General features: G+C 40.9%; 5 long non-coding RNA genes, 34 other non-coding genes and 5 pseudogenes across 40 annotated transcripts; all 44 read left to right on the top strand.

Annotated features, from left to right (window-relative positions):
- The first annotated feature begins 83 nt into the window (after window positions 1–83).
- LOC119533737 lies at window positions 84–161 on the top strand. The gene has a single exon (XR_005216846.1). It is a non-coding gene; the product is annotated as a small nucleolar RNA SNORD112 (small nucleolar RNA).
- A 28,990-nt stretch (window positions 162–29,151) lies between these two features.
- LOC119533700 lies at window positions 29,152–29,223 on the top strand. Its single transcript, XR_005216814.1, has one exon. It is a non-coding gene; the product is annotated as a small nucleolar RNA SNORD113/SNORD114 family (small nucleolar RNA).
- Window positions 29,224–29,805: 582 nt separating this feature from the next.
- LOC119531072 lies at window positions 29,806–42,005 on the top strand. Its single transcript, XR_005216196.1, has 3 exons — window positions 29,806–29,850; window positions 39,952–40,037; window positions 41,922–42,005. It is a non-coding gene; the product is annotated as an uncharacterized LOC119531072 (long non-coding RNA).
- LOC119533691 lies at window positions 40,625–40,699 on the top strand. Its single transcript, XR_005216806.1, has one exon. It is a non-coding gene; the product is annotated as a small nucleolar RNA SNORD113/SNORD114 family (small nucleolar RNA).
- A 642-nt stretch (window positions 42,006–42,647) lies between the features above and the next one.
- Window positions 42,648–42,726, top strand: LOC119533707 (annotated as a pseudogene).
- A 1,226-nt stretch (window positions 42,727–43,952) lies between these two features.
- LOC119533696 lies at window positions 43,953–44,027 on the top strand. The gene has a single exon (XR_005216811.1). It is a non-coding gene; the product is annotated as a small nucleolar RNA SNORD113/SNORD114 family (small nucleolar RNA).
- Window positions 44,028–45,966: 1,939 nt separating this feature from the next.
- Window positions 45,967–46,043, top strand: LOC119533692. Its single transcript, XR_005216807.1, has one exon. It is a non-coding gene; the product is annotated as a small nucleolar RNA SNORD113/SNORD114 family (small nucleolar RNA).
- Window positions 46,044–47,725: 1,682 nt separating this feature from the next.
- Window positions 47,726–83,114, top strand: LOC119531067. Its single transcript, XR_005216191.1, has 28 exons — window positions 47,726–47,823; window positions 49,752–49,812; window positions 54,483–54,562; window positions 55,365–55,445; window positions 56,375–56,443; window positions 57,361–57,447; window positions 58,274–58,357; window positions 59,271–59,357; window positions 60,286–60,369; window positions 61,513–61,597; window positions 63,100–63,155; window positions 64,585–64,653; window positions 68,688–68,760; window positions 69,405–69,475; window positions 70,369–70,455; window positions 71,304–71,388; window positions 72,257–72,322; window positions 73,208–73,292; window positions 74,205–74,277; window positions 75,184–75,269; window positions 76,173–76,251; window positions 77,043–77,117; window positions 77,998–78,081; window positions 78,763–78,842; window positions 79,604–79,684; window positions 80,928–80,998; window positions 81,888–81,955; window positions 82,825–83,114. It is a non-coding gene; the product is annotated as an uncharacterized LOC119531067 (long non-coding RNA).
- Window positions 48,413–48,487, top strand: LOC119533686. Its single transcript, XR_005216802.1, has one exon. It is a non-coding gene; the product is annotated as a small nucleolar RNA SNORD113/SNORD114 family (small nucleolar RNA).
- Window positions 50,631–50,702, top strand: LOC119533701. Its single transcript, XR_005216815.1, has one exon. It is a non-coding gene; the product is annotated as a small nucleolar RNA SNORD113/SNORD114 family (small nucleolar RNA).
- LOC119533693 lies at window positions 54,902–54,975 on the top strand. Its single transcript, XR_005216808.1, has one exon. It is a non-coding gene; the product is annotated as a small nucleolar RNA SNORD113/SNORD114 family (small nucleolar RNA).
- LOC119533681 lies at window positions 55,803–55,877 on the top strand. The gene has a single exon (XR_005216797.1). It is a non-coding gene; the product is annotated as a small nucleolar RNA SNORD113/SNORD114 family (small nucleolar RNA).
- Window positions 56,772–56,845, top strand: LOC119533697. The gene has a single exon (XR_005216812.1). It is a non-coding gene; the product is annotated as a small nucleolar RNA SNORD113/SNORD114 family (small nucleolar RNA).
- LOC119533690 lies at window positions 57,685–57,758 on the top strand. Its single transcript, XR_005216805.1, has one exon. It is a non-coding gene; the product is annotated as a small nucleolar RNA SNORD113/SNORD114 family (small nucleolar RNA).
- On the top strand, window positions 58,698–58,771 carry LOC119533678. Its single transcript, XR_005216794.1, has one exon. It is a non-coding gene; the product is annotated as a small nucleolar RNA SNORD113/SNORD114 family (small nucleolar RNA).
- LOC119533694 lies at window positions 59,769–59,842 on the top strand. The gene has a single exon (XR_005216809.1). It is a non-coding gene; the product is annotated as a small nucleolar RNA SNORD113/SNORD114 family (small nucleolar RNA).
- LOC119533713 lies at window positions 60,709–60,783 on the top strand. Its single transcript, XR_005216822.1, has one exon. It is a non-coding gene; the product is annotated as a small nucleolar RNA SNORD113/SNORD114 family (small nucleolar RNA).
- LOC119533709 lies at window positions 66,030–66,100 on the top strand (annotated as a pseudogene).
- LOC119533705 lies at window positions 69,809–69,871 on the top strand (annotated as a pseudogene).
- Window positions 70,794–70,868, top strand: LOC119533671. Its single transcript, XR_005216788.1, has one exon. It is a non-coding gene; the product is annotated as a small nucleolar RNA SNORD113/SNORD114 family (small nucleolar RNA).
- Window positions 71,714–71,789, top strand: LOC119533684. Its single transcript, XR_005216800.1, has one exon. It is a non-coding gene; the product is annotated as a small nucleolar RNA SNORD113/SNORD114 family (small nucleolar RNA).
- LOC119533689 lies at window positions 72,640–72,711 on the top strand. The gene has a single exon (XR_005216804.1). It is a non-coding gene; the product is annotated as a small nucleolar RNA SNORD113/SNORD114 family (small nucleolar RNA).
- LOC119533687 lies at window positions 73,648–73,716 on the top strand (annotated as a pseudogene).
- On the top strand, window positions 75,603–75,674 carry LOC119533674. Its single transcript, XR_005216791.1, has one exon. It is a non-coding gene; the product is annotated as a small nucleolar RNA SNORD113/SNORD114 family (small nucleolar RNA).
- Window positions 77,445–77,516, top strand: LOC119533673. Its single transcript, XR_005216790.1, has one exon. It is a non-coding gene; the product is annotated as a small nucleolar RNA SNORD113/SNORD114 family (small nucleolar RNA).
- Window positions 78,397–78,471, top strand: LOC119533682. Its single transcript, XR_005216798.1, has one exon. It is a non-coding gene; the product is annotated as a small nucleolar RNA SNORD113/SNORD114 family (small nucleolar RNA).
- On the top strand, window positions 79,150–79,222 carry LOC119533685. Its single transcript, XR_005216801.1, has one exon. It is a non-coding gene; the product is annotated as a small nucleolar RNA SNORD113/SNORD114 family (small nucleolar RNA).
- On the top strand, window positions 81,324–81,395 carry LOC119533679. The gene has a single exon (XR_005216795.1). It is a non-coding gene; the product is annotated as a small nucleolar RNA SNORD113/SNORD114 family (small nucleolar RNA).
- On the top strand, window positions 82,291–82,365 carry LOC119533670. Its single transcript, XR_005216787.1, has one exon. It is a non-coding gene; the product is annotated as a small nucleolar RNA SNORD113/SNORD114 family (small nucleolar RNA).
- A 149-nt stretch (window positions 83,115–83,263) lies between the features above and the next one.
- LOC119533703 lies at window positions 83,264–83,338 on the top strand. The gene has a single exon (XR_005216817.1). It is a non-coding gene; the product is annotated as a small nucleolar RNA SNORD113/SNORD114 family (small nucleolar RNA).
- A 1,927-nt stretch (window positions 83,339–85,265) lies between these two features.
- LOC119533683 lies at window positions 85,266–85,337 on the top strand. Its single transcript, XR_005216799.1, has one exon. It is a non-coding gene; the product is annotated as a small nucleolar RNA SNORD113/SNORD114 family (small nucleolar RNA).
- Window positions 85,338–85,827: 490 nt separating this feature from the next.
- Window positions 85,828–90,601, top strand: LOC119531071. Its single transcript, XR_005216195.1, has 4 exons — window positions 85,828–85,900; window positions 86,804–86,886; window positions 87,749–87,830; window positions 90,566–90,601. It is a non-coding gene; the product is annotated as an uncharacterized LOC119531071 (long non-coding RNA).
- LOC119533676 lies at window positions 86,238–86,312 on the top strand. Its single transcript, XR_005216792.1, has one exon. It is a non-coding gene; the product is annotated as a small nucleolar RNA SNORD113/SNORD114 family (small nucleolar RNA).
- Window positions 88,106–88,180, top strand: LOC119533680. The gene has a single exon (XR_005216796.1). It is a non-coding gene; the product is annotated as a small nucleolar RNA SNORD113/SNORD114 family (small nucleolar RNA).
- Window positions 90,073–90,145, top strand: LOC119533704. Its single transcript, XR_005216818.1, has one exon. It is a non-coding gene; the product is annotated as a small nucleolar RNA SNORD113/SNORD114 family (small nucleolar RNA).
- A 382-nt stretch (window positions 90,602–90,983) lies between the features above and the next one.
- On the top strand, window positions 90,984–91,064 carry LOC119533712 (annotated as a pseudogene).
- A 228-nt stretch (window positions 91,065–91,292) lies between these two features.
- LOC119531070 lies at window positions 91,293–98,724 on the top strand. Of its 2 annotated transcripts, XR_005216194.1 has the most exons (5): window positions 91,293–91,356; window positions 92,550–92,615; window positions 94,455–94,536; window positions 95,498–95,631; window positions 98,677–98,724. It is a non-coding gene; the product is annotated as an uncharacterized LOC119531070 (long non-coding RNA). The 2 variants fall into 2 exon arrangements; XR_005216193.1 differs by lacking the exon at window positions 98,677–98,724 and having other exon boundaries at window positions 95,498–96,218.
- Window positions 91,704–91,775, top strand: LOC119533672. The gene has a single exon (XR_005216789.1). It is a non-coding gene; the product is annotated as a small nucleolar RNA SNORD113/SNORD114 family (small nucleolar RNA).
- LOC119533702 lies at window positions 93,899–93,970 on the top strand. The gene has a single exon (XR_005216816.1). It is a non-coding gene; the product is annotated as a small nucleolar RNA SNORD113/SNORD114 family (small nucleolar RNA).
- Window positions 95,527–95,599, top strand: LOC119533708. The gene has a single exon (XR_005216820.1). It is a non-coding gene; the product is annotated as a small nucleolar RNA SNORD113/SNORD114 family (small nucleolar RNA).
- Window positions 97,199–97,273, top strand: LOC119533695. Its single transcript, XR_005216810.1, has one exon. It is a non-coding gene; the product is annotated as a small nucleolar RNA SNORD113/SNORD114 family (small nucleolar RNA).
- LOC119533706 lies at window positions 98,133–98,208 on the top strand. The gene has a single exon (XR_005216819.1). It is a non-coding gene; the product is annotated as a small nucleolar RNA SNORD113/SNORD114 family (small nucleolar RNA).
- Window positions 98,725–99,084: 360 nt separating the features above from the next.
- On the top strand, window positions 99,085–99,158 carry LOC119533698. Its single transcript, XR_005216813.1, has one exon. It is a non-coding gene; the product is annotated as a small nucleolar RNA SNORD113/SNORD114 family (small nucleolar RNA).
- Window positions 99,159–100,834: 1,676 nt separating this feature from the next.
- LOC119531069 lies at window positions 100,835–109,680 on the top strand. The gene is made up of 6 exons (XR_005216192.1): window positions 100,835–100,849; window positions 101,383–101,500; window positions 101,924–101,980; window positions 102,939–103,006; window positions 106,254–106,417; window positions 109,600–109,680. It is a non-coding gene; the product is annotated as an uncharacterized LOC119531069 (long non-coding RNA).
- The last annotated feature ends 32,083 nt before the right edge of the window (window positions 109,681–141,763 follow it).

The following is a 141,763-nucleotide window of genomic DNA, read 5'->3' as shown; positions in this document are numbered from 1 at the left end:
GCAGTGGGCTCCTGAGTATTTGTTATGTTATTACGGATTAATTTATGAAGGCATAAATTAGAGAGATAAGAGAGGGGCCGGCCTGCGACTAATGCTGAGACAGTTTTTATGAACAAAGGATCGCGACTAACTCAGTTCTGCACAAAATGCTGAGGTCCATCAAGAGACAATGTGTGTCGGCTATTTGGTTCCTTTTAAGAGCCGCTTGATATTCCTGGGTATCTGTGCGCCGCTGTCTGTTACCCTATTCTCTATTTTTGGAACCCCAGCTGGGAGCTTGCTGGGGGTGCACACACGTGTGCAGAAGAAGCTCTAGCAGTCGGGGTGGGTCACGGGTTCATGGGTGCTTATTAGATTATTTAAAAGAAATAAACAAAAATGAATACACAGAGTACAAGTGGGCCTTGTGCAGATCTGTGATGAGGGTCTGTGGCGAAGCGAGGTTGTGAGTAATACAATTCCGCTCAAGTGACGTCCGCTGAGAAAGGGCCGGGCTGTTTCCACTTGTTATCGTCACCCGTGCGGCAGTGAGCTTCCTGGCAGCTGACGCTGTGAACACCTCCCTTCGCCACCGCTTCTGAGAGGCGAGATGGCTGAGTTCGACGTTTTGCAGAAGTTTATTTCATTCGAGTGGTCTTTCTAGAATGCTGTTTGCCCTTGTCCCTGTTTTTTAAATCCTCCAAATGACTTCTCGGGGCTTCCAGGATGTGGTCCAAAACCCTTAGCCTGGCTTGTAAGACTCTTAGGGTCTGCCTGGAAACCTGCCAGCCTCATTCTCCACCCCCCAATACACCACAGCCACACCGAGCTACCTGCTCCTCGCGACAGTCGCCTGCCCTTTTTATACATTAAGGCTTCGTCTGTGCTGTTCCGGCAGCTTCTCTCAGCCTTCAGCCCCAGGCCTGAAGCACCCTCCGTGGGGAGCCCCTGTGGTAAACGCCTTGTTCGGAGTCCACTACTAATGCACCTCCAGCATTGGGATGCTGTACTGACAACTTTGACCTTGTCCAAGGGAGCGTTTTGCATTTTTCTAGAACACGTGACACTGACCAAATGTTAAGCACCCCCTCTCCTTCACTTCCCAGCAGCCCTGGGCTCCTCTGACCTCCAGCAGACCCCCACGAAGCTTCGATTGTCTTGCCCTAACTGGAAACCACCTTATCTTCCCTCTCGGGCCGACGGGCAGTATCGGAGGATGGCATCGTCTGTGCCTGGGCGACAGGTGAGTCTTGACAACGCTGTAAAACAGCAAACCCAGGCCCTCAAGGGCTCTGTCCTCTCCAGCCCTTGGGCACGCACACCAGGGGCCCCCGTGCTTGCCGAAGCCGTGTGCAGGGCCCAGAATCCAGTGTCGCGGGTTCCACTGATCGGGGCTGCCAGCTCCAGGAAAAGGTGCATGGTGCCTTTCCTGGTCGGCTCTTTGCCAGAGGCAAACATGTCTGGTCCCAGAACGCAGAAAGGAGCTGGGAGCTGGGAGCTGGGAGATGTGAGGGTTGGGGGCTGGGATGGGGTTGAGGATGGTGGCCTCTGCCTTTAGGGCAGGGTCATGTGCAGGAAGAGCAGAGGCTGCGAGGCCGAGAGTGTGATCTGTCCGCACTGCTGTTTTATTTTTTGGGGGGGCGGGGGGGGGGGCGGGGAGAGGCTCAAACTTTCAACCCCGTTTCTTTTCCCCGTCGTGGGGGGATTCCACAAGGCTGGCACGTGGCAGAACCAGGCTGGCTGCGTGTCCTTGGCAGATCCCCAGGCATTTCTCTGCCTTGATTTCCTGATCTTAACAAAAGAGGAATCCTGGTCTCCCCCCCACAGGGTTATGGGGGGGCTCGGTGAGATACAAACACAAGGTGATCACCAGCACGGGGCCGGCCTCCAGCCCCACAGACACGGTCAGGAATACATTTGCCATCTCCTTCCCTCCCAAGATGCTTAACCTTCCCTCCGTGAGACAGACGGTTTCAGGGCAGCAAGTCCAAACAATCCGGCCACAAGAGACGTGAGTGGGAAGATCCAGTTGGAGCTTCTGCTCCCGTCCCCCTGGGCCCCTCACCCCGAAGGGAAACGTGTGCCTTTTCCCGAACCCCTGGGGTGGGGGAAAGGTGCTGCCTCCGCCGCTTTTTAATTGGCCTCTCCCGAAAAGTTTGGCGATCGTTTATTTTATCTTTTTAGAAATATATAGAAAAAGTCAGGCTGCTCTTCAGGCAGATTTTTTAGGCTCACGTTTTATAGACCTTGGCAAAGGCAGCTCGGAAGGAACAGTGGTGACAATCTCCAGAGGCTAATGATTCCTGGAAAAACTTCTGGCTAAACCTGATTTCTCCTAAATTTCACAGGGGAAAAAAAAAAAAACAAAAAACAAAAACGCTGCCTGAGCTGGGTCCAGCCTACGTGGGTTTCTGTGTGTCGGTGCAGCCATGCCTAGTGGAATTCTGATTTGCACGCTGCCTTTTACACAAAAGTGAACTTCCCTGGCCACCACACACAAAGTCCCCTGTCTCCTGAATTCTCCGTTTGTTTATCCTGGAGCGTGGAGCCTGGTTGCAGATGTGTCCTACGGCAATGAGGTTTCTCTGCAGCTGTTTGTGGGGCTCTCATGCCACTGCAGACGTGTTAGCTAGCGGGCCTCGGGCTTCGTGCCGAAACTCTGTGTCCTAACTTCCACATGTGTGGGTGAGGGGCCCCAGCTTTCTGCGCCTGGGGCAGAAGGAGCTGTTGTGGGAGGAGAGGGGAGTGGGTTTTCCTTAGCGAGACCCCTCTTGCTGGCCTGCCGGGCAGGAGCTAAAGTGTTGGTTGCTCTGTGTTCTCAGCCCCTGTTTTGGGAGGGGGTAGGTGACTTTATAAAACCACACCAAAACTCTTCAGAGCCCCCACTCCACACACCCACCCCCCCCTTTTTTTCTTTTTTTGCACCACCAGCTACCCCCAGACCAGAAACCTTTATTCACAGAATTTCAAGTGTGGCTGCCTTCTTGTCCCTCCCCTCACCCCCTGCCCCTGTCATGCCACAGGGACAGCAACACAGGTGTAAATATCACTTTCCCAGACACTGGCAAGTTGACAGTTTCCAATCAATCCTTTAATAGATTAAAGCAACGGTGACAACAAAAAAACAGCATAAAACCCCGAGGCTCCCAGAAAGCAAGCATTTCCCAAAGTGCTTGCAGCTCCTAAGTAGGGGAGTGCAAGGGTGGGGAGGCAGTCTGTCTGTCCGCCTGGGAAGACAGCGAGGCCGGCCCGCTCTCTCCACCTGTGACACGATGCTGCCCCCCCACGGCGGGTTGCTGCAGCTGTCCCGACCCCAGCCTGACAGTGCTCGGCAGGCAGATTGCATTGTCCTCAGTGGGACAGTCAGGGACGGCGACAGGGCCTTGTCGCTGAGTGAGTCTGCCCTCCCTAAAATTTTCCTGCCCTGTGGAGCTGCACCCTTGGACCCCTGAGAGTCAGCCAGGCTGGCCCTGGGCACGTCGCCAATGAGAAACCCCGGCTCGCTCCCTGGCCCGCATGCTGCTCCCCCTTTCGCCCCCTACACACTAGAGCTGCACAGGGAACAAGAGGAGAAAACCCCTTTAGAAACGGCAGAACAGAGCCTCATCTACCAGAGCTCCCCAGATAAAGGCCCCATCCCCCGGAGTTCCTGGGAACTGAGCTCCCATGAATGGGCGCTGGGGAGCTGCGCGGACGCGGCACTGGCCCGTTCGTCAGTGTGCAGGCTTCTGTGTCCCGGCGCCGGGCAGGGTGGCTTTCACGAGTCCCCGGAGTGTCCCAGCCACGGCCCAGCAGCCGGAGCATGGCTGCAGCCCAGCCTCCAGCAAAGGGCCCCGCTTTCCCCATGGCCGGGCTGGCCCCTCCACTCACCAGAGCCCCACTCCGTGCACTGCCCCCTCCTGTCCCCCGCTGCACCAGCCTGTTGCCCCAGAGAGGCCACAGCCCAGCTTTCCTGGCCCTGGGAGCCCGGGCGGGCACTTGGCCACTTGAGGTGGCCCAGCCCTGGAGATGGGGGCGGGGGGCGGCTGCGGGACAGCCCCCCACTCCCCCTGCCGGCCCCCGAGCACTCACCCCCATTCTCCGCGCCTTTCCCTCACTGCCTCACTGCGACAGAAGCACGCCACTTGCAGCCTTCTCAGTGCCTTTGCCATTCAGTGCAGGGCAGGGGACGTGGGAAAGTCTGTGCAGCTCTGCACTGACCCCAGCCTGCTCCATCCGAGCCAGCCCCACTCGGGACTCTGCTGCGGGAGCTTCTCAGAGGCCTGGACGTGTGGGCTGCCAGCCCGGGCAGGGAGCCGGGCCACAGGCTCCCCGGCCAAGTACCGGCCTGCCTCTCCCTGCTCGGATGCCTCCCGTGACAGGGAGCTCCTTCCCTCCCCGGGCCGCCTGGGCTGGACTCTCCCCGTCTCCGCGGCTGCTCTGCGGCTCCGGGCAGCCCCCTCACCCCTCTGCCCTCGCAGCCTTGCAGCCAGCCAGCTCCCTCTTGGTCCTTGCTTCTCCGTGCCGAACAGCAGCCCCCTAGCAGCCATGGGCTCGGGCTTGGGGGCCCCCCACCCCTGCCCCTTGCCCCCTGAGCACCCCGGACAGAGCCCTTGGCCCTGCCATTCCCCGGAGAGCCCGGGGAGGGCGCGGTGCTCTCCTGCGGGGCCGGCCGTGCCGTGCTCTCCGCTCGGCGGCTGGTGAGCCCTCTCCCGGGTTTTATGGCCCCTTTGCCCGTTGCCAGGGAGAACACGCTCTCTACAGATCCCCCTGCCTCTCTCCGCAGGGGCAGCTGGCTGCCGGCCGGCCCTGGTCAGCCTGCAGCCGGCGGGGCGGGGGGCTCCCTCCCGAGCGGGCAGGGGAGCCGGCCCCCGGGAGGGGACGCAGGACCGACCTTGCAGCCAGACCGACCGGATGTGCCTCCCGCTCCCTGGCCGCCGGAGCACGGCATTGTCCTTTACTTTCCCAGCCTCGGGTTTTCCTCTGTGAAATGGAGACGAGGGTGGCCGCCTCCCCAGCTGGGTGTGAGAGTGAATGAGATAAGACTGGCTTTGCACACTCAGGCACTCAGAGATGTTGGTGGAGTAGGTGGCGGGACCCACGGAGGGAGGGAAGGAGGGAGGGACGGTGACAAGTGTGGCCTCCGGAGACCCCGGGGAGCTTGGCGGCTGCATGGTGGCAATCAGGTTGGCCAGAGGCAGCCCCCGGCCTGCCGGGCTTACAGTAGATGCAGCCTCCAAAGCGAGGCGCCGAGCCCACACGTGCGTCTAGTGGACCCAGAATTTGCAATGTATCTCCCAGCACCCGAGGAGGAGACCCAGGGTACGGAAGGAAGGGACCTTTCCCCACAGCTTCCTGGAAGGGCCAGCATACACAGGGAGAGCTCTGGGCAGCCTGCAGCGGGTGGGACACAGCCACCATTCACGCCCTCGCTCTCCAGACAACCGCAGGGCACCTACCTTCCCTGGGCCGGGCTGTCCCTGGGGCCGAGGACCTGCGGAGTGGCCTGTCTCCTGTCCCCGACGTTCAGTCTGGTGGGGCAAACAGGCAATAAATCAGCGTCAACCAAGGTGACTGAGGGGAGAGGAGAGCAGTTGGGATTTAGGGAGTCCCTTGGGAGCTGAGCCTGAGCCGGGCAGCCCACCCCGGCCTCACCGTTGCACTAGGCTCATGATCCCCCATTTGATTGGTGAAGAAACTGAGGCACAGAGAGGCGAGTCCCGAACTCACCGTCCCTCAGTGGTGCGAGGCCGGGCCGGGCGGACCCCCAGGCTATGTGAGGCCCCCCCACCACGCCCTGTGGCTGGAGCCCGCTCAGCGAGGCCGTGCTGAGTGCCAGGGGTGTGGGTGGGCAGGGGTGGATTGATCAGTTATAAGCACCTCCCAGTGGGGCCTGGGCTCCCAGCTCCTCTGTGGCCCAATCCGTTTGAAGGGCAGATTCAGAATTAGGTGGTAGCACCTATGGGCAGAGGCTTAGGAAAATGGGATTATTAACGTGCTGTGGGGAGGGCCAGGCCTGGCTGCCAGGGGATCGCAGATGGAGGCAGCGGGGGGCTGGGGTTCGTTTGCAGGGACGTGGGTGCCAGCGCCCGGCCGTGTCCATGGGTCCACTGAGGCATCCTGGTGGGTGAGCCCGCCTTGCAGGGGACTGTTAGGCATCGGGGCTGGAGGGCCTGCGTCCTAAGGGCAGCGCCCTTACCCTGGGGAAAATGCCCCAAGCTGACCTGCTTTTTTGGGGGGGAGGTGTCCCCCAACCCTTACTGTGATGAGGACAGAGGCTCTGAGCTTCCCGGCACCTCCATTTCCCCCACTTGGAGCTGGGGTTAGAGACCAAACCTCTTTGCAAGTTAAGCCCCCGTCGACCCCACCTGCTCCGGTGCCTGGAGGGTCTCCAAACACCTGTGGGCCGTGAGGGCCGCATTCAGCAGGGAGTCCCGGGTCCCGGGGAGTGAAAGGGTGTGGGTGGGGGCGGGGTGCCCCCGTTCGCAGCTCTGTGACGGGCAGGAGTTGGGCCGCTGGAGATTTGTGCCAACTCACGCTGCGCTGGGGTGGGACGCTTCGTCCCAGGCATCTGTGGCGCCCCCGAGTGCCACCAGGGGGCTGCCTGGGCCGCGCCTGCGCGTGTGGGGAGGGGGCGGGGGCCCGGGGGTCGCTGCAGGCCGTGCGCCCCCCTCCCGGGGGAGGGCGGGCTGCAATGCAGCAGACTGCGGCGGCGGCGGAGCGGCTGGAGCGGGGTCCGCGCGGGCTGGAGGGCGGAGGAGGCAGCGCTTCCCGGCGGGGGCCGTGGGGTGGCGCCCGGGGGGCTGGCCGGTGAAGGGGGCAGGGTGGAGGGGCCCCAAGAGGGCAAAGGTGGAGGGGGCGGGCGTGGCCGTCTTCTCGGAAAAACAAATACAAGAAAAAAAAAATGGAAGTTAAAAAAGGCAGTGGAAAGGCAAAGCCAGGCAGCCGGATCCCACCCAGGTCTCCCTTGGAAGTGAGAGGGTTCGGTGGGGAGACATGTTGTCCCAGCACCCGAACTGGTCCTGGGGTCCCAGGGAAGGACTCCCCAGGCAGCCTGCTCTGCCATCAGAGCCGGGGAGAGGGTGCGGCGGCCAGGAGGGCTGGGGGTGGCAGACGGGGAGAGGAGGGCTTCTGGGGGAGCTGGGACGCACCTGCCTGGCAGCGTCTGCACCCTGACACGCCACCCCCAGCCCACCCGCCGGAGGGCAGCTTTTTCCTACCGGATCTGATCCGTTTCGGGTTGCCTTCCCACTTGTCCCCTGTGGACCAGCCCCTGGCAACCCCCCTGGGCCCCTTGTTCTACGTGGTGTCTCTTTGCCTCCCTTTCAACCCTCACCTCCAAACTTTATTTTTTCTTACTGATTTTAAAAACTTGTCTTATGGGAAATTCCAAACAACACCAAAGTAGAGAAAATAGCACATCAAGCTTCATTTTGCAGTCACCCAGATAGCAGCCGTCAGCTTCTGCCCCCCTCGTTCCTTCCAGACCAAACCCCGCCCCCTCCAGAGGATTATTTTGAAGCAAATTCCAGACACCATGTCGCTCTCTCTGTGCATTTTTCAGGGTACATGTGTGTGTTTTTAAAAACATAACCACAAGACTAATATCATAGTTGAAAGAGTAACGGCGCTTCCTTAACGTCATCCCATATCCCTTCAGCATTGAAATGTTCCCGATGGACTCATAAATTTCTTTGACAGTTGGCGTGTTCACAGCAGTGTCCAAACTGTCTCCCGCACTTTTGAGAGGGCTCTGGGGTTTAGAAGGTAAGTGCAGCTACGGATTTGTGGGTTTCAATAGCTGCCCCGAACTTAAGTGGGAAACCCAACCTCAGCAAAGCTGTTTTCCCCCAGAAAAATGGGGCAAATTCTGGGTCTTTCCCAGGGCCATTGAGAGGGGTCAAGATAATGCATGCAAAGTCTCCGACCCCTTGTCTCTTATATTATAGACACACAGAGAACAGTAGCTGCTAGAATTAGAAGAAAAAAAGAATTTTTTTTTTTCCAGAAATCTCTGAAGGGAAGTTCGGCTGGGGTAGGCAAAACAGAGCTGGCTGTCATCCACAAAACAAAAGGCTCCTGGCAGCCCTGGCCCCTGAGCGATTAAGACAGAGTGTGGCCCACATCTCAGCAAGGACAGCCTGTGCTCCACCTCAACCTCCCTGCTCGCTGCCCGGGACCTCCCGGGGACCCCGCTGGGTGCCGATCCACTAGATGGCACCCGCTGCTGTGCTCCAGGACGGTCCATTAGCCCAGGTACTGGCCACTGCCCAGCCCTGGGTACTGCAGGAGAAGGCACATCGCTAAAGCATTGCAGATGATTTCTAAAAAGCACTGCTCAACACGGCATGCGAGACGCAGCTGTTTTCTCCCTGTGTAAACACCTGCCTGCTTGGTGAAGTGGAGGGAATGACATGTAATGACCATATGCTCAGGCCGGCCACTGGGATGTCCACTGTCTTATTAAATCCTCCCTCATTAAAGCTGTAACTGGTTTCCCTCTATTTTACAGATGAGGTTGCTAGGAAGCAGGACCCAGGATTCCACCCCAGGTTTGTCTGATTCCTCTGTAACATGGAGTGTGGACTGATGGATGAATGGATGGACTGATGGATGGATGGATGGATTGATGGAAGGTTGGATGGATGGATGTTTGGACTGATGGAAGGATGGATGGATGCTTGCCTCAAGGTGCATCAGTGTATGAAGAGAGGGCTGGCTGTCTGGGTGAAATACAGACGGTGGAAGGTTGGATGAATGAGAGAGAATTGACAATCTCTCACCAAGATCAGTGCAGAGGAGTTTCCTTGGAGTGTAGCTTGCTGGTGAGGCTCCTGCCTTCTGTCTTGCCTCAGGGCGTACTGCCTGGCTCAGGAGGCTCTGGGACAACAGGTGGGCTGCCAGCTCACAGGCACTGCGTCCCAGCTGTGGTGCTGGAGCTGCTCAGTGGTCGTGCTCTGCCCCAGCTGCGTCTGCTGAGCACTTGGGGACAGCAGGCAGCCTAGCCTCCCCACGGGCTCTCCTGGATGACTAAGCCCCAAGCCCCCACCATGCTTCACGCTTTGCTCATCAGCTGGCATAATGTTTGCTCCTTGAAATCATCACAGCCGTCCTCCCCAGGAGCAATTGAGCAAGTCCTCAGTTAAGAGAAAAGGAACCTGAGGTTTAGGTCAGTGACTTGTCCAAAATCACAAGATTTGGACCCTTGTCTGCTTTTCTTCCAGGCCCGTGCCCTTCCCCCATTTCCCTCTCTCTGTGACCTTGCTTGTTAAAATCTGCACACCTGGGGGTCTGCCCCGGTGGGCCGCAGCCTCCTGCTCCATCACTCATCCAAGTTACTCTCAGTGTAGTTCTCAAGGAACAGCTTCTTTGGTCTGTCCTGTTTGTAGCGATCACACTTACCAGGGTCCCCTTTGCCACTGTCCTCCTGCAGTTTTGTTGGGTCCATTTAGACGAGGTTTCTGGGGGCCAACGTTCTGCAATGAGTTCAGAACCTGAAGGGAGGTGTGGGTAAGGGGGTGGGGGTCAGACAGAGGGTGGAGAGGCACACCTGCGAGCGTCTGCAGACCTGCCTGTAGCGTTTGCCTCAATTCAGCACGTTTTGAGCCCCTGCTTATGGGCTGACCCTGTTACACACATCCCAGCCCGGCCTCTTACTAGGTGGGTGAGGTAGTATCCCTGTGCCTCAGTTTCCTCTGTTGTAATATGGGGATACCAACAGTGCCTTATAAACGGGCCCTTGAAGATTAAATGACTCAAACTGCTTAGAACAGACCTTCCTGTATGGTGAGTGCTCAAGGTGTATTTCACCATTTTACAATTGTAATCATTGTTTATTCTCATTGAGATGCCGTTTAATATCTCACACTGGTAAGAATCATTCTCCACATTTTGCAGATGCCTGAACAGGTGATCAGAGGATGTGTGAATTGACCTTGGAGAGTGAGTCAGGAAAATGGAAACATAAATGCAAACTTAAAGACTAGAAGTTGCTAGATCTTGTTGTGGATACAAGAGTTATTGACTCCAAATGGCCATGCATCCTCTGAGGGAGGATCAGTCCTGTCATAGGTAATGCTTCCCAGAAAGAATTTCCTTGAGGTACAGAGGAGGCAGAGGGGAGCTGGGAGAAGCCGAGTAGCAGAAGGGCAAAACAAACAATTGCAGTTCTCTGGATTCAGCTTCACAGCTTCTGGAAGCAGTGGGTGAGGTTCCTGAGTTCTCCAAGATGTTCTCACCAAAATTCTCTCCTTCCCTGTTTTCCGGGGTAGGAAATTGCCACTCTAGAAAATGTGTCTCTGTTCGCTTCTTCAAGGGAGGCGAGTCAGAACAGTCCTGAGTCTCACACCATGGGGCATGCGGCCTGGGTGACCATCCATTCCTGGGGAGCACCTTGAGCTTGATTGGCCTGTGACTGTGGGGAGGTGGGTGCTGGAGCGCTGGGGAGGGGTACAGTTGGGTGCCCTAAGAGCCGGGGGGCGGGAGACGGGTTTAGCATCTGTGCTGCATTTCCAGTCTATGTCGGGGGTAAGCTGTGATCCCAGCATGGCCTGGCACCAGACTGGGCACAGAACCTGTGGCATCTGCCTGCACTGCAGCTCCTCCAAGACAGGCAGCTGTTTGTTCACTCCGGGCGGTTGGTGCACCCTGGGGGTGTCCTGTGCTCCCGGGGCTTCCCGTGAGGGAGGGAAGACAGTAACCCGCTCCTCCCCCCACTGCACTCTCGCACACCTACACTGAAGGCCGACAGTGGGGTGTCAGAGGGGGACCCCAGTTGTAACAGTGAGGCACTGGGGTTAATGGGTGAGCCAGCCTGCCCGCCTTTGCCTCTTAGCTCTGCATCTTCCAGCTGTGTGATCACTTGCAAGTTGCTTAACTTCTCCAGGACTCAGTCTCCTTATGAGCGAAATGGGAATAATGCTATGCTTGCTCAAATAACACCTCCTCGGTGAGCTTCCTGCTCCCCGCCACCTGCCCCCCTTCGCTTTTCTCCATAGTTCTTACCACCATCTCATATCCTGTGCACTGCTGCTTTTGAATACTGTTTGTTCTGCCTCCACCCACCAGGCATTATGCCTCCGAGGGTGGGGATTTTGCCTGTTTCGTTCACTGCTGTATCCTCAGCACCTAGACCAGTGCCTGGCACAAAGCGCACACTCAAAACCTTTATTTTGGGTGGGGGGAAAATCTTAAATTGTGCATGCGTGCATCCCAGATGTAAATGCATGCAAGGCACTCACCGTGGTGAGTGGCATTCAATAAATATTGGCTAATTATGATGATTGTGTCTAATTTGCAGGCCTGTCGTGAGGTTCGGGTGGGCTAATGTATGCTAGAGCATGCTTTGGGCCCTACGTGCTGGGCACCAGAAGTCTAATGTTACCTGTCCTTTGCTGCGTGGAGGAGCTTGTGCTCCAGCTGAATGCTTTTTACCCTCCTGCCTCCTGGCAGGTGGGATTATTGTTACCTGGGGCTCAGAGCGGGGCAGGGTCTTCCCCAAGTTGTCACTGGGTGATAACGCAAGGGTGGGGGCCACGCCGGCCCCCTGGCCTGGCTGAGCACCCGGTGCCCCTGTATGTGTCCTCAGGTACGGTGGCCATTTGGGGAGATCTTCGTGTGTAGACCCCGAGTGTCTCGTGTTGCTTCCCATGATCTGGTGCCCCTCTGAGGGTCACGACAGTGCCCTTTTTGGCTTTGGGGAAAGAGTTTGAACATCTAGAATCTTGTGGCCCTAGCTCATGAAGGGAATTTCAGTTTTCCAAGGTGCTTCCCTTAGTTGGTTTCCTCTTTTGCAGGGCACCTGTGGAAGCTTTGATGCCACGTCCAAAAAGGAACAGATCCCAACAGTTTCCTGCCCCGAGGCCCATCCTTCCTGACATCCTGGGCGTGGCCTGAGTGTGGAGGTGATTTGTTTCTCTGATCAGTTGGGGACCCTGTGGCCAGCGGTGGGCAGTGAGGGAGGGCAGCAGCCATTGCCTCGGGTCCTGGGAAGGCGGAGCGGCTGCAGGACGAGCCAGAGCCCTCGTTTCTGTTCTGTCCATGCCCCCGGTTATGCTGGTGGGTTTTACCTGGCTCTGCCAGCTCACTTGGGGTCCTGCTACCTGAGTTTCCCCGGGCAGCTGGGGTAGAGTGGGGAGCGTGATGCCCAGCTTATAAATCAAAACAAGTCAAAACAAAGTAGTTTTTAAGAATACATACGTGTGATCAAATGTGGTGTATATAAAAAGGGAAGCCCACCCAGGAGATTCAGGAGTAGCTAAGGTGGGGGCAGGCAGAGGGGGCCTGGCAGGAGTGGATGCTGCAGTTTTCACAGTCGGAGAGATCAGCAGGGGTGTGGGGTGGGCAGAGGACCTCGGAGTGTGACAAATGCTCCACAGCTGAGGGCATCTAGACATGGAGCCATTTGGGGCTGTTAATGTTATTATTGAAAATAACAAAAGAATAGGGTCACAACATAATAAAGGCCTGGAATGGGGCAGTTGTGAGACTGTGGTCTGGACAAAGCATCGTGATGAATCCAGGTTGTTGGAACTGACACTAGCAGATAACGACCCAAACCCACACCCCTTGCTGCCTTTAATGGGGCTTTGGGGTTTCTCTGCCGAAGGAAGATCAGAGCTCTCATCCCTGCGCGGTTAAAAACAAAAGAATGCAAACATAAACTAAAGCAAGCCAAGCGTGGGAAAAGGATGAAAATGCATTTTTTTTTTTCATGGAAGAGCATTCTTCTATTTGTTCAGTTTACCACAGATGGTGTCCGCCACGGGGTTCACTGTGTTACACAGCCCCGTGTTTCGTCCTCTGGCTCTCCTTCTAGTGACATACACGGCCCTAGACTTCCCCTTTCGGCCACAGTCACACCCATAGAGGATGTGTTTTGAATAGTCCTATTTTACCTAGCTGTGATTATTAAAATAAAAAGCCGTTTCTAGGCTTCTGGGGTATGTGTAGGAGCAGGCTTTGAGGCACAGGGAACAGCCCATGGTTTTGGGCTGAGTGGTGGTTCCAGTGTATTTGCTGTATGCTTAAAAATTAGATGAGTGAATTAGGTAAAACAGATGAGTAAATAAATAAGTGACAAGATGAAAGAGGGTGAAGAAAGGGCCAGGAAATGTAATGTTTTCTGAAAGAAGGAGTACAGTTATGTATAATTACAGAGTATTTTTTTTTTTTTTAAGTCTCTTATCTTTGTGGATAAGAAGCATTTAACCAGACTTAAGAGCTAATCAGTATTTTTGTTGTGGGTTAGTGCTTGACTCTTGGTATTCATTGCATTAAAAAAAAATAAAACAATTTAAAGGACACGTAGGAAATAATGATGAGACAGTGTCTGGACTCAGAGGTGATTATTACTCCAGCTCAGTGTTTCTGAGAACATTAGGAAGAAGATCTGGGCAGGAAGGATAGACGGATGGATGCTCTCCATAGTCATTATTCTTGTCCTTGATTTGGATGGTAAATTCATGCATCTATATTGAAATAATAAGCATTAATAATTGAATAAATACATGAAATGGGAGCTATGTTTAACAGTGATAGGCCATGGGTTATAATGAGCCCAGTGCTGCCGACACAATGGCCATTAAAAATATCTCAGCTGTTTCATCCTTTTTACTATCTGCCTTGTGTTCTGCAGAATGGAGGCCTTGGGTTGAGCCAGTGGCACTCTCTTGGTGAAGATCTTGGCCGAGTGCTCTGTGGTAAATGAGCTGTGGACCAACCCATGTAAGTGATGGCTAGTGGTGGTGTTTTGAGGTTGGGTGGTTGACTGATGGGGTCTATTGCACTATTAAACATGAATGAACTCATAAATAAAATCAAAGATGGTCAAGCGTAGACCAAGAACGAGACTGGATCGTGAACTGAGTGTGATCAATCCCATGCTGCCTAAATGTCAACAAATTTAAACATGATGGCTCGGTGGTTCTCTGTCTGGGAGATGAGCATGTAGACGAACATATGTCATTGTCTCTTTTCTTGTTCTTGGGTTGGGTTCATGCATTTGTTGATTTATTAAATTTTAATAAATGAAAGAGGGTCAAGTATGGACTAGAAAAGACAGTGGGCCATGACCCAAGATTTGTCATTAAAACAATTCTGCAGATTTTAGGGACATTAAAAGCCAGATCTATGTAATTTCATTTATCTTAATAGGTTTTTACTGTTAAATTATATACCATAGTTTATGTAAACTTTTCACTATTGATGAAAATTTCAACTAACTCAATGAGAGAGGTGCCCATAGGGATGTAAGGTATTGGTAGTTTTCTATTTGTTGGGTAGGATGTGAGTTCATGGGTGTTCTTTTATGACTTAAAAAAATAAAAGGATAAATAAAAATTTAAAAGACCAGAATAGACCAATGAGGATAATGTGCTATAAACTAAGGCAGATGCATTTAATTCTACACAAGTAAGATCCACTAAAAATGATCCAGGTTGTTCATTTTTCTTGATATTTACTTTTTGTTGCACAGAATGGACACACTGTAGTTTCTTTAATCATGTAGTATTTATGAGGATTTGTCTCTTACTTGGGTGGGTAAGGTAAATAGAGAAAATGTAAGTGTCTTTCTTAATCTTTGCCTAGAATATATCCACTTTTTTCCCATGGAAAATCAGTAACTACATAAATGAACGAATGAACAAATTAATGAATAAAACAAGAAAGGGCCAACCATGGACCAATGATGGTATCTCATAATCCCAGAATTAATATTCCAATTCAGTGCAGTCAAGGTCCATTTAAAAATGTGTTGGTTATGGAGTAGTCAGTATGCTTTCCTTGCATGGTGGTGCATTGGATATTGATTTTAGTACTAGAACTAACTAATCCCATAAATGTTTAAGATGAAAGAAAGGCCAAGACATGGACGAGTGAGGAGAATAGCCCAAGGAGTAAGTGGATGGCAATTAATTCAGTTCCGTGCTCTTGACCCCCATGAGGATAGTCTAGGCTGTTTCATTCCTTTCACCAGCTGTTTGTGTTTCATTGTGCATATGTTTCAGAGCTCATTGAAACATTCCTCCCTACAGATCTGGGTTCTTAACTCTTTGAGCAAGGAGCACAAAGGGAGATAAAAGGTAAAGTCAGTGTTTTACTCATGGAGTAGGACGTTGGGTTGATGGTTGCTTCTTAGAACTTCCTTATGAATGGTCAAATCAAATCAAAGAGGGCTGAGCATGAACCAATGATGATAACGTTTTGTGAATTAAGGATTGTGATTAATCTAATTTAGCTTTGTTAAAAGAGTTCTAGACTATTACCTAAGGAGCCTAGACCAGCACTGTCCAGGAGAACGTTCTGCAACGATGGAAATGTTCCGTAGTCTGTTCTGTCCAATATGGCAGCCACTAGCCATGTGTGAGTACTGAGCACTTGAAAGAAATGTGGCTAGTTTGTTGCATGAGGAACTTTTTATGAGGAATTTTTGATTTCACTTAATTTAAATTTAAATACTCATATGTGGCTAGTGGCTACTCAGACAGTTGGAGCAGGTGGTTGGTTCATGAAAGTTTGCTGACTATTAAATAAGAATAAATAAATCCATACATACAATTAAATAAAAGAGGGCCAATTATAGGCCAGTGATGAGAGTATACCAGGTAACAAAAGTTGTGATTAATTCAGTTCTATAGAACTCGGATGCAATGCAAAGTCTTTGGTTCATGATAAAAAAAGACATATGGTTATTTGTTTATTTTATCAACCATTTATTATCACCTTGCATGCATGTCCAATCATTTACAAGAACATTTCTCAATGTGGAAGAGCTGTGTATCTTGGTGGGAGAGGACCAAGAAGTTATTGGCAAAGTTTTAGTTGCTGGGTTGAATAGTGGGTTTGTGAATATTTATTATATTATTATATTATTTGCTTCAAAAAATGAACAATAAAGAATAGAGGTTCCATACAGGTCCAAGGATGATAATATGGCATGGACCAAGGTTTGTGATTAGTTCAAGTCAGCACAACTCTGGTCTATAAATAAATGGTCTCTCCTGTTGCATTTATTGTTAAGGCCCATATAGGCAGACAGCTGTACCTAATTGTCACTATCCATAAAGAGAGCTAAGCATGGACCAATTAGGAAAATGTGTCAAGAACCAGATGTTTAGATTAACCCATTCCTGCATGACTGAAGCCCATCATATAAAGGTCTTTGTTTTTCCATCTATCTCTGGTTGTCATCTTTCTCTACCTATATTTATTAACTATTGATATTTGTCTATATAAGATATTTCATATGTAATTGTTTTTATTGGGTTTGATGGAAGATTCGTGGTGATTTCATGGATTATGTTATAAAAAAATCAATAAATGAATAAAAATTCCTTAAAATAAAGAGGGAAAATTTATGAATTAGTCTTTGCTGCAACAGTGCTGTACAACTAACCCCAAATTTTATTTATTTACAAAATAACAATAACAAAAACAATAGTTATTTCTCACATATGGGACTGAACATCTCTTGCAGCATTTGTGCTCCAGTCTGTGGGGTGGGCTCAGGTCTGCCCCACTTGCCTTCTAATTCGGGGTCCTTGCATAAATGAGCTATTGTTGTCTGGAACATGCTCTTCTCAGGATGAAGGGCTGAAGTTCATGAGGCTGAGCAGAACTACCCAAGTACACATAAAATCTCTGTTTGGACCTGGCTTCTGGGACATCCACCCCCACCCCACTGGCGACGCAGATCACCTGACCAAGCACAGCTTCACTGGTGGAAAGAACATTCTTTCTGTGGGGCAAACAGAGAGGGAATATTTGTGAACTGTGATCTCCCATTGGTGAGAAATACGCACTTCCTGCCCACACATGAAAGACAGCCAACTCCTACTCCCAGCCCCCCAGAAGTCCTGTAAAACCAGTGCTCCAGCTCAACATCCAGAGCATGATAGCTCGGATGGCTCCTCTTTACCTGGAGACCTATAAACTAAGGAGACAGGTTGTCTGTCCCCCTCATGGTGAACCTAGCATGTTGGAACCAGGGCAGGATGACTGTAATAACCACTCCCATCTGGAAGGAGAAAGAATGAGAAGCACGGAGCCGTCCCCTCTCTGAAATCCTGCTGGGCAGATGATGTGGGATCTCCCTAATGGGGATCGCCCAGTCCCTTGTTTGGGCCTCATGTCTCCTCCCTGGAGCAGCTGTCCAGCCTCTGTTCTCTGAGGCTTTGGTGCCACCTTCTGGGAACTTCTCCTCCTCCTCCTTGGACACGTTGGGGAAGGCTTGGAGAATATGCCTTCCGGGAGCCACACCATCTCGGCTAATTCTTGTAATAGAAAGTTGGGCCAAGAGTTTTACTTTCCAAACAGACACCACGTTTTAAAATTCAGCGCTGTCAGTGGGCCGGTGGTGAGAAAGGGAGCTAAGCACAGACCAGTGTTGAGAAGGTGGCACAAACCAAGGATTGTGGCTAGTCCAGGACTTTACAGCTGACTTCGTTTTAGAAGTTGGAATCACCCCTTTTCACACCTGCTTTCTGCTCTACAGAATGAACACATGAGAGCAATTGAGCTGTTTGGGGATGAGGAAGGGCTTGACTCCCCACTCGGTGGGTGAGGAGCATGGAGCCTAGTGTAAGTGACGGTCGTAGCTCTTGTCTTGTTCTTGGTCGGATGGTTTGCTCATCATGGATGTTGACTGTATTATTTAAAACAAATAATTGACTTTGTCTGCTAGTGATATCACAGAAAGCCACACATGGACTAATGACATTGTGATATGAATCTGATTCAACATAACTCGCTTCCATTAAAAATAGATTGAGACCACTTTATTTGTTTTGTTGGCATTTTAATATTCCGTATGTATTTTATACCACTGCTGACTGAAGCGTTCCCCCATTGATAAAGACCCATGTGATTAACTTGATGGGGTAATAGCACATAGGAAGATGGAAAGATATTATCAGTGTTCTTTTGCTGGAAGAATATATGGTGGGTTCATTGTGTCCTTTTTGAAATATAGACAAATTACCGAAGAGAGGGCCAAGGGTGGCCAAGGATGTGTGTGGTTTTCCTATGAAGCAAGGAGTTGATTGGTCTATCCACGCCATACTGAGATTCTTTATAGAAAGAAATCTAGTTTATCCCTATGGGAAAGTAGCCTAGAGACATACAGATTGTCCAGGGGAGTGGCCACTGGCCACAGTTGGCTTCTGAGAACTTGGAATGTCACTAGTCTGAGTTGAGATGGGGTGTACATGTAAAATATGTGCAGCTTTTTGTAGACTCAGTAACAAAAAAAAAGGTAAAGTGTTTCATTCTTTATTTATATGAATTACATGTTGAAATGATAGTTTTGGGTTAAATATTAGATTTTTAGATATATTGGGTTAGATATATTGGGTTAAATAAAACAGATTATTACAATTTATGTCACCTGTTTCTGTTTACTTTTTTAAAAAGTAGCTTCTAGAAAAGAAAAAAAAATTATGTATGTGGCCTGTATTAATTTTTATTGGACAGCACTGCTATAGACCAATGATAGGAATATGTAAGGAAATTTTCCTTTGTTTTCTTTTTTCTGATACATGAGTGTGGACTGTAATATTATTGGTCAACCAACCAATCAATGAATGAAAAGTACATAAATGATGCAGAAAGAGGAAAAAACCTGCACTAATTTTGATAGTGTGCGCTGAAACAAGAATTATTTTTAATCTTTTTATGAAGCGCCATAGCCCATAAAAATAATTTAAGGTGGTTATTCCTTTGGGTAAGGAGCATCTGAAGAGATGTGTGTAACAATCCGTGTTGTTATAGTGAGTTAGTGGTGTGTTGCTGTTTATTGTTATTATTTCTTTAAAGAAAAGAAAATGATTTTCATTAACAAATAGCTGATTAAATAGCTAACTAAATGAAAGTGAGTCAAGCTGCAAGTCTGCAGTGAGTGCAAAGAAGTCGGTGAATCCAGCCTTGGGAAATGAGCCCAGGGTCAGGGGTAAGGAGGATCAAAGAGTCTTGATCTTAGGCGTCTGTGGCTCAGAGGCCTTGTATTATGATGACTCACTAAACAAATGTACAACTAATGAAGAAAAAGAAGGCCAACCATGGGCTCGTGATGAGTATGTGTAATGAAACAAGGGTTATTATTAATATATTTTTGAAGCACAGAATTCCTTTAAACACACACACACCACACACGTATACACACTGATGAGAGTCGATGGTTAATCTTTTTATTTTGAACTAATTTGAAACTTACAAGAGAGTTGCAAAAATCATATAAACTGCATGCAGAGAATGCCAGCATATCCCTCTCCTGATACCCCATCCACCAATTTTAACATTTTGCCACATTTACCATATCATTCTATCTATCCATCTATCATGTCTGTCTGTCTATCCATCTATCCGTCTCTACTTCTATCTCTACATGTATCTATAATCTATCTAATCATCTGTCTATATCTGTCTATCATCCACCATCTGACTATATATTTTTCTATTTTCTGAACATTTGAGAGTAGGTTGTATACATACACTCCTTGAACACGTAACACTTCCATGTACATTTCCTGAGAACAAGATTATTCTTGTACGCAACCACCTTAAGTACAGTTATCAAGTTCAAGAAATTTCGCATTTATATAGAGTTTACTAAATTCTATATTCTACTTTTTCCCATCCCGGTAATGTTCTCTTGAGCCTTTTCTCCTCCATTGTTAGATCCTGTCCATTATCAGGTCTTGCACTTAATTGTCATTGTCCGTTTTTGGCTCTTTTTTTTAAACGTGGAAACGTGTGCACTACGTAAACTTTCCCTTCTCTCCCAATCCCAAGCACACCCTTCGGTTGGGTTCCTCACATTCACGATCTTGTGCTGCCTTCACCACCTTCCATTACCTCAACTCCTCCATCTCCCCAGAGGCCCTACGCCCATCGTGCGTTTACTCCCCCTTCAGCCCTCGCCCTGATCACCTGTACTTGACTTTCTGTCTCTGTAAGTTTGCATATTCTAGCTATTTCACAGAAGGTGGCTTGTACAGTATCTGTTCCTGTGTGTCTAGCTCATTTCACTCCCACGATGTCTTCAAGGTTTACCCATGTGGTGGCAAGTATCAAAGCTTCATTCCTTTTGTAAGGCTGAGAAACATTGCATTATATATATAAAAACACCGCATTGTGTTATCCATTCATTTGCTGATGGGCATTTGGGTTTCTTGCATCTTTTGGCTCCTGTGAATAATGAATGCTGCTATGAACATTGGTGTACAAATATCTGTTCAAGTCCCTGCTTTCAGTTCTTTAGGGTAAATACCTGGAAGTGAAATTGCCAGCCATGTGGTATATACCTGTTTAATTTTTTGAGACACCACCAAACTGTTCATTTTGTGTTCACACCAACAATGCATGAGAATTCCTATTTCATCACATCCTCATCAGCACTCGAAATTTTTTTTTTTTTTTTTTGTATTTTTACCAGCAGGCATTCTATTGGGTGTGAAGTGGTATCTCATTGTGGTTTTGGTTTGTATTTCCTTAATGGCTAATGATTTTGAGCATCTTTTTATATGCTCATTGGCCATTTGTATATCTTCCATGGAGAAATGTCTGTTCAAGTCCTATTCCCACTTTTTTAAAGAGCAGTTTTATTGAAATATTCACATACCATACAATCCATCCAAAGCGTCAATCAGTGGCTTTTATTATAATCACAGAGCTGTGCATGCATCACCACAGTCAATCTTAGAACATTTTCATTACTCATAAAGAAAACCCCATACCCCTTAGCAGTCACTCTCAATCTCTGTCCTTCTCCAGTCCTGTATAACCACGTATTTATTTCTGTCTCTATAGATGTATTTATATTTATATTTATAGTTTATATAAAGGGAATCATACAATATTTAGTACTTTGTGTCTGGTTTCTTTTGCTTAGCAGAAACTTATCTAGAAAAATTGTTGTCATTTTTAGTTAGTGAAGTTGTAGGTTTATAGAAAAACCATGTAAAAAATACAATGTTCCCATATACCTCCCCACATTGTTGACACTTTGCATTACTGTGGTTCCTTTGTTACAATTGATGAAAGAATATTGAAATAGTACTATTAGCTGTAGTCATAGTTTACATTAGGTGTACTTTTTTCCTATGCACCACCCTATTAGTAACATCTTATAATAGTGTCATACATTTGTTGTAATTCATGAAAGAACATTCTTATACTTGTACTATTAACCCCAGTGCATCGTCCACAGCAGGGTTCACTGTGTATTACAATCCCATGATTATCTTCTAACTTTCATTCTAGTAACATACATGACCCCAAACTTCCCCTTTCAACCACATTCATATACATAGCTCAGCACTGCTAATTACACTCACAATAATATGCTACCATCTCCATCATCCATTTACAAACCTTTACAATCAACCTAAATGGAAAGTCTGTACAAATTAAGCATCAGCTCCCCATTTTCTACTCCAGTCAATCCCCTGGTACCCTATATTCTGGATTCTAACTCTATGCTTATTATAATTAGTTCACGTCAGTGAGATCATACAATATTTGTACTTTTGTGCCTGGCGTATTTCACACAGCATAACGTCCTCAAGGTTCATCCATGTTGTCACGTGCATCAGGACTTCATTCCTCTTATCACTGAATAATATTCCATCGTATGTATAGACCACATTTCATTTATCCGTTCATCGGTTGATGGACACTTGGGTTGCTTCCATCTTTTGGCAATTGTAAATAATACCACTATGAACATCAGTGTGCAAGTATCCGTTTGAGTCCCCGCTTTCAATTCTTCTGGGTATATACTTAGTAGTGGATGGCTGGGTCATAGAGTAATTTTATACTTAGGTTCCTGAGGAACTGTCAAACTGTCTTCCACAGTGGAATTATCATTCCACAAATGATAATTTTATTATATGTATAGATCACATTTTGTTTATCCGTATATCAGTTAGGGACATCTGGATTTTTTCCACTCTCTGGCTAAAGCTGCTGTGAATATTGTGTACATAGGTTTCCATTCCTATTGGATATATACCTAGGAGTAGAATTATGAGTCATATGGCACTCTGTGTTTAACTTTTGAGTTTTCCAAAGCAGATGCTAAACTGTTTTCCAAAGTGGATGCACCAATTTATATTACCACCAGCAATGTATGAAGGTTCATTTCTCCCTGTCTCATCAACACTTGATTTTATTTTTCTTTTGTTGATAGTCATCCTAGTGTGTATGAAGTGGTATCTCATGACTTTCATGAGTTTCCCTAATGACTAATGATGTTGAGTGACTTTTCATGTACTTATTGACCACTTATACGTCTTCTTTGGAGAAATAGCTATTTGGTTCATTTGCCCACTTTTAAATTGAGTTATCTGTCTTTTCATTATTGAGTTGTATTAGTTCCTTATACATTCAAGAGACAAGTCCCTTAACAGAAACATGATTTGCAAATATTTTCTCCCATTTTGTGGGTTGTCTTTTCACTTTCTTGATGGTATTATTTGAAGTGCAAAGGTTTTTAATTTTGATGGAGTCCAGTTTGTCTATTTCTTTCTTGTGACACTTATACTTTTGGTATTGTATGTAAAAAACCATTGCCTAATTCAGGGTCATAAAGATTTACTTGTATGTTTCTTCCAAGCATTTTATGGTTTTGGCTCTTACATGTAGATCTATGATCCATGCTAAGTTAATTTTTGTGTATGGTGTGAGGTAAGGGTCTAAGTTCACTCCTTTGCATCCAGTTGTTTTTGAAGCATTTGTTGAAAAGACCATTCTTCCCCCCTGTTCTAGTTTGCTAATGCTGCTGGAATGCAAAATACCAGAGACGGATTGGCTTTTATAAAAGGGGGTTTATTTGGTTATATGGTTACAGTCTTAAGGCCATAAAGTGTGCAAGGTAAACACATCAGCAATCGGGTACCTTCACTGGAGGATGGCCAATGGTGTCTGGAAAATCTCTGTTAGCTGGGAAGGCACGTGGCTGGCATCTGCTCCAAAGTTCTGGTTTCAAAATGGCTTTCTCCCAGGACATTCCTCTCTAGGCTGAAGTTCCTCAAAAATGTCACTCGTAGTTGCACTTGGGGTATTTGTCCTCTCTTAACTTCTCCGGAGCCAGAGTCTGCTTTCAAGGGCCGTCTTCAAACTGTCTCCCATCTGTAGCTCTTGTGCTTTCTTCAAAGTGTCCCTCTTGGCTGTAGCTCCTCTTCAAAATGTCACTCACAGCTGCACTGAGTTCCCTCTGCCCGTCAGCTCATTTATATGGCTCCACTGATCAAGGCCCACCCTGAATGGTGGGGCCACGCCTTCACGGAACTATCTCATCAGAGTTATCACCTACAGTTGGGTGGGGCACATTTGCATGCAAACAACCTAATCCAAACATTCCAACTTAATCCCCACTAATATGTCTGCCCCACAAGATTAGAATATGGCTTTTTCTGGGGAACATAATACATTCAAACCAGCACACCCCCAATGAATTATCTTAGCATCCTTGTTGAAAATCAGTATATGGGTTTATTTCTTGGCACTCAATTTTATTCCATTTATCTATATGTCTCTCCTTATTGAAATTAGGAAGTGAGAGTCTTCCAACTTTGTTCTTTTTCAAGATTATTTTGTTTCTTCCAGGTCTCTTGCATTTCCATAAGAACTTTAGGATCAGACAGTCAATTACTGCAAAAAACCTGCCAGAATTTTGATAGGTATTGTGTTGAACCTATAGATAAATTTGGTCAGTATTGACATCTTCACAATATTAGATCTTTCAATCCATGAACATGGGATGTCTTTTATTCATTTAAGTATTTAATTTCTTTCAGTGATGATTTGTAGTTTTCAGTGTATAAGTTGTACATACCTATTGTTAAATTTGTTCCTAAGTTTATTCCATCCAATTAATTTTGATACTAAGTGGAATTATTTTCTTAATTTCATTTTTAGTTTAAGACTGATTTTTGTGTATTGATCTTTTATCCTGCAACCTTGCTGAACTTGTTTACCAGCTCTTGTTAGAGTTTATTATTATGACTGAATCGTGTCCCCTACAAAGACATGTTAAAGTCCTAATCCTCATCCTGTGGACTTGAACCCATTTGTAAATAAGGTCTTTGAAGATGTTATTAATTTAGGTGAGGCCAAACTGAATCAGAGTGGGCCTTAACCCAACATGACCAGAGTCCTTTTAAGTAGAGGAAATTTGGACATGGTAGATGGAGACAGAGTATACAGATGGCCATGTGCTAGAGGTACAGAGTGAATTATGGATTGTGAGACGTCACCAGCAGCATGCTACAGACTTCAGAGAAAGAGTGATCTTGCCAACACCTTGATTTTTGAACTTGTAGCCTCCCAAACCATGAGTTCATAAATTCCTGACGTTTAAGCCTATTAGTCTGTGGTATCTGTTATAGCAGCCCTGGCAAACTAAGGCAGATTTTTTAGAATTAAAAAACTATATATAAGTAAGGTCATGGTATGTACAAATACAGTTTTATTTCTTCCTTTCCCATCTGGATGCCTTCTATTTCCTTTTGTTACCTAATTTTACTTGCTAGAACCTCCCCATACAATGTTGAGTAAAAGTGGCCAGAGCAGACATCCATATCTTAAGAGGAAAGTTTTTAGTCTTTCACCATTACCCATGATGCTAACTGTGGGTTTTTCATAAATGGCTTTAGCCAGCTTGATGAAGTTCTCTTCTATTTCTAGTTTGTTGGGAGCTTGTTAAATCATGAACGGGTGTAGGATTTGGTCAAATGCTTTTTGTATTGATATGATCATACAGTTTTAGTATGTATTACTCTGATTAATTTAAATATGTTAAATCGATTTTGCATTTTTGGGATAAATCCCACTTGGTCATAATATATAATCCTTTTTAGAAGTTGCTGGGTTTGTTACACTGATGTTTTGTTGAGGATTTTTACATCTATATTGATAAAGGTTATTGTTCTATAATTGTCTTAGAGTGTCTTTGGTTTTGGTATCAGGATAATACTGGTTAATAAAATGAGTTGGTAAGTGTCCCCTCCTCTTCTATTTTTTGGTAGCTTGTGAAGGATTGGTGTTAATTCTTCAAAGAATCCGTGAGTGAAGCCAGCAGGGCCCAGGCTTTCCTTGTGGAAAGTATTTTGATTAATAATTCAGCTTCTTGTTATTCTGTTGTTTTAATAGCTTTAATCGCCTTTTGTCACTCTCTACTATCTTCTTTATGGCATCTTTTCATTGGAATCTGGGAGTCTTGGTTATGGAAAACAACCCTAGTTAGAAAGGAATCATCTTGAGCTAGTTCCCACTTTCAGGGTTGATGATGTTTGAGGAGCCGTCTCTAGCCTGTCTACAGTAATACCTTAAGAAACAGCTTATTCCATGTTTTAAAGCAAACCCAATAAATTCATAGCCAAGGGGAGCAGCCTTTCCTATATTTGCAGTTGACTGACCAAATCAGCCTGGTAGTCGCCTCCTATTTTTTTTTGATGAGTTGCAGACAAAAAGCCACTGCCGGGTTTTAAGCAGGGGGAATGACTCTCTTAAACTTGTAATCAGCCTTTAAGATTGCACTTTTTTTGGCAATTGTTTTGCATCCAGGAGAGACCTCCCTCTTCTCTTTTCTTTCTCCAGGAATCTTGATCTGTTCTGTTTGTTTTTGTGCAGATTTTTCTCCCCAGCTCCTACGATTTGTTTAAATTCTCTGCATCATTCAGCGCCCCATCTTCCTTACACTTTGCAGCTCTGGGACCCATCCTATCTTATAGCAGTTCAGTTTAAACCCTCCTCCAACCCTCTCCCCTCCACTTTTTTTTTCTCTGCCAGGCTTTCTTGCCTCTGGTTTCTGCTCCATTAGGGTATCCTGCCCCAGGTGGCCAGATGGGGTCAGTCCAGAAAGGTGCGTCACTCCAGAAGAGCCCGTTTTGTCACTAGGTGGTCAACTCGATTGGTCACAACGGTTCCTGCCGCCGGTTCTTCCAAGCCCCCCCCCCTTTTTTTAATCCCTCCCCTTGGCCCTTTTGTATGCAGCTCTCCTCAGCAGCTCGTGTTCTGCTCTGGGCCTCTGGGACTTGGGTCCCTGTGCCTGGACATGCGTGGAGTTCTGACTCACTGCTGTGACTCGGTCCTCAGCCTCTGTCTGCAGGGAGAGGGTCCCGGGGCCTCTGGGGCCTCCTGAGCTGGGGGGACTGAGTGAGGGCGAGGGGAAGCAGGGACCGACTCGCGGTCTCGGATGGACTTCTCCGACCTGAGGTTTTTCCGTTTCTTTGATTCAGCATTTTGTGGTGTCCTTCTCCAGTCTCTACTGCCCTTCAGAGTTCAAAGCAAGTGGAATTTGTTCTTTGATTCACTGAATCTCTGGGAAGGCTTTGTCAAGGGATGTGTGCCTCACCATGTGGATGATGTCACTATGCCCCCTTTTAACGGGGTTGCTTGTCTTGTTGAGTTGTAGAAGTTCTTCATATATTCTGGATATTAAACCCTTATCAGAAAGATGTTTCCAAGTATTTCTCCCATGCTGTTGCTTGTCTTTTCACTTTCTTGATAATCTCCTTAGATGGACAAAAGTTTTAAATTTGATGAAGTCCAATTTATTGCTTTTGTCTTCTGTTGCTTGTGCTTTTGGTGTAAAGTCTAAGTAGCTATTGCCTAATATCAGGTCCTAAGATATATGTTTTCTTCTAAGAGGTTTATAGTTTTAGATCTTATATGTAGATCTTGGATACATTTTCAGTTAATTTTTGTATATGGTGTGAGGTAGGGGTCCACTTTCATTCTTTTCCATGTGGACATCCAGTTTTTCCAGTAGTATTTGCTGAAGAGCCTGTTCTTTCCCTCAATTGAGTGGACTTGGCTCCCTTGTCGGAAATAACTGGCCATTGGTGTGTGCTCTCAATTCTATTCCTTTGGTCCTTGTAGTAGGACCACACTTCTTTGATTACTACAGCTTTGTAGTAAGTTTGAAATCAGGAAGTGTGAATCGTCCAACTTTGTTTTTTTTTCTTCAAAGATGTTAGTTTTATTCAGAGGTTTTTTTTTTTTCCCTCAGTTATTGATTGTAAGGGAATGAATGAATACCTTCATGTCACCATCAATTAGTCAAAAGAGGGCAAATTATGAACCAGTGATGAACATAGGTTATAAAAAGTATTAGGATTAATTCAGATTTACATTGCTAATGTCCCCATAAAGGATATAAAGTCTAGGCTCTCATTTGTTTGTTTAAAGTTTACAGATAGACTCATGTTATTTCAGTTTGGGCTGTTGTTGAATTTACCCTTCTTAATTAATTATCTTTTAAAAAATAGACACAGGATTAAATTCACCTATGACTAATTAAATAATAAATAATAAATAAGTAAATAGATATATACATAGAGGATGAAGAATAGAGCATTAGTGAAAATGTACCATGAAACAATTTTATATTGATCCAATTCTAAATAAATTGGGTCCATTTTATAAAAAAAGATGGAAGGAGGTGCTTCATTCATTTCACAGTTGTTTAATATTTTATTTAATTTTTTCATCACTGTCTAAGTATCTCATCATTGACAAATATTTTAGATTTCTAACCTGTTGAGAGAAAAACTCAAGGAAAAATAGAAAATATTATCAGTGTTCTATTTGTAAAGTAGAGCAAGAGGTTCCTGGATGTTCTTTATCACATATTTAAAATTTGGACAAATTATTGAAAGAGAAATAAGAGGACCAAGCAGGGCCAATGCTGAGTGGGGAATTGCAGAAAGAAAGAGGACCAGTGCACATGTGAACTGAGAGGTCCACTGAAGAAAGAGACACTAGTGGATTAGCTCTGGGGAAGACTAAGCCTAAAGACAGAAATCAGTAATATTCGTAGATCCTTTGCTTTTTTTTTTTTTTTTTTTTTTTTTTTTTTGTGATTTTCTAGAATCATTAGTCAGAGAATGAATGAATCAATAAAAAAAAATATCAATCAATAAAGAAAAAAGTCTAAGGCCTGGACCAGTGATGAGTACCCTGGGATATCTGAGTCAAGGATTTTGATTACACCCTATATAGCTGGACCTTTATAGACACAGACATAATTTACTGCCTTGGTGGGGCATGGCTTATGGCTCATTCCGTAAGTAAATAAATCAAAGAATACACATATAAACTAGTAGATGAATGAATTCTCGCCATTGGCAAGAATGTGTCAGGAAATAAGGATGTGTACTTATCTAATTCCAAACGAGCAAGGCCCATAGAACATTAGGGAGGTAACTATGTGGGTAAGGTTTAAGAAATAGCATTTGGAACAGGCATGGCTCTTAGTCTTCTGCTAGGGATCAGCTGACACTACAAGTCAGTAGTTAAATGAGTCAATAAATAGAAAGAGGGTCATTCTTGAGCCCATGGTGGGAACAAGATGAAAACCAAGGTTTCAGCAGGACTCAGGACTTTTAGAAAAATCTAACCCTGCACCGCCTCTTCACTTTTTAAAAGTCTGCCTTTTGTTCCAGAGATTCAATACACCAAATCCAACGCATCCCTTGTGCAGTGAGGAAGACGGTGGTTGCCACCCCAGTACACACGGAGTAGAAGGACTCATGTAAGTAGCAGAGTTTACCTTCTTGGTTTGGAGGGGTCCATGGGATTATTTCAAAGGGAGAAGTGGCTGTGAACATAAATAAAATCAAAGAACACCAATGCATGGGCCAGTACTGGGGGTTGTGTAATGAGCCAAGGATTAAGATAAATCCATTTTAGGGCAGTTGAGGTCCACTAAAGTAGAGTTGCATTCATTTTTACAGCTGCTTAATAATCCATTTTATTTTTACCACATAAAAAATCGTTGAGGAGGAGACCTAGGAGGTGGGAAAGACCAGTGTTCTATTTGGGGCTAAGATGGTAGGCTCATGGTCATTCATTTTATCAGTTATGAAATCTGAAGAAAGTAAAAGAAAGATGGATAAGCAGAAGGAAGGTGGTGAGACACTTGGGGGTGGGTATGGAACAAGGTTGTCGATTAATCAGTATGTGCTGTGCCGAAGGCCCATTAAAAAGAGATCTTACCAATTAGCTTGGTGGGAAATGAGCCTATAAACAGCTGCTCTTTGCAAGATTCAGAGATCTTAGTCCTGGGTTTTTGTGATGCTTGAAAATTATTTTATTTTAATTATTAGAATAATGAATGAAGGAATCAATAAACAATGCTTAAACAAGCCAAGAATGAATGAAAAAGTAAATAAAGATAAAGAGTGTTAAGCATGGATCAATGATGAGTAGTTCTGGGGTATATGAATCAAGAATTTTGATTAAACCCTAAACTCTGAGGTCCACTAGCAAAAGTGACCTAATTTTTCCCTCCGAGGGAAAGGAGTTCAGGGCAGAAGCTCAGAACACTCAAGGATCTGGTTCTCAGACTTTATGGTTCTTGGTTGTGAATAATCAGATTAGTCTATGGGCAATTAAACTAGTAAATGGAAGGATTCATGAAGTCATAAAGTAGGTTAAGGTGAGGATTATTAGTGCAAATATGCCATGACCAGGATGTAAATCCATCTATGAATTATGCATAAATTTTATTAAAAGTGATCATTAGGCTATTAACTGAAAGTAGAGAATATATGGGCATGCACCTTAATGGTTGGAATTCTTGTTCTTTGGTTGGGGGTTGGATTCAACAGAGTTTACTACACTGTTTAAAATTAAAAATAAAATGAGTTGATAAATAAAAAGGAGAGCAGTTTTTACACCACTAATGAGAATATGATACGGCCGTGCAAAGCTCTATGATCAATCTGGCCATGCAAAGCTAACATTCATTTAAAAATATCTAATATAGACCATGAACTATGCACTCAGCCTTTTTCTCTCCAGAATGAACACACCACAGCCGACATGGTCATTTTCCAATGAGGAAGACCTTGGCGGTTACTTCTGTGGGTGAGGGACATGGAGACCAACGTAAGTAATTTTCCAAGTCCATGTTTGCGGTTTGGGAAGTTTGTGGGTATTCAAGGAATTTTAAGAAAATAAACAAAATCAAAGAACGCCATGCATAGACCGAAGGTAAGAATATGTTAAAAACAAAGGTTTATGATCAGTCATTTTCTGGGCTGTATAATATTCCATTTTATTTCAGCAAAAATGTATATTTAGATATTCTTCTCTTGATAAAGATCAAGGTTTTTTAACTTTTTGAGGCTGGAAAACATAGAAAGATGGAAAAAAAGAGGTTGTTCTAGTTGAGAGGGAAGATGTTGGTTCAGAGTTGTTCGTTCTGTCATCTTGAACACCTAGACACATTAAACAAAAGGGAGGCAAGCAAAGGCCACTGATCAATATGGCATCACTGTGAAGCATTGATTAATCCGCACATGCAGGGCTGAGTGCACTGAGGACGCTGATTAAAGAGATCGCGTCCACTGCCACTCTGGGGAAAGTGCAACTGGACTCGCCTTAGTGACGATCGGGCCTCTGGTTGCAGGCATCCCTGACTTATGGATATTGACTATCACAATTTATGCATCTAAGAATGAATCCGGAGAGGAAGAAATGAATGAGGAAGGGAGAAAGTGCCTATTTTGGACACACATCCCGGGGGAACCAAATCATGGCTTTTACTTAAACCCTCTAACTCCGAGGTCTGTTGCAAGAAGGGATTTGGTTATTCCCTCTATGTAAAGATGCTTCTGGAAACAGAAGGGAAAATTTGAGATCTTGTTCTTGGTCCTTTGTGTTTCTTGGGTATGCTTTTTTTTTTTTTTTTTAAATCAATGAATCAATGCGTGGATAAATAAATGAGAGAATGAATGAAAACAAGGAAAACCATGCATTGCTCAGTTATGAGAGTATGCGTTGAAGTAAGGCTATTATTCATGCATTTCTGAAATACTGAGGTCTAGTAAAATCAGCAGGTCAAGACGTTTACCCCTTTCAGCAGGGAGCAAACAGACAGATGAATAGAGAGTAAATGTCATAATGGATTGAGGGGGGATTGTCGATCATTTATTTTATTTAGAAAAGAGCAAAGTAAATAAATAGTTAACTAGTTAAAAAAAAAGTAGCAATCAGGGACCAAGGATGAGAATATGTACTTTGACAGGACTTATGATGAATTTAATCTAGTTTACTGTGAGCAGGGAGCATGTGATCAAAAGTTAATATTGTGCAAGTATTTTGTCCAGTGAATTATATTATAATTATATGCTAATGTAATTGTAATCATTGCATTATAATGATCTATAATTTTATATAAACACAAATGAATGAATGAATATGTTCATATATTATTTAAAAAATGGCAAATGCGGAGACTTGTTAGGCAATAAGTTTTACTCAACTGATGTCCATATTTTAAAAATATGGAACTATTCCACGAGTAAATGAATGAGTGAATGAGTGAATGAATGAATGAATGGATGTATAAAGTAGAATCAAGCATGGACCACACTGTTAAGGAGAGGCCCTGAAACAAGGATTTAAATTTATCCAAAATCTGCACAAGAAAATCCATTAAAAATAGCAAGCTAGACTTTACATGTGCAAAGAATAGAGACAGGTATTTGTAATAGTCATAGGTCTTAGGGTTCTATGGTTTTCATTATATTGTTAATAAGTAATATTAAATCACTAAGGAAATAGAAAGTAGTGACATTCTTGGATCAATGAAAAGAAGCAAGTTCATCTACACTTGCAGGTGTCTCATCTGCAACTGCACAATAGATTCCCCTTAAAAATACCTATCTTTCTGCTTTTTCATTATTTTGAAAATGTGCTCTTCCCCTCAGAATTAGTGCACTGTCGCTGATTTAATACATAGCTAACAATGAAGGTCTTCGCTGAATTTCTTCTTGGTTAGAAGTTGTTCATGTGTGTGCTCACTGCAGTATTTCAAAGTAACAAATAGCTACATACAATTATAAAATTTAAAAAGTGATGTACGTTACCAATGACAGCAACATTTTCTGTACCCAGGATAATGAGGATTCTGTTTTGCACAACTGAGGTCCCTAAAAATAGATAGAGGGTGTTTTGTACATTTTCAGAGCTGTTTACTTTCTTTTATATTTACACTGCAGTTGATTTCAAGATTTCGGCCTTTAAAAGGTTTAGTTGAGAAGGAGCACATGGGAAGATATTGTCAGTCACTTGGGTTTAGGGTAAGATGATGGTTTCATGGTTGCTCATTGCACTGACTTTATAGTATGTACAGATTAAATGAAGGAGGGGTCTTGTATGGACCAGTGATGAATAGGGGATTGAAAGGAAGAAGGAATGTGGGCTACTGCAAAAGGAGATCTGGTGTATTAGTTCTCGGTGAAATAAGCACATGGTTATAGGTTAATAATATTCAAGGACCTTTTTCTTGGATTTTGCAATATATATATATATTGATTATGTTATTATTGGATTAGTAAATGTATCAATAAAAAAGGGATAAAGACTGAAGAAAAGAGTGCAAAGACTGGACAAATGAGTCTTGGGTGGACGATATTGTCAGACTTCTATTTGTGGAGTAAGATTATGGTTCTCTGGTAATTCATTGTACAATTTTTAATGAAAAAGGGCCAAACATGGACCAGGGACTAATGTAGAATCGATATGCAGCAAGGATGTTGATTAATTTATATGTGCAACACTGAGGTCCGCTGCAAAAAGTGACTTCATCTATTAGCTCTGTGGGAAAAGGGCATGTAAACAGCTCTTGGTAGTATTGAAGGCTGTTAGTTTTGGGTTTTTTGATTCATGAGAATTCATGAGAATGGATTAGATTTTACTAGTGATTTCATTAATATTAGTGTATCAATAAATAAAGCAATAAACAATTGGCCAAGCATAGATCAATGATGGATATTCTGAAATGTATAAATCAAAGATTGTGATTCAACTTTAAAGTCCATCAGAAAAAAGAGATCTAGTTATTTCCTTTGGGAGAGGAGATTATGGCAAAATTCAGGAATAGTCATGATCTGGTTCTTCGGTTTTTGATATTTAGTTCTTCATGTATATGAATTGTATAAGTCAGTGCATGAATAAATGAAGACATGCTAATGAATCAAGACAGATTCCCATACGTGGACTAATCATGCAAGTGTGCAATGAAACAAGGATTATTATTAATCATTATTGTTTTCAGTAGCACTGAGTTCCATAACATAAATAGATCAAAGCTCTACCCTTTTCCATAAGGGACATAGCCAGCCCATGAGAGCCCCTGTGGTTGTTTTGGCTTGGTGGTGGATAGCTAGTTGTTGGTTTTAATTTGGAAAAGAAAAAATAATTGTTTAAATAGTTGCAAAACTGAAAGAAGGCCAAGCATGGACTGGTATTGGGAATGTGGTAGTCACTATGATTAATACTATTCTGTTCACTGAATTTTATTTTTAAAAAAGGATCTAGTCAGATATATCTGTGGGCAGTGACATATGGACAGATACTAGTGTCTGTCAACATTCTTGACCAGTGCTTTGGCTTTCACTTATTTTGAAATATTGTTAAAAATGAATGAATGAATGAGTTCCTGCCTCAGTCAATTATTTAAAAGAAGGCAGAGCATGGCCTGTGAAAACCATGTGTCCTGAGACAAGGGAGATGCTTAGTCCAGTTTTTTTTTTTCTTTCATTTTTATTGAGATTGTTCAGATACCATACAATTATCCAAAGATCCAAAGTGTACAATCACTTGCCCCTGGGTACCCTCATACAGCTGTGCATCCATCACACTTAATTTTTGTTCAATTTTTAAAAACTTTTCATTACTCCAGACAAGAAATAAAGTGAAAGATGAAAAAAGAAAAAAAGAAAAGGAAACTCTAATCCTCCCATATCCCTAACCAACCCCCCTCAATTGTTGACTCCTAGTATTGCTATAGTACATTTGTTACTGTTTATGAAAAAATGTTGAAATACTACTAACTGTAGTATATAGTTTGTAATAGGTATATAGTTCTTCCCTATATGCCCCTCTATTATTAACTTCTAATTGTATTGTCATACATTTGTTCTGGTTCATGGAAGCGATTTCTGATATTTGTACAGTTGATCATGGACATTGCCCACCATAGGATTCAGTTTTATACATTCCCATCTTTTGACCTCCAACTTTCCTTCTGGTAACATATATGACTCTGAGCTTCCCCTTTCCACCTCACTCATGCACCATTCGGCACTGTTAGTTATTCTCACATCTTGCTACTAACACCCCTGTTCATTTCCAAACATTTAAGTTCATCCTAGCTGAACATTCTGCTCATACTAAGCAACCACTCCCTATTCTTAAACCTCGTCCTATATCTTGGCACCTTATATTTCATGTCTATGAGTTTACATATTATAATTAATTCCTATCAGTGAGACCCTGCCATAATTGTCCTTATGTATCTGGCTTATTTCACTCAGTATATTGCCCTCGAGGTTTTGTCATCAACCCATTTTTTTTTTTAATATGGTTTTGTGCACTCACCATACATTCCATCCCAAGTAAATAATCGATGGTTCTCTGCATGGTCATACATTTGTGTGTTCACCATCTTCACCACTATCTATATAAGGGCATCTACATTTCTTCCACAAGGCAGGAGGGAGAGTCAAAGAAGGTAGAGAGGCAAAAGAAAGAGGAAAAAAAAATGACAGCTAGGAAGTAGCAAAACGAAAAATAACCTTAAATCAAAGTAGAATAAAGAGTCAGACAGTACCACCAATGTCAAGTGTCTAACATGCCTCCCCTATCCCCCCCTCTTATCTGCATTCACCTTGGTATATCACCTTTGTTACATTAAAGGAAGCATAATACAATGATTCTATTAGTTACAGTCTCTAGTTTATGCTGATTGCATCCCTCCCCCAATGCCTCCCCATTTTCAACACCTTGCAAGGTTGACATTTGCTTGTTCTCCCTCGTAAAAGAACATATTTGTACATTTTATCACAATTGTTGAATACTCTAGATTTCACCAAGTTACACAGTCCCAGTCTTTATCTTTCCTCCTTTCTTGTGGTGTCTCACATGCTCCCCATCTTCCTTTCTCAACCGTATTCATAGTTACCTTTGTTCAGTGTACTTACATTGCTGTGCTACCATCTCCCAAAATTGTGTTCCAAACCACGCACTCCTGTCTTCTATCACCCTGTAGTGCTCCCTTTAGTATTTCCTGTAGGGCGGGTGTCTTGTTCACAAAGTCTCTCATTTTCTGTTTGTCAGAAAATATTTTGAGCTCTCCCTCATATTTGAAGGACAGCTTTGCTGGATACAGAATTCTTGGTTGGCGGTTTTTCTCTTTCAGTATCTTAAATATATCACACCACTTCCTTCTTGCCTCCATGGTTTCTGCTGAGAGATCCGCACATAGTCTTATTAAGCTTCCTTTGTATGTAATGGATCGCTTTTCTCTTGCTGCTTTCAGGATTCTCTCTTTGTCTTTGACATTTGATAATCTGATTATTAAGTGTCTTGGCGTAGGCCTATTCACATCTCTTCTGTTTGGAGTACGCTGCGCTTCTTGGATCTGTAATTTTATGTCTTTCATAAGAGATGGGAAATTTTCATTAATTATTTCCTCTGTTATTGCTTCTGCCCCGTTCCCCTTCTCTTCTCCTTCTGGGACACCAATGATACGTACATTATTGTACTTTGTTTCATCCTTGAGTTCCCAGAGACGTTGCTCATATTTTTTCATTCTTTTCTCCATCTGCTCCTTTGCATGTTGGCTTTCAGGTATTTTGTTCTCCAGTTCCTGAGTGTTTTCTTCTGCCTCTTGAGATCTGCTGTTGTATGTTTCCATTGTGTCTTTCATCTCTTGTTTTGTGCCTTTCATTTCCATATATTCTACTGGTTGTTTTTTTGAACTTTTGATTTCTGCCGTATACATGCCCAGTGCTTCCTTTACAGCCTCTATCTCTTTTGCAATATCTTCTCTAAACTTTTTGATTTGATTTAGCATTAGTTTAAATTCCTGTATCTCAGTTGAAGTGTACATTTGTTCCTTTGACAGGGCCATAACTTTGTTTTTGTTAGTGTAGGTTGTAATTTTCTGTTGTCTAGGCATGGTTTCCTTGGTTATCCAAATCAGGGTTTCCCAGACCAGAACAGGCTCAGGTCCCAGAGGGAAGAAATATTCAGTATCTGGTTTCCCTGCGGGTATGTCTTAGAAAATTTCTCCAGCCTTTGATGCCTCAGGTCACTGTGCTTTTCTGCCCAGCAGGTGATGCCTGTTAGCCTATAATTCTTGACTGGTGTGAAGAGGTGTGTCCGTGTTCCCCCAGGCTCTGGGGTCTGGTTCTGAATGGAAAGGGCCCCACCCCTTTCCTCCTAGAGAAGACAGACCCCTCAGGTGGAGGTCATTAGCATTTCAATGGTCTCTCTCTCTGCTTGTGCTGTCTCCACCCTTCTCTGAGTCACAGCCCTGGAAACTGAAATGACTGGGGCTTTCTCCACTGAGCTGAAAAAGAAACAGACAGTCCCCCCCAGACCCAGTCCAAGGCGACCCTCCGGCTCTCCAAGGTCAGTTGTCACCCAAAGCCTCTGTTTTTTGGGGCTGCGTACCTGTAGTGAGCAGTTCACACTCGCTACTTAAAACCCCAGTTGGAGCTCAGCTGAGCTATATTCACTTGCTGGGAGAGAGCCGTCTCTGGCACCACGAGGCTTTGCAGCTCGGGCCATGAGGGAGGGGGTCTCACGACTTGGATCTGCAGGTTTTACTCACAGATTTTATGCTGTGTTCTCGGGCATTCCTCCCAATTCAGGTCGGTGCATGATGAGTGGATGGTCTCGTTTGTCCCTCTGCAGTTATTCTGGATCATTTACTAGTTGTTTCTGTTTTTTTGTAGTTGTTCCAGGGGGACTACTTAGCTTCCACTCCTCTCTATGCCGCCATCTTTAATTAGTGCATGCTTAGTCCAGTTTTACAGATAAGGGAAAAGAAATGCAGGCTTCTCCCAGTTTGGAAAAGTACATATCAGCCCTTATATGAAAGGGAATTTCAATTCTGCATTAGTGGTGAGTTTACTGTTTTTCTTTGTAAAATGAATAGATGATCAATTCACTCTTTAAGTAATTAAATAAAAGGAAAACATGAGTGTGTCAGTAAATACATAAGTTAGGGTAAATATTAGATCATAGCTTCATGCCAGATTCTCAGTAAGGCACAAATATGGACCATTAACAAAGATTAATGATGCTGTGAACTATGTGGCTAAGGAGGATACAAGTGGATACTTGTAACAGTTACATTTGTTACTCTTGTGTTGGCTGTGCTCATTATATTATTAACAATTAGATAGAACGTAAGTCAATACATAAAAGGAAGTGTCATCCTTGGGTCAGTAATGAGAATATGGTGGGAATCAAGGGCGGTCATGATTAATCTAGTTTCTCACGACTCAAGTTCATTAAAAAAAATTGAATCTACACGGTTCCATTCTTTATAACATGTGCATTTTACATCACAGAATGAAAACACCAAAGCTGGTTCAATCATTCAATAATAATAAAGATAATGGTTTTGGCCTAGAGTCTGCTGCGGTTAGTCAAAATTCACGTCTTCGGTTTTGATGGCTTCTTCATTACTAAATTATGTCAAAAAACTCAATGGCTAAATACACCAATAAAACCCAAAGATGCCAGATGGGCCGATGATGGAAATGAACCAAGTTTTCTAATTAATAAACTGAAGTTCATTTTCTTGATTCTGGGTTGTTTTGTTTTAAGCATTGTTTATATATTATTTCAGAGAAATAACTGGCCACATATTTAGATAAATTAAAAAAGCCCTGTGCACTGACCACTGGTAGGAAATGTTATGAACAACAACAGAATTAGATTATTCTAATTCAATACTATTGAGTCCATTTAAGAAAAAAAGTGGAGGGCATTTCAGTCACTTTCAGGGCTGATAACTATTGCATTTTATTTTGGGGCCACAGTTAATTTAAATTCCCTCAAGTGAGCTGGGTTGTTGCCTCTGTGTGGGGAACACATAAAAAGATGGGAAATGCTTGTATTCTTGTGGGATAAGATGGTGGGCTCACAGCCATTCCTCACACCATATGTAAAATGTGGGCGAATTCAGGGGAAAGGAGCAAGCATGGGCAGTGACGGGTTTCTGAGGAGCAAGGAGGCTGCTTAAGCCCTGGCATGTCCTTGAGAGTCATTGTAAAGGCAGACGTGGTCTGTGTGCTCTGTGGATCCTAGCGTTTTCAGGTTTATTTGGGGATTTGGTGGTTCCTGTGAGTGGATTTTATTTTTGTTAGTGAATCAATGAATGAATCAATAAGTGAAGGTGTAAATAAATGAAGAAAAAGAGCCCCAGGCCAGCATCAGTTGATGAGCAGCTATCCCAGGGTGTGAGGATCAAGAAGTTTGGCTCTGAGGTCTGCTCAAAAAAGAAAACCAGCCTGTTACCTCGGTGGGACATGAGCTCACAGCACGTGGTAGAAAGAGCCAGGGCTTGTTCTTGGTCTGTTGCCGTTCTTGACTCTGGACTGTATTTTTATAATAAATCATTGCATGAATATAAGAACAAAATATGGAAATGAATGAAGAGTCGAGGGCCGTGCTCACACCAATCATGAGACTGTGCAGTGAAAGAAGGATTGGGGTTCTTGTAGTTAGGAAGTTCTGAGTTCCACTGAAATAAATAAACGCCTTTACACTTTGAGTAAGGAATATGGGAAGGTCACTGTATGTAGGAGGCAATGTTGTTGGTGAATAGCTGGAGTTTTTTGTTTGCTTGTTTGTTCATTTTTAGCAGAAGAGAAAAAATTTACATAAATGGATAATTGAATTAGTGTATATCTAACTGAATAAGGAACAATTATGGACAAACGTTGACAATGTATTATTTGAAAAAAGCTATGATTGATCAGATTGTGTTCACTAACATTTATGTTAGTGATCTAGTAGCTATTTCTGTGACTGATGAATATATAGACATGTTAATATTATTCAGGATTTATTTTTAGCATCTTTAAATTCACTGATATTGATGTATTATAATTGAATGATTGGAGTCCTATTTTATTCAATTATTTAAAAGAAGACAAAGCACAGATCAATGATGAACATGTCGTAAGGGACAATGATAATTGTTTAGTTTTTTTATTATTTCTGATCGTAAAAAAAGACTATACCTGGGTTCATCCCATTTTTGATAAAGTGCATGCAGATTGTTGCACATAATATTTCAGTTCTGGATTATTGGCTGGTTTACCATTTTGCTTTTCTTTACATAATAAACATGGGTAGATCATTCTATGAGTAATTAAGTAAATGATTAAGTGAATGAATAAATGAGCACATAAAGTAGAATCAAGCGTGGGTCATCACGGAGAATGTGCCACAAAGCAAAAGTAACATCCATTAAAATGATCATTTATTCTGTTAAATCTGGTAAATTATAAAGGTATTTGTAATAGACCTTGTTCTTGGTGGATTTGGTGGTGTTCACTGTATTATTTAAAAATAAAGTTGAAAGAGTGAATAAATAAATGGTGCGTCATTCTTGGGACAATGAGGAGACTGACATGAACTAGGGTTTATGATTAATCTAGTCTTGACAAATGTCAATGAAAAATAATCCAAATCTCTACTGCTTCATTGTATTTTCAATTTTTAAAAAATAAGGTGAACACCTCATGGCTGATTTAATCCATCTCTGATGAAGCACTTGGTTGTAAGTTCTGTGTCTAAGGAGTGCAGGGCATACAGCATAGAGAATAATGTAAGGACACATCAAAGCATGCGCAGCAGGGCACGTCCTGGACCAGGGGGAGAACGTGCCGGCAAATAGGCTCTATGATACCTACTTCTGTATCAGTCAGGCCCGTTAAAGAGTAGCCTCTCACCTATATGGGTAGGATGTTCATATATGTAGATAGCTGTTACAGCCATAGATCTTACTCTGTGTTGGATGGTTGATTCCACAGTGGTTATTACATTATTTAATATTAAATATAAAATATTGGATTAATTAAAAAATTATATTATTGGGCCAAAGTTTGTTATCTGGATCTACATAGCTAATGTCCATTCAAAAACTCTAGGCTAAATCTGCTTTTTCCTCCACAGAATGCTCACAGGACAGTTGATTTATTCATTTCCTGAGAAAGGAAATCTTGGCAGTCAGCCCCATGGTTAAGAACAAAGAGGCAAATGTAAGTAAGGGCCAAAGTTCATGTCCTTGGTTGGGATGCTTTGTTCAGTGAAGTATTTCAGAGAAATAAATGTCTACATACATAAAAGAAATTAAAAAATAAAACACACGCACAAGCATTTATCAGTGATGGGAATGTTTTAGGAACCGAAAGTTATGTTTAATTTGGCACAGCTGAGTTGCGGTCCAGCCATGTACCTATTAGTAGGCATTTCATTCCTATTCAGAACTGTTTAAGATTTTATTTTCTTTTTCACCATAAGTAATTTAAACATTCTTATATTGGTATAGGCCCGCCTGATCTCTCTGTAAGCATATGGAAGATATTGTGAGGGTTTCAGAGGTGGTGGAAGATGGTGGTTTTACTGCTTTTTCTTGAACCACCTTTAAAACATGGGCCAATAAAGAAAAGAGGCCCGCAGAAGGACCAACGATGAGTGTGGATGTAGTGTGATGCAGGCACGTTAGGTGATCCACACGTGGTCTCTAAGGACCATTGCAAAAGGAGGTCTTGTCTCTTAGCTCGAGGTGGAAAAAGCTATGTGGGAAATCTTACTCCTGGAATTTTGTGATCGTGTAGTTATCACGTGGATCAATGATGAGTACCATGGGGTATCTGAAATAAGTATTTTGATTACACCCATCTGTAACTCTGAGGTCCATTATAAAGGGGCACATAGTTATTCTCTCTGTGAGAAATGAGCCTTGTCCTTGGCTTTCGTGGTTCTTGGGGATGGATTGTATTTTTATTATAAAATGAGCCCAGTAATAAAGAAATCTCTCAATGAATAAAAAAACAAGAGGTCAAGCCATGTACCTATTAGGAATATATGTAATGCAACATGGATTATTGTTAAAATCTTTTTGAGACTTTGACACCCAATAAATTAATAGGCAAGCCTCTTACCGCCATGTAAAGAACATGTGGTCATTTGTACATAAGAGTCAATGTTTCTCTTCTGTGTTGCTGGTGGGTTGCTGATTGTTTTATGAAGGAATTGGAAAAACATTTGCATAAATAAATAGTTGGCTAAATAGCCACATAATTGAGAGCCAAGCAGAGACCAGTAATGAGAATATTTTATATGAAAACACTTGTAATTAATCCAATCTTTTAACTTATTTTTCTTAAAACATTTTTTTTTTTTTAAAGTAACAAATATACGCATTGTTTAGGGTCTTCTTCATGCCTGTGAGCTCACAGGCACTGATGTCTTTTTATAAGAGAAAGAATGCATAATTTTATATCTCAATTTTGTTAAAGTCAGCAAACCACGCACCAATTAGGAGTATATGTTATGATATGAGAATGCTGATTGATCTTGTTTTGCACCACAAATAGTCTGTGGAAAATTCTAGGCTCTTTCCATTTTATGAAAAGTACCTGTAGAACTTTACAAGTCAAGGTATTTCAGTTCTAGGTTGTTAGTTTATCCACTCTCAGTTTTCTAAAATAAATTTTATTATTCCCTGAATAATAAAATTAGCAACCAAGTGAATGAATCCGTAAATATATACAGTGGATTATTGATGAGATTGTGCCATGAACCACAGATTAAATATATTCAATTCTTCATATACAAAGTCCAATCAAAGTTCTTTGCTTTCCCTGTGTGGGTAGTAAGCTAAGTTAGATATCTCTAATTGTTCCTATTTTTGGTTGAGGGTTGGATTCAACAATATCCATATTATTTAATAGTGAAATTTACATAAGTGAATAAATAAAAAAGTGTGCGCTTGTTGGTAAAATGATGAGAACATGACCTCGAGTAGGGGTTATGATTAATCTCATCATCCTGACAAACGTTACTTAAAAAAAAACTAACTCTGTGTTCATTGTTTTTTAAAATATGCTTTTTTTGTCGATGGAATGAAAACCGCACAGCTGATTTACTCAAGCTCCAGTCATGAAGACTTTGGCTGATGAATCAGTGGCCACGGAGCAGAAAGACCCATGTAAGTGTCCGAGTGGATGTCCGCTCTTGGGCGGGGGTCAGCCGTGGGAGCCCACCAAATTACTTCAATAAAATAAATGGTTAAACCACGCGTAAACTTTGGGAGTGTCAGTCATGGACCCGTGATGAATGCATCATGAACTAAAAGTTAATCCAGCTTAGCAAAGGTGAGGGTCATTACTGAAGAGTTGAGGGCATTTCACGTATGTTCAGAGTGCTTCAGCTTTCCATCTCGTGCTTTGGCCACAGTTGCTTCATCCATGCCCTCCCTGACAAGGATCTGATTTGCTTTCTCTTTGAGGTGGGAACTCATTTTCCAACTCTGGGAACAGAGCAGATGTCAGTTTTCTCAATTGCGGGCTAAGATGGGAGGTCCCGGGGTATTGATTACACCAGTGTTCACAGATGGACCAATTAAAGGAAAGAAGGATAGACTATGGAATCAATGTGAAGTTGGGCTACTCACTAACCCATATATGCAAAACAGAGGCTCATTGTAGAAAGTAATCTAGTTTATCTGTTCTGTGCAAAAGGGAGCAATAGGCAGAGCTTTTCTTCTTGGTTTTGTCATTAAAGGTTGTTTATATTATTATTGTTCTGTGAATGAATTCACCAGTTAAAGAAGCTATAAATGAAGGAAACTTGAAAGCCAAACCAGGATCAATGATGAGTTCTGTGGAGGTGTCTGAATCACTATATTTGATTAAGCCCTCAGTTTGTCATTCTGAGGTCCATTAAAAAACAGAGCCAGCCTATATTCTCTGTAGAAATTAGGAATTATCTCCTGGATGAGGCACTGTGGTCAGGAGCACACAAAAAGTATTTGAGGTCTGGGTTGCAGTTTTCAAATTATGTGACTAGTTGATCAAATATTATGTGAATATATACAGTAGGGCCGTTTTTAGACCGTGTTGAGACTATGCTGTGAAATAAGGATTTAAATTTATCTAATTCTTTCTGAGTAAGAGCCATGAAAAAGTAGTTTCTTACCTCTATGTGCAGGAAATATGTAGGCAGATATTTTTAATTACTGTAGAACTTATGCTTGTGCTGGAGGCTGGGCTTGACAGTGTTTTTCATATTATTTAAAATTAAACCTTCAATATTGAATTAATTAGTAATGATAAAAATATTGCATTCTTGGGCCAAGGTTTATTGTTATCTAGTTCTGCCTGACTAATATCCATCAAAAAATCTGAATCCATTGTAAATCTGCTTTTTCCTCCCCACAGGACATAAAACGCAGGACAGCCAATTTAATCATTTTCTTAAACAGAAATACCGTCGTGAGCAAGGAGCACCGAGACTAATCCAAGTAAGTCACTTAGTTCATGTTCTTTGGATGTTTCTCCCGTGGGTGTTCACTGAGGTCTTTCAAAATAATGGATGTCTTCCTACATAAAATAAATTAAAAACTCCAAGTATGGATCCATGATGTAAATCTGTTATGAACAAAAAATTGTGTTTAATCTACACAAGCACAACTGAGGTGGTTTTACAAGAAGATAGAAGCTATTTCTTTTATTTTTGGAGCAGCTTAATATTCTTTTTTATTTGGTAGCAAACTCACTTGAAGCATTCCCAAATGGGTAGAGATCTCGGTTGTTGGCTCTTTTTGGGTCAGCCCGTAAGAATATGGAAGCTGTGAGTGCTTCAGAAGTGGTAGAGATGGTGGTTTTATCACTTTTCGTTGAGTGCTCCTTAACAAGTGGCAGAGTAAAATACAAGAGGCCACAGAAGAACAAGGCTGAATGCAGCTAGGGTGCGAAGCAGGGGCATTGACTGCTGCATGGGTGAAACTTTGAGGGCCATGGCAAAAAAAAATGTCGTCTATTAGCTCTATGGGACAAAAGCCTAAAATTCAAGGATTTTGGTTTTGGAATTTTATGACTGTATTATTGTTTGTGAATAGACAAATTCATCAATAAATGGGGAAAAGAAAAACCCAACCATGCCTAGCATGGACCAGTGATGAGCGTCATGGGGTTTCTGAAACAAAGACCTTGATTAAACCCATCTGAAACTCTGAGGTCCATTATGAACAGACACCTAGTTATTCTCTTTGTGGGAAAACAAGACTCCAACTCCTTGTTCTTAGGCTTTTGTGGTTTATGAATGATAAATCAGTCTGTGCATAAAGAAATGTGTCAATGAATGAAGGCCATACACTGGTTTTTAAGGCATGTAATGAGATGTGAATTACTATTCAAACAATTCTGAGATTCTCAGTTGCAATAAATCAATACTCATGGCTCTTGGAGCATGTGGTCATTTGCATACAAGAGTCACTGTGTTCTGTGTTGTCTGTGGGTTGCTGATAGATCGTTTTATTAAGGATAGGTCAATAGTTGATTGAATGACAGTGTAACTGAGAGGAAGGCAAACATGAAGCAATGATCAGACTTTTAGTCGACCACACTTATGATTAAAGGAGTCCTTTAAAATGGAATTTTATAAGCAAACAAACATAAAAGGAGACAGTTGGCTTTTCTTTTGAGTAATGGCCTAAGGACAAATGTTAACTATTATTCAGGGGAATTTATCTGGTGTCTGTGGGCTCACAGATAACTGAAGTGTAATTGAAAGTGAAGAAATACGTGAATTTATATCTCAGTCAGTTTTCTTTTAAAGTCAGCAAATAATGCACCCATTTGAAGCATGCAGTGGACATATGTGCTTTGCACAACTTACGTCCCTAAGAAGACAAAGAGCTCTAGACCTTTCTGGTAGTGCATAAAGACATTTATGAGTAATAGTATTTCAGTTCTGTTTTACGGGGTTGTTTAGCCTTCCACCATTTTGAATTTCTTTTCGAAAAATGACGGGATAGTCTCATTACAGGAGTAAATAAGTTAGTTAGTGAGTAAATATATTAGGAAGAGTCAGGCTTTCCCCATTGGTGAGATTGTTGCATGTATTGAATCTGATGCATCCAATTCTGCACAAAGTCTAATAAGAAAGATGACTATGGCCTCACCTATGTGGATAGCAAGTATAGACAGATGTTCCTAATAATAGTTCTTTTTCTTGTGTTTACTGTTGGGTTCAAGGTGTTCATTATATTATTTAAAACAGAAAATTACCTTAGTTGATACAGTTAAAAGTAGTTTTCTCTCTTCCCAAATGTTGAGAATATGACATGAACCAAGATTTATGGTTAAACTGATTACTGCACAAGAATGTTTCATTTGGAAGAAGTTAAATGTAAGCTGATTCTTTTTAAAATTTGCTTTTTATTTCTTAGAATGAGCACACCATTATCATCTCACAATGAAGATATTGCCTGTTACCTCTGGGGGTAAGGAGAGACCAGGTCAATGTAAGGTATAATCAAAGTTCATGCTTTGGGTTTTGTTCATGGGTATTCACTGAATTATAGAGAAAGAATAAATGCCCACCTACATGAACAATTCAGAGATCGCCATGCATTGACCCACGGTGGAACTATGTTATGAAGTAAGTATGATTAATCCAGTTAAGCACAACTGAATTCATTAGGACAAAAAAAAATGGAAGGCATTTCCAGAATGGTTTAATATTGGATTTTATTTTTTCACTGCAGTGGATTTAAACACCAACCTATTGATATTGTAGACAGCTAACCCATTAAGGGAGAGGGATTCAAAGAAAATGGCAGAACTTGTCTTTGCCTTAGTTGCACATGGGATGGCTGTTCCTGGTTGTCCATTGTACCACATCTCACATGTGGCCCACTTGGGTAGATGAGGCCCAAGCATAGAGCAATGATTGATGATATGGAAGGAAATGGATTCATTTATACCTGAGGACTGAGGTGCATTACACAAAGAGCTCTAGTCCTCTATCTCTGTGGAAAGTGGGCTTTTACAGGAATATTCAGACCTTCAAGGATCTTTTTTTTCTTCTCTAATTCATGGCCATTGATTCTACTATAATTAGTGAGTCAGTGACTAATCAAGAACAATATAATTGGATGAAGGCGTAGAATGCCAGGTATGGATCAACGATGAGTCCTTGTGGGGCATCTGAATAAACTATTTTGATTAAACCCTGCCTGTAACTCTGAGGTCCTTTGCAGGAGTGACGTAGTGATTGCATGTATGGAAAATGGGCATAAAGAGGAAATCAGAAATATTCAGGGATTGTGATCTTGGTCTTTTGTTTTTCCTGGGTCTAGATTGTCTTATAAATCAATCAATGCATGAGTAAATAAAGTATGAGTAAGCAAAAACAAAGTGGGCTGCACCTCATCAAATTATGGGAGAAGCTAATGAATCGAGGATTATTGTCAATACATTTCTGAAATCTTATGTTCAAATGAATAAATCGATTAATACTGCTCCCCCTTTGGGGAAGGAATAGACAGCTATATATGGGCATTAATGTTATCGTTCTGGGTTGGTGGTGAGTTGCTGGTGGCTTGTTTCATTTTTAAGAGGGACGAGACTCTTACGTAATTACATAATGCATTTTACATAATAATATTTAATATAATCAATAATAATCCATTCTATAAATATATATTCAACAATAACTTAATGTCATAAATCAATACAATAAACACATTAATATAACTTATTATATAAACAATTTAATATAATTAATAATAAATAAAGTACTAATATTAGATAATTAGAAACTCGGAAAATGCCAATGAATAACCAAACATTGAGGATGTTAATCTAACACTGATTTTTATTTAAGAAGAAAAAGGTAAATGCAGTTAGTTGATGAGTTCTGTGAGTAAATAAGTGAATGGGTAGATGTTTGCCAGGGTTCTTTTCCAGTGTCCTTGGGGTTCATGGATATCAGTGCTATTATGCATGTGAGTGAAAAAGTAATTTCCTGTCTCAATCCGCTGTTGAAAAGATGGCGAGCCATGGGCCAGTGAGTTGCATATGTGGTGTACCGGGGGGCGTAGTTGGCACTGTTTACTGTTCTACCCCACTGAGGCTCATTAAAGACAAAGACCTAGTGTCCTCCTTCAGGTAAGGATCACACAGCCCCCGCTTTCTTGCCACATCTAGCCATTAGCATTGAAGTTAAAATTAGTTAAAAAGAAAAATTCAGTTCCACAGATGTGCTCATGAGCCACACGTAGCCGGTGCCGGGCATGTTGGGCAGTGCTGATGGAGAATGTTTCCGTCATTGCAGAAAGTTCCATCATCACACACAGGGCTGAAACAGACGGTTTCAGGCCATAGTATTTAGTTTTGGGTAGCAAGTGGCTTTACTATTTTGTGTTTCTTTAGAAAAAAGGAATAAATTATTTTAAGGGTCATTAAATCAATGGATCAATAATTTATAATTAATTCATATAGATAAATGAATAAATGAACCAATACTTTATTATAATTAATTCATTTAAATAAATGAATCAATACTTTATTATCAATTTTTATCAATAAATACATGGATTAAAGTTCAGTGTGGCCCACTGGTTAGATAGGATCATGAAACAGGATTAAAATTCATCCCAATTTTGCATAAGTTTTTGCTCTTTGGTAAAGTTACGTAAACAGGTGATAGTAATAGCTGTATCTAGCTCTTTTTGTGTTGGGTGATAGATTAAAAGGTGTTCATTGCATTATTTCACACTAAAAATTGAGCAGGTCAGTACATGAATGGGATACTGATGATGACGATGAGACACAAACCAATATTCATGATTAATCTAATATGCAGAGCTAACTTTCATTAACAAATCTACAATTACACTGTCGATTCTTTTAAAAATCTGCGTTTTCCTCCAGAATGAACACGCTTTCAGTGATGAAGATCGTGGCTGTTTCTTCTGTGGATACGGAGCACGGAGACCAATGTAACAGTCAGAATTCCTGTTCCTGTGCACAGGTTTGTGCAGGTGTGGCCGCTGAAGGATTTCAGTGGAATGAAAGGCTGTATGCACCGAGATAAAATCCAAGTGCGTTAAGGATAGACAAGTAACGGGACTGGGCTATCAAACAAGAAGTAGGAATAACCCACTCCAACACAACTGAGAGTCATTTTTTAAAAAGATGAGAAGAATTGGACTCTTTTCCAGAACAGTTTGATGTTCTATCTTATTTCTGAACTGCTGTTGAGTTAAATATTCCTGTATTGGTAGAGATCCAGGCTGTTAACTGTTAGGGGAGGCTCTTGGAAGGTGGTACAGATTGTTTGTGCTCTAGCTGTGGGATACTGTTGTGGTGTTTTTGTTGTGCATTATACCATGTTTCAAAGTGGACAAATTAAATGCAAGCAGCACCATCATAGACCGTGCGTGCTGATGGCACAGAGAGGAGGAAGGGTTTGTGGATTTTTCCACACGAGCAGCACTGAAAGCGCGGGAAGCTTCCGTGTCTGAAAGTGTGAGCTCTGGGTCATGGGAAGGAGGTTTTGGGGAGTTGTGATTGAAGGAATTATGAAGGTATAAATGAATGAAGAATAAGAGAGCTAGGCTTGGACCAATGATGAGATTGGAGGGTGTCTGAATCAAATATTTTGATTAAACCCTGTCTGGAACTCTGAGGTCCCTTATAAAAAGACATCTGCCTCTTGCCTCTATGGAAATGAGGTGATAGAAGAAGTTGAGAACGTTCAGGTATGTCATTCATGTTCTCTCACAGTTTATGAATGTAGACTGAATTGTTGTAAGTGACTCAATACATGAATAAATAAAGAAATGTGTAAGTGGGTGAATATAAAAAGAGGGCTGGTCAGGGACCAGTTATGAGAGTATGTAATGAAAGTAAATTGTATTGATAAAGACTGTTAGCCCTTTGTGGAAAGAGCTTGTGGAGAGACATATGTAAAACTCAGTATTATTGTTTGATACAGGTGGTTGTTTGTTTGTGGTTATTTTTATTTAGAGAAGGGAAAACCTTTACATAAATAAGTCATTGATTAAATAGTTATTAAATTGGAAAATAGAGTGAGCCTTGTTGATCTTAAGAATGTGCCTTATGAAAAGAGTTATTAATTCAGTCTTGTTCACTGACTTTTATTAACAAATAGAAAAAGTATCTAGATTTTTATTCCCTGTGGGTAGTGTAATGGACATATGGAGACATATTATTATCCAAGGTTTTTGACCAGTGTTAGTTAACTCCCAGATATTAATGAATTGTCACATGTGGACAAATAAATCCTTATTTGCAGTCAGTTCTTTGAAAAGAGAGCAAAGCATGGTCTGTTGAAGCATGTGTTTTGACGTTAGAATAAGGATTCAATTTTGTCCACCTTTCTGATGTTCTCTCCCAGTTTGGATCTGGGCATATGGACATGAGAAGAGAGTTTTCATTCTCGTTATTCATGGGTTTACTGTTGTTTTGTGTGTGTGTGTCAATTTTTTTAGTATATGTTAATATATGATCAAATTATCCCATGAGTCATTTCACAAAAGAATAAAAGGATGAATGATTTAATTAATATATAATCAGGGTCAAGTGCAGACAAATGGTGAGAATATGCCATGGATCAGAAATTGAAATTCAACCATTTCAACCAAAGACGGGGCCCTTAAAAAAAAAAGATTATCTAATTTCTTGCCAGGTTGGTTGGGAGCTGCACACAGATGTTTGCAATTGTCGTAGTTCTTATTTTTGAGTGATTGATTCAATGGTGTACCTGATATTATTTAACATTGATAGTTGAATAAGCCACTACCTAAAAAAGGAGTGCTATTTTTGGGTCAATGATGAAATAGGACTTGAATTAATTTTATGGTTCTACTTGACACAACACAACTAATATTCTTTAAATAAATTAAATCTGGGTTGTTTGTCCTTTTGACTCCACAGAAGGAAACCACGGCTGACCTGACCAGTCTGCAGAGGAAGATGCTAGCGTTGGCTTCTGTTGGTAAGGATCCTTAATACTGAAGGAAGAACTGTCTAAAGTTACTCTCAATTTGGGTGAATTTTTCATTAGTGTTTACTGATTTTTTTTACCGAATTATTAAAGTTAAGCTATGCATAGACCAAGGGTACGAATGCATTATGACATTGAATTGTGATTAATCCACTGCAGTGCAATTGTGGTTAAAAAAAGGTGAAGGACAGTTTTTTTTTTTCATTTACAGAGCTAATTAATAATCCATCTTATTTTTGCACTGCATTTGATTGACACATTGCTCCGGTAATAAGAAATAATAAAACTTAAGACTGCGCTGTACCATGTGGTTACCACTGGTGGCTATTTAAATTTAAATTAATTAGAATTAAATAAACGTTCAGTTCCTAGTTGCACTAGCCACATTTCAAGTATTTAGTAGCTGCACGTGACCACAGAACATTTCCATCCTCACACAAAGTTCAATTGGACAGCTCCTCATTGAGGGATGGAAGATAGTTGTGAAGAAAGGTGTTGGGTTTCTGGTTGTTTATTTACCATCTGATAATATGGACAAACTAAATGAAAGAGGAATAAGCTTGAATCAGCAGTAAATAGGGTATGGATATGAAGTGGGGATGTTGATTGATCTGCAGGTGTCTCACTGAGGGCCGTGGCAAGAGGAGATCTCGTCTATTAGCGCTATAGGAAAACAGCTTAAAAACAGACCTTGGTCATAGTCAAGGATCTTTTTTTTTTTAGATTCATGGATATTGACTTTTTTACTATTCATGAATTAATGAATGAATCAATAAGAAAGGCATAAATGAAAAAAAGACTGTTTAGCCTGGATCAGTGATGAGTACCCTGGGGTGTCTGAATCAAAGACTTTGATTAAACTCTATAACTCTGAGGTCCCATACAGAAATATTCCGTTTTATTTTCTCTATGGTAAGTAAGCTTGTCCAGGAGTCTAAAATATTCAGGAGTTTATTTTTGGGTTTCTGTATGGATTGTATCATTGTCAGTAAATCGGACCACAGATAAATAAATAAATGTATAAATGAATAGAGAGAAATGGGCTATTCCCAGTCCAAATATGTGATGCAACAAGAATCATTATTAGTACGCTTCTGAAGTCCTGGCTTCCAGTGAAGTCAGTTGATCAAAGCTGACCTTTTTGGGGGAAGAGCGTTTAGAGAAATGGATGTTCAAGCTTATGTTGTCCTGGGGTGGTGGTGGTGGAGATTGTTGTACTTTGTTTTATTAAGAAAAGGGTAAAGAAGTTTTCCTAAATTAATTATTTGTTAACGACCTAATTGAGAGGGGGCTTATACATGGACTTGTGTTGAGAATGCGTCACACGACCAGTTACGATCGGTCCAGTGATCTTCACTAAGTTTTAATAGAAAGCAAGAAAAAATGGTTGTCTGTTTTCTGTGCCTAATGAGCATATGGAAGGCATTGATATTGTCCAGTTTCTGTGGGTTCACATATATTAAGGATATTATAATAACTAAATCAAAGGATAAGTTCCTATGTCAGTTAATTACTTAAAAGAAAGCCAAGCCTGGACCAGTGATGGGCATGGAGGGGGACAAGGAAAGTGACTGGTCCTGTTCTGCCCAGCTGCTCTCCAGATAGAGAAACTCAATGTAGGGTCTTACCATTTTTTGAATGTGAATATATTTATATTTTATATTTTCCCTTTCTGGGTTTTAGTGCTTTTGTCACTGCCGGTTTCTTAAACGTATTATAGGTAATTAAATCCCTCCATGTGTAACTACATACCTACATAAATACAGGCAGCACAAGCATGGAGAATTTTGAGAATGTGCTTGAATCCAGGATTCAAAGTATTCTGATTGTTCCAAAGCAATATTCATTTAGGAAGAAGATCTAGCTGTTACTTGACTGGGTTCAGGGCCCGTAAACAGATACGGGTAATAGTCATGGTGGTTACTCTTTTGTCTAGTGTCGATTCCAAAGGTGTTTATTAATAGTAATTGCATTCGATTTTTGAATCAACCAACCAATCTATAGGTATGCCGTTTAAGGATTAAATATAAGATATTACAAGCACCAAGGCTTGTTCTTAATCACTGTGGTCTTGAATTCAAGTTTTTAAAAAAATTTGAATCTAGGTTGTCTGTCTATCTATCTGTCTATCTATCTATCTATCATATATCCATCCATTCACTCACTCATCTCTCTCTTTTCTCTCTCATCTATCTCTATTATCTCTCTATTTCTATTTATCTATTTCTACCTGTCTATCATCTATCTGTATAACGACCATCTATCTATTATCTATCTATATATCTACCTCTTCTTACATTTGCTTTGCATTCCATAAAATGGTCACACCATAGCTAATTCAGTCATTCCCTAATGAGGAAGATATTGACTGTTATCTTGTTGAATAAGGAGGGTAGAAACCTCTGTAAGCGATAGTCAAACTAATTGCTTCTGGTTTGGTGATTTGTCATGGTGTTGACTCTATTATTGAAAAGGAATAATTTGCTACTTAACAAATGAAAGGAATGGAAGTCATGCATGGACCAATTTCGCACACTTGTGGCCAATTAAGAAACGAGGAGACCACTTTTGTTCATTTTCACAGTTGCTTAATTATCCAATTTTATTTTTCAGTCACAGTTGATTTAAAGGCTATTTAGAAAGATACATTCTGTTTAGTCACTGTGGGAGGATCACATTCAAAGATATAAAATCTTGTCAGGGTTTTAAATGTGGAGTAAAATGGTGGGTTAATTGTTTATTGTCACATCTTTAAAATATGGGTGAAGTAAATGAAAGAAAATCAATCATTGATCAATGAAGAATATGGGATTGATTTGAGGTGAGGACAGTGTTTAACCCAATAATCTACAAAAAACTGATTCTGTTACCCACAGGGAGCCATTGATTTCATCTGGGGACAGATGTTAGGAGAGTTCAGACTTTTGTTCTTGGGCTTTGATAATTCCTAAGTATTGATTCTATTATCAGTAGTGAATCAATGAAAGTATAAACCAATGTATAAACTAATGAAGAAAAAGAATGTTAACCATGCCCTAATGATCAGTTTGTGCTGTTATGAACCAAGGATGATGTTTAATCCAGATACGCATCATATCTTGGGATATGAACCCCAGATGTTAGGAATATTCAAGAATCTTGTTTTTTGGGATTTGTGATTCATGGGTAGTGAATCAATCAATAAGAAAATAAATAGGTATATAAATGAAGAAAAAGCATGGGCCAATTGTGAGAATTTTTAATGAAAACGATGATTATTATTAATCCGTATCTGTATTAGTTATCTGTTGCTGGGCCACAAATTACCACACCCTTTACCTGGGTCAGGATCTGGGTGAGGTTTAGCTGGCTACCCTGGCTTAAGGTCATCTGCAGGTTGCAGTTAACTCGTTGGTTGAGGCTGTAGTTGGCTCAGGCTCCCTCAGTGGTTAGTGGCAAGATGCAGTTCCCTGAGGGCTGCTGGAGGCTGCCCTCTGCACTTTCGCGTGGGGCACATCACAGCCCGGCCGCTGGCTTCATCACAGTGAGCAAGAGGGCAAACAGGATGGGCAGAAGTCACAGCCATTTATAAGTGGCCTGCCATCACTTTTGCCATATCCCATTCTTTTTAAGCATCCCCAGGACAAGCCCAATCTCAGGGGAAGGAGATTTTAATAAGGCTGTGAATTGCAGGGAGTGGGGCTCATTTAGAGCCATTTTATGAAGCAGCCAGTGACTACATCTAAGCATTAAAGACCGCTTAAAAGAGATCAAGGTTCTTATCCCTTTGGTTAAGGAACGTCTCAGCAGGTGTACATTATAATCAGTGTTCTTGTTTCAAGTCGGTGGTTAGTTTTATAATTAAAAAGGAAAATATTTACATAATTAAATAAATTAACAAGCAGTTAACTAGATGAGAGAGGGCTGTGCTTAGACTAATGGTGAGAACATTTCACATGATGAGATTTATGATTGATTAATGCAATTCTGTTCACTGGTTTCCTTAAAAAATAATAAGCCATAAAGAAACTGGTATGTTGTGGGGCACTGGACAGATGTTAGAGCCATCAGGGTTCTGGTTGAGTTTGGGTGAGTAAAGTGACATTGATTATAGTAATAGAAGTGACTGCATGCGTGTGTGTGTTCATAACTCACCCAATTACTTAAAAGTGGGCAAAACTCATGTTAGGAAACATGGATCATGATTAATGTAATTCTGCCCAATTGATAATCATTTTTAGAAAATGTTAATGATATCCAAGGATCTTGCTTTTGGGATTTTTGTGGTTCCTGAATTTTAATTGTGTAGTTATGAATCAATGGCATGATAAAAATCTGTAATTGAAAAGAAATTAAGAGAGTAAAGCATTGTCCAGTTGAACAGATTATGTGTTGAGGCAATAAGTACTATTAATAGAAATTGAAAATTCAGAAGTCTGTTAAGATAAATGGATCAAGAGTATAATTCCTTTGGCAAAGGATGATATAAAGTTTTAATAATACCCTGTTTTCTTGCTATGAGTCATTGGCAAATTCAACATTGTTCATTTGATTAAGAGTTAAACAAATATTACCATAAATAAATGAATTTCTTGAACAACTAAGTAAATTAAATGCAGAAAGTAGGGATGGATGGATTAAATGCAATCCTCGAGTCATCTGTTCTCCTTTGTATTCCTCAGAATGGACACAGCCAGGTGAAGAAAGCCTTCTGCCGTGATTGACAGCTCTGTTTATTCATGTTAGGAGCATGGAGAAACATGTATGTGAGCCATGGTCAAAGTTATTGTATTGGTTGGGTGGTTTTTTAAGAGTAAACACTGTGTTATTGCATAATCAATGAAGGTCAACTATAGCTCAGTAATAAACATGGTATTGATATATAAACATGTTGATCAATCCAAACATAAAATACTGACATCAATTAATGAAAGAAATTGAAGCTCTGTGGGAAATTAATCTATAGACAAATTATCTATATTCAAGGACCTTGGTCTTGGCTATTTGTGATTCATAGGTATTGATTTCTTCTGTGATTAGTGAATTCATGAACTAATCAGTAAACCAGTATGATACAAATACAGTAAGAGAGCACCCATCCCGGATCAGTGATGAGGAATGGTGGTGTTTGAGTCGTGGATGATGCACATATGTGTCTGGAACTCTGAGCCCCACACAAAGAGAGATCTAGTCTCTTCTCTCTATTGGATATAATCCTATGGAAAGATAGTTAATTTGGATCATGGGTTTTGATTTATCATTATAAATGGATCAATGGATCAATGTAGTATGGAACATTACACAAATGTATAAATCAGTAACTACGAAGAGGGTGACAAGTGTCATATAGACAGTGATAAGTAATGATCAATTTTATTGCTCTGAATCTGTCTTGAGTTTGAGACTTTTCATTTTGTAAAGATATATATGCATACACACCCCCACATGCACACGTATATAATGGAACATTAATTAATGCCCAAACGATTGAGTGGATTGAATGTGGAAAGCAGGGGTCTGTGGAGATAATGTCTGATCCTTTTACCATCTGCTCTGCTCTGTAGCTGCAGAATGGACCCAGCCGAGCTGAACAAAATCACTCCACCCGGGCCTGAGCCCTGCGGCTGCCTCCCGGGTGTTAGCAGGTGTGGACTGGCTGCTGTGAGTTACAGTCAGAAGTTCTTATCTTAGATTGAATGCTTCTCTCTTTTCAAGGGTATTTATTGTATTAGTTAAAGTGAGTGGTATAATCAAAGAAGGCCATCTTGGCCCAGTGATAAATCTAGAATTGATATGAAACATTCTATTGATTCATGCACATACCAACTTGATTAATGAAAGTGATATATCCATGTGGGAGATGATTCTTTAGACAGATATGTGGATATACAAAGCATTGTTTTGGGATTTTTGTGATTAGTAGATATTTTAGTATGATCAGTTTATTTGTAAATTAACCAATAAACAGATATAGCAATGAATGAAGAAAAAGAAGGCGAGCGTGGACCAGTGATGGGGACTGGTGACGTATGAGTCATTTATGATGAATAGTGTGTGTCTGGAAGTCAGAGGTCCAAAAGAAATTCTAGCCTAGTTCTTCTATTGGAAAAGATGTTATGGGGAGATGTTAGGAATGTGGATTTCCATTTTATGATTATAATTAGTTCAATTATAGAATCATTAAACAAATATATAAGTCAAAAAACACAAAGGAGGCAAAGCTTTTCCAAACGTGAATCTATGTGTTGAAATAAATATTATTAGTAAAAACTAAAAACCCTGATTCCCATTGAGAAATAAATGCATTAAGAATTTTGCCTCTTTGGCTAAGGATTACAGGGCTCCTGAGAAGCAGTAGTCAGGGCCAGGTTACAGCTCTGCGTTAGCCTGAAATTTCAGGTTGTTTTGTTAAGAGAAATGCATATATATAAAAGTTTTGTTAAGAGAAATATATATTTTATATATATAAAGGGAACTAATGCCAAAATGATTGAATAACTAAAATGCAGAAAGCAAGCATCTAGTTGACAATATCTGATTTTTGAAATTGTCTGCTCTGATTTTTATTCCTCAGGTGGGAAGTACCCAAGCTAATTTCAGGGGCCCTAAGTTTGCCTCTGTGTTTAGGAGGATGGAGACCTACGTGAGTACAAAGGTCTAGGCTTGATTTTTTTAAGGATATTCATTGTATTATTAAAAGTGTGAACTCTAATCAAATAAGGCAACCCTGGCCCAGTAACAAACATGGAATGGCAATGAAGTATGTTATTGATTAATCCCTATATGAAACTTTGAGGGTGATTAATGAAAGCAATCTCTAGATGTGGTAAATTATTCTATAAACAGTTGTAAGGATTTTGGAAGATCTTTTGTTGGAGCTTTGTGGTTCATAGGTATTTGATCATTATTATCAGTGAACTGATATTAATCAATGAACAAGTATGGATGTGAATGAAGAAGAGGGTCAGCCTTGGACCAGTGGTGACAACTGGTGACGGATGAGTCAAGGATGATAAATGTACGTGTGTGAAGCTCTGAGGTCCCACACAAGGAGAAATCTAATCTCTTCCTTGTGTCAGAAATGATGTTATGGACAAATACAGGAATATAAAGAAGTCTTTTTATCTGGAGTCATGGATTTTTGTTTTATTTTGTAATGTTTTAATGATAGAACTACTAAACAGATACATACTATAAATCAATAACTACGAGGAAGGTAAAGTGTTTTATCACACTATTAATATAAATGCTGCCGTCTCTTAAGAAATAAAGGGATCCACGGGTGTTACTTCTTTGGCTAAGGATCTTAGAGATCCTGATAAATAATAATCAGTTTTATGGCTCTTGATCAATAGAAATTTGAGGTAGTTCATTTTGTTATATATATACATATATTGTGTGAATATATTCTTATATATACAATTATATATATTTTGTGGATATATACTATATATAATGAAACATTAATACCTGAATGATTGAGTAAATTTAATGGAAAGACCAAGAATGTAAAGAGAGAAGTTGTGACTATTTTTATCTTCTCTGCTTATAACTCGTTAGGACGGATGCCTTCAAGCTGAGATAAACCCTGTTCCACGGCCACGAGCCCTGTGGTCACCACCACATGTTAGAACCGTAGAGACCAATGTAAGTAATAATCAGAGCTTTGGTCTTTTTTTAAAAAAAATGGGTATGCACTGGATTGTCAAATGTGTGAAATACTGAGAGAAACCAACCATTGCCCAGTGATAAATATGGGATTGAAATGAAGTATTAGTCACGGCTCTTGTTCTAGGTTTTTGAGATTCATAGGTATTTTATCAGTGAATTGATGAATTAATAAGCAAACAAAGGTAGATTTGAATAAAGAAAAAGGGCAAATCCTGGACCAGTGGTGATGATTCTGGCATATGAGTCAAGGATGCTGAATAACAAGTGTCTGGAAGTCAGAGGTCCAATGTGAAAGCCTTATTGAAAACTATCCTGTAGCAAGATATTATGAACATTTAAGGATCTTACTCTTATATTTGTGCCATGGATTTTGGTTCCATTACTATAAATACATAAGTGAAGGAATCAATCAGTAAATATAAATGCATAAATTTGGATAGGGTTAAGTATTGACCAAGTATGAAAATATGTGCATTAGTATACATTGAAAATACTAAAGTTCATTAAGAAATAAATGGTTTAAGGGTGTTATTTCTTTGACTAAGGATGATATAGACAACTATAGGTAATCAACCATATTCTTGTTCTTGGTAATGATAAGTAATAATCAGTTTTATGGCTCTCAATCAGTAGATAATGTTCATTTTCTAAGAGAATAATGCTCATTTTCTAAGAGAAAATTAAATCTAGTACCCCAAGTTAGTAAACGCTTACGTGACTGACTAAATGAACAGTGGAGTGCGGGGACCTTGGACACAACATGTCAATCTTTTCATCATCTCCTCTGCTTTGTGTTTCCCAGATGGACATCCCCAGGCTGGTTTAAGGGTTCTGCCACGGTAATGAGCTTTGTGGTCGCCTCCATGTTAGGAGCACGGAGACCAATGTGTGTAATCACCAAAGTTCTTGTCTTGGTTTGGGTGATAGTTTTTTAAAGGTACTCAGTGTAATATTTAATAAGCATTAAATATAAGAAAAAGGCCAACCTTGGCCTAGTAATAAATATGGGATTGACATGTTGATTTCTGACGTTTTCAATAATGTGGATGAAAAATGAAATAGATATATTCACTGAGGCAAATGATTCTATAGGCTGATATGAGGGCTTGTTATGGATATTTTTCCTGGGGTGTTGTGATTCATAGGTATTTAGTTCATTATTAGTGAGTTGATGAACTGATGAATTAAACAACATGGAAATGCATGATGAACATGAGGGTCAAGCCTGAACCAATGATGAGCACAGGTGGCGTATGAATCAGGGATGATGAATATACATGTCTGGAAGTCTGAGGTCCAAAGAGAAAGGACTTCTGTTGCTTCTGCAGGGCATGATCCTTTGGGCAGATGTGAGGATTATTACCCTTGTCTTTGTGTTCATGGAATTTGATTCTATTATAAACGCATCAATGTAAGAATCAAAATAAATATAAATAAATAAATTTAAATTGAAGATGTTAAAGCACTGCTAATTATGAAATTATGTGTTAGTGACAAGAAAAAACATTTATATAAATGGAGACCACTGACTTCTGTTAAGAAATACATGATTCAAAATTGCTACCTCTTTGGCCAAGGATGATGTAGATAAATATAGTTATAATAGTCAGTGTTCTTATTGTAGGTGAGGTCAGTGGAAAGTTTGATGATGCTCCTTTTCTTAAGAGGAAAATATTCATAATACCCCTAATTAAGAAATGCCTAAATGACTGACGAAGTGTCAAGTTGCATGCAAGTTTCAATGGAGATAAGTCTCCACTTTTTCAATCCTCTGCTCTGCTTTGTACTCTTCTCCTCAGAGGTGATACAGCACAGCCGATCCAAGCATCCTGCCGTGTTCACCGCCTCTGCGGTTGCCTCCATGTGAGAGGCCAATGGAGGCCAATGTGAGTCATGGTCAAAGTTCTTGTGTTGACTTGGGTGGTTTTCAGGTTTTCATTGTAATATTCAGAAGGTTCTAAATATGATCAAAGAAGGCCAACCTTGGCATAATTGTAAATATGGTATTGACATATAACATATTTATTTATTGATATCACAACACTGCGGATGATGAATGATAGAGATATATTCAATGTGGCAAATGATTCTATAGACAGATAATAGAGATATTTAAGGGTCTTGTTTTGTTTTTTTGTGGTTCATAGAAATTTATTTTATTATTATTAGTGATTTGTTGAATTAAGCAATAAATAAATGTATGTAATGATTCAGAGGTATTTATTTTATTATTAGTGAACTGATGAATAAATCAGTAAACAAGTGTAAAAATGTAGGCAGAAAAAGAGGGTCAGCCCTAGGTCAATGGTGACAGCTGGTTGTGTATGAGTCACAGCTGATGAATATACATGTCTGGAACACTGAGGTCCCACACAGAGGAATCCTATAGACAGATGTTAGGAATATATAAAGACCTTGTTCCTGGTTTTCATGTTTATGAATTTTGTTGGTATAAACTGATCAATCAGATAATCAATATACAAATATAAATGAAGAAGGTGGAGCATTGTCCATTTGTGAAAATATGTGGTGAGGGAAGAAATATTACTTGCATATTGAATATGCTGACGTCCGAATGGTTCAGTGGTTCAACCCTCTCTGCCTAAGGGTGATACAGACAGTATTAGTAATAGTCAATGTGTTCATCTGTGTCAGTGCCAGTTCGACTGTGTTTTTTTTCCTTAAGAGAAAAATAATTAAATATTGTCCCAAATTAGTAAATGCCCAAATGACTGATTGAATGGTGGAATGCTGGGGCTGATGGACTTAATATCTCAATCTTTTAATCAATCTTTTCGGTTTTGTACTCTTCAGAATTGGTGAACCCAAGATGATGCACACATCCTCATGGTCGTGAGCTCTGTGGGTGCCACTGTGTTCTGAGAATGGACACCCAATGTGAGTGACGGTCAAAGTTCTTGTCTTGGTTTGGAGGCTGCTTTAAATGTGTTCGCTATATTATTTACAAGTGTGAAGAATATCAAGGAGTATATTCAATTTGTTCTAGTGATTATTACAGTTTGGATATGTTGAGTAATCCATATATGCATCATTAAGGGTAATTAAAGAAAGACATCAGTGTCTATATGATATGATTCTCTAAACAGATTTTAGAGCTATTCAAGACTTTTTCTTGTTTTTTTATGGCTCTTAGACATTTCTTTTATTCTTATCAGTGAATTGATTGATTAGTCAATAAAATATGTAGATATTCATGAAGAAGAAAAGTGTCCATTCTGGTCCAATGATGATGGTTGTTGGCCTGTGGCTCCTAGATGATGAATAGCCCATGTCTAGAACTCCGTGGTTGAATACTAAAAGAAATCTAGATTGTTTACTCTCTTGGAAATGATCCCATAGGAAAATGTTAGCATTATTCCAGGAGCTTATTGTCTTTCAGGGATATTGCTTGTAATTTTATGATTTAATTAATTATTAAAAACTAAACAATTTTGTGTATAAATTTAGAAAAGAAGGGCCAAGCCTAGACTATACCATACATATTTTGTCCCTCTCAAGGAAGAATTCTTGGATTGTACCAGTTTTGTTAATAACTATATAGGCAGGAATTCAAATAGTATCTATGTTCTGGGTAACTTGGAAATTAAATATTGTTTGGTTTCCTAAAAAAGAATAGATGGTTGGACAGGCTATTTTATGCACTGATGTGAATAACTAACCAAACAACTAACAAATGGTCAAGAACTGACCATTCTTAATAATGTGCCACAAAGCAAGGAATTAGATGAATCCAATTCGGTAAGGTAACGTGTGCTTGTAGAGATGTCAAGGATATCATATGTTTGAGTGGATACATGAGGCCGCTGTGTCTAAGAGTTAGCTGTTTTCTTTGATTTGGTTGATGGATTTAAGAGTGTTTATATAAAATAAATAATTGAAGTAATTCGTAAACAAAAGGAAGTTCTTTCTTGTGCCAGTGATAGAGAGGGTAGTGAACCAGTGTTTGAGATTTCTTTAATCTGATCATTTCTCACATTTATGGAAACAAAATCTGAATCTTGATTGTTTCAAATTTTTTAGTATCTGCTGTGTACTTCCCAGAGTTGATGCACTTGGCTGATTAATTCTTCTCTGAGCATGGTGGTATTTGCTGTTTCCTTGGTGGGTAAGGAGCGTGGAAAGTGGGTACAGAAGTCATGCTCACATTCTTGCTGTTGGTTGGGTGTTCATTGATATTCACTGTGCTATTGAAAATGGTCAAATGGCTACAGGTATAAATAAAATAAAAAATGGCAAAGGATGAGAATCTGTTATGAACCAAGAATTAGAATTAATCCCATTTGGCACAATGGTGGACAGCTTTAAAAAGATAAAGATTGATGCCAATTTCCTTATTTTCAGAGCTTTTTAGCTTTTTCATAGTTCATTTAAACTTCCTTGTATTGATAAATTGTTTATTTAGCCTGATAACTCCTTGAGGAAGGAGCACATATGAATTGAGAGTAATAGTCAATATTAAGATCAAGTGGCACATTCTTCATGTTCACTGTTAATAGAATGTCTAATTAGATAAAATGGATCAAGTATGGACCACTGATATGAATGGAATAAAATCTAAACTAAGGTTTAATTATTATATTTATATTCCATGGAAGTCCATTATAAAAAGAGACCCTGTCTGTTTCCTCTCTTGAAAATAAGCCTATTGACAGATGTTAGGAATAGTCAAGGAACTTGTTGTTGGACTTTGATAGGTTGTTCATGGATATCAATTTTATTATAAATGAATCAATAAATATAAATATCAATGTAAATGAATATAGATCAATCTATTAAAGTCCTGTCTCATTATGAATTCATGTATTAGAACAATAATTATCATTATTCTCTGTCTGAAATACTGTGGGCCATTAAAAATTGAACAAGGCTGTCACCATGTCCATAACCAACATAGACACAGATGTGAGAGTAGTCAGTGTCTTTATTTCAGGTGCTTGTCAATTTTAGTGGTTTCCTCCTTTAGAAAACCAGTAAAGTTGTATAAATAAATAAATTGAGGAAAAGCTAAGGAAAGGAAAGTAGGCCAAGCATGGGCCAATAATGAGGATGTGTTATGAAGCAGGGATTATATATTAATTAGACCAATATAGTACAATGGAGAACAATTTAAAAAGAGATCAAGGCTTTACCATTCATTTCCATAGCTGCACATTATTCCATTTTCAGTTTCACTCTAGTTTTTACAACGTTCCTTAATTGATAAAGATCTGTGGATTAGATTTAAGACTTATATTTAAAGCTTTCACATTGAGATATGTTATTGCTAGTGTTTTAGATGTTGAGTGGGAAGAGCAGCTGATGATTGTTCATTGTTGCATCTTAAACAAATGTACAAATTAAAGAAAAATTGCCAAACATGGACCAGTGATGTGAATGGAATAATGAATCAGTGAAAGTATCAATAGACGAAGATGTACATAAATAAAGGAAAAGTACCAAAATGGACTAATTATCAAAATATCTTGTGAAACAGATATTTTGTTAATGTAGTTTTGAAAGTTGGTTTCCATTAAAATAAATAGATATATCTATCTAGGTCTAAGAAAACTAAAGTAAGAGAGCATATGATCAATGAAATGAATGATGCCTGTTCCTTATCATCCACAGATGGATTTCATGACCAGGTGTTCCTGATGAACTCTGTTTTGTGAGTATAGACCAATGTAAGTAGTCGGCAAAGTTCTTACTTGTTCGCATGGTTTACTGAAGGGTATTGACACTATTATTTAAAGGTCTGAAATATAATGATAGAATGCCAAGCATGGACTAATGAACGATTAATTCATATATTCAGCACTGAGATAGATTAAAGAAAGAGATCTAGTCTGTTAGCTCTGTGGGAAAAGATTCTATAGACAGATGTTAAGAATATTCAAGAATCTTGTTTATGAGCTTTTTGATTTATGGAAATATATTTTGTTATGATCAGTAAATTAATGGATTAATCCATAAAACAATATAGATGATGAATAATATGTCTGGAATTTTGCAACCCAACACAAAAAGAAATCTAGTCTGTTACTGCTATTAGAGATTTTAGTAATATGAAAGGATTTTCTGGGGGGGGACTTTTAGATTTCATGGATAGTGATTGTATTATTATAAGGAGATCAGTGCATGAATAATTAAATAAATGTATGAAAGGAAGGAAAACAGACAAGCATTGATTAACATAAACAATGAAGCCAGCACCATTCCCAATATCCATGAAAGATGTTTCAAAATTTTATACCTTAGGAGAAGACATTTAAAGGTGAATGTATGGATTGTCGGTGCTCAGTGTTCTGGGTTGTCTTAGGTTCCTGGTGGGTTGGTTCATTAAATAGTACATAAGTAACTTAGAGTGCCAAGTATGGCCAAGCAAGAATGACCTGATTGTGTTCACTGAGTTGCATTACAAAAATATAGAGTCTGTTAGCTCTTATAAGGAGTTCATATATTACTGTTATTTAGTGATGCTGTTTTGAGTTGTGTACAAAGATTTTGATTTTAGCCTGTAAGTGAATAAATAATTTAATGACTTATCAATTTGTTAAACAATCTTGGCTTTACCAGACTGCATAAAGAGCATGTAGACAGATATGCAGAAAGAATTTTGCTGGGTTTCTGGGAGATTACATACTGTCAATTAAAAAAATAATAATTGATATCTAGTCAAGCTAATTTGTGAATTAAATAATGACTGACTGAATGAATAAAAATAGCATTGAACATTGACATTTGGTGAGCATGTGCCATGCAACACATATTTCCATGAATTCATTTTTGCATAGGTAAGGGTCAGTGGTAGAGCAGATCAGAGCTATAGTCTGAATGGGTGGAGGCATTGAGACGTGTGTGTGTGTGGCTCAGCTCTTATTCTTTGTATATGGTGGATTCAAGGGTGTTTGTTCATTATTTTATAAAACATTAATTATTGAATTATTTGAATAAAAGGAGGTCGATTCTTGGCTCGGTGACCGAAAGGGACATGAATCTATGCTTACTATTAATCTAATCCCTCTTATCTCACATCCATTAAAACAAAATCTAAATCTACATTGTTTCATTCATTTGAACATTTGCTTTATTCTCCCCATAATTGGTATATAGGTCGTTGGATGTTCTGTAGTGATGAAGATTTGGAGTCTACCTTGGTCGGTGAGGAGCATGCAGTTCAAAGTAAGTCACACCCAAGGTCCCTGTTCTGTGTTTGAGTTATTTGTTCACGGGTGCTAATTCTGTTTTAAAATTGAATAAATGGCTACATCCATAAACAAAATTTAGGAAGACCAAGGATGAGAAAATGTTATGGACCAAGGAATAAAATTAGTCCCATTCAGTGCAGATGTGGATAATTAAAAACAAAGTTTGAGACCATTTCAGTTTGTTTTGTGGCTGTTTAATTTCCTACTTCAGGTTTGCACCATGGTTCATGTAAATTCAATGTTTTAGTAACAATCCAGTCTGTTAACTAGAGGAGAAAAGAGCACGTATGAAGTTGGAAATAATTTTTAATATTCTAGTTCTTGAATCACGTGGTGCATTCCTGGTTATTCATTATTGCAGCATAAGAATATGCAAAGACTCAAATGAAAAAGCCAATCATGATGTGATGGAATGCAATCTTGACCAAGGCTTATGATTAGGATATTTGTGTAATGCTCAGGTCCATTAGAAAAAAGTACCTAATCTGTTACCTCTGAGAGAGATGTTAGGAGTATTCAAGTAACTTGTTCTTGATCTTCAGTGGGTTCATGGATATTATTTTACTGTACTATATATGTATGTGTGTATATGTACATTCACATTATCTATGAATAATAAGAGACATTGGTCAGAATATGGCCTCATTATGAACACATGCAATGGCACAAGGATTATTATTATCCCACATTTAAAACACAACACTGAGTTTCATTAAAAATAATAGGACACTTGTCAGAAGTAAGCACACATGCAGATATATGGTCAATGGCTTTGCTATAGGTTGGTTGTGAGTTTACACCTTTGCCTATTGGAATAGATCACAGATGTTACATTTTTGTGAAAGGCTTGTATAGTCGGATGTATGTGACAGCCAACGTTCTTGCTCTGCATCAATGGTGCATTCCAGGTTGTACATTTTATGAAGAGAAAGGAATTGATTGATATAATAAACATGCTAATGTCTAAGAAAATTAAAGGGGGAGAGCATGGGTTCGATGGAATGGATCTCATGCTCTTTAATATTCTGCTCCATATTCTACAGCATAGATGCCGTGATCAGGAAGTTTGTGGTCTATGGGCATATAGCTGACTGTACGTAAGAGTCAAAATTCTTGTTATAGAATGTCAACCATGGACTGATGATAAATATGGAATTGATGTGAAGCAAGTATACTGAGTAATCTGTATATTCTGCAATGATGTCAATTAACGAAAGAATGCTAGCCCTTTAGCTCTTTGGAAAATGATTTTATATTGAAATGTTAAAGCTATTTGGATTTTTTTTTTTTTTTTGGTTCATGGGTATATATTTTATTATTATTAGTGAAATAAAGAAAAAGGGGGAAATCTGGACCAATAACGCGGACTGGTGGTGTTTGAGTCAAGGATAATGAATAGTAACAATTACTCTGAGGCCCAACACAGAGGAATCATGTATATTGTCCCCTGTTGGAGATGATCCTATGAATAGATGTTAGGGATACCCAAGGATCTTTTTCTTGGATTTCTGAGTTCCATTCATATTGAATGCATATTATCAGCTAATAAATGCATGGCCAACAGAACAAATGTATGAATAAATGAAGAAAATCAGGACCAAATTTGGAATAAACTATAGCTTATGTAATGAAACAAGGATCATTATCGATCCACTCCCGAGACTTTTGACCCTTAGACTTAAGAATATGGGGAGGGCTGTTTGTGATTTTTGATGTTCACGTTCTGTGCTATTTCTGATTGGTAAGGTTTTTCTTTTTTTTGAATTAAGAAATAGGATAAAAATCTTTGATAATTTCAATTAACTAACTACATTGAAGAGATCCAATATGAACCAGTGGCAAAAAAAAGGGTTGTATAATGAGACAGTCCAATTGTCTTCACCGAGTTCCATTAAGAAAGTTTAGAATCAGTTGTCAGGTATGTTAATGACCAACTGGACACAGTTACGAGTTACTCAGTGCTATTGTCTTGAGTTTCTGTACAAACATATTGATCTTCTCATTACAAATGAAAGAATGAATAAGTTAATAACTTAATATGTGAGATTAATATGTAAGATGAGCAAACTGGGCATGATTCATCCAGTTTGACTCAACTGATGCCCCTTTTAAGAAAAAAATCTTGATTTTTATCAGTTTGAATAAGAAGCAGATACACACAACAGCATTTCCCTTCTGTTTTTCTGGATGGTTAAATTTATTCATTTTGAATAAAAACTGAATAGTTAATTAAACTCATTAATGCATTAATGAATGAATGAAAATTAAAATAAGTCCAAGCACAGGGAAATTGATGAGAATATAATATGAAGAAAAGGATTTATGTAAATCTAATTCTTCTCTGTCAAGGTTCACTTGAGGAAAAATTCTGGGTTATTAACTGCCTGGGTAGTAGCCAGCTTTTATTCTGTTCAGGGAGTCACAGGTGTTCATTATCTTAATTAAAGTTTATTAATTGAATTAATTTAATAAATAAATGAGTTTAATCCTTAGGCCAATGACAGGAAATGGCATGGCCCATGGTAAAGATTAATATAATCTTGCTCATAATTCATTAAAACATCTAAATATTTGTTAAAATTAATTAGTTAATTGAGGACATACAGGACAGTGAGGAGCATGTGATTGAAATAAGGTTTGCGAGTCCTCTTCTTCTGTACAATTGATGGTCATATTTAAAAAATTCGTGGCTTTTATCCTTTTCCGATCTGAGTAAATAGCACACTAAAAGGTACGTATACATTTTTTTTTGCATTCCTGATGTTTTTATATGTTGTGTCTTCATTTTCATTCATCTCAAAGTATTTTCTAATTTTCCTTGTGATTTATTCTTTAACTTGTTGGTTATTTAGGAGTTATTTTCCACATATTTATGAATGTCCTAAGTTTCTTTTATTTCTGATTTCACCCCCTTGTGTTCAGCAAATTCACTTTTAAATTTATTGTGATTTACTTTATGGCCTAGTGTGTGGTCTATTATGCACTTAAGAAGAATGTTTCTTCTGTTGGGTTGAGTTTTTGATAGAGACCTAGTTGGTTTGTCGTGTGGTTCAAATCTCATATTCTCTTACTGATCTTTTGCCTGGTTGTTCTCTCCGTTGTTGAAACTGGGGTACTGAAGTCTCCAACAATTATTTTTTAATTGTTTATTCCTCCCTTCAACTTTGTCAGTTGTTGCTTCATGTATTTTGGGTCTCTGTTATTTAGGTACATATATGTTTATAATTTTTTATATTTTTTATCTTCTTGTTGGATTTTATCATTATAAAGTATCCCTCTTTCTCTCTGTTTGCATTTTTTGTTTTCATGGTGACTTTTCTGATATTTGCATTATCACTCCACCCCAGCTGCTAATGTTTGATGTTTGTATATATATATTCTCCCATCCTTTTAATTTCAACTTATTTACATCTTTGATTCCAAGTGTGTGGATTTTACAAACTCTTTACATTTAATGTTCATACAGTTTTTAATTTAAAATTATTTAAATAGTTTTTGGGTTTTTAAAAAAATTAATAGATGGGCATAATAATACATAAATAAATTTATTAATAAATACAGGAGGGTGAGGCCTGGTCCTGTGATAAGAACGTGACTTAAAACCAGTATTTAAATGAATCCAGTTCTTCAGTTGTGGACCCTTTATAAAGAAGATCTAGCCTTTTCACTGCAGGATAGGGAGCATGAAGATGTTTGCAACACCACTGGTGGCGTTGATGTAAGGGTGGTAGATTCAAGGATGTTTATAATATTATTAAAGTTAATGAGAGAACAAATAAACAAGTAAAAAAGCCTCAATAATACATTGTGACATGAATAAAGGTTTAAGATTCATCTAATTTTTCTTACCTGGTTACACACATGAATAAGATCAAACAAGGCCAGGCCTGAACTAGTGATGAGATACCGAAGTTTACGATTAATTTGGTTCAGTATGACTTGGGGTGACTTGAAAACAGACCAAGCCCATGTGACCTGTTTTTATAGCTCCTTAAATTTGTATTTCAGGTGTTCTATGAACAGTCGGAAATTGATGAAGCTGCAGGTTATCCACGTGGTGAGGAAGGAGTGCCTGGGAGAGGTAAGTACTAGTTGCTGTTTTAGTTGTGGTTTATTTTCTCTGAGTTCCTTTTATTTATAGGAAGAATATATAAAGTATATGAAAGAGGGTCAACATTGACCAGTGATGGGGATGGAATGCATTCTGAAATCTCTTTCATGATCAAGACTTTTTTGACTACTGAGGTCCATTGCAAAAAGGACATAAGTGTCACATCTGTGGGCGTGAGCCTACAGCTAAATTTCGTTAATACTCAAGGAAGACGTTCTCAGGCTTTGGCGCTTCCAGAATTTTTTTTTTTTTTAAATTATAAGTGAATAAATGGAAGCCTAAACGAATATGCAAATATATAAAGATAATGAAGGGGGAGCACATCCAATTATGAAAATATGAGGCAAGAATTATTATAAATAAAACTTGGAACCTCTGAAGTTCATTAACTGAATCAAAAGTTACGTTTTGGGGTAAGAATGGTCTAGGCAGTGATAAGTAATAGTCGATCTTCTTCCGTTAGTCAGTGGTGAGTTCGAGTGGTTCATTTATATACGAGAAATAGAAATAAATAATACTACCGATGCCTAAGTGACCAGAAACATGACATGGAGACGTGTAATGATAGAAAGAAGGCCTCCACATTTCATTCTGCATTTCCTGTTACTCCCTAGAACGGACACACCTGAACTGATTGAAACTTCGGTCATACTGGAACCCTGTGTTTTAGGAGCACGGAGGTGATGTAAGTAATAGTTGGAGCTCTTGTGGTTTGGGTGTTTTATTTACTAATATTCACTGGGTTATTTTAAAATAGTGTTAAATAGAAACAAAGATGTTAACCATGGCCCAATTATGGGATCAATATGAAACTTATGTTGATTAACGGATATGTGTACCTCTAAGGTTGATTAATGAAAGAGATAAAGTCTGTGGGCAATGACTGTATAGTTGGATGTCAGGAATACTTAAGGGTCTTGTACTAGGAGTTCTGTGAGTCATTTTATTACTATTACGCAATTTAAGAAATATTTAAGAACAAATGTGTAAATTAAATGAGGAAAAAGAAGGCCAGTCCTGGACCAATGATGACAGCCGGAGGTATATGAGTCGTTGATGATGAATGAATGCTGAGGACCCAGGCACAAAGAAATCTCGTCAGTTCCCTCCATTGTAAATGATCCTACAGACCAAACTCAGGAATATACAAGGGTCTTGTTCCTGTTTGGGGGGGGGTGTCATAGATTTAGATTCTGTTATGATTAATAAAAAAATGAGAACATTAAACAAATATATAAATGATCAAAGAGAAGGGTAAGGCTGTGAAAACTAAGGACATATATTGCAAGGCAAGGAATCCTATTACTATATTTGGATTCACTGATGCTCATTAAGCAAACCGTGGCTATAGGGTGTTACTTCTTTGGCTAAAACGTATAGATACTGATAAGTGTTAGTCAGTTTTATTGATCTGCACCTTTTTCAGGTTTGTAGTTGTTCATTTTGTTAAGAGAAAATATATAAATATTATGAAATTAATGACTACCTCAATCATGAGTAAAGGAAACATGGAAGGCAAGGGTCAATTGACAGGATGTCTAAATCCTTTTACTGTCTGCTCTGCTTTGTATTTCTTAGGTCAGAAGCCCACGAGCTGATTGAAAGTTTCTTCCATGCTCCTGAGCTCCGTGGTTGCCGCCATGTGTTAGGAACATAGAGAACATGGTGAGTGAGAGTCCCTGTCTTTGTTGGAGTCCCTTTTAAAGGGTAGTCAGTGTATATGTAAAAGTGTGAAATGTAACTTGAGAAGGATAATTGTGGCCGGATTATAAAATGGGATCAGTATGAAGTGTTACATTGACTAATTCACGGAGGCACACAGAGGATGACTCACGGTAGAGCTCTATTGTGACAAATCCATCTATAGAGAGATAGGAGATACATCAAGTTCTCGTTCTTGGGTTTTTGAGAATTATGGGTTATTATTTTTACTAGTATTTGTGAATTGGTGAACTAATTAGTAACCCATTTTAGAAATGAAAGAAGAAAAAGAGGGCCAATCCTGGACCAATGATGACAACTGGTGGCGTATGAGTCATGAATGATGAATAATACGTGTCTGGAAGTCTGAGGTCACACACGGAGGGAAATCGAGTCTATTCTCTGTTGAAATGATCCTGTCGACAGGTGTCAGGAAAGCATGAGGATCTTATGCTTTAACATTGGGTTCACACATATTGATTCTTTTATCATAATTGAATCAATGACAGAATCATCAGACAAAAACGCAAGTAAATAAAGAGGAAAAAAGTGAAGCATTGCCTAACTCTGAGCATAAGTGGTGAGGAAGGAAATGTGATTAACAGATATTGAAAACACTACCTCTTAAAAGGATCAAGGGCGTTACCATGGTCGCTGAGGACCATAAAGATGCTGATTATATAGTCAGTTTTATTGCTCTTGGTCCTTCTCAAGGTTGCTTGAAAATTAATGAGTACTTACATGACTGAAAGCAAGGACCAGGTGATAAATGTCTCACTCTTTTTTCATCTGCTCTGCTTTGTACTCCTCAGAAAGGAAATACCGAGTTGAGATAAGCTTTCTGCCATCGTCACTGGCGCCCTGTGGCCTTGATGTGTTAGGAGCATGGAGGACAACGTGAGTAATAGTCCAAGTTTTTATCTTGGTTTGGCTGGTTTGTTTAAGGGTATTGTGAAATACATCCAGAGATGGCCAGCAGTGACCCGATGGTAAAATGGGATTGATATGATGCATTACATGGACTAATTCACATATGGAAACACAGAGAAGGATTAATGACAGAGAAGTATTGATGCAACAGGCTTCTAAAGAGAGATTTTAGGTATATCAGGCTATTGTTCTTCGGCTTTTGAGAATTTCAGGTTTAAAAAATTGTGATTTGTGAATTGATGAATTAATCAGTAAACAAATGTAAATTAATGGAGAAAAAGAGGATCAATTCTGGACCAACGATGACAAACTGGTGGCATTTGAGTCATGGATGATGAATAATATGTGCCTGGAAGCCTGAGGTCACACACACAGAGATTGAGTCTATTCAGTCTGTTGGAAGTAATCTTATTGATAAGATGTCAGGAATCCTATTCTTTTACTTTGGGCTCATGGATTTTGAGTCTACTATTATAACTGAATCAATGAGACAATCATTAACCAGTTATATAAATTGAAAAGGAAAAATAGAAGCATTTTCCAACTGAGAAGATATGTGGTGAAGAAAGAAATTCTAATGCTGTGCATTTTAAACACTGATGCCCCTTAAAAAATATAAGGTGTCAGTACGGATTGCATAGTCCTCAATAAGAGTCAATTTATTGCTCTAGGTTGTCTCAGAATTGAGGTTGTTCATTTTTTCATGAGAAAAATATGTAACTATTATGACATTTAGTAAATACCTAAGCCCTGAGTCAATTTAATGCCCAAAGCAATCTTCCATGGATACAATGTGTCAATCTTTCAATCATCTGATCTGCTTTCTACTCCCCAGAATGGAGTTATCTGCCTTGTTCACAAGCTCTAAGATTGCCTCTGTCTGTTAGGAGCAGAGACCAATGTGAGTAATAGTTGAAGCTATTGTCCTAATTCAAGTATATAATTGAAAGTGTGAAATATAATCAGAAAAGGACATCGATGGTCAAATGATAAATGAGATTGATGTGAAGCCTTATATCAAGTAATCCATATATGGAACACTGAGGATCATTAGTGAAAGGGATGTATTGCTGTGACAAATTATTCTATTGATAGATATTAGGTATATTAAGGGTCTTGTCCTTGGGTTTTTAAGAATTACAGGTTGTTATTTTTAATAAATTGGTAAAGAAATCAATATACAAATGTAGAAATGAACGAAGAAAAGAGGGTTAGTGCTGGATCGATGATGACTAGTAATGTATGAGTCATGGGTGATGAACAATACGTGTCTGGAACTCTGAGGTCCTACATCAAAGAAATCTAGACTCTTCCCTTTGTTGTAAATGACCATGAAGATAGAATGTAGGGATATACAAGGATCTTGACCTTTTTATCTAGAGTCATGCATTTTGATTTTCTTATTATAAATGGATCAGTCACGGAGCCATTAAACAAGTATGAAAATCAATAAAGATGAAGAAGTTGAACCATTGTCCAATTATGAATACATGAAGTGAAGCGAGAAATACCATTAATATATATAGAAAAGTCTGAATTCTATTACAAAAAAAGTGGTTCAAGGCTATTATATCTTAGTCTAAAGATAATATAGACAATATAAGTCATAGTCAATGATTTGTATTTGTTTAGTAGAAGTTGAATATTTGTCATTTCCATAGCGAAGTTGATATAAACATAACCCCAAATCCCTAACCTAAATACCAACTTAATAAACAGTGGAATTCAGGGACAGTGTAGATAATATCTCAATATTTTTATCTTCTCTGCTTTTTCCTTCTCATAGTGGTCCTACCCCTGGTGATTTATGCCATCTGCCGCCAGTAAGGAGCTTGCTGGTTGCCTCCATGGGATGAGTGGTGGACACCAAAGTGAGTAATCATCCAGTTCTTGTCTCGCTTATGCGAAGTTTGTTTAATGTATTCACTGTATTACTAATAAGTGTGAAATATTGTCAGAAGGCCACCATGGTCCAGTGGGCAATATGGTGTTGAAATGAACCGTTAAGTTGATTAACCCATATATGAAACTCTGAGGTCAATTAAAGAAAGGGACCAAGTGTTTGGAGAGATGCTCAATAGAAATTGGAGATATGCAAAGGACTTCTTTTTTTTTTTCTTCTGTTTTTATGTGTTTAGGGTATTTATTTTATTATTATTAGTAGTAATTTGATGAATGAATCAATAAAAATAGGTGGATGAGAAGGAAGTAAAAGCAAGTCAGTCTTGGACCAATGATGAAGAGTGGTGCGTTTGAGTCATGGCTGATGAGTACTTCTGGGACTCTGAGGTCCAATGTTCCATACCTTCTCTTGGATATGGTCCTAGAGGGAGATTTCAGGGATATACAGGTCTTCCCTTTCTTTCTTTCTTTCTTTCTTTCTTTCTTTCTTTTTCTTTCTTTCTTATGATTCTGTTATTACAATTGAATCGATGATGGAAACCCTAAACAAATATATAAATAATAAAGGAAGAAGAGGTTAAAACTTTGCCTGACTAAGACATATGTGGTGTGGAAAAAAATGATGCTAACGTAAATTGAAAACAGTGTTGCCTATTAATAATTAAAAGGAAGATCCTATAGACACTGATAAATAATAGTGAATTATGTTGCCGAGTCTGTCTCAAGATTGGGATTGTTCATTTTTTTTAAGTGAAAAATATTAAGAAACATAAAGAAAATTAATGAATCAGTAAACATTGAATAAGGAAATGCAGAAGGTGAGAATAGTTGGCGATAATGTCTCCGTTTACTTTAACCTCTTCTGTGTTTGCCCTCCCCAGGAAGGACACACTGGAGCTGGCCTGGATGTCCTCCCTGGTACTGCCTGTCTGTGCGTTAGCATCAGAGACCAAAGTGAGCAATAGATAAAAGCTTTTCTCTCCATTTCAGTGGCTTTTTAAGGGTCTTTATCATTAGAAAATGTGGAACATATTCAAAGAAGAACAACCATGGTCTTATGTTAAAATAGGGTTATAAGAAACATTGTATATGAGTAATCCATAAAGAAACACTGAGGTTGATTCTTGAGAAAGATCTACTGTTGAGGAAAATTATTCTCTAAATGGATGTTACAAATATGAAAGCTGTTATTCTTGTTTTTTTTGGGGGGCAAACATAAATATTTCTTTTGTTATTGGTTAATGGATTAATCAATAAACAGATGCTGAAATGAAGGAAGAGAGAGAGGTTCAGTCCTGTGGCAATATGGCAGCTGGCTGTGGATGAGTCATGGATGATGAAAATGCGTGTCTAGAGCCCTGAGGTCCCACATGGGAGAAATGGGAGATGGCCAGTTTCTTCCCTATGTAGGGAACTATCCCATAGCCAGGTGTCACTTCCAGGCTAGGGTTTTGGTCTTGTGTTATACATTTTGATTCTGTTATAGATGGGTCAAGAAAAAATCAAACTAGTATTTAAATATATAAAGATGAAGAAGATGAAGCAATGTCCATTTATGAAAATACTTGACGAGGCAAGGAATACCATTAACATATTTATATACATGACAACAAATGTCGTTAAGAATTAAATAGGGCATTAATGGTTTGAACTAAAATGATATGGAAAATATAAGTAAGTCAATATGCTTTTCCTGGTTCAGGGGCAAGTTCAATTTTATATTCTTGGGAAAATGAAATCATCCTTACCCTCAAATCATAAATGCACCTAAATGCTTGATTAGGTTAATTGTGCAGAAAAAGGATCAGTGAGAATAAGGCCTAATTATTTTTATCTTCTGCTCTGCTTTGTCCTCCTCAGAATGGACTCTTGAGAGCTGAATGAAGCAGTTAGCCCTTGTCAGTCAGATCTGTGGTTGCTGCGGAGTTAGGAGGATGGAGACAAATGTGAGTAATAGTTAAAATTCTTGTCTTGGTTTGAGTGGATATTCTCAAATGTATTTAATAATGTAAAATATAATTTAAAAAGGACAATCATGGCCCATTGTTAAATGTAGTTGATAGGAAGCATTACATTGACTCATCTGTATATAAAAAGTTGTAGTTGATGAAGGGAAAGAGATCTGATGATGTACAAATTATTCTATAGACAGATATTAGTCATACCAAGGCTCTTGTTCTTGGGATTGGAAAATTATATTTTTGGAAATTATATTTAGTGAACTGATGGATTAATCAATGAAATTACCTAGATTTGAATGAATGAAGATAAGGTAATCTGGGATCGATGATGACCACTGGTGGCGTATGAGTCATGGATGATGAATACGTGTCTGGAACGCTGAGGTCCCACACAAAGGGTAACCTGGTCTAATCCTGTTAGAAATGATCCTGTAGGTCGACGTGAGGAATATACAGGGATCTTGTTCTTTCACTTCGGGTTCATGGAATTTGCTTCCATTGCTGTAATTAAAGCAATGACCCAACCATGAAACAAATATATGAATATGTGAAGAAAGGTGGCAGGTTGAAGAATTGCCCAACCATTAGCATTTGTGGTGAGGCAAGAAATAATATAAATATAATTTGTACACATATGACCCAATGTGATATCAGTGGATTTAAGGTGTTACCGTTTTGCCTAAGGAACATACAGACATTGATAATAATAGTTAATTTTATTTCTTTGGGTCAGTCTTGAGTTTGTGGTTGGTTGTTTTGCTGAGGAAATATATCAACATTATGAAAATTCATAAATACCTAAACAATGATAAATGAAATGCAGAAAAGAAGGATCAGTGGACAGATGTCCCACTCTTTTTATCCTCTGCTCTGCTTTGTACTCCACAGAAAGAAAACACCAAGCTAACAGTTGTGCCGTCATCACGAGCTCTATGATGGCCTCGTGTATCAGGAGCAAGGGACCCACGTGTGTAATAATGTTCTTGCTTTAGTTTGAATGGATTTTTAAAGGGTACTCACTGTGTAATTAAAAGTGTGACATGTAATAAAAAAAGACAACTATGGTCCAATGATAAATGTGGATTGATATGAAATATTATATTGACCAATCAGTATATGAAACAATGAGGATAATTCATGAAAGAGATTATAGTCAGATGTTAGGTAAATCAAGACTCTTGTTCTTGTTTTGCTGAGAATCAAAGTTTTAAAATTATTATTTATTTTTGCTGTATTAATCAATAAACAGTTGTAGAAAATAATAATGAAAAGGAAGTCAACTTGGATTAATTTGAACACACAAAAAATCTAGCCTATACCCTCCATTGGAAATATTCCTCTAGATAGATGTTGGGAAAATGCATTGATCTCTTCTTTGATAATTTATGCTCATAGATTTTCATTCTAATAAATGGATCTATATAGGAATCAAACAAATATATGAATAATAAAGAGAGTGAAACATTGTAATATTATGAAAATATTTGGTGATGCAAGAAACAGCATTTGTATGTATATAACACTGGCATCCATTAAGATGGATTTTATGAGTAAGGACAATCTAGACAGTAAAAATACTAGTGGATATTCTTGTTTGGATAGGTAAAAAGTTTGATGTTCATTTTCTTGAGGGAAAACAAAGTGGATATTACTCAGTTTGTTAATACTTAAATGACTGACTTAGTGAATAGTGTAACTGAGGGACAGTTGGAGATAATGTCTCCTTCCTTTTATCTTCTGTTCTCTTGTGCTCCTCAGAATGGAATCCCTTGAGCCGATTTAAGCGATTTGTGTTCTGTAGTTGCCTCGTGAGTTCAAAGCAAAGATAATAATGTGAGTTATACTCAAAGGTCTTTTCTTGGTTTTGTGGGTTTGTTTAAGAGTATTCACTGCATTTTTAAAAAGTCTGAAATATATTCCAAGACAGCCAATGTGACCCAGTCATCACTACATCATTAATATGAAGCATTATGCTGAGTAGTTCATTTTGAAACACTGAGGTCAAAGAAAAGCTCTAATGCTTGGGAAATAGTTCTATAGAGAATTAGAGAATCAGATATCTTATTGCTGTATTTGGGTCTCTCATTTATTTATTGTTAGTGAATTAATGAATTAACCAATGAAATTAGGTAGATACAAGTGATAAAAGGATGGCCATCTGGGATCGATGATGACCACTGGTGGCGTATGAGTCATGGATGATGAATACGTGTCTGGAACGCTGAGGTCCCACACAAAGAGTAATCTAGTCTATTCCCAATAGAAATGATCCTGCAAACAGATTCAGAATATGTCAGGATCCTGTTCTTTCACTTGGGGTTCATGGACTTTGATTCTATTATTATAATTGAATCACTGCCACAACCCTGAGACAAACATATGACTACTTAAATAAGAAGATTGTAAAGAATTGCTCAACTCTGAACATATGTGATGAGGCAAGAAATACTGTCAATGTAATTTGGAGACACTTAAGAGTCCATTTAGAGATCAGTGGATCTAGGAAGGATGTTACCACTTTGCCTAAGGAACATTGGGGCACTGATATTTAATGTCAGTTCTTTCGCTCTGGGTAGTCCTCAAGTTTGTGGTTGTTTATATTGTTATGAGAAAATACATAAATATTTTGAAAATTAATAAACACGGAAGAGTGAAGGATCAGTTGATAGATGTCTCTATCTTTTTATCGTCTTCTGTGCTTCATACCTCTCAGACAGGAAGCACCAAATGGAGAAGCTTCCTTTCATGGTCACGAGCTCTGTGGTGGCCTTGATGTATCAGGAGCGTGGCGACCAGTGTGAGTAAGAGCTAAAGTTCTTATTTGGTTTGGGTGGCTTATTGAAGGGTATTGGCTATGTAATTAAAATTGTGAAATATATTCAGGATGGTGGACAGTGGCCCAATGTTGAAATGGGATTGGCATGAGGCATTATGCTGGTTTTCCATGAAAAAGAGGAATTGCTGGGACAAGTGGTTTTTTAGATAGATGCCAGGGATATCAAGGGCTTGGTCTTGGGCTTCAGAATATTAAGTTTTTACAAATTACTATTACTGAATTTATGACTTACTCAATAAGCAAATGTAAATTAATGAGGAAAAAGAGGGTCAATTCTGGACCAGTGATGATGACTGGTGGCATATGAGTCATGGAAGATAAATAATACATGTCTGGAAGTCCGAGGTCCCACACAAAGGGAAATCGAGTCAATTCTCTCTGTTGAAATGATCCTATAGACAGATATCAGAAAATATGAGGTATTGTGATGTTACTTCTGAGATCATATAGACACTGATATGTAAGATTTAATTTTATTGATCTGGGTCTGTCTTAAGTTTGAAATTGTTTTTTTTAAAGACAAAAATATAAATATATTACATATAAATATCTAAATAATAAGTTAATGGAATGTGGAAAGCAAAGGCCAATGGAGATAATATCTTATTCTTCTTATCATTTGCTTTCTTTTGTCCTCCTTAGAGTGGGCTTCTCTCATTGATGAAGCTTCCTGCCTCGCTCACAGTTCTACAGTTTTCTCTGAATCAGGAGCAGAGATCCTTGTGAGTCACGGTTACAGTTCTTTGAGTGGATTTTCAAGAGGATAATGACCATGTAATTCAAAGCGTGAAATATAATCCTAAAGGACAGCCAGGATTCAATGATAAAATAAGATTGAGGGGGAGCATTATGTGAATAACCCATGATTCACCCTGAGGCTATTTAATGAACATGATCTATTGTGAAAATTATTCTACAGTGAGATTATAGGGGAGTCTGAGAGTATATAGGTGTTTTTATTATTAATAGTAAACAATGAATTAATCGATCAATAACTATAGAAATAAATGAAGATAGGAGGGTCAGCCATGGACCAATGATGATGACTGGTGGCTTATGAGGCACTGTGATGATAACATGGGTCTGGAACTCTGAGGTCCAGAAGAAAAGAAATCTGCTGCAATACCTGTGAACAAATATAAATGCATAAGTAAATAAAGAAGAAGAGAATGAATCATTGTCCCATTATGAAAATATGCAGTGAGGCAAGATATACCATTACTATAGAGAGAAAAGACTTAATTCCAGTAAGAAATAAATGGTTGCAGGGTGTGCCCTCTTTGACCACGGGTGACCGACACAAAATTAGCAGTAGTCAGTGTTCTGGTTAGTGCAAATTAAGTGTTGTTTGTTTTCATAAGTGAATGTGAAATAATTATTATCCCAAATCCTTCCTGTAAATGAGTGTCTTAGTGAAGGGGAAATGGAGGTCCCTGGAGGAACTGTCTCAGTCTTCGTATCTCCTCTGCCTTGTGCTCTGCAGACGCCCATCAAAGCCGACAGGACCACTGGGCATGGCGCTGGGCTCAGCGATTGCCTCTCTGATGGTAACTTGGAGGTGAATGTGAGTAATAGCTAAGCCACTTGTCCTGTTTGGGGATACGGTTTGTTTAAGGTATCCACTGTGTTACTAATAAGGTGAAATGTTTTCAGAGAAGGCCACCTTGCCCCAGTGGGAAATTTGGGGTTAATATGACGCTTTATATGTTGATTAACCAATATATGAAACACTGAGGTTAATTAGAGAAAGGGACCAAGTGCCTGGGGGAAATGATTCTTTAGACAGAAGGTAGAGATAGTTAAAAGACTTCTATCTTTTTGTCTTCCTAGGGTATTTATTTTATTATTAGCAGCAATTTGATGAATGAATTGATAAAATATGTAAATAAGAATGAAGAGTGAAAGATCAACTCTGCAGCAGGGTGATGTCTGGTGACATTTTAGCATCATAGATGTTGAATAATAAATATGTGTCTGGAACTTTGAGGTTGAACACAGAGAAATCTAGTCTATACCTTTTGTTGGATATGATCCTGTAGACAGATTTCAGGATATGCAAGTTTCTTATTTTTTATTAGTTCACAGATGTTTTAATCATTATTGATTTAATTGTAATTGACTCAATGACCAGATTCCTAAGCAAATACTGTATATATGTAAGAAATGAAGAGGCTTATTATGATTAGCCCAACTAAGACCCAGCATGGTATGGCAAAAATGCATGACCCTCAGTTGAAAACCCTTTTTCCCATTAAGAAATAAAAAGGTCAAGGGTGTTAATTCTTTGACTATAGATTATGCAGACATGGATAAGGAATGTTTTTGTTGCTGAGTCTGTCTCAATTTTGAGGTTGTTCATTTTGTTTAGAGAAAAATATCTGATTACTAGGAAAATTAATAGCTAATAATTGAGTAAGTGAAATGCTTTGTACGCCTCAAAAGGGGCACACCTGAGCTGATCATGGCCTTGTGCTATGGTTCCTCACCTGTTTGTCTCGGTGGTAGGATCTTAGAGCAATATGTGGAAATATGTGTACCTCACTGAATTCCGCTAAGAAGTAAATGGCCATGATGTTACCTCTTTGACTAAAATGATATTAACAGTCTATTTAGTAGTCGATATATTTCTGTGCCAGTGGCAAGTTTGAAGTTATTTTCTTGAGAAAATGAAATAACTATTAACTCCAAATCATCAATATCTAAATACCTGCCTAAATTACATGTTGGAACTGAGGATCAATGCAGAGAATGCCTCAATTATTTTCTCTTCTATTTTGCTTTGTGCTTCTCCTGGTAAACTTACCCAGGTTATTGAAGACTTCAGACACTGCGGTGAGGTCCGTAATTGCATCCATGATTTAGGAAGATAGGGACCACGGTGAGTTACAGTTAAATTTCTTGTCATGTTTTGAGTGGATATTCTAAGCATTTTTATTGTGTATTTAAAAACTTGAAATACAATTTAAAAAGAACAACCATGGCCCAGTGTTAAACATAATTGACATAATGCATTATATATACTAATCCATATTGGATGACTAATAAAGGAGACTTATTGATGTCACAAATTATTCTATAGGTAGATATTAAGAATGAGAAGGCTCTTCTTGGGTTTTTTTAAATTATTGTGTTTTATTAGTAGTGTTTTGCTATATTAATCAATGAAATTATGTAGATACGAGCAACTAAAACGATGGCCATCTGGGATCGATGATGACCACTGGTGGCGTATGAGTTGTGGATGATGAATACGTGTCTGGAACGCTGAGGTCCCACACAGAGAGGAATCTCGACTAATCCTTCTGTTAGGAATGATCCTCTAGACAGATGTAGGATTATACAAGGATCTTGTTCTTTCCCTTGAGGTTCACGGAATTTGATTGTGTTATTGTAATTGGACCAATGATACAATAATTAAATATTTGAATGCATAAATAAGAGGGTCAAGAATTGCCCAACTGTGAATCTTTGTGGCGAGGCAAGAAATACTATTCATACAATTTGTAAACCTGATGCCCCCAAAGACATAGATGGATCTTGGGTGTCACCTCGTTGTCTATGGAACATAGAGACACTAATAATAATAGTTAATTTTATTGCTCTGGTTCAGTCTCAAATTTGTGGTTGTTCATTTTCCTGAGATAAAATGTATAAATACTGTGAAAATTAATGAATACCTAGTATCCAGTAAATGAAATGCAGAAAGCAAGGATCAAGTGATATACATCTCATCTTGTTCTCATCTGCTCTGGTTTTGTACTCCTCAGAAAGGAAACACGAAGCTGAGCTCAGCTTTCTGCCATGGCCCTGATGTGTTAGGAGCATGGAGACCAATGTGAGTCATGATCAAAGTTCTTGTCCTTGTTTGGGAGTTTGATTGAGTGTATTGAGTGTATAATTAAAATTTTGCAGTATATTCAAAGATGGCCAGCAGTGGCCCAAAGATAAAACGGGAATGATATGACACATTACATTGGCTAGTCATTAATTACACAGGGTAATTAATGATAGAGAGGTTTCGATGTGAAGAATTGTTCCATAGAGGGGTTTCGGGTTATCGACCACATATTCTTGGACTTTGAGCATTTAGGGTTTAGAAATTACTATGAGTGAATTAATGAATTAATCAATAAACAAAAACAAATTAATGCAGAAAAAGGATGTCAATTCTGGACCAATGATGAGAACTGGTGGCGCATGAGACATGGATGATGAATAATATGTGTCTGGAAGTCTGAGGTCCAACAACGAGAGCAGTTTTGTCTATTCACTCTTTTGAAAGTGATCCTGTGGGCAAATGTCACAAGTAGACAAGATTTATCTTCATCTTGTGTTTATGGAGTTTATAATAATGGAATCAATATCAAAGACAATAAACGAATACATAATTCAGTAAGTTAGGAGAGGCAAAAACATTGCCCAACTAAGAACATATGTGGTGGTATAAGTTCTGTTTATATTTAATTATAAACTCTGATGCCAGTTAGGAAATAAAAGTTGCCCACGGTGTTATCTGTGTGGCGATAGACACTGGTACATAAGAATTAATTTTACTGATCTGGGTCTGTCTGAAGTTTGAGATTGTTCATTTTTTAAGAGAAAGTAATAAATACTTACAAACTGAGTTAATGAAATGTGCAAAGCTGGGATCAATGGACAGAAGGCCTTAGTCTTCTATATTGTGCTCTGCTCTGCACTCCTCAGATTGGACGTACACATTTGCCTTGAGCATTTTGCTATGTTCACAAGTGCTATGGCTGCCTCTCTGGAAGCACGGATGCCCACGTGAGTACTGTTTGAAGTTCTTGCCTCGTTTTGTGTGGATATTTTAAGGATGCTCACTGTATAATTAAAAATATGGAATAGAATTAAAAATGGAGGACCACGGTCCAGTGATAAAGTGGGATTGCTATACACACCATGGTGGTGACTATTCCAAATATGAAATGCTGAGGATGTTCGATGGAGCAGATCTATCATTGTGATGTATTATTGTGTAGGTAGATTATAGGTATATAAAGCTCCTGTCCTTTGGGGTTTGAGAAGATAGGTTTATTTTTTATTATTAGTAGTAAATAGATTAATCAATTAATAACAGAAATTAATAAATGTAGAAATGAAGGAAGGAAAGGAGGGCCAATCCTGGGCCAATGAGAATGACTGGTGGCATACGAGTCATTTATGAAGAATAGTACATGGCTGGAAGTCTGAGTCACACACAAAGAGACATTGAGTCTATTCAGTCTGTTTTAAGTTCTATGGATGGGTGTCAGGAATATACAAGGATCTTCTTTATGAATTTTGAGTCTATTATTATAAATGGACCAATGAAAGAATCAAATGTTTAACTATTATAATAAATATATAAATATATATAAATAAATGTATAATAAAGATGAAGATGGCATAGCAATGTCCATTTGGCATTTCTTGCCCTGCCACATATTTTTCATATTTTTAAAAACAGCTGTTGCTACACCCTCTTCATCTTACATGACACTGGGTTCCATTCAGAAATTAGTGCTTAGCATGTAACCTTTTTGGCTAAAGATAACAGAGACAGTACAATTAATTGTCAATATTCCAGTTCTGGGTGAGTGAGAAGTTCAATGTTATATCTTCTTGAGAAAATGAAATAATTATTTGTACACCCCCAAATCATTAATGTTTTGACTAAATGTTTGAGTGAATAAAATGTAGAAAGCAAGGATCATTGAAGATATGTCAGTGTTTTCTTGTTCTGCTCTCCTTTGTCCTCCTCAGAATTGACTCATGAGAGCTGATTTAGGCAATAAGCCATTGCGATGTGCTCTATGGTTCCCTGTATGAGTTAGAAGATAGAGACTGATGTAATAGAGTTCTTGGGGTTTGAGTGAATAATCTGAGGATGTTGACTGAGTATTTAATAATATACAATATAGTTAAAAAAAACAACCATGGCCCCTTATTCAATGTAATTGATATGAAGCGTTATACTGACCAATGCCTGTATGAAACACTGTGGATAATCAATGAAAGAGATCTTTGGATACAATAAATTAATATATAGAAGGTGTTAGGTATCAGGACTCTTCTTAGATTTTTTTAGAATCATGGTTGTAAAAATTACTGTAAGTGTATTAATCAGTAAGCAATTGTAGAAATGAATGACAGAAAGAAGAATCAATCTGAAGCCGGGAATGATGAAGGAGCTTGTCAAATAAGTCACAGCTGATGATAGCACGTGCCTGCAATCTGAAGGGTAGTCTCTGCCCTCTGTTTGAAATGATCCCCTAGGAAAACGCAGGGATCTTCCTCTTGGTCTTTTTGTTCATGGATTTCGTTCTAATAAATGAGTCAATGTAAGACTCAAATAAATGAATAAATAAAGAGGAAGTGGGTGAAAATTATTAAATTATGAATCTATGCAGAGATGCAAAATATAACAGTTATATATAAATGTCAGCTATATAGAGAGAGGGCAAGGGGGGAGGGAGAGACCAAAAAACACCAAAATCCATTAAAAAATAAATGGCTCAGAGGTGTTACCTTTTTGGCTCATTAGGATTTCATAGAGAATATAAGCAATAGTTAATATTCTTGTTCTGTGTAATTGGCAAGTTTGGTATTGTTTGTTTTATTCAGAGTAAATAAAGCAAATAGTACTCAATTCATTACTACCTAAATGACTGACTTAATTAATGGTGGAATATAGGATCCAATGCAGAGATTATCTCAATATTTTTACCTTCTCTGCTTTGTACGCCTTTGGGTAGATCCCCTCAAGTTGATTTAAGCGATTTGTTGCAGTCACGAGCTCTATTTGCACCCCTGTGATAGGAGCAAAAGAACAAAGTGAGTAAAACCCAAAGGTTTCCTCTCTGTTTTGTTGGTTTGTTTAATGTATTCTCTGTTTTAGGAAAAAGCGTGAGGTATAGTCCAAGACGGCTGTCATGAGCCAGCGGTTCCTTTAGCATTAATATAGCATTTTGTTGGTGAATCCATTGTGATGCACTGTGGCCAATTAAAGAGAAACATTCAGTGTTAAGGGAATAGTTCTATCAAGAGCTATTAGTGACAGTCTGTGTTTTGTGTCTCTCAGGTGTTTATTTTATTCTTATTAGTGGATTGGTGAATTAAGCTGTGAAATTAGGGAGAGCCAATAGTGGATCGATAATGACCACTGGTGGCTTACGAGTCGTGAATGATGACTATGTGTCTGGAACGCTGAGGTCTATCACAAACAGTAATCAACGCTAATCCTTTGTAGGAAAACGTCTTGTGGACAGGTGCTAGAAATATACTAAGATCTTGTTCTTTCATTGTGGGTTCAAAGACTTTGATTCTACTCTTATTATTGAATCAACGTCACAGTCTTTTAACAAATATATGAATAAATAAAGAAAAACAGGTTGAAGAATTGCATGGCTGGGAATATTTGCAGTGAGTCAAGAAACATGACTATTGGGAAACATGACCACCATTAAGAAATCAATGGATCTGGATTGTTTCGTCTTTTGCTAAGGGGCATAGAGACAATACTAATTAATAATCACTTTTTAAAATCTGGTCCTGTCCCAAGTTTGTGGTTGTTCATTTTGTTAAGAGAAAATATGTAATTATAAGAAATTAGTAAATGCACAGATAACTGGTAAAAGGAATGCAGAAAGCAGAGATCAAGTGATAGATGTCTCACTCTTTTTATCCTCTGTTCTGCTTTGTGGTCCTCAGAGTGGAAACAACAAGCTGAGATTAGCTTTCCTTTAATGGTCCTGAACTCTGTGGTTGCATGGAGGCCAATGTGAGTAATAATTAAAATCCTTGTCTTGGTCTGGTTGGTTTACTTATGGGTATTGACCGTATAATTAAATTTGTGAAGTATATTCCAAGATGGCCAACGGTGTCCCAATGATAAAATAAACTGATATATGACATTGATTAATTCATATATGAAAGACAAGAGGATAATTCATGACAGAAAGCTATTGATGTGACAAGTTGTTCTTTAGAGAGACACTAGGTATATCAAGCTCCTGTTCTTGGGTTTTGAGAATTTTACATTTTTAAAATTACTCTTAGTGAATTGATGAATTAATCAGTAAACAAATGTAAATTAATGAAGAAAAGAGGGTTAATCCTGGACCAATGATGACAACCGGTGGCATAGGAGTCATAGATGATGAATAATACGTGTCTGGGAGTCTGGGGTCCCATGCAAAGAGAAATCTAGGTCTTTTCTCTGTTGTGAATGATCCTAGAGACAGATATCCGCTATATGCAAGGACCTTGTTTTCTTATTTTGGGTCCATGGACTTTGGTTCTCTTATTATAAATGAATCAATCTTGACTTTGGTTCTCTTATTATAAATGAATCAATCTTATAACTATTAAGCAAATCTTTGAATGAACAAGAACATAGAGAGTCAAGCATTTCCTAATAAAGAACATTTGTGGTAGGCAAGGCATACTATTAAAGAATTTGGGAAAATGTACGCCCATTAAGAAATCTCTGGATCTCGGGTGGTACCTCTTTTGCTAAGGAACCTATATACAGAGATAGGTAATAGGCAATTTCATTGATCTGAGCCTGTCTAGTTTGGAAATATATGTACCTAATCACTGAGTAAATGAAATGAGGAAAGCAAGGATCGGTGGATAGAAGGTCTCAATCTGTTCATCATCTGCTGTGCTTTGTTCTCCTCAGAAAGGATTCACCCCAGCCAATTTAAGCATTCTTCCATTGTATGGGCTGTGCGATTGCCTCTGTGTTGGGGTATGGAGACGAGTGTGAGTAGAAGCTAAGGTTCTTGTTTATGTTTGGGTGGTTTATTAAAGGGCATTCACTGTTTTATGGAAATTGTGAATATACTCACAGAGGGCCAGCCATGGCCCAAGGATAAAATGGGATTGATACAAAGCATTATATTGACTAATCCATTTATTTTCAGAGACTGATAGAGAGCTATTGATGTGAAAATTATTCCATAGACATTTTAGGGGTAGAACACTCTTGTTCCTGAGTTTTGAGAGTTATAGGTTTTTAGAAAATTGTTCTTATTAAACTGATGAATTAAAGAATAAACACAGGTAGAAATTAATGAAGGAAAAGAGGGTCAATCTTGATCAATAATATTGTATGTATGAACCATGGGCGATGAATAATTCGTGTCCGACTCTCTGAGGTCCCACACAAAGAGAAATCTAGTGTATTTCCTCTGGTGGACATGATCCTATAGACGGATATCAGGAAAATACAAGGATCTTCTTGGTCTTTGTGTTCATATATTTTCATCCTATTATTATAAATGGATCAATAAAAATATCAAAGAAATATATGAATAATTAAAGAGGAAGCAGTGAAACATGATCCATTTATGAACTACCATTAACACATATTGAAAACGCTGAATTTCATTGTAAACTAGTTTCAAGGTTGTTACCTCTTTGCCTAAGATGACGCAAACAGTACAGGTAACAGTCAATGTTCTTATTCTGGGTCAGTGGTAAGTTCAATGTTGTTCATTTTTTTAAGATGAAATATTATTCCCCCAGATTAGTAAAGACTCAAAGACTTACTAAATGCACTATAACGGCCAATTGAGATCAAAGTCCCAGTTTTGTGTCATCTGGTGTGCTTTGTCCTCCTCAGTAGGGACTCAGCCAGCTGCTTTAAATGATGCACCTTGATCATGAGCTCAAGTCACCTCTGTGTTAGCAGCACAGAGACCCGTGTGAGTAATAATGGAAGTTCTTTTTATGGGGGTTATTAAAGAGTGTAAATTATAATCAAGAAGGCCACCATGGCTCGGTGGTGATAATGGGGTTTATGGATCCACATAGGAAAGAGATCTAGTGTCCTGGGAATGATTGTAGAGATAAATGTTAGGTAGATGAAAGGATCTTATTATTGGATTTTCTGTCTTGGCTATTTATTTTATTATTGTTAGTGTACCAACGAATTAACCAGTAATAATTAGATGTGAATGAAGAACAGTGGGGCCTGCTATAGACGAATGATGGTATCTGGTGGCATATGAGTCATTTAGGATGAATAATACATGTCTGGAAGTCTGAGGTCTGACACAAAGAGAAATCTAGTCTATTCTCTCTGCTGAAAATGATCCTGTACAGATTTAAGGGATGTAGAAGGATCTTGTCCTTTTACTTTGGGTTTCTGGATATTGGTTCTATTATTATAATTGAATCAACGTCAGAACCTCCAAATATGTAAATAAATAAAATAAATAAGAAAGATGAGAGTGAAGCTTTGCCCAAATAAGAATATCTGTTTTGAGGCAAGAAATGCTATTAATTAAATGGTAAACATGATACCCATTTAGAAATAAAAGGTGCAAAGATGTTGCCTCTGAAGCTAGGGATAGTTGAGATATTTGTAAGGAAGAGGCAATCTGCTGTCTCAAGTTTGAGGTGGTTCATTTTGTTAAATGAAATATAAAATATTATAAAATACAAAATATTATGACAATTGAAAAATAACAAAACCCTGAGTAAATACAAGGCCAGAAGCTGTGATCAATGGAAAGTGTCTCAATCGTTTTATCACACGCTCTGTTTTATGCCCCTCAGATTGGATGCCCACAGCTGATTTCTGCAGTCTGCCTTGTTCAGGGGCTCAGAGATCCACATGAGTAATCGTTAAAGTTCTTGTTTTGGTGTGGGGTTTATTTAGGGATATTCACTGCATTATTAATAAGTGTGGAATATAATCAAAATAGGCAGATATGTGCAATTGAAAATAAGGGATTGATAGGAAGCATTATATTGATTAATTAATATTAAGCACTGAGGTTAGTTAAAAAGGAGATCCAGGGTAGTGGGGTAATGTGCCTGCAGACACTAGTTAGTGATAATTGAAGGTCTTTTCTTTGCCTTTTGTGCCTCTAGGTATTTACTTTATTATTTTTAACCAATTGATGAATTTATAAATTTATGTAGCTACGAATGAAGAAACAAAGGGTCAGTCCCCCTCCTGTGATGCCACAGGTGCTGTATGAGTCATGCATGATAAACAAATCATGCCAGCGACTCTGAGGCCCAACACAAAGAGAAATGCAGTCTAATTCCCTCATTGGATATGATCCTATAGACCGAATATGCGGTTTTTTGTGCTTGTCGTTGTGTTCCTGGATATTGATTAAATTATTATCAATTTATTAATAATTATTATCAGAGTCAGTAAAGAAACATTTAAATCAAAAAGGATAAGAGGGTGAAGAATTGCCCACCCAAGAACATATGTGGTTTGGCAAGAAATGCCATTAATCTAAATTGAAAATACCAATGCTGATTAAGAAATAATCGTTAAGAAATAAATGTTAACTCTGTAGCTAAGGATCCTATAGACACTGATAGGTAATAGTCAGTTTTGTTGCTGAGCTTGTGTCAAGTTGGAAGTTGCTCTTTTTTTTAGAGACAAATATCTGATTGTCATGAAAATTGAAAAATAAATCCTGAGTGAATTAAGTGCCGAAAGAAGAATTGATGGAGATGATGTCACAGTCTTTCTCTCATTCTCCCTGCTTTGTGCTCCCCAGAAAGGAAACGCCTGAGCTGATTTCAGCTTTCGGTCTTGTCCCTGCCTGTACGTGTCCCTCTTTGAGTAAAGAGGGTAGAGACCAATGTCAAAGTAATAGTCAATCTTCTTGTTTTGATTTGAGTAGATTTTATAAGGATAATTATTATTAAAAAGTGTGAATTATAATCAAAGAAGATGGACTGTGGCCAGATAATAAAATCGGGTTGATATGAAGCGTTTTATGGACTAATCCATGTATGAAACACTGACAGTGATTAATGAAGAGACCTATTATTTTGACAAATTATTCTGTAGACAGTGGTTAGGTTTTAAGGCTTTTGTTCTTGGGTTTGTAAATATAGGTTATGTTAATACTAGATAATTAATGAATTAATCAATAAACAAATGTAGAAATGTGAGAAGAAGGGGCTTGATCCCGGGCCAGTGACGATGACTGTGGCGTATGAGACACCGACAATGAATACACGTGTCGGGAACTCTGAGGACCCACACAGAAAGAAGTCTCATCTGTTCCCCAAGTTGGAACTGATTCTATACCCTGATTTTAGGAATACAGAAAGATCTTGCTCTTGTTTTTATTTTATTATTATAAATTGAGCAATGAAATAGTATAGCAAATATTTAAATAAATCAAGATGAAGAAAGTAAAACATTGTCCATTTATGAAATCCATTAAGAAATAAATGGCTTAAGATTTTTGGCTAAAGATGATAGAGGCATTATAATTCATAGTCACTGTTCTTGTATGTGGTCAGTGGCGATTACAATGTTCATTTTCTTAAATGAAAAAGAAATAAGTATTACCCCAAATCATTAATAATTAAATGACTGACTATTTAAACATAGAAAGCAAGGCTTAATTGAGATAACGTCTCACTGTTTTTGTCTTCTGTTCTGATTTGTACCTAGAATGGGCTCACCCAGCTGAATTAAGCTTCAGCCATCGTTAGGAGCTCTGTGGACACCTCTATTTGTGCAAGGAGAGAGACCAAGGTGAGTGAGTAATGGCTAAAGTTCTTATATTGGTTTGGGTGGATATTTGAAGGGTATTTACTGTGTAATTAAAAGTGTGAAATGTAGTCAAAAGAGGATGACTTTGTCCCAGTGATATGATGGGATTGACAAGAAGCATTGTATTGATTAATCCAATACGAAACACTGAGGATGATTTATGATGGCAACAATTACCCTATAGATGGTGCTGGGTAGAGCAAGGCTCCTGTCCATGAGATTTTGAGACTCATAGTTAGAAAAAATATTATTGGTGAACTGATGATTTAATTAGTAAACACTTGTAGGAATGAATTAAAAAAATGAGGGTCAATCCCAGACCAATGATATTGACTGGTGGCATATGAGTCATGGATGATGAATACACATGTCATATATCAAATGCCAAATTGTTCAAGAGTGTTACCTCTTGATCAAGGACGATAGACACAATAGACATAATAATCAATGGTCTTATTCTGGGTAGGTGGCAAGTTCAAGGTTGTTTTTCTTCCTAAAGGAAAACGAAATAGATAGTACTCAGTTCATTAATACCTACATGACTACCTAATGTATGGTGAATGTAAGGAACTCTGGAGATAAGGTCTCAAGATTTTCATCATCTGCTCTGCTTTGTACGCCATAGAATGGATGCCCTCGAGCTGACAAGCACTGTGTCACAGTCACAAGCTCTAAGGTTGTTGTCTTAGGTCAGTGATTGTCAAGTTCTCTTCTTGGTTTGGGGTGGTTTCTTTAAAGATAGTCACTGTACGTCTAATAAATCTGAGGTATAATCAAAGAAGGCAGGGTCACCCAATGGTTCCATGGGATTGACATGGAGCATGACGTTGACTAATCCATATGTGATACGCTGACTTTATTAAAGGAAAAGGTCTAGTGTCATTAGGAAATGAGTCTATAGAATCATTTAGATATTCAGGTATCTTGTTCCTATGTTTTTGTCTCTTGGGTATTTATCTTATTATTATTATTAGTGAATTGATGAATTGATCAATGAAAATGTATAGATGGAATTGAAGAAAGAGAGGGCCAGTGATGGATCTATGATGACCACCGGTGGCGTATGAGTCATGGATGATGAATACGTGTCTGGAACACTGAGGTCCATAAAGAGAGTAATCGAGTCTATTCTCTCAGTTGAATATGATCCAATAAACAGATGTCGGGAATATACAAGGATCTTGTTCCTTTTGGTTTGTTTGTTTATTTTAACTCAACAATGTCCTTGAAAAGGCAGTAAATTATTAATTTTATCAAGACTGGGAACCCTTAGGTTCCCATCTTAGTGATTTTGTGGCTGAGTAGGCAAAAACACTTGTGCTGCATATAGGATGTCTCCAGGGAAAAAAGCAAATACAAACAAGATTTTAAAAAAACAAACCAACAATCACTTGTGAGAATTTCTCATTTGTGAGTTGAACTAGATGATTTTTTTTGTGGAATACCATTTTCCCCTGAAAATTGATGTTTTACTCTGGGTCCCTGGACTTTGATGCTATTATTATAAAATAATCAATGACAAAATGGTTAAATAAATATACTAATAAATAAAGAAGAAGAGTGTGAAGAGTTCCCCAAGAAAGAACATTTTTGGTCTGCAAGGCACACTAGTGATATAATTTGGAAACACTGAAGCCCATTAAAAAACCAATAGATCTAGCATGTTACCTCTTCAGCTAAGGAACTATAGACAGAGAAATGTAATGTCAACTTCAGTGCTCTGAGTCTGTTTAGATTTTATTGTTGTTCATTTTGTTAAGGATCATATATAAATATTATGAAAATAAATGCTGAAATACTGAGTAAAATAATGAGGAAAGCAAGGAACAAGGGATAGAGCGTCTCAATTTTTCTACTATCTGCTCTGCTTCATACTTCTTAGAGTGGGAGCCTCGAGCTGATTTACATTCCTTCGTGGTCGCCTCTGTGTTTGGAGGATGGAGACGATGTGAGTCAAAATCAAAGTCCTTGTCTTGGTGTGAGTCATTTTGTAAAGGGTAGTCACTGTATTATGTATTCACTGTATTATAGGATGTAGACATCTGCTCAAAGAAGGCCAACAGTGGCCCAGTGTTAAAATGGGATTGATACGAAACATTGGGCTGAGTGATCCATGTAAGATACAGTGTAGTTCTTGATCAAGAGCTATTTATGTGTCAATTAGTCTAGAGGCAGATTTTAGGTATATTAAGCCCTTGTCCTTGAGTTTTGAGAAATATGGGTTTTTAAAAACTAGGCTATTATTGAATTGAAGAATTAGTCAGTAAACAAATATAGAAATTAATGAAGGAAAGGAAGGTCCATCTGTCCCAGGAATGACGACTAGTGGCATTTTCATGATGGCTGATGAATATAGGTGTCTGGAGCTCTGACGTGTCACGCCAAGTGAAATCTAGACTCTTCCCCACGATGGAGTGATTCTATAGGCGGATGTTGGGAACAGAGAAGGATCTTCTTCTTGGTCTTTGTATTCATAGATTGTCATTCTAGTGTTATATCTGGATCAATGGAATAATCAAATGAATATATCAATCAACAGTGACGAAGAGGTGAAGCACCATCCAAATTATGAAAATATGTGGTGAGGAAAGAACTACTATTAATATATCTTACAGACACTCAATTCCTTTAGGAAACAAATGGTTCAAAGGTGTTACCTCTTTACCTAAGGGGGATACCAACAGTGTAATTAATAGTCAGGGTCCTTATTCTGGGTCAGAGAAAATGAAGTTGTATTAGTACCAATTAATAGATACCCAAAGCAGTAATTTAGGGGAAGGGGGAATATAGGAACCAGGAGCTGGCATCTCAGACTTGTGTCGTCTTTTCTGCCGTGGTAATGGGACCTATGGTTGCCTCTGTTAGGAATATAGACCAGTGTGAGTAATCGTCAAAAGTTTTGCCTTGGTTTGGGGGTTTAGTTTAAGGGGGACCATTATATTATCAAAGAGTATGACTAATAATCAAGGAAGGCCTCTGTATCCCACTGGAAAATATGGTGTTGACATGGAGCATTGTGTTGCTTATTCCACAAATGAAACACTGAGGTCAAGTAAAGAAGGAGATTGAGTGTTTTGAGGAATGATTCTTTAGACAGATGTTAGGTATGTTTAAGGAGCTTATTCTTGAAGTTTTGTGACAGGTATTTATCTTATTATTGTCAGTGAATTGATGAGTTAATCAATAAAGTATGAGTGAATAATGTATGAGTGAAAAAAATAAGGCCCATCCTGGAACCAGTGATGACAACTGGTGACGTACAGGTCATGGATGATAAATATGTGTCTGGAAGTCTGAGGCCACACACAAAAAGAAGTCTAGTCTGTTTTCTCTATTGAAAATGATCCTATATGGGATTCAGGAACATACAAGGGTCTAGCTCTTTTACTTTGGGCTCATGGATATTGATTCTATTATTATAATTGATCAATGACAGTACCACTAAACAAATACATGAATAAATAAGACAGAAGGGGTGAAGAACTGCCTAGATGACAATACGTGTGGTGAGGCAGGAAATGCTGCTAATTAAATTGTAAATACTGACGCCCCTTAAGAAATTCATATATATATGGTGTCCTTTGGCCAAGGATCATTTAGACCCTTATATGTTAGAGTCAATTTTATTGGTCTGGATCTGTTTCAAGTTAGAGATTATTCATTTTTTCAAGAGAAAAGTATATAAATATTGTGGCAATGAATATATGCCTAAACACCGTGTAAACGGAATGCAGAAAGCGAGCGTTGCTGGAGATAATATGCTTCTGCTCCTCTTTGTTCTTCTCAGATGGACCCACCAGCTGACTTGAGCTTCCTCCTTGTTCCTGAGCTGATTGGGCGCCTCTAAGCATTAGGAGCAGAGAGATCAAGTTGAGTAACTGCCCCGGTCCTTGCCTTGGTTTGGGGTTGTTTAAGGGTGTTCACCATATTACTAACAAGTGTCAAATACAATCAAAGAAAGCCACTTGTGGCCCAGTGGAAAATATGGGATTGATTTAAAGCACTATGTTGATCAATCCATAGAGCAAACACTGCGGCCAAGTAAAGAAAGAAGTCAGTGTCCTGAGGGGAAAATGATTCCACAGACAGATGTTAGAGATTCATAGGTTTTTCCTTTTACTTGTTTCTCTAGTTATTGAAGCATTGCCCAAGTAGGAGCATATGTGGTATAGCAAGAATTGCTATAAATATAAATTGAAAACACTGGTTCCTTTAAGAAATAAAATGTTTGAGGGTGTTATCTCTTTGGCCAAGGACCATACAAATGCTGGCAAGTAATAGTTTTGTTGGTGGGTCTGTTTGAGGTTGTTCATTTTGTTAAGAAAAATGTATAATCATTATGAATCCTGACAAATAACTAAATACTGAGTAAATGAAATTCAGACAGCAAGAATCAATAGAGATACTTGCTTCAATCCTTTGAATTTTCTACTCTGTTGTGTACTCATAAGATGGATTGAGCTGATTGGATTCGGCCTTCTGCCGTGGTCCTGCCTCTGTGTGCTAGGGGCGTAGAGACCACGGTGAGTAATGGAGTTCTGGTATTTGTGTGTTACTTTTTAAAGGGTATTCCCTCTATTAGTTAAAAAAGTGTGAAATAAAATTAAAGAACGGCAATGTGGCCCAATGATAAAATGAGATTGATATGAAGCGTTATGTTGATTAATCCATAGATAAAACACAGGGAATGATTCAAGAGAGATTTAGTGTATTTGCAAAATTATTTTATAGACATATGGCGCATTCAAGGATCTTGTTCTTAAGTTCTTTGTATCTCTAGTTTATTTTATTATTATTACTAGATTGATGAATCAATCAATAAATTTGTAGATATGAATGAAGAGAAAGCGGACCGACCCTGGACCGATGGTGACGACTGGTGACATAGCAGTTGTTGATGACGAATGACACATCTGGAACTCCGTGATCCAACCCGAAACGGAATCGAGTCGATCCCTCTGTTGGTAATGATCCTATGGAGTGATGTCCCCATATACAGGGATCCTTTTCTTGTTATTTGCAGTTACGGATTTTGATTCTATTATTATAAATGGATCAATGAAATAATCAAGTGAACATTTTTAAAAAATAAAAATGCAGAGAGGGATGCATTTTCCATTCATGAAAAAGTGAGTGAAGGAAGAAATATCATTTATATATATAATTTATCTTTTTAATACTGAATTTAATGAAGGAATGAATGTTTACAGAATATTCCCTCTGTGGGTAAAGATGATAGAGATCATATAATTAAGAATCAATATTCTGGTTCCTTGTCAGCGGCAAGTTGGATGTTCATATTCTTAAGAGATAATGATGTTAGTATGACTTATTACTTATTGTACTTACTAATCCCTAATTGATTGACTATGTTAAATGGGGAAAGCAAGGGCCAGTGAGTAGATGGTCTCAATCTCTGCATCATCTGCTCTGCTTCTCCTCCTAATGGACTCACCCAGTTGATTTACTCATGATGCATGCTCACCTGCTCTACAGTTACTTCTGTGCCTTAGGAGTGTAGAGACTAGTGTGAATAATAAAGTTCTTGTCTTGGGTTGAGTGGTATTTAAATGGCATCCATTGTGAAATTAAACTATAAATATAATCAAAAAGGATAACCATGGACCGATGTTCAAATAGAATTGGTACGTAGCATTATATTGACCAGACCACATACAAACACCAAGGAAGACAGATGTCAGGAATACTCAAGGATCTTCTTATTCTTTGTGTAGTGGATTTTGATTCTATTATTAACTGATCAATGAAAGAATCAAACAAATATTTAAATAAATAAGAGGAAGGGGGGGAGCGTTGTCCATTCATGAAATTATGCATGAAATCAAATTAATATGAATATAACTAAACTTTGAATTCTATTAAGAAATAGATGATTCTAGGGTGTGGTCTCTTTGGCTAAAGATGAGAGAGACAATGTAATTAATAGTCAATATTCTTTTCACTGGCAAGTGCTATGTTCATTTCTTGAAGAGAAAATGAAGTGACCAGATCATTAATATCTAAGTGACTGATTAGATATCTAAGTGACTGACTAAGTGCAGAAAACAAGCATCAATGGAGAAATGTCTCAATCTTTTTATCATCTGCTCTGCTTTGTACTCTTGATAATAGACTTAACAGCTGATTTAGGCATTTTTGGGCATGTGCTCTAAGGCTGGCTCTGTGAGTTAGCAGCAGAGAAAACAGAATGAGTAATAGCTAAATTTCTTGTTTTGCTTTGGGAGGTTTGTTTAAGGGTATTCACCATGTTATTAAAAAATATGATATATAATCAAAGATGTCCAACCCTGGCCCAGTGTTAAAACAGAATTGATTTGAAGCATTTTATTGACTAATCCATATATGAAACACAGGATGATTAATAAAAGGGATCTATTGATAGGACAAGTTATTCCAATTTTTCAATCTCTCTTGGGTTTTTGAGAATTATAGATCTTTTTGATTAGTAGGAGTAAATTGATGAATTAATCGACAAAATGTAGAAATGAAAAAAGAAAAGGGGATCAATTCTGGACCACTGATGACCACTGGTGGCGTGTGAGTCATAGATGACGAACACGATGTGTCTGGATCCCTGGGGCTCAACACAAAAAAGTCTAGTCCCTTCCCTATTTGGCAGTGACTGTATAGAGAGATGTTTGGAATAGGCAGGGATCTTATTTTTTGCTTGTATTCATATATTTTGATTGTACTATTATAAATGGATCAATGACTGAACCATGAAGACAAAGTATGAAGCATTGTTCATCTGTGAAAATATGTTCTGAGGCAAGAAATACCATTATTTTTATAGAGAAAAGGTTGAATTACAATGAGGTAAAGGGCTCAAGGGTGCTCTCTCTTTGGTGAAGGATGACATAGATGGTATAAATAATGGTGTTCTTTTATTTGGTTAGTGGGAGGTAGAGTGTGTTTGTTGACATAAGTGAAATTGAAATAATGTCCCATATCCTTCACCTAAATGTTTAAATTAATGAAATGTGGAGCGCAGAGACCAATGGAGATAAGGTCTCTTTTTAGCATCCCCTCGGTTTTGTACTCCTCAGAATGGCCCACCCAAGCTAGGGTAAGCGCTCTGCCGTGGTGTGGAGCTCAGAGTTTGCTTCATGTATAGAGGGTTGGAGGCCAAGGTGAGTGGTAGTTTAAGTTCTTATCTTGGTATGGGAGGTTTGTTTAAGGGCATTTGCTGTATTACTAGTGAGTGTGAAATCTTATCCAAGAAGGTCACCATGGCCCAATGGGAAATATGGGATTGAGATGAAACATTTTAACTGCTTTACCTATTAATTAGACATTGAGGTCAATTTAATCTAGTGTTTGGGGAAATGAGTCCCTAGACAGATGTGAGAGATATTCTTGATATTATGTTTCTCAGGTATTTAAATTTTTGTTATTAGGGAATAGAGGAATTAATCAATAAAAATATGCAGATAATAGGGAAAATTGAGCCAATCCTAGGCCACCGGCAGTGTATGAGTCGTGGAAGATGAATAATATGTGTCTGGAAGTCTGAGGTCCCACACAAAAATAATCTAGTCTACTCCCTCTGTTGGAATTGATCCTATAGGCAGAGTTTAGGAATATGCAAGCATCTTGCTATTTTACTTTGGGTCCATTGATAATAATTCTATTATGATAATTGATTCAATGGCTAGAACATTAAATAAATATATAAGGAGTAGGATGAGGCATTGCCCAACTATGAACATACATGGTGAGGAAGGAAAAGCTATTAATAGAAACTATAATTACCACCCAATAAAAAAAAAGGATACCAATGTGGTTATGGATCAAAATGACACTGATAAGTAATAGTCGATTCTATTGCCCTTGGTTGGTCTCAAGTTTAAGGTGGTTCATTTTGTTAAGAGAAAAGATATTAATATTAACAATAAATATCTAAATGAGTAAATGAAATGTGGAAAACAAGGAGCAATGGATAGAAGGTGTCCATCCCTTTATCAAGTTCTCTGCCCTGTTCTTGTCAGAGAGGAAGCACGCGTGCTCGCTTATGCATCTGTTTGTGGTCACGGGCGTGATGGTGTCCTTGATGGGTTGGGAGCACGGAGACCAACGTGAGTGATATTCAAAGTTCCTGTCTGGGGGGTTTGTTAAAGGGTGTTCACTGTGCTATTAAAGGTGTGAAATATAGTGAAAGACGTAAAACCCTGGCCCAATGATAAAATGGAATTTATATGAAGCATTGTATTGAGTAATCCATATATGAAATACTGAGGACTATTAATGAAAGGGATCTATTGATATGACACGTTATTCTATAGCCTGATATTAGGTATATTAAGTACTTGATTCTCAGGTTTTTGAGAATTATAGGTTTTTTATTATTAATAGTAAATAAACAAATTTAGAATGAAATAAGAAAAGCAGGTAAACCCTGGACCAGGCATGATGCCTTGTAGCATATGGACCATGGATGATGAATAACACATGTCTGGAACTTGAGGTCCAACCCAAAGTGCAACCTAGTCTATTTCCTCTTTTGCAAGTAATCCTATAGACAGATGGTAGAGTTCCTCAAGAACTTTGTGCCTCTACTCTTAGTGTTCATGGATTTTGATGCTATTTTCATCTAAGAATCAATGGAAGAACCCATAAACCAATATTGAACTGAATAAAGATTAAAAGGGTGAGGTATGTTCCAATTATTATGATATATTATAAGGAGAGAAATACTATTAATATGATTTGGAATGAACACTAAGTTATTAAGGGTGTTACCTCTTTAACAGTCATATAGACCTTGAGAAGCATCGTCACTGTTCCTGCTCTGCATCAGGTACAGGTCCGCTTTTGCTTTATTACGAGTGAATGAAAGGTGGGATGCAGACAGTGGAGATAACGTCTCAATTTGCTATCATCCCCGCTGCTTCGTGCTCCTCAGAATGGGTGCACTCTAGCCCGTTTGGGCGTTCCGCCATAGTTGGGAATATGAATAGGTGAAGGAAAATGTGGCCAAGCCGTGATGACTTAAGCACATGAAATGTAACAAAATATAACAAGCCGAGCACTCATCTGTGGTTTTCTGGTTGGTTGGTTAATTGCTAAATAGGAAAATAGTTTATATAATTAAGTAAGTGACCAAACAGCTCTGTAAATTAATGACGGCCAAGTATGGACCATTGGTGAATATCTTTTATTATTACAAGAGCTATTGAGTTCACTAAGTTCCATTACAAAGATACATAGTCTGTTATTACTTTGGCAATGAGCAGCTAAATAACACTGTTATTCGGTGCCATTTTCTTGAGTGCATGCAAAAATATTGATTTTATCATTACAGCTGAGTAAAGTAACAAGTTAATAGTAATTAATTGCTGGAAGGGACAACGTATAGGCCAGTGATGCACATGTGTTGAAATAATGGTTATGATTTAATCTTTTCTGCTCGGCTGATGTCCCTCTTGGGAAAAAAAATGGCTTTTACAAGTTTGGGTAAGGAAGATGTAGACAAATGTGGACAATAGCATTTCCATTCTAGGTTTCTGGGAATTTAAATATTGTTCAGTTTTGTTCAGAAGAATGAATTATTGGTCAAATTAATTTATGAATGAGTAATAAATAAAGTAGGGTCAAGCCTTGTTCATTGCTGAAAAAATTTTTTGAAACACAAATTGGGATGAATTTAATTCTATCCAAGTGTGGCCCACTTATACAGAAGATTTAAGTGGGTTTGTTTTTTTTTTTTTTGAATAACAAAATAAAAGTTTATTTTATTAGAATTAGGAATGTTTTCTCCCTCTGGGCAACCTGATATTTACATGTATGATCACATATATGGGTGGAGGCATTGAAACTGGTAAGTTTCATAGTCAAATTTTATTCTTGATTCAGGTGGTGGCATTAAGGGTGTTAATTTTTTAAATGTAAAATCAGTAATTGAGTTAATTTAATAAAAAAGAGGTAGGGTGTGTGTGTGTATGTGTTTGGGGCAGGGGGGAGGTTGTATTAAGGGACACGGCCCAACGTTTAAGATTAATCTAAGCATGCTCACTTTACATCTGTCAGAGTATCAGAGCAAAATCAAGATCTAGGATGGTTCATTCTTTCTAACTTGTACTTTCTCTTCCCCAGAATTGGTGCTCATTGAGGAAGGTCTTGGCTTGCCATGTCTCTGGGAAGGGAGCCTGAAGACTCGTGCAAGTAATACAGGGTTCTTGTCCTTGAGGGCTGTTTGTTCATGAGTGTTCACTGTGTTATTAAAAATGAATAAATTGCTACATCCATACACAAAATTAAAGAAAACCAAAGGCTAGAATGTGTTTCAAACCAAGGTTTAGTATACGTCTGAACAGTACAATAGTGTAATTATATTATTTTTAATACCATTCTGGAAAATTGAGGTAGGATATAAATAAATCAGGGGTGTCACCTCTTTGGGTAAAGGTCATATAGACAGAGAACAGCCATAGTCAATGTACTTGCTCGGGGTCCATGGTGCTTTCCAGTTTGTTATTTTATTAAGAAAACAGAAATTAACAATTTCTTGAATTCATTAACTTCCAAAAGCTAAGTCAATCAAAGGGAAGGAGCATTTGATGGATAGAATTTCACATCATTCCCCCCTTTTATTTTACAAAAGATGCTCTTGGATATTTTTTTAATTTAAAAAAAAATTGACCATAAAATGCATATTCATTTCCCATTATCTTTACCATCTGCTCTTGACTCCACAGAATGGAAGTCCTTGGGCTGTAGTGATCAGACTTTATGGCTGCCTCTCCGTGTTAGAAGCATAGCATTCACGGCGAGTGATAGCTGAAGTTCTTGTCTTGTTGGGGTGGCCTGTTGAAGGTATTCACTATATTATCAAAAGGTATGGTGTGTCATCAAAGAGAGTCACTTGTAGATCGATGATGAGATTGTCTTATAAACCAAGGTTCATGATTAATCCAATTCCGCACAACAGAAGCCCTTTGACAAAGGATCTCTAATCTGTTAGCTCTGATGGTAAGGAACAGGGAGTCAGATATCGGTAATACTCAGTTCTTATGTTGGGTTGTGCACTCAACGGTGCTTGTATTATGAAAATTATTTTACTGAAAATATTATCAGTAAAATGATAAATAAATTGATAAATACCAAGGAGTTTCCCTTATGAGCCTGAGATAAGAACGTAGTAGAAAACATTGTTTATGATTAATTTCTGTCTTGTTCACCCCATGCTCACTAAATTAAAACCTTTTTATTTGTTAACATCCTCTTTACATTCCACAGGATGGATGCACCTGAGCTAATTGAATTATTCTTCAATCATGAAGATTTCCAATATGGGTAAGGAACATATGAGTAATACTCAGAGTCCTAGGTTGGGTGGTGATTTTATGGGTTTTTCATTAAAGAGGAATAAATGTATTTAAATTTAAAAAGGGCATGCATAGACATATGATCAGAATGTGTTATGAACCAAAGTTTATGACTAATCCAGTTTAGTAAAAATGAGATGCCTGCATTTTCAGAACTTAAATGTCCATTTTATGTTTGTCCTATTGATTATTTAAATCCCCCCACTTGATAACAATCTAGACTGATACTCATTGAGGATGTGTTCAGAGGTTGATTAGATCGACGGGTTCATGTCTCAAAAATTGTCCAAATTAAATGCAGAGGAGCATGGCTGGGCCAATGATGCGAATGGAATGCATCTGAATTAAAATCATGATCAATCATTTTTTGTACCACTGAGGTCCTTTGCAAAAGAGAATGATCCCAGGAAAGTTCAAGAATGTCACTGGGGTTTGAGAAAGTTATTGGGTATTTCATATTATTAGTGAATAAATCAATGAAACATTAAAGAAATACATTCATGAATAAAGAAAAATGTCAAAACCTGGACCAATTTCAAGGATATGTTAAAACAAAGAACATTATTCAGTTCTGAAATACTTTGGTCCGTTAAAAAAAGTAGATCAAGGTTTTTACCACTTTGTGTAAGAAGCAGATGGAGAGAGGCATTTAATAGTTAATATTCTGCATCTAGTTTTAAGTGGATTCCTGGGTGTTTGATTCACGAAGGAAAAAATCTGATTAAACAAATCATTAAATAATGGACAACTACATAAATGAGAAAATGTTTACAGTAGGCTTGTGGAAAGGGGACCTCCCAAAGCACTGTAAAAGAGTTACTTAACTTGCCCACCAAGATGAGGTCTAAGTATGAACCAATGACATGTGTATTTTATTCTTTTTTACATCTGTTTTTGTATCCCACATAATGGATGCTCCTTGGCAGTTTCGATTATTATTTAATGATGTAGATCAAGACTGTTACCTGTGTGGCTAAGGAGAGTATAGATCAGGGTAAGTAAATGATTAAGTTCTTATTTTTGGTTTAGGCATTTTGTTTATGGATGATGACTGTATTATTTGAAAAGAATAAATGGTTTCTTGCAATCATAAAATCAAAGAAGATCATTCAAGGACCAGTGATAATGTGTTCTCATTACGGTCATGGCTAATTAATTTTGCAAACCTGAGGTCCGTTAAAAATAGGATTTGGCTACTCCCTCTTGGATTATGGATAGATTTTAGTATAAGTCAAAGTTCTTGCTCTTGGGTTGTGTTTTCCTTGGTTTTATTTTTTATTTTTATTTTTATTTTTTTATTGCCAATTAAATACAGTTTTAATTTCATAGCTAAACAATGAAGGATCACACACTGAAGTCAATACTCATACCTATCGCTAGACATTTCACTCTACGCTAGTCCATATATACAGCGAAAAACGGTCACAAGGTATGGCCTAACAAATTCCTTGGTTTTATTATTTTGCTAAAAATAATAAATGATTAAACAAATAAAAAGTAAATGCTCTGGTCAAATTATAGTGGCCACTCATGGCTCATGATGAGATTATGTCCTGAAACGAGGAATTGTTTGACTTGGGTCCACCGTTTTACTCTGTTCAATTAGACGGATTATTTAATGGACTCTTATTTAAGAGTCCATTTTTTCCTGTTGGACAGTAGATCCCTTGTTGTTGATTTTAATTTTTTGAAAATGATAATAAATAAGGAAAACATACATAGATAAAGACAATTAAATTGGCCAAGAGTATTCTAATGATAAAATTTCATGAAACAAGAATTACTCTCAATCCAATCATGCTTCTCTGAAGTCCATTAACCAAAAAAGATTTAATCTGTGACCTCTGTGTGAAATGAGGACAGAGACAGATGTTAAAATATTTAGTGGTTTTGTTCTTGTGTTTTGGTGAGTTCATGGAGTTCACGGTCTTATTGTTATTTAGTAGATAAATTTATCAAAAAGTAAATTAGAAGAGGGAAGATCAGGGACCAGTACTGAAAATGTGCTTTGGAGCAAGGATTATGATTATTCAAATTCTGCTCCACTGACGTCTATGAAATAAAATATTAATCTTTTATGTCTTTGTTTTAATAGTGTATAATACGTCTTACTATTCTGAATGTAGTACTGAAATGTCCTGTGGAGGGTTGCATGTCACTCTCAGGTATAAATTCAGGTCACTCAACTTATTTGGAGGTGCTGGCAGGAGACCCCTGTACCCCATTTAAAAAATTTTCTGGTGCTCAGTATCTGAGAGAGTGCGCAGATAACTGAAATTGAGGTATTAATTTCAGCTCAAAAGTGTATACTGTCCTTAATCTGTGCTCGGCCCGGTGTTGGGTATGGTGTTCATACATGAACCAAATCTAGTTCCAGTTGTCAAGGAGCTCTTTGGCATTATAAGATAAAAATAGAATATTTTATTATAAATGTAAATTTGTATTTATATGAGTGTAAACATTCAATAGGATAGGGCATGTAGATGGGTGTTGCATAAGCACAGAGGGTGTGTCCTTAGCTCAATCTCAAATTTCAGGTGCTTTATGATCCAGTGACAAGTTAGAGGCCATACTCATAACATACCTTGCTCTGCCCCTTGTTCCTAGCCCAGAAAGCAGAAGTGATAAACATCTGTTGAATGAGCAATTGAATAAATGATGATTGAAAGAAATAAAGAATGAATGAAGCCATGAGTTAGTGAATGGGAGATCTTTGAGTAAACAAAGGGATGACTGAATGAATGAAGTTAATGCGTGTGCAGATAAGTGAATGAATGAAGAATGAATTAATGAGTGACTAAATCATAAGTGAATAAATGCATGAATAATGGATGGGTCAGTGTGTACATAAATAAATCAGAAAATGAATGAAAGACTGAATTTCATTGAGTCGATAAATGAAAGATGAGTACTGAAATGAAAGTGAATGAATGAGTTAATGAAGCTCTGAGTGAGTGTATGAAGTAATGGATAAATAAAAGTTAATTAGTGATGAGGGATGAATGAGTCTGTATGAATCAAGCAACGAATGAGTCAATGAATAAACAACTAAGTGAACCAATGAATCATTTAACAAGTCAAGAGATGAATGAGTGAATAAATGAATCAATCAATCAATGAGGATAAATCAAATAAATTTATGAATCAGTAAATAAATCAATGGTTGAGACAATAAATTAATCAGTAAATGAATAGGTAAATGGATGAATAAATGAATATGTATGAGTGAATGAATAAAGTCATGAGTTAGTAAATGAGTCAATGAGTGTTATTTAATTGAGGAATAAATTAACTTCTTTGTAAAGAAGTAGATGAGTGAATGAGTCAAGAAATGAGTGAATGAATCACACGCTCACCCTGGCTGCTCTGGAGAGAGTTAGCCATGCCCCAAACTCAGAGCACATTATAAACACCTTGACCATCCCACTCTATCACGGGCGTTTGTTTAGGTGTCATCACGAAACTGATGTGCTTTGAGGGCGAGGAACTGGGTCAGATTCCTCTGTTTCCCCAGTGCCTGCCCAGCCCTGAGTCTCGTAGGTGCCCAGTGAGTTACTGCTGAATGAATGAATAACTAAAAATACATGTGCTTTTGTGGAACCAGGGTGGCCTTTCTCCCAGTGGCCTGGGAGCCATTCTGTGTTGTGTCTGTGGCATCCTCCCACGCAAGTGCACGTTCTCCCTTGAGTCCAGCTTCCTGTGTCCAGTGCCAGACAGTGAGCAATGATACTGGCAGTTCTGACCTGCCTGGACATTGGCCCATCCTTGGGCAACATTGGCTTGGCATGGTGGAATGGAAGCCCTGGGCCTTCCCGAAAGCTGCCTGGGGCTCTGCCAAGGCAGGAGATCAAAAATAACTCAGTTATTTTGTGTTTATACCTCCAAGCAGTGGGCCCAACTACCTTGCCCCACTCCTTACCTTTCCAAGCAAACCAAGTTCCTCCTTGTCCTAGTTTTGGAACCACATCTGTGGGTCAGATGTGAAGCACATCTGGACCATCTGCCTCAGCTTCTTCATCTGTGAGGCCATCCCTTGAGGGTAATGATAGATCCCTCCTGAGATGTTGTGAGCTTGTTTTAACAAGAACGGTCAAATACAGTTATCCATTAAATGATATAATACATGCCATGTATATAAGGTGGTCCCTGGGAGGGAACAGATGCCTCAAAAATATTTGCCAGTTATTGCCATCCCCACACCACGTGGCTGCAATTGATTATTTCTATGGTACTTATTTAAGAGCGCCTGAATGGATGTGATACCAAAATTCCCTCTCTTCAGAAGAACGGAAGTTTCATCTAAGTTCTGGGAAAAATGCCAGTTTGGATGGAATAGGCCAGCCCAGACCACATACCTTTAAGGCAGCCTAGCACACCCTTCTACGAGAGATGTGCAACAAGAAAAGTAAGTTCTCAACACCTTGGATCTCTCCATGGGGCAGTCACCTAAGGCCCAACCATCCTCCTTCCCTGGATCCCTCCCTCACTTCCTTTTTCACTAAATGTATGTCTAGCACCTGCGATGTGCCTCACTGTGACGCCTCAGCTTCCTCTCTTGTCTTTGCTGGCTCCCGACCCTGGGTTCTGTTTCTCACTCCTAGCCTTGTATCCTTCCTTGGAACTTGGTCTTGGTGCTGGACCACCTATCTTGGAACGCAGGCCTCTTCTTCCTGTGGATTTGAATGGAAGACTCAACTATCGGTCTTACTTCCAACTGAATAAAATAACCTCCCCTTCTTAATATTGGACATTTGGGACCCTAATTTTGACCCCCCTAGGTTGGCTTCTTCCCACCTGGGCAAGCTCCAGTTCCTCGGAATTCAGGCCACGTGGGTTGCAGGGGGGACCTCTGAAGGCTGACACTGGGCAGCAGGGTCAATATTCAAGTCTTTGGGCCGAAATCTAAGGTCACTTGGCATATGTGTTTAGGCACAGGAGACAGAAATTAGGCTCTCATTCATTCCCCAGAATTTCTCGGATAAATGAGCTATACAACCTCACAGCATTCAACAACTTCCAATTTTTGTTTTCTGGTGCTTCCCACCGATTACTCAGCCTTGTGCTAAGCCTAACACAGACGTCTCCTCCCCTTCACACCTTCTCAAACCCTTGCCCTCTTCCTTGGCGTCTCACATCCCTTTGTTCAGGTTTGCTCTTTCTTATTCATCCTTCTTATGTGCCTCCAACAGATCCCATATTACATTGTTAATTATGAGCTGCTAATTTCTTCTAATGGGCTATGCACTTCTTAAGGACAAGTCTTTCTTTGGTGTTACGGCCAACCAGAAGGTGTAGGCATTAGGAAATGTTGGTGAATTAATCATTCATTTGTGCTTTCATTTATTCAAAAAGTATTTGGCCGTTTTATGTGACAGGGCTGTGCAGTAAATATGCACTCGTGGAGCCCATGTCTTGCATGGGAAAGAGCTTTTAAACAAATAATCCTGATACGTGCTATATGAAGACAAGTTGCTGGGGCACTAGTGACCCAGCCCACTGGGTTGGTCTTGTTTGGTGGTCACTGCTTGATCCCAAAAATAAGCTCCCATTGCTTCTCCCTCTTATTTTGGAGGGAAACTTTAAGTAGAATAAGTCCAAAGCTGTGGTGAGTGCTGGCCAGCGGCTTTGGCTTCCTGGGGTTGAGTCAGGGGGTCTTTGGGTCTGTGGAACAGTAAGAGATGGGTAGATTTGGGGGTTTCTGAAGCTATTACTTGGTTCTTACCTGGGTAGGTATGACTGTGAAACATTGCACCCCACTCACCACCAAGCGTGTTAGAGATGAGTCTGCTGAGTGTCACTATTTGATCTCTCCTGGTCAGCTATCAATTGTTTTTCTTCGATGTTTTTCCACATGACAGTCTAAGGGTAAACTGGGGAATACGATTTGTCCTCTTCTTCCTCCTTTGCCACATTTCATTCTGGTTCCTGACGTGCTGCCTGAGTACAGTCCTATCCCAAGCATCACTTTGTGTTCTCCAGCAGACCTGGCAGTTGGGCGTGCTCTGTTCTAGTTTTCAGTCTCCCATTGCCTCAGACTTTCAGTCCCCACCTCAGCCCCCTTTCTGTCCCTTTACGTCTCTCCGGTGAGGTCCTGGGCCCCCTTCCTCGTCTCCCCTGCCACCTCCTCAGGTCTGGGTTGGCATGAGCCTCTGAACTGGTCTTTCTGCCCTGCCTCCAATCTGTTCTTCTCACTGTGGTCAGCATGAACATTCCAGAGTGCCCACCAAAGAGTCCCAGGCTCTGAAAACCCTTTTGTAGGTCCAGGAGGCCCCAGGACAAAGTCTGGTTCCCTTGGCCTCATGCTCAAGGCTCTTTGCTGCTTGGCCCCCAGCCACGCTTCCCCCCCCCCCCCCCGGCCTTGGGCTCCACCCAGCATGGCCTCCCCGAGTCCACAGGCACCTGTGTCTCAGCCCTCCCCTCACACTGCCCAGTGGTTGCAGGGCTTGTCCTGCTTCTCCAGGTGGGATGAGTCACCCCACACTCGGATCTGCTACGTGAGCTTGACCTCTATTCAGAAACCTCTCCTGTTGGCTGGCCATGATCTGCTTAGGGGTTCCCCTTCCCAACCAGATTGGGTGTTCAGTGTTGGATGCTTTGGGGGCCCCGCTCCCCAGAACCTGGGTGCAGAGCAGCTGCTCAGTAAAAATGCTGCTGGAGTGAAGGAATGAAGGAATGAACAAAAGAATGATTGTAAGGCCGTTCTGGGGGTCAGATTCCATCCCTGGCAGAGAACTGGGGTCCTTGGATGGAGACGAGCCCCTCCCTGTCACTGGCCTGTTCCTCCAAGCATCTCCAGTGTGCCACGGCCTGGGCCTCATTAGGAAATATGTAACCTTAATCCTTGAAATTGCCTGGGATGGAGCATGTTTTCACTCAGTGGCATGAACGCGGGGATTTTATTCCTTTCTTAAATAAATCTCACTCCCCCAGGAAGTTTGGACAGGATGTGGGCAGTCGGACCAGGGCTCAAAACTGAACATTTTGCGAAAGGCCTATTTCAAAATTTGAAACCCAGTGGCCACTGGCCAGGGCTGAGTCTGGCTTGCGGGGGTCGCCAGGGCCTCCTCTCAGACAAGGGAAGGGAAGATTGAAAACAAACCTTGGGCCGTCAGTGAGCAGGCGGAAGGTTTGCGAGACAGAATTCCACGGTTTGGTTTTGCTTTTCTGATGAAACTTGAGTGAGCTCGGTCGTCCTCATTAGCTCTCCTTTCAAGCTTTTGGCTGAAGCCTGGAAGCTCCCGAAGCCAGAGGGAGTTTGATTTGGTCCTGAAATTGATGGGACAGTGTGTGAGCTGTGAGCTAGATGGTGCTGGAGCTTCGGCCCCCGGGGCTTGGAGGGAAAGGGAGCCCAGGGGCAGGCCAGGGAGCTGTCCAGGCCACCCCCACGGAGGACAGGGGCCACCAGGCAGGGCTGAGAACCGGAGCTCGGTGGGCCCTGCTGTGGAGGTGAAAGAGAACATGAAATCAGTGTCTCACTGCCCCGATAAGGAAACTGAGGCCTGGGAAGGCAGAGCTGTGCCCCAGATCCCAGCAGGGCCTCGGTCGAGGGCCAGGCCGCTCTGACTCAATGTCCAATTCTCTTTACAGCCTCACTGGGCCCTTGCTGTGCGGAGCAATGATGTGGCGGGCTGGAGGGGCAAAGCAGGAAAGGGTTCGAACCAGCTGGAGGCCCACTTCTCAGCATCTGTGCCCCACTGGCCTTGGTGAGTGGACACTGGCCGCGGACCAGCTCTGAGGGTGGGGAGAGCCCCTGGGCCTCTCTTCTATTCTGATGTCATTTTTCTCTTCTCTTCCAGGAAGTACCCTGGTTTGTGCCTTTGGAGAAGTCACCAGGACCCTCCAACATTGTGTCCTCATCAATAAAATAGAAGTAAATTTCATTCATTTGTTCTGCAAAAACCTTGCTATGAGCCAAGCACCAACGGTGAGTATGGTGTGTGGGGTCTTCCCCGTGGAGGGCTTTAGGCTCCTAAACACACGGCCTCCTGTTTGCCCCCGCGTGAGGAATCTTCCTCCTCCAGTCTGAGCTAGCCACACTTGCCTCTCTGTCTTCCCCCTCCCCAGGCAGGGGCCCCCGTGTCCTTGGGTGACCTTCCAAAAAGGTGATGCCACCTCCTTCCCTCCGTCTGAGCCTTGATTCAGAGCCAGTGACTCTGCCCAGCTTAGCCTCAGTTTCCCCATCTGTAAAAAGGGAAATGGAATTACGACACCCATCCCTGCCATCTCCCCATCTTGGCTGTAGGGGAGACAGCAAAAATTCCTGACCCTCCTCACCTCCTCCCTGTCCTTCCAGGCCCTGAAGCCTCACGCATCATTTCAGGGCCATTCGGTGCTATTTTCATTTCCCTTGGAGCCAAGGCTTCTCCTACCGGCACGTGTTTTCTCAACACGATAAAATAAAAGACAACCCTGCTGGCTTGGCAGGGGCGCACCATCTGTCCCCGGCAGACGTCCCAGGTGTCAGCACGAGCTGGTGATCCCCCACCAGCCAGGGCTGCTGGCGGTTGCCCAGAGGGACGAAGGCGAGCCGGGCGCATGTGCCCCCTCACCCCTGCTGTCCCGGGCACTGCTGGGCTCCTGGAGTGGTTCTCTGGGGAACCCTGGGTCAGTGTAGGCTTCTTAAAGGGCTGGAGTGACCCCAGCTTTCTGGCCCTGGGGCCCACCTGCTGCTTCCCTGCAACTCGGGACCCCTGATCCCTGTCATTTGTGCCCAACCTTTCCATACATTTTCTTTGCACTGTCCCTCCAATTCCTTCCCCCCCCTAAACCCCAGTGCTCTGCAGGCCACATAGCTAAATATTGCAGCTGTTTGCTCAGCTGACAGGTGCCTGGGAACCTGCACCGCTGAATTTAAAGTGAGGGGAGGATCCCGAAGGTAACAGCATTCCATCCCCTTGAAGACCCAGACAGCAGAGAGTGAGCGGCTGCCTGCACCCAGTGGGTCTCTCTCCACTTGGCAGGCAGGGATGGCCTTGGCTGCCGGACCAGGCAGCTGTCTCCTAGTTTCCCCCCTGGGCTATTTCTCCGAGCTGCCCCTTCTCAGGGGCTGTGGCTGTCTGGGCCAGTTTAGATTTTTATCGCGAGGAAGAGGAGGCATTGTGGGGTCCCTGAGAGGGGCTGGAGAGGGCAGGATAATGTGGCTCCCCTAGATGGAGGCACTTCTCTGGGGCGCAGCTGGGTGCAAAGGAAAGTAGTTTGTGAGCTAGAAAGTGCCGGATGGATGCTAGGGAAAGGAGGAAGGGAGGTGTCACCCCTGCACACCCCCCAATCCCACAGCAAGCTGGCTACCCAGAGTCGGGGGTGCTGCCATGTTTGCCACCTCACTAGAGGCCCCCAGGGTTGCAGGAGTGGGTGTCACCATCTCCCTTATAGAGAAGGAAACCAAGGCTCAGATGATTCTGCTCTGTCCCCAGGCCCAGGGTGCATCCCACCCCCACAGACGCCCCCAGCCCTCTGCCCAGGATGGATGGGTGGGTGGCGGGTCTGAAACAGAAGGAGGTGCCTTAGGAGCAGAGCCTGCCTGTGTGTTGTTTTCCGTCCAAGAGCCTGGAGGTGAAGCCCCCTTTCCTGAGAGAGGTTTTGGTCTTGAAAACGCTGCAGCACATGTTTATGGTTTGCTCATCAGGACAAAAGAACTCAACAGAGTTTCCTGGCCCAGCTTCCCAGCTGGGTGACTTTTCCTAAAAGCTCTGCAGCAAAGGATCTGGGACCCTCCCTTTCTGCTTCTGACAGTTACCCCCAAACAGCATTTTGCAAAATTCACAAGAACTCAAAAGCTGCAGAATTGAGGGCCTTAGGCCTGGCCCAGCCCACCGGGGTTCTTTCCTCCTTTTCTTAGAGTGGGGTCCAGGGCCAGCCTCAGCTTGCCCGGGCTTACCCGCTTCGTCAGAGCCTCTCCTTGGCTACCCACCTGCCCAACAAACCCCCTTGCCCTCTGGGAGGGAGGCTCTGCTGGGTGCTTGGCTGTCGGTGATGCCAGCCAATGTCTCCTGCAGCAAGGGGGGCTTGGCTGAGCTGTGGTCACTGGCCGGGCCCGTGGGGGGCCCTGCCTGTGGGTTCCCAGGACCACGTGCTTTAGAGGGAACACGGGGAGGTGGCCCCGGTGTATGTAAGTTACAGTTAATGTCTTAGTTCTGGGAGGGAGGCCGGGTTTATGGATGGGCTTTGAGATCTTAAAAAATTAAATGAGTGAAATAAAAGTCGCCATTCATGGGCCAATGTTGACTGGTGATCGGTCCACTTCTATGGATGTCTAAGTTTGCAGGTAAAACTTACCTGATCTGAGTCCGAGGCCAGGACCCACTTGGCCAAACCCTCTACCCGCCTGGTTTGGTGGTTCACCTCCGTGGACGGCCCCACCAGTCCCGAAGCGCTCTTCCCCGCCCTGCATGCAGCCTGAGCCCAAGGCCCCTCCGTCTCTATCCGGAACCCCTCTCCGTCCCTTCCTCCTCCACATCCTCCCAGCTGCCCCTGCCTGCATTCAGAGCCCCTCATCCCTCCCCAGCCTCACTGATGGCCTCCTACTTGCTCTCTGGTCCCCAGATGCCCCCATTTGGTTCTGTTCTCCACCCCGTGGCTGCCGCAGTGATGCTTCCCAAACTGGAATCTGATCACCGTCTGCAGCTCCTTCTGCTGCCTCTGGGCCTGCCGTGTCCGGCCCCCTCCCCCTTTTCTGGGGACTCTTGCTCCAGCCTTCCTGAGTTACTTGGAGGCCCCAGTGCAGACTTGGGTCACTCTGCTCGGTCTCCCTGACACCCCGAACCCCACCCAGCCCTGCGTGAGTGCCCCCTACACGGCTCCTGGGGTTCACTCCATGGTGGTCCGAGTGTCACTGGATTAGAGTATCCCGAGGGCAGCGCTGCCGCTGATTCAACTCCCTGTGCCCGTTGCTGGTGCCAGCCCTTCCTGAAGGAGGCGCTCGGCGAGTGTCCACAGACTCCCTCCCACCCTGGGGCACTCCCGTGCTCGCGCCGCTGGGCCTTGTTTTGTGACTGTGTCCTCTTGTCCGTGAAGGTGGTTCTGCAAGGAATCCGTGGAAGTGCGGTGGCTTGGACACAGGATTCCCGGGAAATTGCCTCCGATGGGCCCCGAGCTTGCTTTGCTGGGTGAGTTCAGCTTTTCCTGGTTACAATTCAAAATGTTTCTGTACTTGTGGTTCAGGGCCAAACCGTTGTCTGGAGACTAGGAAGATTACGGGGAATGAAAGACGGGGCTTGGGTGCCCTTGGAGGTTTGCAAGCAAAGGCTGGGACCCCTGGCTGGCAGCTGCGTCTGAGTGGAGGGCCGCCCAAGTGGTGGACGTGCCACCAGGGAGACGCAGGCACGTGGCCGGAGGTCAGTGGGGCCCACCCCAGACCGCCTCCTTGGCCCTGGCCCCACCCATCTTACGTTGTCGTTGACCAGATGCCAGAGTCGTTTCTGGTGGTTCGAGGTGGGCTCAGGGGTTACCTTCACATCCCTGCCCACGTCTCTCTAAAATGACACAGATACTTGCATTTTGTTAAAGGAACACTGTTAATGGAGAATGCAATCAGCAAGAGACATGTGTTTTGCCCAGAAAAGACACTAAGCTAATAACTGAAATTTATTGCATATAATACTTTTTAAAAACCATTTTTTCTCATTGAAAAATAAATACACGTTTATCGTAAAAGCTTTGTAAAATGCTGGGAAAAAAAGGAAGACTAGGCATCGCTTCCAGTCCAGCCCCCACCACTCAGAGTTAGCCACTGTCAGCGCTTTGGTGACCAGCCTCTCTGCTTCTTTGTTTTGGTTCATAACTTTTTACCGATAATTTACATATATATAATGTGTGCTTAAGTAGATGTAAAATATAAGCGTATTTTATATTACATTCATTGTTTATGCCCTATTTTTTCCACCTAACTATATACTCTGAACATTTTTCCATGCCATTTGCATAATTTCCTGTCTTGTGATTTTTAATGGTTACATAGTATTCTAGCAAATGACTATATCATAATTGATTTAATTGGTTTCTTCTTATTGGATATTGAGATACATGTAAAAGTTGGATTCTGAAAGTTGGAGTGGGCGTCTCTGTTTCTTGACCTTCACCCATGTCTCTGATTTGTTTCCTGCAGTTCATTCTAGAAGTGGGATGGCTGCGTCAAAAGGCTTAAGCATTTGTGGCCAAATTGCTCTTCTTAAAATTTGTTCCAACTTACGTTGTCGGAATGAGTTTTAAGAAGTGCCTGTTTCTCTGAGAAGCATCGTGCTTTGCTGTCCTTGCTAGTTTCTCAAACCATGGTATCCTGTTTTCATTTGCAATTATCTGTGGTGAAGAACATTTCCCTGTATCTTTGTTAATTATTGGTATTGGAATTGCCAGCTCAGGTTCTTGCATTTTTCATTTTTTGATTTGTCAGTCATGCACGTACATTATTTGTTTCATAAGATCAGTCCTCTAAGCCTCTCTACCCCGTCCTGATTTCCACCTCCACAGTAACAGCTTTTGACTCCTTTCACTGATTCCCCTGATATTTACCTTCATATTTCTAAGAAGCATGCTTGTTTTTCTGTATCTTGATTTTTTTTTTTTTTGAGTTGGTTCATTATCTTACTATTTCAATCATAGAAGATGTGGATTTCTCTCTCTTTCACGCTTGCCCTGGACTTTGCCACATATACGCATGCTTCCTGTATATTATCCTCTCAATATATTCGTTTCATAATTTTGATTTGATCAATATTCAGTGTTTAGATTATGACAGTGTAAACACTTTTGACAGCTGAGAAGTGTAGCACTAAGATTACCTATCTCTCCTTCACAACTTTTTGTTTCCTCTGGAGTTAGTAATTATCTTGTTTTCTGTTTATTTCTTTTGTTGGTTGGTTAGTTTTTTAGGAACGTATCAGAAATGTATCCCAAGCCTCTCAGTACATTCAAATATGTCAAGTCCCCCACTCCCCCATCACTTTTTTCTTTTTGAAGAAATCTCTTCCTGGCACCATGTTGCCTGTTCTGTTATAGATTGGTTACTTTTTAGGCTTCTGCCGCCATCTTGGAATCTCACCCTTATTCTTTTTCTGAAGATTCCCTTGATCCTCTTCCCTTGGTTGGATCCCCAATTTCATAGGCCCATGTTTCCCCCTTTTGGTTCACTACCCTGTTTTGCTGGAGTGCAATACATTAGTTTTGTGAGAAAGGTTACATAGGAGGTAAATTTTTTAAGCCCTTTCATGTCTGAAAAGGAAACGTCTATTGCACTCTGGCGTCAATAGTATGGTAGGGTATAGAATTCTGAGTTGGAAACCATTATTTTTTCAGTTTTGAAAGTATATATCATTATCTTCTAGCTTCCAGGATTGTTGATGGGAAGTCTTAAGCCTTTCTGATTGCCCATCCCTCAGATGTGATCTTTTTTTCCTCCCTTTTAGATCTTATAGGATTTTCTTATTGTCTTCCAGTGTTCTAAGATTCCATGTCTTAGTTTGGGTCTGGTTTATCCCTTTGCGCCACATCTTTTTGATCTGGAAGCCTGTGTCCTTCAGTTCTGGAAATTTTTCTTGAATAGTTTCTTAGATACTTTTCTTCCATCTGTTATCTCTTCCTGTAATGTCTATTGTTTGGGTTTTGAACCACCTTGACCAGTTCTATGATATCCTCATGTTTTCCTCAGATCTTTCAACTCTTAATTTTTTTGCTCTCTGAGAGATTTCCCTGTCTTAATCCTTTAATGGATTTTCATTTCTTCTTTCATATCTCTAATTTTCAGGATTTTAAATTATCCTCTAACTATAATTTTTTATAATATGTTGTTTCATGGAGCCTTCTTTATATCCCTAAGAATATTAACTGCAGTTTTTTTTTCCTGAAACTTTTTTTCTCCCCACAGAGATTCAGACTCTTCCAAGCTTTTCTTTTTATTCCATGTGTGTCCCTAACTTTCATGTTAGATGCTTTCCCTAGCTGTCTTATGAGCCATGTATACATAGATATAAGTGTAGATAGGGATAGAGAACACACACATTAGCATTTTCAGGTCTTTACTTTTAGACTACTCAGATGCCTTAAAGAAGGCTCTTCTATCCCTGGCCTAGAGAGTGTATTTCTGACTGCTGTTGCGCTGAGGGGGATGTTGGGTGGAGAAAGAAGACTGAATTCTCAGTGTCCAGTTTGTAAAACTCTTTCTTCGTCTTTTCAGTTTAGAACCTTTGCCTTTGACTGTGTCTTGAGTCTCTGCTTCAGGCAGCTCTGCCTTACCGTCTCTGTATGATATGTTTTCTGTCTTCTCTCATGGTTGGGGAGAGCTCTGCACAGTGGGTGAAGAATTTAGTAAACAGGGACCTACCTGTTTATTAAACCGACTTTCTGTCAAACTCGTCTTATTTAGACCCAGCTTTTCCTGCCACATCCAAAGGCACCTGTAACTGTCAGTTCCTGGGACATCTGTGGGTTCTGTGGTGTACACCGGGTTTTATTGCAGCTTTTGTCAATGCCAGTTTAGGATTCAGGTTTGAATTGGTTACCCAAGCCTTGATCGGGCACCACTCCTCTCCTCTGTGCTTAGGCTCAGAATGAAAACTCTCTTTACTCTCTCTTGGCACAGTTTCGAGATGAAGGGAGGGTGATCACCTGCCTTCAGTTCACCATATTGACCTGGAAGTCATCTGCCCAGTTTTTCTCTACTGGTTGTGTTCATTGTTTACTTTTATTTTGTAAGACCTTTTAAAATAAGAATAGTAACTCTTATCATATCTTATAATCTTGTATTTTTTCCCATTTTAAATATTTATATTCCGTTTTGTCCAGGGAGCCTTTTATTTTAAAAGTTATTATGTTCTCAAATCTATCACTTTTTTCCTTATAGTTTCTGGATTTGAATTTTTTATTTTTTCTTAGAAAGGCCATTTCCACTCTGAGCCTCATATAAATACTCACTTTAATTTTTTTCCAGTTCTGTTATGATTTCATCTTTTCTATTTGAATCTTGAATCTGTTGGTTTCATTATTGTGAGAAAGAACTATTTGTCCCATTTCCACATTTACCACATACTAGACACTTTTATAGTTTCAGTTCTTGATCTGGCTTTCTACTATTCCATCGGTCTATTTTTACAACAGTATTGCCTTGTTTTAATATATCAGACTGCTAATGTGTTATTATTTGGTAATGGTAGTCTTCCTTCGACCTTATTTTTCAAGATTTCTTCGTTGGTTGGTCTCATTTGTTTTTTTTTTGCAGATGAACTTTAGAGTGATATTGTGAAGTTAAAAGCATTCTTTAGAATTTTCTGTGGAATTTTATCAAATTATAAATTAATTTAAAGAGAATGATCTATTGTTGATAGATTTAGCATGATATTTTGCAATTTGATACTTATTCAATTATATTTGCAGTTTGTTCAGCTTGACAGTTTCACAGTTTGTCATTAAATGTATAGCAAGGCATGATGTGTTGCTGCTATTGTGAATTTGTTCCTTTGCCTTATATTTTCTAAACGGTTTTTTTCTTATTGGTATGTAGGGAAGTGATTATATATTTATTGCTGCTGGCTATTTCACTGAATTCTCTGATTTGTTCTACAAGTTTTATAGTTGAATGTTTTGGAATTTCTAGGTAAAGATTTATTCATATCTGTATAATGCAAAATTTGTCTCTTTTTCAACATTTCATTCTATTTCTCTTGTCTTATAGCACTTGCTAGGTCTTACAAACATTAAATTGCTATTAAAGAAATCTTTGTCCTGTTTCTAGACCACTGTTAATTATGCTAACAAATAATTTTTTTTAGTCTAGGTATTCTTTATAATGCTAATGAGGTATTTATTCCTGGTTCATACTAGACTTTAAAATCAGGAATGGATTTAGAATTTTGTGAAATATATGTATTTTTTGATACCTATAGAGATATTCATATTGTTTTTCTCTGTTGGTTTGTTGATACAATAAATTATAACAGTGCTTCATAACTGAAACATTTTTGGGGGTTAAATTCTACCTGGTTATGGTGTATTATTCTTTTAATATCCTACAGGATTTGATTTACTAGTATTTGTGAAATATGCATTTTTTCAGATATTGCTATCAAAATTATGCTGATTTTGTAAAATGAATTAGGGAACATTCCATCCTTTTTTATATTCTGTACCATATATGCATCATTTGAATGATCTACTCCATGACAATTTGAAAGAACTCAGCTGTATAAATCTCCTGGGATAATACTTTGACACTTTTCCTATTCCTTCTGTATTTGTTGGATTCTTTTGATTTTCTATATCTGCAGAAATTTTGCTTCTTTTTCTAATGTAGCTCAGTGTGGAAGTAAGCAGGCACAGGAATTAGACAGGTTGCGTTCAGATTCTTCCTCTGACATTTCCTGTGTGACCTTGGCGTAACTGTCTCCTTCCTAAGTCTTCACTTCCCTTTTTTGTTAAATGGCCTAATGAGAGCCTGTGGAAGAAGGCCCTGGTAGGATTAAAGAGGCAAAGCACCTTCTGTTTGGTACATAGTGAATGTTAAGTAGTATATTTTTCTGAGATTTAAATATTTATTAGCATAGAGTTGTGAATAGTATTTTTTGTAATAATTGTGTCTATTTCTATGATTATTCTGTCATTTCTGATTTTATGTATTTGTGCTTTATCTCTTTTTTATTAGATTAGAGTAGCATCTGTTTTAGAGTTTTTTTTTTAAAGGATCAGTTTTTGAAATAACGTACAATTTAACTGTATTTTTGTGTGTTCAAATTCAGTAATATCTGCTTTAATCTTGATTAATTCCTTCCTTCTACTCTCCTTAAGTGTGTTTTATGAATCTTTCTGTCTATTCCTTGTTGTCATTCTTCCTAAACAATGAAACCATTTCATGCTATGAATTTGCCTCTGGTTGCAATTTTGACTGCATTTAATAGATTTTGTATGTAGTCTTTTCAATATTTTTAAACATCTTATGATTATACTTTTGATTTCTTCTTGTTCTGGGAAGAAACAATTAACTGAATTAAATGTGCAAAAGCAGAATTTATTTTTTAAAATTAATTTCTTGTTTGGTTTCGGTTGTGTGTTGTTGCTTGTACATTTTTATTCAATTGCAGTCATATTGCATTGTGGCTAGAGAATGTTGACATACAAATACTAATTTTAAGAACTTATTGATGTTTTCATTGAACGTGATATGATCAATTTTGTAAATGTTTCATGGTCCTTTAAAAGTAAGATGTACTACCTGTTTACAGGGTACAGATTTTGATATAAAAACATTTAGTTTTTTAGCTTTGCGGTTGATTGATTTGGATTTTCCTAGCAAAGAATGGTGTAATATATAATTAACCATCATTTTATTCTCACTCTAATAGTTTATAACATTTATCTATTTTTTATTATAATATTGGTTAGAGCCTCTTGAAAGTATAACCTAACATTAATGCTAGCGGGCATCGAATCCTGATTTCTCATTTTCTGTTAACTGTGATGTTGGCTCTAGATTTGAGGTATGTTTATCATTTGCCTTTTGCCTATTTGATGTTTTAGGGACTGAGAGGGTTCTGGACTCTGTGTTTCTATGTTTTTTTCCCATTTGGCGATGCTATTTTATTCCTAATCTAAATATTCATGAATGTTATATCACTGTTGTGGATTGAGAGATGGTTTTCATTGACCTGTTATATAATTTTGCTCTTGGGTACTTGAAATTGCAGAAGCACCTCTGTTTTCTTTTTGTTTTGTGTTTCCTGAGTCAGCTAACTCTACTTTCTTGTCTAATTGTTTCTGCAAGCCTGTATTTCAGGCAAAGTGTTGTTTGAAATTCTAACTGTAGACTCACATGTTACAAGGGATTCTGCTCCTAGCGAGCTAAATATCCCTTACCTTTCCCACATGACTCCTAGCACTCCACGGTGTTCTTTAACTCTTTTCTTTGCAAATACAGTTGACTATTTTAAATTCAATTACGGAGGCTAAATTGACCATGTTGGGTCTGCTTAATGATTTCCATCTTTGTCTTAATTTCTAAAGTATATATGAACTCTGTTCTTTTACTGCAGGTATCAGCAATTTTATTTTTCTATTTTCCACTTATTTTTGTAAAACAATAAGAGCAAAATGTAATTAAATACTGGTTTCCAAATGCAGCTAAACTTCCTTTTCAAACCAAAGATTACTCAGAAGCCCAATAAGTAAAATAGATCAAATCAGAGCTGCCCTGTTGGGAGGTGGGCGGTTACTTGGGCTGTGGGTACTTCAGCACTCTCCTCAGTACCTCAAGGAACCCCATAGTCCCCTTAGAGTTCCCTTTGAGAATGCCTGCAACAAAATATGTAAATAATTGCACAAACTGAACAAATTGCTGTACATGCAAAACCAGGGTGCCATCGATATGCGGCTACTTACTGGCAGTCGGCTGCTGTATAAATTCCGTGGTTTTTGAGATGCCAGGACCTGATGGTGTAGGCTGCCCAAAAGTCATGGAAATTGAGGTTTCCCATGTATCCATGCATCCCTTTGGTTGGGATTTTTTGAGCTGATTTCTTTAAAGTGTGTCTCAAATAGACAGCAGAGTTTGGAGTTCGGGTTTTTGACCTAACTTGAAAATCCTTTTTTTTTTTTTAAAGGGGATATGACCCATCTGCAAACTTTTTTCTTAATTTCCTTGTTTGGACTTCATGTCTTTAAAAAATGTATTTTATGCTTGTTTTGTATGTTTAATCCCTCATTTTTCTGGCTATTTTCTACTATATTATATAGACTGCATTTTTCTTTAATTTTCTTTGGTGATTTAGAAAGTATACAGGTTATATAAAAAATCATACCAGTTAATTCCGTTAGTGCGTACATTTCAGTCTTTGAAACCATGCTTACATGTATATTTCTCTCTGTTTGGTGAAAAATGAAATAATATTCTCCTGACTTTGTCCCATGTAAATTTTTTAATATTATTTTAATATTATTTTATTGAGATAAAGTCACATACCCTGCAATCATCCACAGTGTACCGTTATTTACAGTACCATCATATTCATCACCAGAATCACTTTTTAAACAGTTTCCTTACTCCAAAAAAAATAAAATAAAAGTAAAGAACACCTAGAACATTCCATCCTCCCCCCCATCCCACTTTATTTTTCATTTAGTTTTGGTCCCCATTTTTCTACTCTTCTGTCCATACACTGCATAAAGGGAGTGTGAGAAAGAGGTTTTCCCCATCACACAGTCACACCATGTAAGCTACATAGTTATGCAATCATCTTCAGAAATCAAGGTTACTGGGTCACAGTTCAGTAGTTTCAGGTTTTTCGTTCTAGCTATTCCAATGCACTAAAAACTAAAAAGTGATATCTACATAGTGCATAAGAATGCCCTCCAGAGTGACCTCTCGACTCCATTTGAAATCTCTCAGCCATTGAAACTTTATTTCGCTTCATTTCACATCCCCCTTTTGGTCAAGAAGATGTTCTCGATCCCACATGCTGCCTCCATGCTCATCCCTGGGAGTCATATCCTGCATTGCCAGGGAGATTTACACCCCGGGAGTCAGGTCCCACGTACAGGGGAGGGCAGTGAGTTCACCTGCAGATTTGGCTTAGCTAGACAGAGAGAGGCCACATCTGAGCAACAAAGAGGTACTCAGGGGGAGACTCTTAGGCACAATTATAAGCAGGTTTAGCCTCTCCTTTGCAGCAACAAACTTCATAAGGGCAGGCCCAAGGTTGAGGGCTCAGCCCACTAACTTGGCAGTCCTCCATCTGCGAGTATCAGTAATAATCCAGGTGAGGCAGTCCAACATTTCTGCATTTTCCCCCAATTCCTCAGGGAGCCCTGCCAAAACATTTTTATTCTCTGCCCAAATTACTTTGGGATGTATCGGGATTTCACAATAACCTGTACAAACCTACCAGATACCACTTTCTATTCAAAGTTCCATGTAATTAACTGACCGTACAAGTTAAATTATTTAGTGTGCTGCAGAAAGTACAGATCCTGCACCAAATATACATCTCTTTCCTTGGTCTCACACAGAAATTGACGTTTAAAAACACAGTCAATATTGTCTTTTATGCTTTGGCTTGATTTGCCTTAGTCCTAACCAGACCCGCTTCATTCATATCTCTAATTAAGGTCAGAACTCTTTTTTGTTTTTTTAAACAGTTGCTCAGAGCTCTAGTTCTGAGTTGCAGGTGTCATACAGATACCCAAAGTTCTAGAGACCAACCAGATTATACACAAGGAGCTCAGCATCTCAGAATTTGGAGATAACCAGTATAACTCAGAAATAGATGTGACACTGTAAGAGTTTACAATCTAGGAACCATTGCAATAAGGGTTCTCCTGATAAGCTGTGCTCTAAGATTCAATTCTGAGCTGACACATCATAGTTAGTCCATATTAGTGAGGCATTATAATGTTTGTCTTTTCGTTTCTGGCATGCTTCGCTTGAAATGCTCTCCTCAAGATCCATTCACCTAGTTGTGTGTCTCATAGCTTCATTCCTTCTTGCAGCTGCTCACTATTCTATTGTATGCACACACCACAGTTCACCATTCTGTTCATCAGTAGATGTACCCTTAGGCCACCTCCCTCCATCGCAGATTGTGAATACTGCTGCCATAAACAGCAGTGTGCAAATGTCCATTCATGTCCCTGCTTCCAGATCTTCCAAGTATATACCCCATAATGAGGTTGCAGGACCTTATGGCCCCCACATACTTAGCTTCATGTGGAACCACCACACGGTCCTCCAGAAAGGCTACACCATTCTACTACCAACAGTAAATAGGTACATCCCTCTCTCCATGTTTTCTCCAGCACTTGTATCCCTCTGTTTATATTTTTCCCTGCAATTTTATAGAGCTATATTCACATGCCATACACTCATCCACAGTGTACTATCAGTTGTTCACAGTATCATCATATAGTTGTGCATTCATCACCACAATCAGCACTTGAACATATTATTTCAAAAAAATTTTTTTAAAAAGAATAATAAAAAAGATTAAAAAAATTACAAGACCATTCAATACAACATCATCATAATGTCAGACAACAACACCACTACCAAGAATCTCATACCCCTCCCTTATAGCCCCATCTCATGAACATTTAGTCTTGGTATATTGCATTTGTTACATTTAATGGAAGCATATTACAATGTTACTGTTAACCATAGACTCCAGTTTGCTTTGATTATATTTTCCTCAATACCATCCATTTTTTAACATCTTACAAGGTTGACATTCATTTGTTCTCCCCCAAGCCCCCAGCCCTCCTCTGTCAGCTTTATGCACAGACATCTTTGTTCAGTGTACTTACAATATTGTGCTACCATCACACAGTATTATGCTATCCATTTCTGGATCTATACAATCAATCCAGCTGAACATTCTGTAGTCCTTCAGCATCAAATGCCCAATCTCTCCCCTCTTTCTGTCTCCTGGTAGCTGTGTTATCAGCTTTTAACTCTCAAAGTTTGCTCACTATTGTTAGTTTATATTAGTGAGACCATACAGTATTTGTCCTTTTGTTTCTGGCAAACTTCAGTTAATGTAACATCCTCAAGGTTCATTCACATTAGACTTTGTTCTGTCTTACAGCTGCGTAATAGTCCATCATGTGTATGTACCACAGTTTGTTTATCCACTTGTCTGTCAATGAACATTTGGGCTGTTTCCATCTCTTGGTGATCGGGAATAATGATGCTATAAACATCGGTTTACAAATGTCCGTTCATGTCTTAGCTTTCAGTTCCTCTGAGTATCTACCTAGCAATGGAACAGCTGGGTCATATGGCAAATCTATACTTAGCTTCCTGAGGAACCTCCACACTGTCTTCCAGAGTGGCTGCACCATTCTACATTCCCACCAACAGTGACTAAGTGTGCCTCTTTCTCCACATCCTCATCAGCACTTGCAATTTTCTGCTTTATTGACAGTGGCCATTCTAGTAGGTGTGAGATGGTATCTCATTATAGTTTTGATTTGCATTTCCCTAATAGCCAGTGAAGTTGAGCATCTTTTCATATGTTTTTGAGCCATTTGTATTTCCTCCTCAGAAAGGTGTCTAGCCATGTCTTTTGCCCATTTTTAAATTGGGTTGTTTGTCTTTCTGTTGTTGAGTTGTAGGATGTCTTTATATATTCTGGATATTAAACCCGTATCTGATATGTGGTTTCCAAACATTGTCTCCCATTGCGTAGGCTGCCTTTTTACTTTTCTGACAAAGTCCTTTGATGAACAGAAGTGTTTAATTGTCCCACGTAAATTGATGAAGTTTTGTACTTCCTCGTCTCCTTCCATCCCTCCCCTCTACACTCTTCCAAATTATATGTTGTTACTGGTTTTTATCACTGTCTTCTCGACATCCCTTACTGCCCCACCCGCTTGCGTGTGCGGTCTTCTTTGGGTGGAGAAAGCTGCCACTCTTCCTCCCGTGGTCCTGGCCTCCTCTGTGCTCCTGTTTCAGGTCTATTGACTGTGTAGACCTCATTGTTCTATGACTCAGTTTACTTCCATGACCACTTATCCAAGTGTGGGTTTCCCACATCCAGACTGTGAGCCCCTTGAAGGCTGGAAGTCGGTGCCAGTGTGAGCCATTGGACTGCTCGGTGATGAGGAACTCGGGGGACATGTGGACAAGTCAATGGGAGGATGGGGAGCTGAGGAGAAAATAAATACATGGAAGAGTGATTGCGAGGGAGAGGAGTGTTTGGATGCAGGCACCTGGGACAGAAGAGATGAGCAGGTGGACAGGTGACGGGGGGAGCACTGAGTGGAACCATCTGAGGCCAGAAGGAGCTGCTCAGGCCCAAGCTGGGTGTTGCCTGTTGGGTTTGCTCATCTCTCTAGAGACCCTAGGAGGCTAGTGGAGTTGGATGTGGTTTTATGCAGGAGGAAAAGTCCATTTTTAGGGTCCCCACTACTCTAGGGCAAGCCCTGTGCTGGACGCTGGGAATGCAGAGAACTTGCAATACCAAGAGGAGACTTTGACTTCCTCCAGTCGTGCACTCAGAGCAAGTAAAAGGGAAGTCTCCGGTGCCCACCGTCAACCTGGCCCCGTTGCTTCTCTGTGCCCACGTTCCGGCCCTGGCCGACAGCGCCCCACTGCTCCCTGGGCTGGAGCCCCACACCTCCAGCCCTCACAGGAATCTTACACTGCCATGTTCAGCCTGTCCCTCTCTCCTAGAACTCACCACACTGCTGTCCTTTTCATCCTAAAACAAAATGAAACAAACAAAACCTGTCAGGAATCCACCTCTTCCCTGTAGCTAAGCTACGATCCTCCTGATGGTTTCACTTGTATTTGGCTTCTGACCTACCACTCAACTGAAACAGCTTTCACTAAGATCCTGAATGGCTCCCGTTTTGCTAAATCCAGTGGAAGTTTTCTCATCACCATTTGAGAAGTCCTTTCAGGCTTGGTTGAGCTCCTGTTCCTTGAAAAATTGTGCCTCCTTCGCCTTCTGTGACCTGAGCCTGCTGGTTGCTCTTGTTCAGGATCCTTTGTTGGATGTGCTAGTTTTCCCTCCTTTCACTGTTGATGAGCTTGAGGCTTGGCCTGAGGCCCTTCTCCATTCCCCGTTAAACACACTCTGCCCCAGTGACCTCCTAGTTCCAACTACCATCTGTTTACCAACACCTTCCCCATCTGTGCAGCTTGTTGCTCCCCTGTTCTCTAGACCTGTACATCCAGTTGCCAACTCAGCATCTCCACTTGGATATTTCATGGACACTTCAAATTCTGCATTCGAAGCTCAATCCGTGCTCCCCCACCCACACTTGGTCCCGGCCCAGGGTTCCCCATCATCCATGCAGCCACCTGGAAGGATGTTTGACATTTTCTTATTGCTCACCGTTCCTTGCCCACATCAGGATCCTCTCAAATCTCTGAGGTTCTTTTTCCCTGATATTCTCAAATGTGTCCACCTTCCCCCATTCCCATGGCCCCTTCCCCATCCGGGGGCTTATTCTCTCTTCTTGGACTCCCACACTACAGCTCCTCCCTCTTTCTCCCTGTGTCCATTCTTGTCCCCAGTAACATTTACTTCTCATATCCGCCATAGGACTCTCATAAAAATGTGAAGCCACTACGTCTTTTATTGGCTAATAATGGCTTCTCCTTGCCTGAGTTTGATAAAATCCAAAATCTTTAATCTTTGTTGTAAGGTCCTGTATTTTGGCCCTTGCCTAGCTCTCCAGCCTCATTTCTGGCAAGTTTCGGGCTCCCCATATTCCGTGAATGTTCTTTTGTTCACTGCGCTCCCTTTGGCCCACGCTCCCTCATTGTCCATGCCCCTTCTGGCCTATGCTCCATTTGGCCCACACCCCATCCAGTCCATACGCTATCCAGTCCATGCCCCATCCATTCCGTGCTCCATCCAGGCCATGCCCCATCCAGTCCATGTCCCATCCACTCCATGCCCCGTCCAGTCCATGCCCCATTCACTCCATGCCCCATCTAGTCCATGCCCCATCTAGTCCATGCCCCATCCATTCCGTGCTCCATCCAGTCTGTGCCCTGTCTAGTCCATGCTCCATTCTGTCCATAGTCCATCTGCCCCATGCTCCATTCAGCTCATGCCCCATTTGGTTTTTGCCTTCCACCTTGCATTGTCCACTCTTTCTCCCTCTCCCTCTGACTTAATCTCTTCATCCTTCCTCTCTTATTCTGAAAACCATTTCTTCTGAAAAACTTCCCCCCCTTGGTCAGATCTTTTTAAATACTCCCTGCTCCTTCACAACACTTTTCCCTCTTTCAATTTTATATCAATATCTTGCAATAATTATTTTCTTATGGGTATCCCCTGCTGAGCCAGCAGCTACGTAGGAGGGCAGAGACAGTTGAGTGTCTTATTTACCATTCTAGCGCCAGCACCTAGCATAATAAATGTGAGTTTATTTCCATAACTGACCATGTGGAAAGTGTGATCGGCCTGGAGAAGTGGCACAGGCACGGTGCTGTCAGGGCGTGGAGGGCTGTGCTGGCTGCGGTGGTGTCTGGGACAGGACTGGGGCCCAGGTAGGAGCTGCGTTTGCTTGGGCTTGCGAGAGAGGTGCAAGCAGAGATGGGCTGGGAGGTGAAGGAAGAGTGCAAGCGAAGACCCGGAGGGGGGAACGCATGTGGACAGTGTATGGGGAGCAGAGGGTGATCGCCAGCCTGGATTATCTGGCACATGCAGGGGAGCAGGGAAGATGGCGAGGTTGAAGGATGGAGCCTTGAATGCCATGCTAAGGAGTTTGGACCTTGACACCTAGATTGTTTCGAGCAGGGGTGGCAGATCAACACTGGCCTTCTGGACTTTGGAAGACAGCTGGGCCATCCCACATGGCTCCTTTAAGAACCTGCCCTTGCTCTTTCCCTGGAGACTAACCAAGCTCATTCCTTGTGCATCTCATTCATATGGGGCAGTGCTGTGAGAGGGGATAGAAGGAATCAAGGAGGGTCTCTTGGAGGAGGTGGAAATATTGATCATGGACTGCAAGGACTCACTGTCCACTCTGCTCTGTGCTTTGACTGTGCAAGGGTGATGCTGTGTCAGGTGAGGACTGCCACAGCTTGAGTGAGCCTGGGCAGGTTGTTAGCGAGAGGATGAGGGGCCCCCTTTCACATAACGGGCTCTACCCTCAGAGGGTCCTGCTCTCTGTGCAGCGCAAACCATTGCCCCTCACTTTGATTAAGAGATGGTTGACTATGCAATGAAAGGCCAAAGTGCACGCCACATTACATGGTTTGCCCTTTCTCAATCTTTTGAGTTGGCATGGACTTCCTAGAGATGTTCCTTTGGGGTAGAGGCACACCCTCTCCATCAACAACACTCCCGCACACTCGGGGACAGGCTTTGTTCACCGTGTGGCTGCTTCCCAATGCCAAATCAGGAAGCTTTCTGGAAGTGACACCAACCTCAGGGACAAGGCCCCGGTTCTGGGGTCAGCACCACTCATGGTTCCTGAAGAGATGGTAGACTATGGAACGTAGGCTTTGTGATTTCTGACCTATGTAACATGGTCCACTAACTCTCAGTATCCAATCCGTCCTCGGAGGGCACCCCGGAGATGTTGCCAACGTCAGGGAAGAGAACGCTGGGTTTAGTTTCAGCACTCTCCTGTGTTTGATGTCTGAGTCATGCAACAAGGTCCATTTCTTCTGGGGGGTTTCTGGAGGTGACACAACTTGATGGCAAAGACTTCAGTTCCAGCCTCAGCCATCGCACTTGAAGAGATAGTTGTATGGCGTATGCACAAGGAAAAGACCTGTGTGATGTGGTCCACTGCTTCCCAGTAGCCAGCCAGCTTTGGAAGGCTTTGTGAGCTGATACTGACTTCAGGGGAACCCCCTGATCCAGTCTGCATCAAGACCTTCACCATACTTTGCCCTCTTGAAGAGGTACTAAAGAGGTGCTTCCCCAGGTTGAAGTATCCTTTGTACTAATGTCTACCTCTTCTCAACATTAAATTCAGTCTCGGGGTTTTCTGGAGGCAGTGCCAAATTTGGGGATGAGACGGTGTGAGATGATTGACCAAAAGGACAGCTGCTTGGTTTACGAAGATGGCATGGTAGTTACTGCTCAGAATCCAGTCTGGCCTAAGAGGACCTCCTGGAGAGGCCCCTGACTTTGAGGGAGAGATGGCCGTTGGCCTTTCCTTGGGGCATCATTTTTAATACCCAAGCCCAGGACTCACAGAAACTTGTCCTGGACCTCACGTGCCCTGTGGACATTTTCCTTGGCTTGCTCAGCACATAAGTAGGCAGGTATTCTTGGATCCAGCTGGGCAGTTTTGTGTTTCTGATTTTACTCCCCCTGCCCCCATACAGCACCAACACATGCCATGCCCACCCTCCACTGAGCCCACCATCCATTCCCTCGGTCCCAGCATGGCGCCTGGCATAAGGTGAGCACCCCACCAATACTTATGGAATGATGAAATCCATGACATCAACCACTTCTGCTCAGTGAAACTTGCAGCCCTGAAGGGCTTCCTGGAAGAATCACCAGCTTTGGGATGAGAAAACCACCGACTCCCACCCTGAAGAGGGAGACGACTCCTGCGTGTGTTTGTGCACATGGTGTGTGTGCCGTGCTCGACCTGCTCTCTGCTCCCACCCAGCTCCAGAGGGCCATCTGGACGTTTCCTCAAGCTCAGTCCTCGGTGTCCCTGTGTGGTACTTGGAGAGATAGTAGACCGTATAGCGTACGCTTTATCTGTGACGTATGTAACACGGTCCACTAACCCTCAGTATCAAATCCATCCTCGAGGCTCCTGGGAACCAACACGGTCTTCAGGGAGGTGCCATCAGGCCCAAGAGCAGGTCCTCTCCATGATGCTTGAAGAGATGGTTTTCTGGGTGGCATGTTTTCTCTGCATGATGCGAAATGACGTAATCTCCCTCTTCTTGTACCAAGTTCTGCCTTTCGGAAATCTCGCCATGTCTGGGGAAGAGACCTTGATTCTTTCTGGGATCGGTGCTGCTTGATGGCTTTCAATGATGTGGTTGACTACGCAGTTCTCGTCTAGTGTCCACCACAACGTGCTTCCTCTCAGTATCAAAGCCAGCCTTGAAGAGGTGCCTGGAGGCCACGCCCTGGAGTGAGCCCTCACCCCGCATCCCTGGCGTCCTGCGGTACTTGAAGAAATGGTTTACCGTCCCACATACATTTTGAATATGTATGTGTGATGGTAAACCGCTTCTTGGTATCTAGCCCGGCCGTCAAAACTATCATGGGAGAGAGCCTGAAGTTAGAGAAGAGTCACTGGTTTCAGCATCTGCATCGCTCTGTGGTCCTTTACGGGATGGTAGACCCTTCGAGGTGTGCTTAATCTGTTTTTACCTGCGACATGTCTCCTCACTGTCCTGTGCAGCTCTGAAGGGCTTTCCGAAGACAGTGCCAACCCTCAGGAAGTGGTCCTGCTCCCAGCCTTGGCACCCTCCTTCCAGAGCACTTGAAGAAACAGTGTGTTCAGTGCCACAAGCATTTGTGAACGGGGTGTGTGGCATGGTCTGCCTCTCGTTCTTCTCAGAGCTATCCTCAGAGGACAAGTAGGCATGGTTAGGGGCAGACATTAGTGCACGAGACAGTGCCACTCCGGGTACTTGAAGAAACCCTGACTTGTGATTTTCACTGATGATCCTTGTTGGTCTGTCTTTGTTCTGTACCCCAAGTCTAGTCATCCTGGGGGAAATGCCCCAGCTCTGGATTCGGCACCAATCTTCCCATGAAGATCTGATTGACCACAGTGTGTGTGTTCACAGATAATGCACGTTCCATAGCCCACTCTTCATTCTCTCCAGTGCAGCCTCAGAGAACCACCCAAAGATCCCACCAGCTCAGAGACAGAGAACGGGTTCTGAAGTCAGCACTGACCTCATGGTACCTGAAAAGGGTTCGACCGCACTGCATGTACTTTATGGCATATGTAACATGGTCTACTTCTTTTCTGTAGCAAATCAGCCTCAAAGGTCTCTAGAAAGGTCATGTTGACCTCAGGAGATGAGGCCTCAGCTCTGGCACCAGTACTGCTTTGTGGTACTTTGGTAGAAGTTGACCATGCTTCCTGTGTCTTACTTACAACGCATGCTATCTGCTCTGCCTTTCCATAACAGTGAACGCACCTTGGGGGACTTCCCATGGGCAATGCTAAATATCAAGTGTAGCTCTAGCTCCGGCGTCTTCTCCTCTCTGGGTCCCTGAGGGATTTCTCTGTGCTATGTCTATTGCGTCTGGAGCATACACTGCATAGTGGCCTCTTCTCAATACTGCATCTAGCCCCAGAGGGCTTCCTACAGGGGAAGCTAACGAGAGGAGAGAGACGTCGGTTCTGACATCAGCCCTCTCTACGGTACCTGAAAAGATGGTTGACCGTAGGACATGCGCTATCTCTGTGTCGTATGTAATACGGTCCACATCTTCTCAATATCAAATTCAGTCGCAGAGCGTGCCCCCGAGGCAAGGCCAACTTCGTGGGAGACACACAAGTCTGGCTTCGGCACCATTGCTCAGTGCTTGGAGAGATGGTAGACCATAAAGCGTACGCATCGTTTACGACGTATGTAACATGGTCCGCTAATTCTCGGCATCGGTCGGCCTCGGGGCAGCCTGCTTGCGAGCAGAGCCTGTGTGGTGGGTGCTTTCCAGTGCACATCACCCGGTGGTTGGCTGTAGGCCATGTGCTTTTATTGATGCTATTGACCACTCGGTCGGCCAACCACACCTCAGCCCCCAATCCTAGCTTTTTAGGATGTGCCGGAGGTGTTAGCAGCATTGGACGTGGGTTTCTGGTCCTTGCCACATTGGCTTAACTCCCGGCACACATTCCAAAGGCTTCCTGGAGGTGACATCAAATTAAGGGGAGAGAGACGGGGGTCAGCATCACTTCCTGGTATTTGAAGATGCGGTTGACCATGGTGTGTACGCTTTATTTATGCCGTAGGACACATGGTCTACTTCTTCTCAATATCACTTCTCGCCTTGGAGGACTTCTGGGAGGTGATATCAGCTTTGAGGAAGAGCCACTGTTCTGGCGTCTGCCCTGCTGCTGCTTGGTACTTGGAGAGAGGTGGTCCGTGGCGCGTTCGCTTTATACATGGCGCACATTACACGGTCGACCTCTTTTCAGTATCTAATCCCGCCTCGCGAGCTTCCCTGGAACTAACATCTTCTGTAGGGGGTGGAGGAGGGGGCTGGCTAGGCTTGGGCTTGGTGTGTCCCGGGGCATTTGCAATGTGTGTGCCCTGTGTGTGACAATAACCCTTCCGTGTAGCCCTCTTCTCAGCTCACCCCGCTGGCTTGGCAGCTTCTAGGGCAGTGGTAACTCACGGACAAGGAGAGTGTATCAGCACATGCCTGGGTACATGAGATGGTTGACCAGAGAGCACACGCTTTATTTATGACGTTTGTGACCTGGTCCACTAACCCTCAGTATCTAATCCCTCCTTGGAGGACTTCCTGGAAGAAGTGCCAACTTTGGGGAAAGGGGGCCAGTTGGGCTCCACTAGACACGAAGAGAGAGCTTCTGCAACGCATTCTCTGCAAATGTGCCAAATATGGCGGTGTTGGACTCATTTTCTATAGCGTCTCTAATTCAGGGGAAGGGGCATGCTGTCTGCACCACCCCAAAGTGCTTGAGTGATTTGCTGATCAGAGTGTGTGCACTTTAAGAAACCTCAAGATCCAGTGAGCCCATGGGGAGATCTTTGGTGGAGCCAGCCTTGGTTGGGTTGTCTGTGCTGCTCTGTGGTAAACAAGGAAAGGTGGCCCTGGGGACTTGCCATAAATGTACCAGCTCAGGTGACCAGCCCCCCTCTACTGTCTCCACCCTCTGGCTGTGATGCCAACTTCAGGAAGGTGCCGTGGGGGTCTGTCCCACGGGGGGATGTGGATGGATGGTTGACCCGCAGCGTGCGTTCAACTTGTGGCTTAACCCACCGAATTGACTAACCCTCAGTATCCAATCCAGGTTTAACAGGACTTCCAGGACTGAATGGCGAGTGTGGGGAAGAATCAGTGGTGTGCTTGTCAGTCTTAATCTGTGGTACCTGAAGAGAGGTTTTCTGGGTTTCTGTTTCTTTATTGAGGATGAAACACACCTGGTTAACCTCTTTTCCAGTATCAAATCCCATCTTGGAGGCCTTCTGGTCCAGAGCCCTGCTCCGGGAGAGGGGCGTCACTGTCAGCTCCCATCCAGTGGAGACAATACATGGTTGACTGTAAAGCCTGTGCTTCATGTTGATGACTGATGTCACCTGTTGTACTAACCCTCAGTGTCCAATCCAGGTTTAACAGGATTCCAGGCCTGAATGGCGAGTGTGGGGAAGAATCAGTGGTGTGCTTGTCAGTGCTAATCTGTGGTACCTGAAGAGAGGTTTTCTGGGTTTCTGTTTCTTTATTGAGGATGAAACACACCTGGTTAACCTCTTTTCCAGTATCAAATCCCACCTTCTGGTCCAGAGCCCTGCTCCGAGGAAGGGATGTTGTGGATATTCATAACCGCACGTGGATAAATGGTTGACCGCACAGCCTGTCCTTGCTTTCTGACCAGTGTCGCCCTTTCCACTAACCCTCATTATCTCACCCATTCTTAGGAGGACTTCCCAAGGCAATGCCTACCTGCGGGAGGACGGTGGTTGCCATGACAGCTCCACATCTTTGAACAGGCAGGTGGGTTACTGGTGGTTGCCTTCCTCTTGCTTCTGAGGAGTCATACGGGTCAGTGTCCAGCCCCGCCTCGGAGGGACGGGCACTCTTTGCCATCTTGGAGTTAGCCTGAGGCACGGTGGGTGAATGGCTCGCTTCCCGGTGACCACGCCCTGATGAGAGTGTCGCCGGCCTAGATCACTACCTGTCACCCTCAGGTTTATTCTGAAAGAGCCTTTTGGAGGTAATGACGCTTTCGGGGTGAAAATCTGGTTCTCAGATCAAGATGAGAATTGGCCTGGGGTGGGGCCACTTTATTTCTACCTGCATTCCATGGTTGATTGATTTTAAATCTGAAGGAATGATTGATGTTACGTGAACCTCAGGGGAGGGGCACTGCCCTCTGTTCTCACAGCCAGCTTGGGGACAGGGGAGGGCACCATTATATAGGAAACCTGGGATTTTATTTCTCTTCATTCCTGACTCTTACCTCTCCAGTCAAGGTTGGCCTAACTCCCTGCTAGTGTGGAAGAGTCTAGAGATATTAATATCTCCCCCCACAATGCAAACCTTGTGGTCAAAGGAGTTTTGAAGAAAAACTTCCAGAATTGGCGTGAACATTTGATGAGCTGACTTCAGGAAACTTGTTTTTTTATTCCTTAATTCTACTGAATTAGATGGAAGGTAGTAAAAGGCGTTAAGTAGTGTTTGGTCTGGAGGGTGGGGCCTGGGCTGCTCCCGGCTTTCCAGAGCCTACCGTGGCAGCAGGTTGGAGTGGACAACTCCTTTTGCTATAGTTAATAGGATACTGTACACCTATTTTCAGAATCTTACCTTGCCTGGGAAGACTGCTTGGATCCATGGCCAAATCCCGGGGCCTGGGTATCAGCTCACTATAGACTGTGCCACCCGATTCTTGACTGCAGCAAAGGGCTTTATTCATGAACTCTCTCCCAATGCTCTAACCTTGGTATACAAACCATTGCTGAGGTACTTCCTGAGGCCTGGCAAACCGTAGGAAGGAGAACCTGGATCTACCATTGGAGGAGGTCTGATAGCTGGAGAAAGCTTGGAGAAAATGTTCTCAGTATTGGTGGGAAATGTTTCATGATCAACCGTCTTTCAGTAATAAGTCTTGAAGGGTTTCCTGGCACCATCTTGACTTCCAGAAACCACTCCAGGACAGTCAAATGAGTCCACCCTCTTAGTTATGACACATGACATCTGGTCTACCCGGTGCAATGTTGATTCAAGGAAAACTTCTTGGAGGTGGCCCCAACATCAGTGAAGATTCAGCAGTTTTTGTTTTGTTTTTCATTTGCTTTTCTTTTGATCAGAGCTAAACTTCGATACTCGAAGGAGAGGTTGTCCGTGTTGTCTTCTCTTTATTTATGATGAAACATACACGGGAAACCTCTTTTTTAGTATCAAATCCCACCCTGGAGGCTCTTCGTGTTCCTGATGCGGCCTTCAGGGAAGGGACGTTGCTTCCAGCTCCACTCTGGGTAGGTGTGAGGAAGGCAGACTATGACGTGCGGAGGCTCAAGACGCTCCTTGGAAAGGAAGTCAAGTTTGGAGAAGGGCCCTATTCCTCCTGGGGAGGGTGGTCACTCACTGTTTCGTGATGCTGTGTGGTGGGAGGGGCTCTTTGGTGTGAGGTCCTGCTCGGATGGTTCCTGGACCTGCTGGCAACGCCAGTGAAGGGACAGTAGTGCCAACCTCTCTCCAGGGTAGCTGAGGGGATGGTACACCGGTGACGTGCACTTCATTTATGATGTAGGTCACCTGTATGACTATCCACCAGCACCCGGTCCATCTGAGGGATGACATCTTGGAGCACATGAAAACTTTGAAGAAGACATAGGAGGACTTTGGGCCAGTGTGAATATGCATCTTCAAAGAAGGGTTGTGCTTTTTGGGTTCCTCCACTCCCCTGCTTAAAATAATACAAGCAGTCATCAGTGAATAATCTCCCCTTCTGTCCATGTTTCCTGGGACAGGTGTCCAGGTGATACTCAAGAGGGTTTGGTGTGTGCGTGTATGTGTGCACGTGAGCGTGCACGCTGCATGTATTGCTATTGGGAACATCTGTGATTGTGATATCGAATCTACTGCTCTTTGGTGCCTAGCGAGTGGCTGTCAGATGAGCTCACCACGCACATGATAAACGTTGCACAGTCCATCTCTTCTTAGTAGGATATCCCACCCAGGAGGATTGACTGTGAAGCCAGATTCCAAGCAGGGCCCTTGGTGTCAGCACCACTCCTGGTGAGCGAGTGGATGGAGAACTGGAGAGCTCGCGGGTCCTTACCACTCAGAATCTGGATTTAAAGCCCAGGCTGAATACTTTGGGGAGGCTTTCTCTGTGCCTGAAGAGAAGCTGTTTGTCATACAATTGTGCTTGATTTATGAGGACTTACATAGATTGTATGCTTTTCAATATCAGATCCTGCCTGAGATGCATTCCGGATGTGACACCCACTTCATGGAAGGAACAAACAGCTTCATTTTGTCTGGAGGTATGGGAGTGGGCGTTTCACCAGAGAGCATGCTTTTTCTGTTTATGGGGTGTGTCTCCTGGTCTAGTAAGGCAGGGTATCTCTTTCATACCTAGGAGGACTTCTGGAGACGAGGCCTGGTTTGGGGTCAGAGGTGGTGCCCATGCCTCTCATCCTCCTCCTGGGCTAGCCGGCATGCAGTTCTCACGGTGATGCCAAGGCACGGGAAAGTAAGTGAATCACAGAGGCCTCTTAACAGGCATCTCTCTGCCCATGTATCATTGACCAAAGGAAGCCAAATGGCCAAGCCGAAGGCAGTGGGTGGGGAGGTACCTTCCCCCCATGAGGAAGCCGTGGCAAGGTTGAGGGTGCTGGGAATGGTGAGACTTGAGAGTCAACGGGGTCAAGTGACCTCATGAGCCAACTGAGAACTTGGGTCTCATTGACCGCCATGTTGACACTCGTCACCCTCCAGTTTCCTGTCCCCCATGGGGAACACTGGTTGGCAGTGGTGACACATGTCAGGGCTCAGGGTCACTCCCTTTCATCGGAGGCGGTGGTTCCATAAGGCATTTTCTTTCTTCTCTTTCAGGACCCACTCCCTGAAGACCTCCTTGGCCCAGGCGCTCCTTATTCTGTCCACCCTCTCATGGGGCAGGTGATTGACTCATCTAGACGCTCCTCATGTATTTTTAGAACTTTCTGGAAGCAAAGTCCATATTTCTGTGCCACGATTAGTCTGTGACACTTGAGGAGACTCTTATTAAAATGATAATTGTATGAATCCTGCCCACGAGACCCTCCTGGACATGATGCCATCTGCCTGGAGGCGCACGTCAGGCCGAGTTCTCCAGGTACATGAAGGGGTGGCTCCGAGAGCCGTGTGCTTGCTGTGTGTCGCCTGGCGCTCTGACAGGACCCATTCGCCCTCAGGAACCGTGGGAGAAGAGGAGCTGTTCAGCAGTTGATGTGCGGTACTTAGTGAGAAGTTGCCCGTGTTTTTTTCGCTTTATTTGTGACGAAACATTCGCGGTGCACTTCTTTTTCAGTATCCAATTCTCTGCCTTGAAGACTTCTTCTTTGGATGCCAACTTCAGGGCAGGCAGGTTGGCACAGGAGTGGACTTTGGTCAAGACTGGGCTGACTGGTGTCCTTTCTCCGTTCCTGATTTCCCCTCATTCCCTTCGTGAAGGCTCCCCTCTTCCTGCCCTGTGGCTTGTGTTGGTTTGACCCCTCTCCCCCAGTCATCCCAGATTTGAGCAAATCGCTTTATCCCACCCCATTGTCGCTGTGATTGGTTCAGAGATAGGACTGTGGCCCCATTGAACCAGTGAGATGTTTGCAAAGCCTGCTGGGATCAGAGATATTTCCTTCTCTTCTCTGAGAGCTGCTGGAGTAGACCTTCTGCTCCTTAGGCTGTGTGATGTGATAATGTCAACCGTGCGGCTTCCACAGCCATTTAAAGACCAGGAGGACATAAACCCACTATTTCTCTAATAAAGAGAAAAAATTAAAAGAAAAAAAAAAAAAGACTAAGAAGAGAGTAGCCGGGACTGTGGACGGGATTGCTGTGTGGACCCAGAGGGGGTGCCTGTACCCTACAGAGTTAGAGAGGAGCCGGGACCTGGGTTTGAGCCCCTGGATCACAGTCGTCCTGAATCTCAACCTGCCTCTGCACTTTTCCATTATTTAAGCCAATAAATCCCTTTATTGTTTAAGCCGGTTGGAGTTGAGTTCATTTACTTGGGACATAAACATTCCAGATGATACCACACCATTGTCAGCGTGACTGGAAGAATTTGCCTTTGTCAGTGGTCCTGTCTCCTCACTGAAGTACCCCCAGTATCCTACTGCATGTGAATTCTTGGGTGAAAGATAACTGTTCTTGTTGCGTCATTGTGTTTGTCTTTCCAGAGCACTGTCCTTAGTGGTTTAATGTATGAATGACTGATGCTGTGTTTTGTGTCCAATTCTGCCTCCCTCACAGAAGCCAGCCGCAGGGAAGTACCGCTGGTGTGGGTCCTCGTCAGGGGACCTCAAGTATGGTGGACCAGGAGCAGTCACCTGAGCCGCTCGCCCTTGGAGCCCGTCCCCATCCCTAGCACAGAAGTGCTGTGACTTTGCAGAAGCTGCTGCCACCTCCCCTGCCTTGTTCTTTGGCTGTCCTTGATGAGGTTGCTGTATTTGTGACAGGTCACACCAAACTGCAGATGGTTTGGAACCGAACCACATCTCAGCGGAACCAGGAGCAGCCTTAGGGAGGGGACCCTGCTTTCAGAACCGTGCAGGTCGTGTGGTTCTGGGGGTCCACAGAGAGCTGATGATGCGTTGATTTCCTGTCTCTCAAAAGGAGGATTTCCTGGAGCCGCTGACTCAGGGAGGAGACTCTGTTTCAGGGTGAAGACCATCCCTTTTTATCTGAGCTGTTGCACTCCGTGGATTTGCGAGGTTGATAATAAACATGCAGGAACCTATCTGCCCCGATTAGTGAATCCTGCCCATGAAGGCTTCTGGGATAGTGAAGCAGCGGGGGCCTGGGGTCAGTTTGCTTTCTATGTGATGACGATGGCGCAGTTCTCCTGATCCGAGTCGGCCTCACCCATGGGGCTTCCGCGACTCGCGGCCACAGCAGGGAAGGAGCGTGCGGTCCGCCTTCCCCAGGGTGAGCAGCATTTGGTTTACGGTGCTTGCCCCGGCCCCACGATCACGCCCTGACATTCGGTGTCCCTTCTCAGGACCGCTGGAGGTGAGGAAGTGCGGGCACTTCCCCATCACTGCTAACCTCTGGTATCTGAAAAGAAGTTGCCCATGTTATTTTCGCTTTATATGTGACGAAACAAACATGGTGCACTTCTTTTTTGGTATCAAATCTCGCCATGAAGAGCGCCCTGGCCCCGATGGATCTTTGGGGAAGGGACCCTGGTGTCACGACCGCTCTGGTAGGTACTCAGAGGATTCACCTGAGGGCAGCCCCTGCACTGACGGTGGGTTTGGGACGCTCCCCGTCCAGCCATCCTCAGTCCGTCACCCCAGATGATGCCCCACTGAGGAGGCCTTGGTCACACGCTAGCTCCCCAGCTCCAAGGAAGGCTGTGGAAAGAGAGTTTCAGCCTCTATCATGAAGAATTCCTCAATATTAGAAAAACTTCAGAGGAGAGCAGCTACTGCCCCTCATATCAAATAAAAATTAAATCAAGTAATTAATAACCTAATCAATACTTTGATATGTTATTAGTAAATACCAAACAATAATCAATAAATTAATATTTGAGTATAAATGCCAGTGAATGGAAACCGTCCTCCAGATCTCTCCAGGGGCTGTCAGTGGAATGACTGGCCAAGGTACACATATTTTAATCGATGACGTCACCCACACATCCATAGAAGGACTGACGGGGGAGGCCCACTGTGGAGAGAGGCAGGGGTCCCTTTGTTTCTGGGAGAGGGGCTTCCCTGGAGCAGCCATTTTGTTGGGGCTAATCCTATCCAGCTCAACTCTTTCCAGATTCCAGTTCCGCCTCGGAGGGAGCTGCTTCTTGATGCCATCGACACAGAAAGGACCTTGGTGTCAGCCCCCAATCAGGACCAGCGAGCGGATTTGGCCACCAGACATGTGCTTTATTAGCGACGCCGCTGTCCCTTCTCCCAGCCCTGCCTTTAGTCCGTTCTTAGGCCATTGTGGAGGAGGCCCCTGTGGCTCTGCGGACAGGGCTGTTCTGTGGGACTTGAAGAGAGGTCTACTGTGGTGCATTTGTTTTCTTTGTGATGAATCATTCTTGGCCGACTTCTTTTCAGGATCCATTCCCAGCCTGGAGGGAAGCCCGATTGAGATGTGACCTTCAGTGGCACCTGCAGCTCTCCAGGGTGAGTACTGTCGTCGTTGTCCCAGACGGCATGTGTTAGCAACCCTGGATCTCCCGTCTGCTCACCCTCAGCCTCCGTCTTCCTTAGGAGAACTTCCTGGAGCTCTGCCTGCCGGGAGAAGAGGCTGTGGTGTTTCCCTCAGTGCTCCCCTTTGGTTCTAGAAAAGTTTGTCCATGTTTCTTCACTTTGTTTATGACGAAAAATACGGGTGTACTTCTATTCGAGTATCATATCCCCTCACCGAGGGCTAACACTTCTGGGAAGGTACACCGATGGCAGTCCCATTGGGCCATGATGACCTCAGAGGGAGCTCCTCAAAATGGCGGCCTCCTGCGCCACCCGTCTTCTCCGCCCTGGCCTCCCTTTGGGGGTCTTCCTCAGGCAGAAACACCGTGGGAGGAGCAGCAGCTGCTTTCAGGGCTGGGCTTCCCATCGACAAAGGCTGTCCGAGATGCATTGTGCACAGTTGACTTGTTTTACTAATTTTAACTAATTCCAGTCCTGCCCTTCTAGGTGGGGTGCCAACTTCAGGGACGGTGCAACTCTGGGAGCATCTGTCCAGGTGCCCTGAAGTGCAGGTGGAGGGCAGGCTGTGCATTTCAGGTATGACACCTACCCCCTGGCCCACAGACCCTCAGCATTTCTTCAGCCCGGCCGGGGTCCTCTTGGAGGGGATTCGGTTCTGAGTCTCCCTGTGGAAAAGAGGTGCCCCATGGTGGCTTTTCTATATGCCCAAGGAAACATAAAAGGTGTGGTTCTTTTTCAGAATCGAGGCTCATCTCCCTTCTTGGAAGGCTTCTGTGTCCAGCTGCCAACATCACTGTCACCTTCACCACCTCAGATACAGGAAGGCAAACCCCAAGGAGCCTTACGTTCATTCCCTGGGCATTAACCTGCCCCGTCTACTTCCTGTGGAGGAAGATGGCCTGGCACCTGGAAGAGAGCAGCCCTTGGTCTGAGGTAAAAGCAGATTCTTCATGATGGGTTCACTTGGCTGATGGTGGATCTGTTTCTAACATCAAGTACCTCCTTGAAGGACTTGCCATCCTTGGTATCAAGTTCAGGAGCCGAATGTGTGTGCCCCTCTCCAGGGGTACGAGAACACATGGTCGACCAGATGGCAAGTGTTTTCCTTTATTTATTTTTATTTTGAAAATTGAGGATTATTGAATGAATCACCATTTAATCCTATTTCCTAAGGTAAATCTATAAACATCAAAAGTTATGTTCTACAACCCCAATTTCCTTAAGAAAAATAACAAAGAAATGTGAATAAGATAAAAGAAATATGAATTAACAGGGAAATATGAAAAAAAAGTAAATATTTAACACAGGTTTCAGATTTGAAGGAGAATCCTAAGATATTTATTGTTCAGTCCCCTACTTTCCAAGGCTTAAACTCTAAATGAATAGATGAGACACTGACATACACTGAAAAATAAAGACAAATACAAGATGATCTTGACAGTGTTTCCTGAACACACAGCAGGCACACCAATGTTTTAGACATGAAATAACGTGATTACAAACAGCCAAATACCTGTTTTCTTGGCAAAGTCACAGTTTTCTGATGTCTAATGGTAAGAGAGGCTACAAGCTCTCTGGACCCTCTTCAGTGGAAGGAGATAGAGTCCCGTCCCTTTCTCCTGTGTGCACCTGGACATAGTCTTTGACTTGTATTTTGGTCGTCTTCTGGAGGCCGTGCCTGCTATTCACACATTTTTTTCCTAATTTGGAAGAGGCATCTCAGGATATGTGGGCAGCCTCAGAGGCAAGCGAGCTGAGTTTCCACGAGCACTGAGTCTTTGCTTTGGGGTCTTCTCAGCCACACGCCAGCTTTGGGAGGAGCGTAGTGGTCCTGGGTTCCTGTTATCCCAAGGCCCTTGAAAACAGGTTGTTGTGTAGCATTCACTTTACATGTGATGAGGCTTTTCATAGTAATATCCAGAGGAGATGCCAACTCGAGAGAAGGGACATTTGTGGTCAAACAACCCTTCCAAGTTTATGGCTGGCTGGATCCCCAGGTTCCCATGTGCTCCATTCCTGTGTGCCCTCATGGCTACTCATCCCGGATATCTACTTCCCACTTAGCAGAACCAGTGGGAGGAGATGTCCACCTCAGGGTGTTAGCCCCAAGCTGGGGCCCAGGGGTGGATGACAGCCCAGTGAGCACACCCTTCATGATGTCAGTTCACCAGGGTATCCAAGTGGGCTTTTTATCCTTAGCAAGACACTCAAGAAGTGAGACCACTCCTTGAGAGAAGCAGTGCATGGGTAGACACTGCTCTACCATGAGGGCCG

The sequence above is a fragment of the Choloepus didactylus genome, chromosome 4, assembly GCF_015220235.1.
Source record: "Choloepus didactylus isolate mChoDid1 chromosome 4, mChoDid1.pri, whole genome shotgun sequence".
Lineage (NCBI taxonomy): Eukaryota > Metazoa > Chordata > Mammalia > Pilosa > Megalonychidae > Choloepus > Choloepus didactylus.
Note: the sequence above shows the minus strand (reverse complement) of the source record. Positions and strands in the feature narration are given on the sequence as shown.